This window comes from Barbatula barbatula (assembly GCF_947034865.1).
Source record: "Barbatula barbatula genome assembly, chromosome: 4".
NCBI lineage: Eukaryota > Metazoa > Chordata > Actinopteri > Cypriniformes > Nemacheilidae > Barbatula > Barbatula barbatula.
The window spans coordinates 11,333,120-11,440,864 of NC_136768.1; the positions used below are offsets into that span (position 1 = coordinate 11,333,120).

The 107,745-nt window shown below is 39.1% G+C and overlaps 3 protein-coding genes and 1 pseudogene across 6 annotated transcripts; 2 read left to right on the forward strand and 2 right to left on the reverse strand.

Annotated features, from left to right (window-relative positions):
* Window positions 1-5,581: 5,581 nt before the first annotated feature.
* LOC306892973 (putative nuclease HARBI1) lies at window positions 5,582-6,241 on the reverse strand (annotated as a pseudogene). The gene has a single exon. The product of its transcript is annotated as a putative nuclease HARBI1 (transcript).
* An 8,698-nt stretch (window positions 6,242-14,939) lies between these two features.
* Window positions 14,940-42,290, reverse strand: ptprr (protein tyrosine phosphatase receptor type R). The gene is made up of 13 exons (XM_079454104.1): window positions 42,111-42,290; window positions 41,197-41,480; window positions 34,768-34,911; window positions 29,914-30,012; window positions 26,725-27,065; window positions 22,552-22,741; window positions 20,889-20,973; window positions 20,442-20,521; window positions 19,929-20,066; window positions 19,733-19,843; window positions 19,288-19,445; window positions 18,832-18,945; window positions 14,940-17,702 (listed from the first exon to the last, which is right to left on the reverse strand). Exons 1-13 carry the CDS (start codon window positions 42,166-42,168, stop codon window positions 17,549-17,551), a joined length of 1,956 nt encoding a protein of 651 aa, XP_079310230.1. The 5' UTR covers window positions 42,169-42,290; the 3' UTR covers window positions 14,940-17,548.
* Window positions 42,291-44,260: 1,970 nt separating this feature from the next.
* rab21 (RAB21, member RAS oncogene family) lies at window positions 44,261-51,327 on the forward strand. The gene is made up of 7 exons (XM_079454424.1): window positions 44,261-44,708; window positions 47,063-47,122; window positions 48,455-48,562; window positions 48,717-48,780; window positions 49,118-49,172; window positions 49,727-49,815; window positions 50,376-51,327. Exons 1-7 carry the CDS (start codon window positions 44,574-44,576, stop codon window positions 50,516-50,518), a joined length of 654 nt encoding a protein of 217 aa, XP_079310550.1. The 5' UTR covers window positions 44,261-44,573; the 3' UTR covers window positions 50,519-51,327.
* A 14,036-nt stretch (window positions 51,328-65,363) lies between these two features.
* On the forward strand, window positions 65,364-105,286 carry trim24 (tripartite motif containing 24). 3 transcript variants are annotated; one of them, XM_079453937.1, is made up of 20 exons: window positions 65,364-65,443; window positions 65,584-65,671; window positions 80,922-81,199; window positions 81,780-81,898; window positions 84,251-84,398; window positions 84,500-84,632; window positions 84,791-84,907; window positions 85,204-85,318; window positions 85,406-85,552; window positions 87,024-87,138; window positions 87,208-87,593; window positions 87,763-87,897; window positions 91,897-92,011; window positions 92,367-92,421; window positions 92,513-92,648; window positions 93,671-93,894; window positions 94,542-94,674; window positions 94,969-95,043; window positions 95,298-95,444; window positions 103,596-105,286. In XM_079453937.1, exons 3-20 carry the CDS (start codon window positions 80,935-80,937, stop codon window positions 103,941-103,943), a joined length of 2,913 nt encoding a protein of 970 aa, XP_079310063.1. In that variant the 5' UTR covers window positions 65,364-65,443; window positions 65,584-65,671; window positions 80,922-80,934; the 3' UTR covers window positions 103,944-105,286. The 3 variants fall into 3 exon arrangements, with proteins under 3 accessions (XP_079310063.1, XP_079310062.1, XP_079310061.1); XM_079453936.1 differs by having other exon boundaries at window positions 65,398-65,671; XM_079453935.1 differs by lacking the exons at window positions 65,364-65,443; window positions 65,584-65,671 and having other exon boundaries at window positions 80,450-81,199.
* The last annotated feature ends 2,459 nt before the right edge of the window (window positions 105,287-107,745 follow it).

A 107,745-nucleotide genomic window follows, 5' to 3' on the forward strand; every position in this document is an offset into this window, starting at 1 on the left:
CGTGCTCTCAGCCCAGTGCCCGCTATATTCCCAAGAGCTCAGCCCTATACCTCCTCCAGTTCAAGGAGGCACGTAGTACATAAATTAATCACTGCTATGCTGGTATACAGAATCAGAAGTTGCTGACAACTTATTTTTGGTTAATTTAGCCACTGTGATAAATAAAAACCTAGGGTTGTGCTAGTTTTCTTCTATTATTGATGAAAGGTAGGAGGATCTAGACGTTTTTAGGGCTTTCCTGTATTTTCGAATAATATCCTTCCATGCTGTACAAAATACCTCTAATTTAGTTTTCTTAAAGTAGCGCTCCTGCCGCTTCCTTTAGAGCCTGAGTGTGTTCATTATACCATGGTGTCCGGCTGTCATTTTTAATCTTCTTTAAGCGCAGAGGAGCAACAGTGTCTAGCATTTCCGACAAGGTGGCATTAAAAATTTCAATCTTAAAACTTCTCATGCTTGAGATTTGAGACAATTCGGCAGATTATCAAGAAACGCATCTTTGGTAGTTGATACCAAATATTCTAAAAATATTTGTTACAAGGAGTTTGATTTGCAGCCATAGGGCAGTGAAGCAAGCATGATGCCAGATAATGTCTTCGCTCTGCTGAAGGATTTAAACGCCGTCGACATTTCTACCGTAAAACCGTATTAAATCTTAAGTATGATTACGAAAGAGAGTGGGTCCTGACACATGTTGTCTAACGCCCATGGAGTTAAGAGTGTCTTTAAAAGCCATTCCAAAAGCATCTGTATCGTTATCTACATGGATGTTAAAGTCACCAAAAACAAGCACTCTGTCTGCAGCCAGTACTAGTTCTGATAAGAACCCACCAAATTCTTTAATAAAATCTGAGAGGTGTCCTGGAGGCCTTTATACAAAAGCCAGAATTAATTTTAAAGATGTTTTATCCATAGTATTAGGTGTTGATACATGAAGTACCATGACTTCAAAATAATTTTATTTAGGATTAGACTTCTGGGAAATGCAAAAAGAGTTGTTGTAAAGTGCAGCAACACCTCCCCCTCTGCCTTTAAGACGAGGCTCATGTTTATAATAACAATCTTGGGGGCCAGACTCATTTAAAGTAAATCTGGCTTTATCCATGTTTCTGTCAGACAGAGCATGTCTATTTTATGATCTGTTATCACAGTGGTCTTCACTATTTTTGTCATGAGAGCCACAATAACAGGACAAAGTCAAAAGGGGAGCCACTTTTCATCCAGTGTTAAAAAAAATGTCTGCTTATCAATCTGGCATCCGTGAACATACAATATGCAATGTTACAAATATAGAAGAGGGAAAATTAAACAAGATGATTTACTTTAATTACAAAAAGCAGGATTACCTTAATGCTGCGATGAGCGGAAGCATGCATGCATTTCTTTAACTTTCCTTATATTGTATTTGTAGCTTGTTGTTGCGATGCGTGTGAGGCATGCAAGATGTTCATCAGTGAGGCGGTTTCTGTGTTTCCTCTTTATATTGTTCATGGTTGAGAATGTTGACTCACAAGTGTAGGTGCTCACAAAGAAGGACATGACTTTTTGCACAAGTGGCTTCAAAGTGGGAAAATCTCCTTCAGACACCAAATTCCAGAATTGTTCAACACCTGCTCCGAGTTCAGCTTTGAGAATGTCTTTTGTCTGCAGTTCTACAATTTCACTTTCTACAGCAGCACGATGACTAGGGCAGAGAAGAGTGATAGTTGGGGTGAGAGATGACACATCCACATGGAAGGGGTTTTCAATGAAGTTAAAAATATCCTTGTGTTCATTCACATCCTTGAATCTGGATTCAAACTCCCCCCTTAGCTCTTCCAAAACATTCACAAACTCTCTGTGGCTGAAGTGCTGCTGCAGAGATGGGTCATTTGTGGCGACAGCTCTGAGTTTAGGGAAGTGAATGAACTCTCTGTCAGGTATGTACAGTGCAGTTATTTTGTTCTGAAATGCTCTGACTGCATTCAGCATGTTGTTTGGAAGCTTATCTCTACCTTGAAGTTGCAGGTTGAGAGTGTTCAGGTGACAGGTGAGGTCAGTCAGAAAGGCCAGCTGTAGAATCCAGCACGGATCTTCCAGCTCTGGCTCTTGTTTTCCTTTGCTGTCCAGGAAAGTGCAAATCTCAGGGAGGAGGCTCAGAAACCGTTCAAGAACTTTTCCACGAGATAACCACCTCACTTCACTGTGCATCAGTAAATCACCATATTCTGTGTCACAGTCTTCAATTAACTGTCTGAACTGTCTGTGGTTCAGCGGTCTGGAGACAATGAAGTTTACAACACGAACAACTGTTTGCATTACATTTTGAAATGTATTATTTCTGAGTTTTGATACCAGTGACTCCTGATGTATGATACAATGGAAACTGATAAAATTTGGTATTTCTTCTCTTTTTTTCATGAGCCCAACAAGGCCCTTCTCCTTACCTCGCATGCTAGGGGCTCCATCTGTGCACACACTTGCTAGACCTGACCAACTGAGATTTTTTTCATCAAAAAAAGCCAGAAGTGCATTCAGACTGTCTTCACCTCTCGTTTGGCCAACAAGTGGAAGCAAGCAAAGCATTTCCTCTCGAAAAGAGTTTTCTTTAGGGAACCTCACCCAAACGCACAACTGAGACACGTCTGTCATATCGGTGCTCTCATCCACTGCGATACTAAAACATGGAGCTGCTGACACATCTGCACGGAGTTGGTCACTCACATCTTTGCCGATGTTTTCAATCCGCCTCATTATGGTGGAATCTGATAATTGCAATCCTTTAATTTGCTTTAAAATTGCATCTTTGTTGTCAAACTCAGCAAACAATATTTCTGCTGAAGCCAGAAAACAATCTTTGACAATTTCTGAATCTGAGAACGGTTTTTTCCCCCGAGCCAAAATCCACGCGATCTCAAAAGAAGCCTCGGTTAAACGTTCAGCTGTAGAAGTTGTCCTGTGTATGAGCCTTTGTTGTCCAGAAAGAGAGGAAGAAAGCTGATCTATTTTTCTTTTCCTTATTTCACTTCCAGGCGGGTAACTTTTATTGAAATTTGGATGCGTTGTTCGGAAATGGCGCTCCAAATTACTGCGCTTGAAACCAGAGCGGGTTTGCTTGCATAGTAAACACAAAGGGTTCGATCCATGGAGAACAAATAAAAATTCATCTGTCCACTTTTCTTGAAATTTTCTATGCTCATCCTCTATGACTCGTACCTTTCTCTTTTTAGCATGCGCGGACTCTCCACAAACTCCGTCTTCGTCATCTTTCTGTTGATTTGCGGTTGTTGCATGCTCCGAATCTTTAGTTCCCTGTTTTGTCACCGTCGCATCGCTTTGTTGCTGTCCACTTGGTGCACGACACTGTTTGATAAGAAATCGATCCATTTGTAGTCTGTGTGAAACTCAAGCTAACTAGCCTGAAATGTTGGAAATCGCAGTACCTAACGTCAAGTGTTACGTGCTGGAAAGAGCGCCAAAAACCGGCACCTGCGCAGTCAGTTAGTATTACGTTAATGGACGTAACGGGAGAGAGAGTATATTTTCAGTCTATATTCCCATATCGTCATGCCACTGTTTTTGGGTATTTTTATATAAATTATTTGGTATAGGCTACTGCAGACACAGAATTCTCTAATTGGTTATGTCTAGATTTTTTTTAAATGAAATATCTTTATTGACCTGCGTGACATGCGAGCCGTGAATTAAAGCTTGGCGAGCCGCAGGAGACTCGCGAGCCGCGCAATGAGTAAAGCTGTGTTATCATATCGTTAACAAAAAGTGCTTTATTAGAGAGAGATCTAATATTTAGCAATCGATTTTCTGTATTTTGTTCATGTTTAATTAGTTTAACTTTAATTAAATTACCTTCGTTTGCAAATCCGGGGGACAGACACAGTCTCTATTTTATGATGTTTAGGAGAAGGGATTATCACATGTGTTCTGCGACGTGAGACGGCAAGCAGACCGTTGGTTATGCCATTCTGTCTGCCCCCTGCTCTGGGCCCCAGTGAGTCAAGTTTTAGCTTTAAGACTATGTGCCATATTTCTAGCCAGGGGAAAAGCACCAGCCCAAGAGGGGTGGAGACCATCACTTTTCAACAGGTCAGGTCTGCCCTCAAAACTCTTCAAGTTATTTATAAAAACTATATCATTCTGCAGGCACCACTCAGACAACTAGCCATTTAGTGATTGTAGTCTGCTATGTATCTCATCACCACGGTTAGCAGGGAGGGGGCCAGTGAATATTACAGTGTCTGACATCATGCTTGCGAGCTCACACACCTCTTTAATATTATCTTTTGTGATCTCCGATTGATGGAGTCGAACATCATTTGTGCTGACGTGAATAACAATCTTACTGAATCTTCAACCGGAACCGAGCTGTGCGCGCTAACGTTGCTCGCATCCAAATTGCTTTCTGTGGTCCTTCAACTCTTAAAATCCTCAGATAAAGATTGGATGCGAGACTCAAATTCTGAGATCTTCTCTGTCAGCCTAGCTATTTCCATGCATTTGTCGCATGTAAAGCCCTCGCCGCTGACAGAGAAGGCTGCTTAACATTTGACATGAGGTGCAAGTAACAATAATAAGAGGAGAAGCCAGAAGTCACCGGATTTTAAGAGTATTTCCAATATACCAGGGTTGCTCGATAAATCGTAATACTGTATATACGGTTAAAAGATAAACAGTTAGCACACAAGACAACTAGAAGGCAAGATGATATTCAACAGTGTAAACCAAAAGCAAGCTAGCACGCTAATGCTATGCTAGCGTTGAATTAACTATCAACTTTGGTTTAAGATCTTCAAGTTAATAACCAGGACAGGGTTATTGAGATATCAGGATAAGTTAGCAACGACAGTAATAAGTAACGATATATATACACTGATATTAAAACAAAGTGAAAGTGCAGTGATAAAAACAATCCGCCGGCAGCCAGCCGTGAAGCGAATTTCACGCTCAAATGAAGCATGAAGGATTTTTATTATGGTTTAAATGTGCTTTTACATTTAATATGCTTTATGATTTCATTATTGATCATTAACTGTGCATAATATGTTCAAAATATAACAAGTGTGTGAGTTAACCAAAGGACTTATTTGGAGTGAACTTTCTGTACCAAAATAACATGTGTGTGTGTAAAGATCAGATTACGCAGAGCTCGTCGGAATTTGGTGAAGTGTGAGGTTTCGTGTGTTGCTCCACAGAAGGTCGGGAAAAGCAGTGTGAGCTGATTTGCTGAGGCAGAACAAAAAGAGAGCGGATTGGACTTGTGCCCAGGCTTCCCCAACCCCCAGCTAATAAAAGACACCAGAAGGATTATAAATACCATGTAAAATTGTTCTTCTGGGTCGGTCCTTTGTAAGATATCAGTTCTCTTGTAAGACTGAGTCTGAGGTAACCCACCCAGCTGTACTTTGAATCTTCTGATCAATAAACTTCAAGATTTTACTTTGACTGGCCTCTCTCCAATTCTGAACGCGCAGAACATTGAAGAAATGTTCATCAAGCACAATGTTCAAGCGTCCAACTACGTTCAAGTTTATCTGAACTTGGACGATTGCACAATGTTAATAATATAATATAAATTTTGTTTTTATCAAATAGTCATCAGCCATGGTAGGAGTGGATAGGCACTGTCTCCTAATATTATGCCATCCGGTCGGTTGGTTTACAGCTCTTTCAATCTCTATATAAAGCACTCTCTCTCTGGATACGTGCACCATGAACAGACCCAGGCCACTTCCCGACACAGTTTGTCATGATGAGGTCAGCATCGGCCACAAGTTGGATGTTGATACTGCGCCTCCCTTTTCGGTTGACGTATTCCCAATCCCTCTCAAGAGGTGCTTGGATATGCACATGAGTGCAGTCAATAAACCTAACAGTATTGGGCATGTTCCCCAAAAGAAAAAACTTGTGCTTGGTCTGGGCAATCTGGACCTCTCATTTGGAAGTGAAACAAACAGATTGACCAGGCTGGCCAATGCAATTGACACAGCTTTCACCCAGATGCATAGAAGCGCAGACCAATGAGGAACTGTTCTTCCACAGACATACTGTGACACCTTTGGGTTCTCCATTGAAGTTTGGGCCTGACAAGGTCTGCAACGTACCAAATATCAGCACTACCAAAGCGAAAACGAGCATACAGTTCTTCAGTGGTTTATTGTTCCAGTGGTTGTGCAAGCTCAACATACACCCTTTGACGGTATCCTCTTCCACCAAAACGGTGGTAGCGATGGACAATACCTGCCATGTCAGCGCCTCTCGCTTAGTTCTCTAAGAAAGGCTGAATATAAAATTACTGTCAAATACCCACACACCAATTGGCTGACGTACTGTGGCTTGTGTTCCATTAAATCAATCATGCCCAAAGACTATAAATCCTATGTTCTCCAGAACAGAGTTTGAACCATGGACACAAAATGACCTAATTTCACTGTTGCAGAAACCCATGCACTGCTGGAGGGTGTTAAGTGCCATTATGCCTCAATAGTCCGAAGCTCTGTTGTGGGTGGAATGGTGACTAACAAAACGAAGAAAGACATTTGGGTTGAACACCCAAACAGGCAACAAACCCTTTAAGAAAGGTGAATACACAGATGTGGTTGTGGACATTATTGGAGGTGAGAACTATAAAGCTCTGCACAGGATTCAAGGTGCTGTAGAGGATGGTGAGCCTAGGATTGTAGAGGAAAGTGAGCCAGTTCCTCCTAATGCAGAGGAAATATTAATTCTGGATATCAGCCCTATTATTGTAAAACAACCTGGATCCTTCCTGGTAGAGCCAGCAGTCACAGGAGCTCAGAAAAAGAGGCTTGAAGCTTCCTTTGCCGAATAATTATGATGATGCCTGTGAATCCCTTCTTAAGCGAGAAACTCAAAGAGCAGAAGCACAGATATTCCTGACAGAGGAACAAATCAAGCTCACCAAACTAAAGCGAAACTTCAGATCCGCCTCCTAAAATCAGAGCTTGCCTCCGCTGGTCTCCCCTCCTCAGAATAAGCGTATTAATTTCAAACATGGTGACAATAAACGAAAAGTTTCATGCTGCAATAAAGGCTGAGTTACATACAGTAAAATCTCAGCGTCATGTATAAATGATCACCAGTGTTGAGAATTGTAGGAAAAGTGTTGATGTTTATTCAACACTTCACAGCACGTTTATTTGGTTAATAACCAAATTGCTTACCACAGCTATGCAGATGACACACTGATATACTTAGCCCTATCGCATAACGATTACAGCCCCATTGACTCCCTGCTCAAATGCATTGATGAAATAAATAGTTGGATGTGCCAAAACTTTCTTCAGTTAAACAAAGACAAAACTGAAGTTATTGCGTTAGGAAATAAAGATGAAGTTATCAAGGTGAACGCGTACCTTCACTCTAAAGGTCAAACAACAAAAAATCAAGTCAGGAATCTCTGTGTCTCTCTAGAGTCAGACCTTAGCTTCAGTAGTCATGTCAAAGCAATGACTAAATCAGCATACTATCATCTGAAAAATATTGCAAGAATTAGATGCTTTGTTTCCAGTCAAGACTTAGAGAAACTTGTGCATGCTTTCATCACCAGCAGGGTGGATTATTGTAATGGACTCCTAACTGGCCTCCCCAAAAAGACCATAAGACAGATGCAGCTCATACAGAACGCTGCAGCAAGAATTCTGAGCAGAACCAGAAAATATGATCACATCACACCAGTCCTCAGGTCTTTACACTGGCTACCAGTTACATAGAGTATAGATTTTAAAGTTGTATTACTATATTGTATTAGTATATAAATCGTTCAATGGCCTAGGACCTCAATACATTGCAGACATGCTCATTGAATACAGACCCAAAAGAACACTCAGGTCATTAGGATCGCATCAGCTAGAAATACCAAGGGTTCTCTCCAAGCAAGGAGAGTCTGCATTTAGCTATTATGCGAGCCGCAGCTGGAACCAGCTTCCAGAAGAGATCAGATGTGCTCCTACAGTAGTCACAATCAAATCCAGACTCAAAACACATCTGTTTAACTTTGCATTTAATTAATGTGCACTGTGCCTCTGACCGTCCCACTGTTTGTGCTGTACTTTATTTTATTTATTATCTATTCTAAACTATATTTTATTTTATTTTTATTCTTAACTGGTTAATTTTTATTTTTCTTATTTCTTCTAAACTATGTTTTTTTATTTTTTATTCTTAACTGGTTAATTTTATTTTTCTAATTTCTTCACTGTTTTATCAAATGGATATTTTTCATTTCTTCTATGTAAAGCACTTTGAATTGCCACCCAGCCAGCAATGACATGTGGGGCCCCAATATGTGGGCCCCAATATGGGCTTGCACCCGGGATCCACATTGGGGCAAGCCGTGGAAGCCCAGACGTATTAAAAGTGGGACCTGTAAGGGTACTGCATGGGTCTTAATTGGGCAATTCATGTCAGACCCATTTGGGCCCCACCTGCCCAAAGGGGTTTGCACCCAGGATCCAGCCGTGGATGCCCACGTGGGCTTTAAAAGGGATCTATAAGGGTGTTATGTGGGATCTTAACTGGGCAATTCATGACAGACCCATTTGGGCCCCACCTGCTTATAGGGCGTTTAAAATGGTCTTGCACCCGGGATCCACACGGGGGCCAGCCGTGGATGCCCAGATGGGTTTTAAGTGGGACCTGTAATTTGGGCCCCACCTGCCTAAAGGGGTTTGAAGTGGGCTTGCACCAGGATTCAACCGTGAATGCCCCTATGGGCTTAAAGTGGTCTCTGTAAGGATCTTATGTGGGTCCTAACTGGGCAATTGATGCAAGGCCTATCTAAGCCCAACCATGCCAAATGGTTAAAGGAAACAATCTTAGAAAAACTAAAAACGAAGAATGAATATAAGAACTGCAAGAAATTTATTGTCAAATTGAACAACAAAAATGATCTTTAAAAAATAATTTAAATGTCACATGTAAACAAATCAAAACTATATTTAAAAAAAAACATCTCTCCAAAAAATACATTAATACAATAATACAAAATTGTTACATTAAACAACAAACATAATCTTTAAAAGTCACAACATACCGGTAAATAAATCAATAACATCCTTAAAAAAAAAACTCTCCAAAAAATACACTCATGGCGTCTGTGTGGTGGACGCTTCTTTTTCTCTATGGGCTCTTGCAGCCCTCTCCCCTCCACGGTCACGTGCGCCGGTAAACCACTTCCCCAGCACCATTTCCACTTCTTTGCGGTTCACATTTTGAGTGATTGCATTACTCTTCAGTGCACCTAAAAACAAAGGAGCATAAATCAATTTAGCGATGTTCTTTTTTGCTCCAACTTGCAACTCTTCAAATCATTCAGTCAAGTAAAACACATTTCCACATGTGGTAAGCTAAAATATCGGAAATGTGTTTAAAACTCATATCACCGTTATTGAATAAAAGTATATCGTGATATATTAATTATTGTCCAACCTCTCCCGCTGTTTTTCGGTTATTCTACATCAGATTAAACAGCACAGACCACTGTACAATATGCGGTGTTATTTTTCTGGCAACATAATATTTCAACTTACCTCAATTTGTGAATGTCTGATATGAATTTCTCCTCGAAGTCACAGCTAGCAGCAGTGCTTTCCGAATGAGCAGTTAACGTTTTGAGCGCGAAACAAGGTCTTTGCATTACAGGCCCCTTATAGATGTCCTAAGAACTGCCTGACCAAATAACAATTAAATACTGTAAAATTCGTAAATTAAAGGATATGTGAGAGAATTAACAAACGTTAACTGCTTCGCTGGCTTTATTATGAATGAGCCTAATCAGGTGTTGTGTGCATAACAGGCAGTGGTGGAAAGAGTACTGAAAACCCATATATTTTTTCCCAGCTCAAACCCATGGCCACTTGGCCCATAAATATGCCACGCAGTACCCATTTAGATGTTCACAGATCAAACCCATGCCCACTTTGCCCACAAATGTACCACGCAGGACCGATATATGTGTTCCCAATTCAAACCCATGCCCACTTTGCCCATAAATGTACCATGCAGGACCGATATATGTGTTCCCTGTTCAAACCCATGGGCACTTGGCCTATAATAATTCTATGCAGGACCATATGTGTTCCCAGTTCAAACCCATGCCCACTCGGCCCATAAATGTGCCATTCAAGACCCATATATGTGTTCCCAGATCAAACCCATGCCCACTCGGCACAAAAAGATGTCATGCAAGACCCATATATGTGTTCCCATATCAAACCCATGCCCACTTGACCCATAAATATACCATGCAGGACCCATATATGTGTTCCCAGTTCAAACCCATGGCCACTTGGCCCATGAAAATGATATGCAGGACCCATATATGTGTTCTCAGTTCAAACCCATGCCCAATTGGCCCATGCCTGTCCCTTATGGGGCCCATGTAATTAGCTCATATGGGCTTCCTATGTGGGACTCACCCGCTGATTTCACCCAGCCAAAGCCCATGCCCACACGGTAACCATGGAACCCGTACTTAACTCATCTGGGCCCCACATGTCATTGCTGGCTGGGTATTGTGTATGAAATGTGCTATACAAATAAACTTGCCTTACCTTGCCTATTCTTCAGAGGCATAAGTAATATTTTTTATGGTTTCCTTTAAGGTTTTTATAAGAATTTAGATTTTTTCTTGTCATACATGCACTATAGTTAATAATCCAAAGAATATGATTAATCTAAAGTGGGATTAAATCTTGCAAGCAGTAAGCACTGTCTTATTTTGTGAGTGTGTTCCTTTGGCCATGCAGAGAGCACAACAAAAGCAAACACTGATCACCATAATGGTGACATAATGTTTTAACCAATGAAACATCAATAGCAATTCTCAACAATGACTGTGAAGCTGTAATGCTGTTTGTGGAGTTGTTTATTCAGATCGTGCTAGATGTAACATCTTCTTTTATCTTCAGTTGACATCATCTAATGTTGTGATTGGATGTCAGTTGTAGTTCTTGTGTTTCTCATTCCTTCAGTGATAAGAAAATTGCATACAAATCATAAAAAATGAATGACATGGAAACAAATAATTTATGCATTTGGCAGATGCTTTTATCCAAAGCGACTTACATAGCAAGATACTATACATTTGTATTTGAATATGTGACTGTATATTAGACTGTAATCACAGGTTTTGCAGTTCTGCATTAATTTATATGTAAAACATCAACACACAGACCGTCTAAACTCATTAATCTCAATAACTTGTACCTGGAATCATATTCGGCAGTGCTTTATGGAAACCTCTTAGGATTCCACGGAGACACTTGAAATATGGAACATCAACCCCATTAATTGTGGCGGTATATTCTATACATGTGTGTGTCCGGAGGGTCCCGAGTGCACTCAAGGTGCCGTTGTTGGCCTTTCCAAGCCTCGTCTATGGCTTCTGATGAGCCTCCCTGAGTTGACACAAAAGTGCAGAATCCCATGTCAACCAGCGACCAATCTTGCCACCATCGCCACTCCTGGTTGAAACCATACAGAACATAAAAAAACATTAAAAAAAGTATAAAAAATATTTAGTATGTATGTATTAACCTATCAAAACAAGATTGAATTGTTGTATAGTAATAACTCATGATAATAACTTATTTAATTATATAATATATATAATTATATAGCTTATATTAAGAACTAATTAGATACAAAATATGTAGTAGCCTGACTTGTAGGATGCACAGCCTTTCCATACACACATTCTTCACAACGGGGACCCTTAAGTGAGTATTTCCATACCCCAACGGGTCGTCAAACAAAGATGCGACTATGGAAAAGGGGGTGTGGGGTTGGCACAGAACCACTTACGTAGCCTGGAGGTTCTGGAGGGTAAAACCACACTCTGTTGGACTTCATAACCCGCCGCCTCTTGAATATTAGATTAGATAAAACTTTATTGTCATTACACATATACAAGTACAGCGTAACGAAATGTAGCTTAGGTCTAACCAGAAGTGCAATTAGCAAGTGCAGGATATATAGTGAATAAATACAGAATACAATATTCGGAAAATATTATACAGTGGTCATGGACTGTGAAAATATTTTATAGTAGGTATGTTCTATGAGAATATGACAGTAGGTATGTACTAGGAACAATATATACAGATGGCTATATACTATGAGCATTAACACTATGAACATTAATGTACAGGTGGCTATGAACAGATAATAATTTAGACTAAACAATAGTGGAAGTGACTTAAGTGTGCATATATTATAGACATTAGCTATTAAAGTTGCAGTGCAATGGGTGAGTTAATGCTGTTGTTGAAGTTACAGTGCAGTGGATTAGTTATGCCGCTATTAAAGGTACGGTGCAGTATATGAGTAAATGCAGTTAATAAGGTTATAGTGCAGTAGATTAGTTAATGCAGTTATTGAAGTTACGGTGCAATAGATGAGTAGATGCAGTTAATAGAGTTACAGTGCAGTAGATAAGTTAGTGCAGCTATTGAAGTTACAGTGCAGTAGATGAGTTAATGCAGTTATGAAAATGGTCCATTAGTGCAAATGAGCATTTAGTATAATATTTCTGGTGTGCAAATGAGCAGTGTAGAGTGCAAATGATGCTGTGTGTGTGTGTAAACAGTCCGGTAGAGCAAATAACATGAAGTACTGGTGTGTACAGTTCAGTCATGCATGCAGCCCTGTAGTGCAATGTAAACAATGTTATAGCACTGTTATAGAATATGCCAGCACTGTTTTGGAAAACCTGGATGGGGCTGAAGAGTCCTCTTTCAGTGTCATCCTGCACCAATGACAGGTCAACCAGTGGGATGCCATTATGATTTTCCCACAGTCGCACCCAACCAGTCCCTGAAACATATCAAACTAAGTGAGTAAGTGAGTGGACTAAGTGGGTGTCATCCAGCCATAAGGGATCAGGTATGGTAGAGCTTGACATCTGTGTATCAAATTCAAAACACATGCATAAATACACTTTATGATGAAGCATTTTTATCATTAAATAACTAATGTGTAGAAATAGTCGCTACACTGTAAAAAGATGTTTTACGAAAAAATACCGGCAGCTGTGGTTGCCATTAAAATTCTGTAAAAAATACAAGAAAAGAATGTAAACAGCTTTGCAGTTTAAACTATTAAATGAAAACTTGGAACTAATGCATAAAATTGAAAACATTGCATTTACTTATTTTATTTCTTTGCAACACATTATTAAACTTCTTTAAGTAAAGCAACACACAACCAGGCCTGACCTTTCCTTAACACAGACTCAACTCTTCAGCATAGTGGTGACCCACAAAACATTTAATGTCAGAAAAGAAAAGAGAAAATTACCGGTTAAAATACGGCAGCTGTGGTTGCCAGTAAACTACTGTTAAAATACGGGACAATCCTGTTTTTATTCGTCTAATCAATTCACAGCGGAAAACATGAGCCACACCCACTATTCATTTTGGCAATATGTACAAATACTGAAGACAATCACCCCTTCTGCTTCACAGGGACTGCAGCATAACATCCATGACTTGATGTTTTATTGTTGTTTAAAGTCACCATTATTGTGATCGGTGTTTGCTTTAGTTGGGCTCTTTCACCTGCTAAATATAACAAACTTAAATATTGCATTCATATGAAAATGTATTCAGTAAATATGTCAAAAAAAATTATTTATTAACCATGGCTTTATTATAGTATATTAGCCTAGTGTTTGTATGATCATATTTTTACTACAAATACCACAATTACTTCATGGTTACTAGTATGGTTCTACTTTAAATCAAACTTTAAACTACGTTTAGTTGAACCACAATTAATCGTCGTAAGGGAATTGATTGCAAAAACAAGTTCAAAACATACATGTTGAGTGTTTTATCTTTCAAATAGTTTGTGATATTTGGTTGAATACCAATGTAAAAAGGTTATTAAAATGCAGACACGATAAACAATGCCTTTTCCATGGGCCATAGAGTTAAAGGGAATGTACTATGTTGTCAGCTCATATATCTGGTCATGTAATGTAACTGTCATCAATTAACTATCCAGGTGTGATGCTATCTGGAAAAGGATTGTATGTTGGCTTACCTTTTCAAACTAGAACAGTAGGAGCAAAACCATGTAGGGCTTTATAAGTAATAAGCAAGATTTTAAAGTTAATGCAATGTTTTATAGGTAATCAGTGCAATGTTGACATAACCGGGCTAATATGCTCACACTTTTTTGTATGTGATAGAACTCGAGCTGCCACGTTTTGGAGCAGTTTTGTATTAAGCCTTCAGGGCAACCACATAATAGTGCATTACAGAAATCTAGAACTGATGTCATGAATGCATGAATTAACTTCTCTGCCTCTGATAGTGACAGCATTTGACATAGTTTAGATATATTTTTAAGATCGAAAAACGCAATTTTACAGGTGTTGGCGACATGGTTCTCAAATGACAGATAACTATCGAATAAAACGCCAAGATTCTTTGCTGAGGACGAGGCTTTTATGGTCATCCATCAATAGTTAAGCAGTATTCTTGGTCGTTACGTATGGCGGTTTTCGGTCCAATAAGTAACACTTCAGTTTTTTCCGAGTTCAGTAATAAGAAATTGTAACTCATCCACAGTCCAGAAGAGATCCTCAGTAATGTGCACCCCATAGGAACTTGGTGCTGCTCACTCTCTCCACAGTCGCACCATTGACAGTCAGAGGAGCATGCTAAGTGTATTTTAGAAATTAATGGATTATTTAGTAAATATTCATCCATGAACCTTAATATTATTTGGCTTTCTTCATCATTGATTATCTTTTACGGAGAAAGATGAACCACAAAATCAAAATGTCAAAATGTTATCGCTTGTTCCCACTTCCACTCCGCACAGTAATAACTTGCTGTGAGGTCAGTCAAGGGATTCAAAACTTACAAATAAAGAGGATCACTATTCAAATAATCAATAATCCTTTACCTTTTATATTTGAACTCCATCCTTTATTGGCAGTAATGACCATAAATATCACAATCATTGTTTGTGTACCTTGTGAACTGAGCAAAGTTTCCCATATTATTTGATTTATTACAAAAACACACTACTTCACATGAAAGGTTTCGATATCAGAAGCATATTTGATGAACTTGCTCAGCCAAAAATGTAAACATGAGATTATGGCTTAGGGTACTTTAACATTGGTTATAGAACAAATAATGTCATAAGCACTGTCTATTAGATGTACTGTAAGTACTATAATTTACACAGAATAGCTGAGATTAGGAAAGTTAACTTTTTCCAACCTCTCTCATATATATATAAACACTTTATTTCCCCTTCAGAATTATTATAAGAGGTTATAAATAAATCTGACCATGTCCACATTGACCATCTTTACATAAAGTGTCTTTTTTAAACTGATTGTGGAATCTATACATCCATATCTATTATGATATTATTTATGTGGCCATGAGGAACAGTTTATTATTTACAATATTCACATGAAAAATCATTAAGCATAAATACGAAAACAAGTCACTGACTGCCTAACATTAAGCCACATAGTGGAAGATACATACTGTAGCACAACAGTGCACACTCACAATAGCCATCGTTTATAAAAGTATCAATTAATAAAAATAATCATCATAAGAATAAATATAATAGAAAAACAAATGTGCTAAAAATATTCACCCTCATACAACAACATAAACAGCTGAAGAATTAGCAGCTAGACCCCTGTGGTCCCAAGATATATGAATAATCTCACTACAACCATATTGGAGAAAATTTTATTATTTTAATATGTCTGAGATACTTAAATGATATTAGCTCACTGCAGTATTCCAGAAAGTAAAAAATATATATAATATTTTCTAAGAGTTATGAATATTTACTTTCTTAGCCTGGGCTATAGATTTAGTACACATGTTCAAGAACTAAAAAGAATAAAAACATAATTATAATACACTGTAAAAATTGAACAGTTGGATCAACTAAAAAAATGAGTCCAAATGGTAACAGCTAAAAGTGATCAGTTGTATCAACTTGAAGGGGCAGTTTTTGATATACAGCGGCCACTAGCGTTGTATTATAGATTTGCAACAAATCTCTCAGTCCAAACCCGACGGTGGCCACCACCGTACAAAAAGATGTCCTCGGCTGTGACATCTTCTCTGTTGACGCAGAGAGCTCATGTGGCATAAAAAAGACTGTAGAAAGATTTTTAACATAAAATAAATAGTGTGGATTTTAAGTATAAAAAGAAGGATAAAAGTCAGGCACCGGTGTTAATATTGTAAAGACTTTCCGGCAGAGACGCGTTAGGACCCCCTACTAAGTCTTACAGTTACAGTCACATGCATTCTGAACTGTAGAACACGATCCGTACGAATCACTGATCATCCGCGATCCGTTTCACCACTATACCGCAGGGGAGAGGAAACGCGCGTTGTTTGTCCATTTAGGGCTGCTGTACAAAACGTGGCGGCAAATTCAATGTATATAGGCCCGCTCTGTATGTAGATATAAATAGCTTATTCTAAGGTATTACAAATTCATTACGTTATTTTTTATACACATCTGAATAAATAGTTTTGATATATTATATTGCATTTCTGTTAATAGATCCTCCTAAAAACCCTGTATTGTTCCTTTCAAAAATTACTTCTATTGATAACACTTAAAAATGTTAAGTTAGTCCAACTTAAATTTCCTAGCTAACAAAAGTCACAATCATGGTGATCATTGTTTCCTTGAGTTGGACTCTTGACCCTTGACTTTCACAAGTACATTTAATTGCTGTGTTGCAATTGTGCTTTTTTATAGAGTACATTTTTTATTCATACACTGATGTCTATATGATTCTGAAGTCTATTGCAGTTTTTTTGTTTTCACTAATCATTTAGATGTATAAATGACACCAAAATTTACTGTTCTATTGATTTATACTGTATTTAAAACGTGATGGTAATCTTAATTACCAAGTATAAACATAATTTGATAAAATTCTCATTACATTGCCATAAAAAAATGTGTTTTAAAAGCACACAGTTACAACACATCTAATAATGTTAACGTTTAAAAGTCCAACTCAAGGAAACACTGATCACTATGATGGTGACTTTTGTTAGCTATAGGACCTTCATTTTTTTAAGTGTTACCAATTGAAGAACATTTTTAAGATGATCCAACTGTTCATTTTTTACAGTGTATAGAAATAAACTATTACAATGTCTGTCATGTTGCCTGGACAAAAACCTATTATAATTTCTTTATACCTGATTTTGTTTTTGAAATGCCCAGTTGAAGCTATGAATGTGTAAATGAATTAAAGCTCATTTATACACAAGTGGTCCCTAAGATTTATATGCTGCATTAAAAAACCTATACTTCGTGAAGCTGAAACCCATTTGAGGACAACAAAAAGTACGACTCACAAACACAAAGAATGCTAATAAAAGGTTACGGTAAGAATTACGTGTGATAACAGTTCAATTTGCTGACAACAGCGGACTTCAGACAACAACATTAGAGGCGAGATTTTCACAACCTTTGCAGTCATATGCTCACAGCCCAAATCCATAAAGATCCGTCTTCAGAAACAATCTTTTGCTGTCTTTTCTCGTGCCGACAAGAGATCTCTTGAGAGATACTCTTTCAAGGTCAAATTGGTAAGGAATGGTTCTTCGGCAAGACTCAAGGCATGATGCACAAATTCATATTGTTCCTCAGTCTGGATCATACCACCCCTGTGAGAAACACCACATTAAAGGCAAGATTGCAATACATTTATTTTACAGATATCAAATGTTACTTCTAAATAAAAAGTAAGAAAAAGGTTGTCTGACTGTGTGTTCACATAGAGCGCGAAAGAGGCGTCAAAAACGCGCTATTCGCGAGTAGTTGGACGCTTGAACATGTTGTGTTTACTCGCTTCATTCGCGCGTGAAATTCGCTTCATTCGCTTCATTCGCTTCATTCGCGTCATTCGCTTCATTCGCACTATTTGCGTCATTCGCGCTATTCGCGCCACCTCATTCGCGCTATTCGCGCCGCCTAATTCGCGCTATTCGCGCCGCAAGCGCGTCTATCGCGTCTTTGCATTGACTTAACATGTAAATCACTCGCGCTTGACGCCTCATTTGCGCTCTATGTGAACACACAGTGAAACCCTCTGTCACTCATACTTCCAACCACCAGAGGGTGCAAATGAATATTGATTCGCTCCAGATTCTCTTAACTTTCTGTTTGCTGTGTTTTTAAGGCATTTTAATAATTTGGTTGAATATTAGTTTATATTTGTTTTGACTATATGGAAAGGTTTATTATAAACCTTTATCATGATGAAACGCAGATTATGGGTAAACTCATATAGTATACTTGTTTTAAAAAGGTTTAATTGCTCAGATATTGCTCATTTTACAGTGTTTTGTGTTTCATTTAAGTTAGATCAATTTGATGAGTAATGTTTGGGTTTATTGAAAATTCTAATTTCTGGGATGGATGAGAGTTAAGCAAACATTTATCCACGCCAAAAATGTTTGGCTCCCAGTTTTTGTTCCCGGAACAATACTTTTTAAGGTTTGTTTTATGTATATTTTTTATATAGAAACTTTATAGAAACAAACACGTTTCATTTCTGTAGAGACCAACCATAAAAACCCCTTCGGAGAACCAAAAACTAAGGTTCTGGAAACGTTCCTAGAAGTGTATAGTTATTTTTCTTGGATCCTTTCGGGCTGACTGCATGTCAGTATTTGACCCATTTAATCTAATTAATGTCTATGAGAAACAATGGAAGGATAATAAAAATCTCATCTGTTTATGTTTCTTTATGTATTTTGTGATTCCAGAAAATTCAAAGCACTTCCATCATACCTGTCCATTCTGAGTTGGCACACAATCCCCAGCACATCCACAGTTCCCTCCAGCTGCAACTGGCAGCAGCCGATTGTTGTGGCAATGAAACATCCCGTTCGACCAATTCCAGCACTTAAAATAAAGAACATTTCAAGTTAGTTTAACAGTACAGTACTATTTTTGGTAATAATAATAATTCAGTTTAACTCTCTGAAAGTCTAAAATTATAATTGTAACTTTCCAACCAATTGTTAGCGAGAAATATGTATAGAAAGGAGAAATACAGCACATAATGTACATAAATACCACATTATAATGTATATAAGTGAGCTCAAAATAGCTATTATTATTAACAATAGTATTGAATTGTAAACAAATGTTTTACGAGGAAATATGTATTGCCTCAGTTTTTAAAATATTCCAGCATTTAGGGTTAAGCTTTTTCAATAAAAACATATTTCCATGATCTTATACCTGCAGTGTACAATAACAGGTCCAGAGGATGAAGAACCTCTTCTTTCTCCCTCCACATCATTCACTAACTGCAGCAAGGGTCCGGCGCTCTCTGGGGTTTTATGGTCCGGCCATGAAGTATACCAGTAGTGCTGCACCTTGCGGGTCTGACCCCCATTCTGAGGCAATAGAAGCAATAGATCAGATAGATTTTGCAAACCTTAAAGAGACAATGTTAGCTCTCTCATATTTTCATCTACACATTATTCCAAACCCGTTTGTACTTCTACCATGGATATTGGAGATAGATAATAGCCAAAAGATGTAATGAAAGTAAATGGTGATTTGTGACTGATACTATATCGAGTTAGCATTCACTATAGTATCCTTACTGTTAAAAAAAGCATTCACAAATATTGATAATACTGTATGTATTCCATTAGAATATAGAATGCAATGCACATACCTTGAGTATAAGGGTGCGAATTACATAATGCTCACACTCCTTCACGTTGTTTATAAAGACCTCCACCTTCCCATAGATTCCTCGCTTCTCGGGCCAGTACAGCACACATTTCTGAAACCACACAACCGTGTCACTGCTTTTCACATTCACAGCCAAATGAATTAAATATTCAGTGAATTATAAATATGAAAATTACTTCTTTTTTCTCTTTGAGTTTAGTGATCATAACAATGACGGGACAGTCCTCCTGCCAGGCCATTTGCCAGAAGTCGTTCACCGTGTTGATTATTGGACCCTGAGTGGCAATGAACGACCTTTCATCTCCAAGGTAGCCCTGAATTAAAATCACCACCAGGATTTACAATCACGTTAATGATAGTAAGTTTTAGTAAATAACCTCAAAAGTAGAAACAAAATTGTTCCATGCACTGTTAGCCATTTCTACAGTAATATGTTGGCAACACTGTTGCCAGCTAGGTACTGTTGGTCACACATTCACGAAAGCTCTTATTGAGATTGAAAGGTTGCATTTTTGAAGACTTCAGTGAGTTAAAAACACATCATTAAAAAGATAGAGTCATTGCAGTAGTTTACTGTAAAACATCTACAGTAACTAGTTGGCAACAGTGTTGCCAATATATTACTGTAGAAATGGCTGGTAGGGGCTAACAGTGCGAGTTGGAATTATTAAAGGTCAGTATTTCCTTACCCGTATGTAGTTGGCATTAATGTAACTGCTGAGTGGGTCGTTCGTGTTCTTGGTCTTTAGAAGAACTCTGGAATGTGGATCTGAAACAGAATTTATTTTTATTTAGCACTAATGCTCTTATGGGTGGGTAAAATATGGTAAAAGAGAGCAAGATTTTGTCTGTAGACACATTTTAATATCTGTATCTAAATTCAAAGCAGGGCTCTCTAATCTTGAATCTTTTATTGTGACAGCTTGAAGCACACTGAGGTGCTTTAAAGCTTAGTTTTAAAAGAATGATGCTTCAACATCAGCATAGCAGTTTTCAGATTGCAGTCATTACAACTGCACTTCTAATGATATTTAACCCTGTGACCCTAGAAGATGTCTGCTTTAGCATGTGTTGTCTCTCTATGGCACTGATAAAGTTGAAAAATGCTGTGACATATAACCAGGAATTGTACTAACTTGGCAAAATGGTCTTGTATCTGTTTTTTGATCCATGATTTGGGATATCCAGTTCTTTTTGATCCACAAAATTCATGGGAATTTCCTGTAGAGAGAAAGTCTGTTTTAAATAAGGCTTCAATGAGCTGACTATTCTAGTGGAGGTAGAGGTTGTCTCTGCATGCGAAAGAAATCAGTGTAGATGTTATGCATTCTGTTGTAAAAGCAGACTGTTTTATTAAGTTTAATACTTTTTTGTCTTTTTTTCCGCTTCGTGTGTTGCAGAACACACCGCTATTTTATAATTCTGAGCTCTGTTGTCTTTCGCATGGATCAGTATCGAGGCTGTTACAGGAACATTTATTTCTACAGAGCATCATGGCAACCCGTGGCCCTCGGGCCGCATGAGCTCTTCATAAATTAGATTGCACTTTATTTTTTTATAACTCCTTTCATGCTTACTCTGAATGGAGACAGAGAATGCACTGATTCTAAATCTACAGTCTTGAAAGAAAGACATAGGTACTTCCCAGCCATCACAGTCAATGTGGGGCCCAGATGGGTTTGATGTGGGCTGTGTACTGTATATGGGACTCAGACGGTTTTGTTCCATGTAGGGCCCACATGGGTTAGCCCAGAAAAAATTAACACTGCTTAGTGTGCATACTACAGGCTGCTAAATGTGACATTGAATGTTAAGAAGATAATGAAGTGATAACAAGCAGAATCAAATATGGACACAGAAACAACTACAACTGAGAACCACAGCTTTTGATGGAATCGACCGAAGAAAAAGAAAACATTAAATCTCTCGCCAGAGGAGGATTAAACTCTACAAACATTTTGGTCATCTTTAACTCTTTATAATATTGAGAATAATGTTTTTATTGTTAATGTTTTGTTGAAAATAATTGTTAGGTTTGATGTCATCATTATGGTGATCGCTGTTTGTTCTAGTTGGGCATTTTGACTTTATAAACCTAGTTTCTCATGATAAGAAAACCAGGAGAAAATATGATTAGATTCTGCAGAATGATAAATATGCAATAATCAGATAATCTTTGGCTTTATCTCTTGAGTAAATTATATTTAGCTGTATTACTATGAGTCTAGCAAGAACAACATCACTTAAGTAAAAAAGACCACATTTTAAAGTACACCAACCACATTGGAATCCTTCTACACTTCCCCCCCACACACACACACAGACTTAAAGAATCCGCAAATTAATCTCAACAATGGTGAAATGCTTCATGTTGCAATGCATTCTAGGAGTCATGAATGAGTTTTATATAATGCACCCACAATGCATTGCGGCATGAAGCATGTTACCATTGTTAAGATTCATGTGCTGACTCTTGATGTTTGTGTGTGAAGATCACCATGAGTATTCAAAGTTTTCTAAATCCACATCATTAAATTTGTGCTTTTCATACAATTAGTATTATAGCGTTTGTTGTGGTCAATGTCAGTTGTTGTTCAGTTTCCTTTCTTTCGGTTCTTGTTCTTTCTGTGTCCATCAGTGATTCTGCTTGTTATCACTGCATTATCTTATTCACTCCAACATTCAATGTCACATTTTTCACAAAAAGTTGCATGTGAGTAAACAGTAATTGGACCCCCTGTTGAAGACCCGTGGTATAATCAATGACAATACATAATGGCTCCTACAATAGTCACTTACAGCAAACTCGGCATGCAACATCTGGATGTTCTTTGTGACATCATGAAGCTGTTGCCGTGAGAGGGCACGACTCGCAGACTGCAGGTATTCCTGAGCCACACGCTCGCGTGGGGTCACGACCCCACAATTTAAAGGCTCCACCGAACCTAAGGAGCTCATGTCCAGCACCAGCGATACATTAGAACCCCGTCTGCATTAAACATAGAGAGAAACACAATAGAAGCTCAAAAAATTTGACCTTTACCGTATCAACAATTTTTAAGTGAAATTGTCAATCCTCTTGTTTGTTAAGAGCTTAAACCACCACTATTTTCCTGAGTAATTGCTTAAATATTATTCATCATAATCCCCCTTAATCCATTTCTCAACCATCCATTATATCTAAAAATTAAACATAAACGTTTTGGATGATATGAGGTTTGAAATTATCTTTTTCACTCACAGTTGATTCATTTATTTATTTGTTTATTGCTCAGACTCAGCTTAGCAACTTATTCAACAAACTTTCCTTTCTCACACAGAATCTCCTGCCGGACAACATCCAGTGTGGCTTCAAAAGCGGCCACTCAACTGAGACTGCCCTACTCACAGTCATTGAGGGTTTGGAAGGTGCCAGTCTCAGATCCTCAGTTCTCATCCTGCTGGATTTGACTGCTGCGTTTGACACCATTAACCACCACAACCTCCTGTCAACTCGCAGGACATTGGGTGTCTCTGGAACTGTGCTTCAGTGGTTCAAGTTGTCCTAGGGTCCTCCAGGATGCCTAGGAGGGGTGAGGCCCTGACTCTAAACATCTCGCTACTGGGGTACCTCAGGGCTCAATGTTGGGCCACTTCTCTATATTTATCCCGATCTGTCATTTAGGAACATGGCTTCTCCTATCACTGCCACGACACACAACTCTCTTTCAACCAGATGATCCGATGGTCGCTGCTCACATCTTGGCCATCCCTCTATGGATAAATGATCACCACTTGGGACTGAAACTTGCGAAGACAGAACTGCTTGTGATCTCGGGCAACCCAACACTTCAACCAACCTCTCTATTGAGTTAGGCTCAACAACCATATACATCATACAGAGTTTGTGTGAGATAGAAACAAGCTAGCATTACATCAGAAAATGGTAACATAATAAATACCGCAATCTCGTCGCGACTCAACAAAGACAATAAACCCCTAGGTTTTTATTTAACACAGTGGCTAAATTAACCTAAAATAAATGGTCAGAAACTTCTGATTCTGTATACCAGCATAGCAGTGATGAATTTCTGAACAATTTCACAAATAAAATGCAAGATATTAGAGAAAAAATTATAACTATGCAACCAGAAGTGAAACCCGCTAAACAAACAACTAACTACAGCGCCCCTAAGGAGAAATTGATCTAAATCAACTACATGCATGCTAGACCCTATACCTACAAATCTACTGAAAGAAATTATAGATCCTCTTTTTAGCATTATTAACTCATATCTGACACTAGGACATGTGCCTAAAGCATATAAAGTGGGTGTTATAAGGCCCATTGTCAAAAAAAAAACATCTCGACCCTGGAGAACTAGTAAGAACTACAGACCTATTTCGAATCTACCTTTCATATCTAAAGTTCTGGAAAAAGTAGTCTCAACTCAATTATGTTCCTTCCTCCAAAGGAATGACATCAATGAAGATTTCCAGTCTGGATTTAGAGCACATCACAGTACAGAGACTGCTTTGATCAGAGTTACAAATGATCTGCTTATGGCGTCTAACCAATGTTGTAAATCCTTATTGGTGCTGCTAGATCTTAGTGCTGCATTCTCCACCATTGACCACATCATGCTCCTACATAGACTCGAAAACCATGCAGGGCTTTATAGGCAATAAGCTAGATTTAAAAGTTAATTCGATGCTTTATAGGTAACCAGTGCAAGGTTGACAGAACATCTTTACGTTAACTGTTCCCCGCTGTTGGAATGATCTCCCTATGATCTCTACCAGAGGAGTTGAATCTTTAGCCATCTTCAAATATATTTCTGTAAATCTGTATATCCTTATATTCATATTTTTTTTCTATTCTCTATCAGCAGTGTTGCAGACGCACAGGGCCAGGGCAAGCTAGGGCTTTCGTCGAGCTGGGCCGATCCAGTGGCTTCATGCTTCTGGCTGAGAGGCCAAAATATTTAGCATCTACACTGTCAGGCCGGTAGCAAAGCAGCACTGCCCTAAAACCCCGCTCTGAACACCGGACCGCACGTCACACAAACCCGCCTACTCAAGCAGAAAGTTTAGTCAGATAGGACAAAAGCAGAATCAAAACCACGTCTTTAACAAACAAACATGATGGAGAAAACATAGGCGGCTTTTTGTTTATTTCTCTTGGTGAAAAACAAGACAGCAAAATAAGACGACTGCGGTCCAGCAGTGTTTTGGCAAAAGGTTTATATAAGAGCAGCATGCAGCAAGAACACTTGTAAGATATATCTTACCTACAAATAAATCATTTGAAATAAGGTTTCGGTGTACCTTTGCTTTGTGACTTTAATCCAATTGTTGTTATTTTATTTTTTCTAGGTAATATACACAGCAAAACGAGTTAGAGTTATACTTTATGTCATAATCAAGGCCATACTGAGAGTAAACTTTCAACATCTGCTGCAGCCCAGCACTATATGGACAGAGCAGAACCAGGTCGTCAGCATACATAAGATGACTAACAATAGTGTTGCCCACAAGACAGCCAGTTTTTAACCTATTTAGCTTGTTTGACAATTCGTCCATATAAACATTAAATAAAATAGGGGACATAATTCCTCCTTGTCGCACTCCATTACTAACATTGAAATGGAACAGATACAACATTGTCCCATTTAACCTGAAACGTTTGATTGGCATACCAAAACACAAAAATTCTCACTAAAAAATTTAGGGACACCTCTATCTAGCAGTTTTACAAACAATCGTTCATGATTAATTCTATCAAATGCCTTTGACGCGTCAATACAACATAAGAATATAGATGTATTCAGGCTTGTATACCTGAACACAATCTCTTTGAGAGCATAGATACACAGGTCAGATCCATGCTTTCTTTTGAACCCAAACTGATACATACATCTCTAGCTTTGTTAACAGTATTTAGACAAGATACTGGCTAATGCAATAGGTCGATAATTATCAATACTGTTAAGCTTACCAGCCTTGTCTTTAAGCACAGGCAGTAATATTACAGACATGATATCATGGACACCATGAACCAGACAACCATTAAAGCACATGGAAACTTCATTAATGACATTGATTATCTCATTAACTTCAACACTGTTTCAATGTTACTTTATGACACTCTGAGTAAGAATTATATAAACACTAAAAGTGTTGATATAACACTGGAGGTTTTGCTAAGTAGTTAAAAGTTATTATAGTTATAATGTGAACGGTCCTTATCAGACGATCATTACAGAATATGTGACCATTAAGAATTACGTTTTTAAATTAAATATTTAAATAACCCACCCTTTGAAATAATTGTATTAATTTATTAAGTTTATTCTTATTATTTTAGCAAAGAAGGGCATATATTTTCCTTGTCATTGCATTGATTTAATTGCGACAACCAAATATCTTATTGTAAGATATAGGCTATCCTTTGTAAATGGTTTTTTATTTTTGTTTCTCATTAATTTTTTGTTTGATTCGTGCAGTGATCATTCGTTTTGTAAGGTCTGTGTTTAATACAAGCAAATTTCATTGTAGTTTTTTGTAGTTTTGTGTTTTTTATTAAGATAAAAATGTAATATTCATTTATTTGTTTGTCTTTATAAAGTAAAATGCATGAGTTGCCGCTGCCACAGTTACTCTGACTCAGATAATCTCCACCTTTCACCTTAACCACTCATCCAGGCCCCACTGTGGCCCAAGGTTTTCGTCGGGCCAAAAAATCCTGGCAGTTGGCCCTGAATAAGCCCAGGTGGGGCACTCTTAAGCCCCTGAAGTGACTGTAGAAATGCGAATGGCCCTGGCAGGCACTAGCACGCCCGCTTATGGCTCGATAGTGAAAATGTTACCGCATTGGGTGATTCCTACTCATATTTGGCAGGTGGTAATTTCAAACTTTGTGTATGAATGAATGAAAATGTCTACATGAATTACTTCTTGATTACGACTCTTGTAACAATATGAAGCTCATACCGTTCCTGGAGGCCTGCAACAGGTTTCATCCTAAAGGGTGAATGTGTGGAAGACCAACAGGGCTTGAGTTCAGTGACAGTGTGAGCGAATGGGCACTGCGGCTCCGAGGTCACACTGGAATGAGTATGATGGATGTTGCTGGATGGGGCACTTGGGCTGTTGCTGTTTGTAGTATTAGTGGCACTTCTTGTGGATGTCTGGTTGGCCTGTACCATGCTGTTCTTGAGGGTAAGAGTCGGCTGAGCAGTATGAACAGGGACTGGTGTCAGTTCCCGGCTGACTGATGACGGATCTTTAATCTGGTGATCCAAGAATTGCTTCTCCTTTAGTCGGTAAAGCACCTGAGGAAAGAAGATTTTATACGATATCATTATACGGAAAAAATGTATATCCAATAATTTTAAGGCAAATCGGACAAAAAATGCTCGTCTGATTTCAAATATCATCTAAAAATATAAATAAAGAATTGTAAAACCAAACCATTATTTGCATTAATTAATTAACATTTTACTGCCACAAGTCACTACTGTACATATTTTAATTTAAACAAACTTAAAAAAGCATTTTAAACCTAAAGCTTACACTCCAGATTTTGTTTTGGTGTTGCTTGATTTTGAAAAACCCAACAGGTTGATAATCAGTTTTGTTTTCTTTCTACATTTTTCAATAAGCCACATATTCACTCTTAACGCAAAAGAAAAAGGGCTCTCCGTGCAAAAATGTGCATGCAGTTCCCAGGTCTCCATTTAATATATATGGGTTATTTTGTGATGCACATTATATTATGTTCTTACTTCAAACATAATGACTTTCAGCTTTTATATATGTTTCTAATATATGTATACATAATTATATGTTCACATTATTTAAATTATAGTTTCACAATCCTTTTGTTTTATAAAAGTGGATCCTTTTTTCGAACTACACAACTTTAATGCAAGGCAGTCTTGTTTTTTGACCTACACCAGACAACGAGAGTGTTTTAGGGAAATAGTAAAAAAAAATTCTATTCAATTTCCTGATGCATTGTCACAAAATAACTCACTTTATCTGTAAGGATTGCATTTGTGACCCTGGACAAGAAAACCAGTCGCAAGTAGCGCTGGTACATTTATTCCAAAAGCCATGGTATAGATCAAAATTATAGATTTTTCTTTTATGCCAAAAATCATTAGGTAGATCATGTTCCATGAACATATTTTGTAAATTTTGTATCAAATTTATCAAAACGTGAAAAAAAAGGTCCGGAAACACACCTACAAACTTCGCTCACTGCTGCCTGCTCTTTGGGAATAGGTTTTTTGCAATCACATGGTTTTTATGATGCGTGAGGCGCAGCTGGAGGATATCAAGTGATTTTCTCCAGAGGAATTCACTTTCACAATCTAAAAGTACCTGTGTTTAATGACCTGAACAACGACCAGGTAAGCCCAAGTTTCTGTCCAACCTAACTCTGTTAAAAGAACGAGCCCTTATTAAATGGATAAAGTGAAAAATCTTGCGTTAAGCGTTTCTGCCCCATAGAAGTCCATTATAAGGAAACAGATACCAAAACAACAAATATGGAAAACCAAAAGAAATACATTTGTTTATCACTGATATCAAACATAAATGATAATGATAACAGCAAAGTTTCAGGTTCTCAGTTTGTCGCTGCCTTGAGCCACATTACGTGGTTTCTTTATAATAAACTTGTATGAAGAACAAGCTTAACGTGAGACTATTCTTATGCTTGAAATAAGTGCATGTTCTTTTAACAATAGCTGTTTAATAGAAATGTAGTTTTAAGTGGTCGTCTAACGCAAGATTTATCACTTTATCGATCTAATCTGGACTCAATCTTTTAACAGCAGCTATAGTGTTCATGACAAGGTTTGACAGAAATTTGAGCAATGTGCAAACAACCTATTACTTACTCAGGTTTGGTATCTATGTAAAGCTTAGAATTTCAGCTTTCAGGTTAATCTATTCTCCACGACATCAATACAGCAGTAAGCCAATTGAGAGTGTTAAACCAAATCTGTTTCTTCTGAGCAGTGCCCTGCTATTGAGCCTCTGATTAACAACTTTAAAGGCGATTCAAACTATTTTTTTTGCACCCTCAGATTCCAGATTTTCAAATAGTTACTGTATATCTCGACCAAATATTGTCATATGTCATATACAAAGCATAAATCAATGGAAAACATAAGTGTCAATTTAAAACAATTTACCCTTGGATTGGTTTTGTGACATGACAACAGTGTGAATAACCTCAAGTGTAAATGTGTAATAGTGTTTATTATAGTGTTAATGTTTACTAATTACTTAATTATACACTATCTTGCTCCTTGATATATATTTTCAAGTAACACTATAAAAACTCACGTTGAATAATTTGTTTGTTGTATCTGTGCTATTGATATCAGTAGTCCTGATGAATACTTCCGTGTGATCAGCTGCAGCTTACCAGGGTAATTATTCCTTAAACTCTTCAGTCAGTTAGGGTGACAGAGAGCAAGGTGCTCTGAGGAAACGCTCTCATGTCATCGACAGGCTTAAGGCGGACTTAAAACGTTAAGAGCCAAGATCAACCAATCAGAGGGCAGAGTCAGGCATGACCAAGAAGATCCTTTAAAAGTGCTGACTACCAAAAGGAAGGCATGCAATTTCCTCTGCTACAGTACATCCGTTGTGCAATGACTCTCTTTCTCTTACTATATAAGACCTTGTTTCTCTGTAATAACATTTATTGATCGTAAATGTCTATCATACATGAAAGTCTTAAATGTATATCAGTTTGAATAGTGAAAGTATGAAAGTTCGTGTTTGAGATTAAGTGTTTCAGATGAAACTGGAAGTATATGAACTAATATTCAGTGTTTTTTAAGCAAACCCATTGGAAATGTGTTTTAATAATTCTCCTAAGACATCTCAACCAACTTTAAAAGAAGTCTTCGATGGGCCAGAATACGTTTTTGTTATAAGGCTTTTGCGGTATGCCAACAACAGACTAATTTGTGTATATTTACATTTTCCTTTACATTTTAGGAGAAGCATTTAACACCAAATTGATCATTAATTATAAAAAACGAGAAGTCAATTTTCCTCTGAAAGTCCAACATTTCATTTACAAACTCTCTCATATATCACAAGAGCATATACATTACGTTACATTTTTTATTAGAATGGAAGAGATCAGATACATACCATAAAACAGGTAAAGATGATGATGAATATTGTGAGGCAGATGACAAGCACATAAAAGCCCTCTTCATCCCACACATTATGGTCTTTAAAAACATTCTTCTGTTCGGAAACAGACAGAGCAGAATATCATTAAAAGCTTACAGTTGTGCCGTGTTAATCTCAAGAGAGTCCCTTCACACAGTTGCTCACACCAAAAAGCTTCCGTTGTGGTTGAGCTAAAGTCAGTCAAGATCAACAAGTGCGATCTTAAGGAAGATATTGACACTAAGCTTCACAGAGCAGACTCCGCCTCAAAACCTGCCTCCCCCCCACACACACACACTAAAATTAAACATCCTTACACACACACATAAACCTGTAAGCAAACATTATATTCTATATATACTTACATGATATCTTGACAACATGAAAACATATTTTAATATGAATGCTCATACGAATATGAGATTGTCACTACAAGGGGTACTGTAGAAACAACAGGACGAATGGTCCATATAAGCAGTGTTGGGTGAGTTACTCTGAAAAAGTAATTAATTACTAGTTACTAATTACATATTCAATAATGTAATTAGATAACTGTACAAATGACTCTTTCCAAAAAGTATTTCATTATTTATAACTAATTACTTTCTTTATCCTATCATACAGCTTCATTCAAGGATGCATGAAACAGCTTATTTAATTAATTCAATTAAAAAATAAATAACTACATAAAATATTCTTATTAACTGACCAAAGTATACAAATGTGAGAAGGATACATTAAAACATACATTTTAAAGTTATACTTATCATTGTTATGTAATTTCCACTAATTGAAAATATTACACAGTATTTAGTTCAATTACTGTAATTAAATTAAAAACCCTTACTTTACCTTTTCAAGGGAAAAGTAATTAAATTACAGGAACTAATTACTCAGTAACTAGTTACAGGCAAAACTGCATCTAGGGTGTTGTAACGGTCACCAGCTGGAGTGCCCTTGAAAACCACCAGAGGGCACTCCACATCAAACTTATCATTGACTCACAAACTACATTTCCCATACTCACTACCCGGACTCATCAGCACTGATTGCACACACACCTGCATATCATTTACATACACATATATATATCACTTCCACACACCATTCTTTGCGAAGTCTTGTTTAGTTTATACTGCATTTCTGAGCGTTTCCCTGGTGCCCTGTCTTTTGGATTGCTTGCCCTGCTTGCCCTGCTTGCCCTGCTTGCCCTGCTTGCCCTGCTTGCCCTGCTTGCCCTGCTTGCCCTGCTTGCCCTGCTTGCCCTGCTTGCCCTGCTTGCCCTGCTTGCGCTGCTTGCGCTGCTTGCGCTGCTTGCGCTGCTTGCGCTGCTTGCGCTGCTTGCGCTGCTTGCGCTGCTTGCGCTGCTTGCGCTGCTTGCGCTGCTTGCGCTGCTTGCGCTGCTTGCGCTGCTTGCGCTGCTTGCGCTGCTTGCGCTGCTTGCGCTTTTGCCTCTGGTCCCTGCCTGTTTCGTTTGTTTCTTTGTTTGGACTGCCTGTCTGTGTATGACCCTTGCCTGTTCTTTGGATTACCCTCTAATAAAGCTGCACGTGGATCTCACTTTCAAGTCTCGGAGCAGTTCATAACAGGTGTATGTCAGGGCTCCAGACAGAAAACAATTATCCTATTATTTCCTATAAAGGAAAAACACAGGCGCCGAAAAATATTTTTAGAGCCACAAAAAATAAAAATTTTCAATGACGTCCTTTTAGTTATGCTGTTGTGTGTACATCTTATCTCTCATAGGTTTTGCACACATAGATTTTTTCCATTTCTTTCTCCTTATAAGCAAGGCCATACAGAATCATGTTAATTCTGCACTACAATTTGGGGAAAATCGGTAGAATTCCTGCGGAATAGTATTAAATGTGTTTACATTTGTCTATAAATATAAATGTGTTCAAATAGTCTTAAAATGCTGCCTGTCTACACTGTAAAAAAAATGCTGTAAAACCACAGCAAAATGCCAGAAAATTTAGTTAACTCCAAAAGAACAGTAATAAACTGTTAAATTAGAGTTGGGAATTGCATTTTGGGTAAGTGTTTTTCGAGAAAGTGCCCTGCTGCAAAATACAATGAATTTACAGCACTCAGACACTGTTTCCATAACTACATATCACCAGAGAAATAAACTTCACCAACACCATCTTCACTTATTACAAACCATTTTGTTTTGACTTATGTCATACATCTACAAGATGTAGTGGCATATAACGTATACTATTTGAACCTCAGTATAGTTCTGTATATAGTTCAGTATATTTAACATTATGCAATAATAACACTGTAAGTCATTATATTTATAACAAAATATTAAAATTATGGCAACTTGTTGATATATTAAAGCCACACCCCCAACCTTACCCTAAACCTAAACTTTATGAATAAAAATGAATTTTAAGTCTTAAATAAATTTGATTGAAAACAAATGCTTATCACCTGTAATGTGATAGAAAAAGGTAAAGGAGTGTATTCAGCAAGAGTTGGATTAGAACCTGGGTCTCCTGTGCCACACTTTACAGACTATACAGTTTAAGCTACTGGAGTAGATGTGTGAAATGACATCGCTTTTACACTTTCTCTATTCCAATCACATATTGGTGGGCGGACCTAGTGTAAATAGTATCTGCCTTTGTTTATTAATTTTTTACACTGTTTCCGTTTTTCTTTCGCTCTTCGCTCTACATCAGCGAGTGCTGCAGCACCCGCAGCACCCCCACTTCCAGCAGATATGCCTGCAGTATACCAGATTATTACAATATTGCTGGGTCTCAAGGTGTTCTAGAAAGTCAAGGGTCAAGATCCCAACTGAAACAAAAACTGACCACCATAATGGTGGCTAAATGAAACATCAATATGATGAGCAGGGCGGGACGAGAGCCGAACGACGAGAGGGAAATATTGGCAGCATTTTGATTGCTGTAAACTAGTTTATTTCTGTTCAAATATATTTCGCTGTTTCAATCTCACACCTTTAACCTGTTTAATGCCATCGCATATGTCTACAAAAACTCTTAAAAAACAGAGGTTTAGATGTTGATTGTGACGAGCAGGGCAGGCAGAGAGCCGTGAGGGAACGGCGAGATGTCGGTGACGAGAGTGATATAGAGTGTCAGCTGCGCGTTGCACTAGTCTCGCATCTCTCACAGAGAAGCTACAGAAGCATAAAAGGGGGAGCGACAACTGTGAAGGATAGAGAGGACCGGGCCTGGATTTTTTATTATGTTCTATTATGTTTGTGTGGGCTCCCAGTCGACTGTGAGGGAGCTGTCGGCCATTTACTTTCGGTTTGTTGTTTGTTTATTTTATTAAAAGTTGGCAGCAGCAGCACGCCCTCGTCTTCCAACAGCCCAAGAGGGCTCATGTGACACCCCTTTTCATCTCTCTCCACTGGCTACCGGTTGAAGCCCGGATCAGATTCAAGTCATTGATGCTTGCCTACAGGACTATCACTGGATCTGCACATGGCATACTTTCACACCCCCCTACACTCCTACACCCCATCAAGAACCCTGCGTTCAGCAAACAAGCAGCATTTTGTCTTCTGAAAAGGGTATCGCTTTCCCTCTCATTCTCCTTCACAACTCCTTCCTGGTGGAACACAGGTTCTAGCTTTTGTTGAAACTAGTACTTTGTAATAGCACCTATAATTCTATTATTGCTCCTGTATGACATATCGCTTATTGCTCCCTGAACTCTCTGTAAGTCGCTTTGGATAAAAGCGTCTGCTAAATGACTAAATGTATAGAGTATGAAAGAGTAAACATTTTATTTTTAATACTGTAGAGTTGAATAAAAAAGGGGTTGTGTTAAAACGTTATGTTGTTGATTTTAGTTTGTATTAATGAAACCTGAATAATCCGAAATAGATCCTTCACAATCACGTCTTTAGTGAATTTGCCTTCAAAATAAAACGTTTTGAAGCAATGTTTTATTTTTAAATGATTTGAGAGCTTTTAATTTGAAAAGTTCTGAAAGATATTCCTTGTCTGTCGATCGCTAGACACACTTCTAAAATAGCCGTCATAAAATATGACACGTGAGGAGAGTAAAAAATAGGCTACATTAAATAATTATATAACTATTATGTAATTATATAATAACTATATTTAAAAAAGTTTTTCATCAATAAATTCCCACCGTCTAGCGGCGAATTTGAGAGTGAGATGCACAACTCTCTCTCGTTGAAAAAAATTGAAAAACTTGTACACTTGCATGGTCGCGGCGATCTCTGCAAAAATATCACTCATAAATGAATACTTTTGGTTGCAAATGTGACCGTTTTAGTTGCAGTCTGGTGCCCTGTATGTAGACAAACACACAAGATCTCAAATATATCTACAACAATTACACAACTGTATTGAACGTCTACCTTTAAAATGCCAGTGGAGGTTAAAATGTAAAATCAAATTAGAAACACATTACTGCTTCTCTGCTCTTAAAAGCACTTTTTTTACAGGCAGCAAATGCATTCACATAAACTATGAGGTTAGTATGCATGTGATTCTTGCATGTGTAATAATTCCCCTTAACTTCACCAAATATACTGTACAGCTGCCCTGCAAATAGAGGCAGAAATCGAAACCATGTAAGAAACGTCAAATGACTTTCCATTTATTATGTTTTGCACAATGAAGCATGAAATGAAAGAAATACAAACTATGTGCTGTCTGAATTATGACTGATGTTTCAAAGCTACATAGGAAATATCCTGCCTGTAAAATTTAAATACAGGGCTGTTCAATCAAGGTATGACAATCTAAGCTTTTTTTTTAATGACATCCACTTTCCACCATTGGTTTCACATTACAAACACACACATACGCAAACCTCCGTAGGTGCTTCTGTGGTGCCAGACAGTCCAGAGACGTGTTGTTGGGTTTTGATGTTAAGAAGTCGGATCATTTCACTATTGGACATGGCTTCAGAGACCCCCGCAGATGACACATACAGCTCAATGTCATTCTTTTCCTCCTAAAAATATTAACAAAAATTACATGTTACAATTACATTACATGCACTGTAAAAAAGTACACTGTGATATTACAGGAAATGACTGGCTACTAGTTGCATGACTTTCACGTGATTTTTTACAAAGTGACATTGCCAACAACTGGCCTAGGATGTCTAATGCAGCATAAAGCAAAGCTTTAAGTTTTTTTGCAGATCCATGTGAACAGGAATCATTTTGACACACACTTCGTCTTTCAATGCATAAAAAGCACTTTTCACAATTTTAGTACATTGTTATCATGTACTCGGTCTCATTGGATGAAAACCGGATGATAACCGGGTCCCCGATGCAACTAGCTTAGACAACGTGAAAAAGAAGAACCCAGTAAGTTGTTTTGGTGTTCCTTTCCCGGCAAGCATGTGAGAAATCGAGCCGTTCAGATTTGCACTTCGGTTGTGACGTCCAAACTGTGACGCCATGGCTAAGGTTCGTGGAAAAAATGCAACATGCAATGTAGTCGCTGCAATGGAGTCGCAACCTCGGAAGAGACAGGAGTGGATTTATTTTGTTTAGTGGAAATCCATAAGTAAAAACCTGCTTGTTTGCATGAATCACTTCAAGCCAGAGTGCTTTATCAACCTGGGACAGTACAAGCAGGATTAGCCTCAAAGTTGTTCTAATCGAGTCGTAAAAAGTAATATTTATCAACAGTCTGAATTGACGTAAATGTACCGTACATATAGGAGGATAACATTAGCATATGATAGCGAAGGGAGCTTAGTCAGTCACGGCCTTAATAGAACATTCAAAGCCAGTGTTAAACTTACTCCATACTTATATGTTATTTGGCAAATAGGCACTTGGAGTTTAGCTGTATGTATGTCAATACATTATATGCATTAATATGTTAAGCTGCAGCAAGCTGTTTGTTTTTCTAATGAACTGGGGCGAACACTACAATTAGTTATGTTTTAAACGTCTCAAATCATTCGCCCTCAAGTCAAGTCAGCTTTATTTATATAGCGCTTTTTACAATTTTCATTGTTACAAAGCCGCTGTACAAGAAAACATTGACTATAAGCAAAACATATAAGGTTATGCAAGTCAAAACACAGGTCAAATATCAGATGGACTATAAATTCCTATATGCAATGTTAATTAAATATAATTATAAAATTATAGCAGCCCCCAGGCCAGGCAAACAGTGCAAAACAGCAAACGGTGGAGAGGAACACAAAACTCCATTGGGGGACAAAAAAACCTCAGAGGGAAACCAGGCCTAACCAGGGGATTCAAGTTCCCCTCTGGCAAAAGCTGCAGCCTCTGCACAATCTCGACAGTGCTTGCACAACAAGGCAAAATAAAAAATAATTAGATTTAAGATTATCATTATTAATTTTGTAGAGTCGCCACATCCTTTGTCCAGCTCTTTCATCACAGTATTTGTCAGGTCTGGGCATGGGCTGCTTCCTGCCCGCTCCGGTAACCTTGGACTGCATCCTGCCCGCTCTAGTAACCTCGGAACAATGAGACAAGACTGGCTGAGAGTAGAGTACTGTTCTGCACTCTTTGATGCAACAAATGCATCAGTTGTTATTTTAAGTATTCCTGGTTCCATTTGATCTAACTAGTGCAGCCTAAACCTACGGAATATATATATTATGATAGTGTAGTATATGCAAGATTAAAAAGATGCGTCTTTAGTCTACATTTAAACTGACAGAGTGTGTCTGCCTCCCGGACAGTGCAGGGAAGACTGTTCCAACGTTTAGGCGCTAGATAGGAAAAGGATCTGCCACCTGCACTTGATTTTGAAATTCTAGGTATTGCCAACTGACCGGACACCTGAGAGTGTACGTGAAGGAATGTAATACGAGAGAAGTTCACTCAAGCAGTCAGGAGATAAACCATGCAGGGCTTTATAGGCAATAAGCAAGATTTTAAAGATAAAGCGATGCTTTATAGGTAACCAGTGCAAGGTTGACAGAACGGGGCTAAAATGCTCATACTTTTTTGTATCTCTGTCCTCTGTTTTGTGGTCCCTTTGTGTGATATACCTTATTAGTATTCTAAAGTATTTAGATTAAGTTTCAGAATTTGTGTAATCTAACGAAATGCATTACATATTACTTTTTAAGCGTCTATTTTGTAATCTGTATTAAAATACACTTTAAAAGTGACCTTCCCAGTCCTGGCTGTAACTCATCATTTAAAGAGACATGCACCAAAGCGAGTTGCTGTGAGTATAGCTGTTTTTGACGAGGCAAAAAGTACTTTGTTTACAAAGCCATTGAGTGTTTTCCAGACATATTATGAAGACCCTAATAAATCATACCAACTTGTTGAAAGTGCTCATCCGAGTCCTTTAAAGATAACTTTAATTGTAACAGTATTACAGTACCTTATTGTGGTTTACCATGCAACAGGTAACTAAACATAAACATTTTCAATAAACAGTTGCTAAACATTTTTAATGTTTGTTTAGGATCTGTTTTCTCAACACCAAACCATTCCCATATTACAGATATCTCTTGTTGTTGCCATTTTGATGGCAAGTTATTGTTGTAAAGCTTGCAGTTTCTGAATTTGTTCATTCATGTTAACATGTTAAGGCATGACTTTTTTTTTACTCTGAACCTTCATTGCAAGTCTACAAAAACAGGATGTTTAGTTTTTTTCATGAAATGTGCCTGTGACTGATGAATCACACAAGACCAGGAATGCGTACTGAAAAGCAAACAAGATTAATTTTGATGTTGACTTTAATTTACCACCTACACAAAAGTAGCTCTCAAAGCTGCATTAATTGTGACAGGCAAATTGCAATGACCTTTGTGTACTAAACACATCCCATATTAAGCTTGGTTGGCATTAACACAAATAAATATTTAAATGTACGCCTCTCACAGGCAGCGCTGTGCCAGAGCGGTGATATATAAGTGCTATGATTGATTTTTTTTGGACACCTTGTGAGAGTGGGGAAGTTTATGGAGGTCTTGCATCAGGTGCATTGGTGTAATTGGCTCTGAGGGGGAGAGAGTTCATCGGAGTCTACACTGTTCGCCTTTATCTGCTATTTCTACAGTTATATACTGGCAACACTGTTGCCAGCTAGTTACTGTATGTGTTTTACAGTAAACTACTGCAATGTTTTAAGATACATCATTAATATAATTTATTAATCACTTAAGTCACACAGTCTTGGATTAACATGAAGTGTAAATAACAGATGAACACATGAAATCTGTCAAGATCTCACCAGAGGAGAATGAAACACAAACATCTTTAACACTTTCACTTTATATCTGTCTCTGTGTAAGATCTTATTGAGAATTAACAGAGATTTGACTCTAGTTCACGTGCTGTCATTATGTTTAAAGTCACCATTATGATGATTAGTGTTTGCTTTAGTTGGACTCTTGACTTTACTGACATTTGTTATTTTTGAAAGTGTTTACATTATTGTTTTGCGATACAATGCAATGTAATGTAAAAACACTGAAAGAGATTCTTCAGGAAGTACAATTTATTGTATGATTAATAACTGAAAATACATCAGAAAGAAGTAGATGACCATGTAGTGAAAATGTTACATTCATGAAGAAGTAAGATGTGTGTGGAAAAAGGTAATACAGCTGTATTAACACAAAGATCTCGGTCAAAAGAAATATGCTTTTGCAATTGAGGCACACTTAGATACTTGACATACAAATCTCACCAATGGTGACAAACAATCATGAAAGAGTTTTGTGCTATGCAGGATGACAGTGTTCAGTTGATTGTCACCATTGATGCGATTCATACGTGGATTGTATGTGTTTTGCATTGTTGCATTGTTTCATTTTGTGTAAAGTTGCCAAAAGTCAATGTCAAATACAATAATCTAGAACCCTATTAATTGTGGCATTTGCTAAGGCAAGAATCACTATTAGGTTTTGTGGGGGCGAGCAATGTTCACCTTGTTTTTACAAAATAAAACAATCTACTTGTACGGTTGAAGACCAAGACAATACTTATTTACAATACATTTTTGTTAATGTTATGTTTAAGTGGTTTAGGGAGTGTCAAATTTAAAACTGCATAAAATACAACCTGTATTATTCCAAAATGTAACTTATTTTTATGCCCCTTAAGAAGTATAAAAAATAATTTTAAAGAGTTATTTAAAAAAAAAGTATTTTAAAGAGGTATTTTATGCCCATTAGAGGCCTTTAATGTCTGGTAAATTTTGGCACAATCCACTTGTCAAAGTAAATCGTAAAGTTACTTGACAATAAGTGTCAAGATGCATGACGTGATTGTTTTGTTCTGTGTAGTGTGTTACATCAAAACCAATACCACACCTTAATGCTTCATAACATCCCGATTCAATGACTAGCATATTAACCAATAGGAACACAGCAGCTCCCCTGTACACAGCTTTTAAACATGACCAAACTTGAGAGAATATTGCATTGCCAGTGCTGCCAAGTGGAATTATGCTATGGAGGAAATGTTTGGGGAGATATGGCAATAATACTTTCTGTAGTGTGTTTTTGGGCATTATTACAATAGGATTAATCTGCCAAATAACACCCCACCAATAGAACTATAAGTATAGTTTCCATTAAAACCCGTAAATTTCTATAGTGTTTTAGTCAGGATTCTGTAGTTTTTTCGGGATTTCTACATTTTGGCAAGTTGGCATATTAATTCTAGGAGAAAATGTCAATCTTTAATGAAAGTTTAATTTCTGAAAGTTTTTAATGCTGTTAAATTGCATGTTTTGGAAAAACGCATCTAAGTTAAACGTCCAAGTCAATTCTCTACCGTATAGCAATAAATATCTTTGATTTCATGACAGTTAGCACTTCCATCTCTGTAATACATCCCTAAAATATTAACTAAATGTTACCCATATTCATTATGATTACCCTCTTGATTCTTACTATTTTGTTCAGTAAAATAGAAGTTAACAATATTAATTATCAATTATTGAGTATTTTGTTATACAGTGGGGCAAAAAAGCATTTAGTCAGCCACCAATTGTGCAAGTTCTCCCACTTAAAAATATGAGAGAGGCCTGTAAAATTCATCATAGGTACACTTCAACTATGAGAGACAGAATGAGAAAAAATCTAGAAAATCTAATTTTAAAGAATTTATTTGCAAATTATGGTGGAAAATAAGTATTTGGTATATATAGAATATATCTTATTATAGTACCCGTTTAGACACTGTAAAACTGCATTGTTAATGTATACGTTGCAGTAATAGAACTTTATTTTTAAGTGCCCCTTTTTGGTCCTTCAGCTCCTGCCCTAGCAGAGGTCTGAGCACGCCACTGCAAGCGATAGAATGTGAGTGAATGGGAGGCCATTTATTAAAGCTCTAAAAAATGCATCTATCCATCAAAGAACTGCTCGAAACAGCTTGGTCTTGACAAAGGTCTTCTGAAGCGAATCGATGCATTTGTTTAAGAGAAATATCCGAATTGACAATGACAATGCGCTGTGAATACTTTCCGGATGCACTGTATACTGCTAAGGTAGACATTTTTTATTTACGCTCTTGTTTGTTGAACTAGCTCCGCCCTCTTGCTGACATCACAGATGTTATAAATGATGAAATACACTAACTTGTACAAAAAAGTTTAACAAAAAATAGTAGTCATAAACGCATCAGCATCTGACAAAGTGACCATCTTAACAGACATGAAAATCTTGTCCAAACCGGGCATAAAACATAACTATCGATGGTTTAAAGCAACAACATAAACAAGGTTACTGCAAATGTTTGCTTTTGTGGCCCAAACATCATTTCCGGTATACATTCGCAAAGAATAAAGTTTTAGCAGATTTTTTCTGATAACAAGCAAAAGAAATAACAAGTAAATTACATTAGCTTGCAAGTTAAAATGTCTAGTCAATATTATTTTGAGTTACCATTAGAAGAATCTTGTGACGAAGTAACATGACCCATTCAAGAAATTGTTATTTTAATTAAATAATACAATAAAATTCAACAAATTGGTTATTTAGTGCAATTATTATACAATAAAATATTCATACAAATAAAATATAAATAGTTATATTATTAGCCACTAGCCAGACCGATCAACAAACATAGACCTGAGGTTAACTTCGGGCCAGGCACGTGCGTCCGATAAAACCGTTTATAGGTGCATTGTTTTTTTGGGGGGGGGAGGAAAGCCCCATATTAAATGTTTCACTGTTATAAACACATCTATAAACATCTATTTTATATGTGTGTAATCTATGTGTAATATTTCACAGCTTCAATTATTGTAACATGTGGGCACTCACCATTGTGACCGTACGATGGGCAGACACGGGCTTGTTCACCACACGACTGTATCTGGGTAGAAAGTCGATTTTTGACTGCTTCTGCTGAACTTTTGGAAAGTGGGACTCCAGAAACAAGCCTGGCATCACTTTGGCTACCCGCGGGTGAGACTGGCCATGAAGTACTTCTGCATTAGAATCTGAAGACTTTTCCTGATCGAGGATGCCCGCATGCTGGTACAGGGGACCAGTTAGCCTATCAGAGATGTGCTGATGAGGTATTTGTTCAACTTCATCTTCTGCCCCTAAAAGAAGGACAAACAGGATTAATTTTTCGATTTATAACCTGCATACGATTTGCTTTGATTGGTTCATGGTTTTCATGAAGGAAATGTTTGTGGTGTGCAACCTACCCATATCTGCCTTTACAATAAACCAAATTTAGCAATCACTTATAAAATATTTTTGTAAATGTTTATAATCTAATGCACATATGGATATAGCAGGTGCTGTATAACCACCTGTTATACAGTAAACTGTAGAGCATAACCAGAGATAATAAACAAATGACAGCAATACTGTTTTAGCATACACATAAACATGAGACAACACCATACAATAGTTACCTTGACATGGATGAATGGGTCATTACAGCATAAGAATAAAAATATTCATCAACAAGCCTTTATTGAAATTAAAACTTCGTGTAATATTGTTATTAAAATATTACAATAAAAGTGTTATTCTGACAATTAACAATCCAATGTTAATTGTTAAATACAACATGCAAACGTCCACACATTACGATTGTAGAACTGCCACGCGCTATTAATGTGCATAATGTTATTTATGCGTGTCTGTGTATGAAAGGTCGCAAAGCTGCATGCATATCAGACATGAAAGCAAACGATATATATATTGTTTTTCACCCTCACCTGTGATGTGTAAGCCAAGCAATGAAGAAATTACGACAAATGCCGTTTTCCACAACATGATCAAACGATCCTTCTTGCGTTACAATGACATTGCTTTATGAAGATCAGTAAATACTCTAATGTGTCTACAGTTAAGACACTGCAATACTGTGTGCATTAATACAATAACGTTGAGGATCTGAGGATCACACACCCTTTTGTCTCTCTGGCGCTGACAAGATTCATTTCAGAGAACCGAATCGTCGATATGACTCGATTTATTTTTTCTCGAATGTCCAAACCGGAACATAATCAGTGCATATTACAAATGTTACAACATTCACAAATAAATAAGACTTTGTGTACTATATGTTCCCTTCCTTATAACATATATTGTGCTGATTTGTTTATGAATCAGACATGTGACCCACAGTGGTCTCCTTGCATCACAAACAGCACAGTGATTCACCAACGCTCTGCGAGCCTCTTCAAATGAATCATTAGTTCAGGTTCAAAAGAATGATTCGCTAGTTCTCAGAATCACTGGTTCTCAGTAGAGCGAATGAGTGGGAGGAGAAAACATAAGATGAAAATGTATAACCCAACATTCAAAATGTTTAGCCATTATTCTTACACTATTCGTATGTAGCTATTCACAAATCTCAATTACCCCCATACTGACTTTACAAAACCAACATATTGTTATTGTACAAACTTCTACAAACTTATATTTTGTGTACAATAGCTTTTGTAGCAAATCAGACATAAACCCTTTACAATCAAATATTGTGTTCTTTTAAACTCGGTTTTAAAATGTTCAACTCTAATTGGCAACACAGCTTATGGAAACCAACCAATACACCCTAAAGGCATTAGCTAGAAGCCCACAAACTCTTTAAGTTTAAAATCTATTATCAAACCTTCATACTGTTTTTCAGCATGATTATTCACACCAGACCTTCTCTTTTATGACCATGATGCTCAGTTTTGACCAGATTTGGTTTCGATCTGCACATTCTAAACTTCAGCTAAGCATTCGTGCATCATAACCAACCAATTATTTTTATCATATTACGTTTCATTCATTGTGGTCAGATTCTTAAAAGTGATATCGGAGGAGAGATGTACAAAATGTGTTAAGTCAGTCTGCTGCTTCATTTTGTGGCAAACATGCAGCTCTCTGCTGTTGCCATGGCATCCTGATGTCTGACTTTGCATTCGGCATGCAGAAACATGAATCCCTGCCAAAATGCTGTGCCCAAAATAGATCAGATATTTAGTGCTATCCGTCGCTTTTTTTTTGGTCAAAAATCTTTATGTATAAATATTTTATATATAGCTTATAATAGAGATAGAAAAAGAGAGACAGAGAGATGGAGAGAGTGGGGGGGGGGTCTATTGTACATGATCTTTTGGCCTAAGTTTTGATATTTATTTTATATAATATGTTTATTTTAGATGTTTTATATGTGATATTTATTTATTTATTCCTATTTTAGTAGATTACATTTATTTTTGGACAAAATCACAGCAATAGTTTTGAGTTTATCAAAGACAAATATATTTTGTGTAGGAAGCCCTCATAATAAGTGTTTTTTAACTTTACATACACCTCACTCTTAATGTATTGTGTTGCATGCATAAGTGAAGGTTCATATATTTTGTATTAGTTGTGTAAAGGTCGTTATTGGTTCTTGATTAGTCGTTAATTGTCCTTAGTGTGTAAAGATGGGTCTCAACTTCAGTCACAGTTGGAAAGAACTAATAAGGCGAAAATGCTGGATCCTTCTTGATGATTATAATATGTACGTTTTGACAAATTTTATTCCATCAGCTGAGTTAAAAAGTCATATGATTTTGTGACCTGAACAGAAATATAATCGAGTAGAATGGTCATTAGAATAAATTTAGCGGTTTGGAAGTATGGACATTAATCCCAAATTCAGGCAAATTGATTTACAGAAAAAAGTAATTATAAGTATTCTGTTTTGACAATCACTGACCATTTTATATTCGTTTATATTAAAATCCCTCACTCAAGTTACATTTTCAGCACTTTCAGAGTTGTTTGTGGATACTGAATGAGTTAAAATCAATAAACATTATAGCAATCTCCTTGGCATAAAATATTAAATTCCTCATAAAATGCCAATGTCACTTGATGCAGGATTAAGCTCGTTGAGAGTTGGGCCACAGAGCGCCACCTGTAGGAATAACTAGAGTTTGTCCGATACGAGACACTCATCAGCCAGCAACCTTCTCCCCGTAAATCACATGATCGCTGTCCGGTGACGTAACGGAGCGAAACGCCATTAGACTGATCGCAGAGATTGATCGGAAGCGAATTGGGTTTTAACAGAGGGATCCGCGCGTGAAGTTGTTAGGAAACGCGTTTCGGTGGTTCTCTCCGCGCTTCGGATTTCAGCGTGAGGCTCTATGGCCGCTGTGATAGGGTAGAGGATCGGACTCTGTTGTTGTGTCAGCATGGCGGCGGCGGCCGGAGGGAAGACGTACTCGTTCAAGGTGGTGCTGCTCGGAGAGGGATGCGTCGGTAAAACATCGCTGGTGCTGCGATATTGCGAGAATAAATTCAACGACAAACACATTACCACTCTACAGGTAACACATGCATGTATAAAACACGCTGGTTTAAAGATAGCTGTCAGTTATTATATGGATTGCTCAACCTTTACGCAGCTAATCTGAGTTCGTGTATTATGTGTAAATAAACGACGCGTTTAGAAGCGTTGCGTCTGTAGTGAATATAAACTACGTTACTCGTGTTCGTGTTTAGCTTGTTGAATTTTCTTGTTTATTTATCTAATACGTCACTCGTCTTCGCAATGTATTAAAGGTTTGTTTAGTTCAGTTCTAGTCCAGTGCGATGCATTTAAACTTAAACAATTAAGCAGACACGGTTAATATAAACGTTTTGTGTAAAATGTAATAAAAAAACTTCTAGTCTAAGTTCTCGACTTCCATACAAACACATTCACACACACACACACTACCTGGACACGCCTACTCATTCTTCATATTACTGTGTTCAAAATTAAGAGCAACAGGAAACACAGAAAAGAGATAAAAGATTAGAAGTGATCTGGTTAATTGTAGCTAAAGGGATAATTTAATGTTACAGAGCAGAAATTAATGTAATCATGTGTTGTTACCCCAGTTAACTTCCTTTTTGTGTTTAGTAAGTGGCTAATAATTTAACTTTTTATATTTCATTTAATTTATGTTAATATTAATTTAGTATTTAGTATTAGTATTTTTATTTTACTGGATAATAATTTGTATTAAATAAGCGATTTGTTGAATATTGTTGTATATATTTATTTTATTTGTAAAAAATAGTTGAGTTCGGTAGCATTTAAAGGGGTCATATGACACTGCTACAACGAATATTATCGATTGTTTTAGATGCAATGCAATGTATATACACGATTTAAGTTTAAAAAATGCTGTATTTTCCGTTTGTATCGCCTCTTTGCCCCGCCTCACTGAAATGCACAGATTTTTCACAAATCTCATTGCTCTGAAAAGCGAGGTGTGCTTTGATTGGCCAGTTACCCAGTGTGTAGTGATTGGTCGAATACTGCAGGTGTGTCATGGAAATGTAACGCCTCTTACCATCAGGTTCCAAACCAATTGTACTTACAGGTACACCTTACTTGCGGATAAATTTGGGCGGATTTAGACAAATCATAGCACGAAATTACGTAGATTTGTGGGGGTGTGGTTACACAAGGCATTTCAGGCAGGTATGGGTGAGCATTAGCCTTTAGATAGAATGCATCTTTTGTTCCAAAACTTTAATTTTAGCAATTTAACATGTCTAGTACAGGCATGGGCAACTTATAACCCTCAGAAAAACACGTCTTCACGACATTTGACCCCTTTAAAATGCATGACTAGGCTGAATTGAAAGTCAGTACGGGCCAATGTTGTCTGGTTACCAATGTTATAGAAATATATTCTTTTGTGTTCTGCAAAAGAAAGCCACTCAAGTTTGATTCAAAATATATATTTTTTCATTTGTAGGTAAACGATCCCTCTAACTGGACTTTGTCATGTGAATAAGAAGTCTGGCATTAAATGTCCCTCTAACGCAGTAGCAATTCTTAGTTTGAGTCAGAGTAATAAGTAACTGAAAGTAATATCTTGCAAGATCAACCATAACATGCAGCTGAGCACAGACTAACTGCAGGTGCTGTGTTGTAAACAGTTCAGTTCTTGAATTCAATCTGACTGAGACATTCAAGCAGTTCTAATATTAAAGGTAATGTCATTCCAGTCCCTATATTGCTCAGCACTTGCCTTTTGTAAGCAAAGCAATACTATGTCAAATATTGGCCATATCGTTTCTTTAATACAATTTAATTGATATTAACTAATTTTCATGATGTGTTGTTGTAGCTGTATCACATGTAAATATGTGCTGTGTTTGTAACTGTTGTTTAATATTGTTTAACAACACACTGTATTGGAAGTCCCAAAGTATAATATATTTTTATATTATAGAATTTATGCATGGGCCAGGAGGCTCAATTAATTACACAAAATGAGTACATTGGAATGGCAGGGCAACCTTTGATCATCATCTGATGAATATCTTAATTATTTTGACTTTAGCGATGTTTTCCCAATCTAAATGTTTTATGGTTCGTTGCAGTCATGAAATCTGTTTTTCCCTTCTGCTTTAGAACAAAAATGTGTCTCATGATCATACCTCAGCCATAAAGCAATTGATTTCTGATTTATTTTTTATTGAACATAAATATACCATACAAATTGATTAATTTTTCACAGTGCAGAGAATCTGTTGCTTCTCGTGTATAGCTGTCGTGACTGGTGTGTACAAAAACTCTAAAATAGTATTGGAAAGATGCCTCATTTTACATCTGGTGTAGACGGGTTACGCTTCATGTTTTGTTTCTTGTCTGTAATATATATGTTTTTTGCATTTGCAGGCCTCATTTCTCACAAAGAAGCTGAACATCACAGGAAAGAGAGTCAATCTGGCTATATGGGTGAGTCAAATTTTTCTGGCAATATTTTACAATGTTTGGTAAGGTTGGTTTTAAAATAACAAAGACTCAGACTGGTGTTTATAAAAGCCATAGTAAAAAATTGGCCGATAAAAGCATTTACTAGCCTGAATGAATAAATATAAGTTATTAAGATATTAAGTATCTTCCACAATTACAATATACACATTTTGTTTCAGTAAGGTGAAATTCGTGATAAATTGACATTATTGTTGTTTGACGGTTTTAAATGAGAAATTACATTAAAACACAAAACAGTCTAAATGTGAAGTTCTGGCTTGATATTGTATTTCATCATAATTTTGTACAGTACACAATAGGGATGGGTACCGAAACCCGGTACTTAATCGGTTCCGGGGCTAAATTATGAAAGACCGAAGTATCGATAAGCTCTGACGTTAACGGTTCTGCTGTCGGTACTGGAGAAATTAAGAAAAACATTTCCTATTTATTATTGCTAAATAAATGTTACCTAGCATACTTTCACTGACAAACCATTTCTAATTTGCGATAATATTATTGTTATTCGCAATCTCGCACGTGAAATGTCCGTTTGTCCCACACTACACAGAGCTCGCGCGCACACAACACGAGAGCGTGCAAGCACATAACACGCACGCTTGCGCTTAATAGAGTGACGATGGCGGAGAGAATCAAACGTTCTAAAGTCTGGTTACATTTCACTCGATTTTTGGCAAAACATCTTTCTAATGTGCATTATGTGCAGACAGAAAAATGCAAAGTTTTCGACTGCCAAGCTAATAGTTCATTATCCACGTCCTCAGGTACGTATGCTAGCCTAGCAGTCTTCCTAAATAACACCGACATAAACATTGCAAAAGGTTTCTTTAAATTAGTATGTAATAATTTAATAAACACACATCACTTTGAAAAATAGCCTACATATAAATCAGCAGTAGCCTAAATAAATCTTAAACATTAAAAAGGCTTTCACAGTACTGCATTTAAAATGGATGAATAATAATAAATGATGCTTAAGAAATTATAAAGCAGAGCTTACCTAAAAATTAATTTGTAGTGATGAAATAAGATATGCTAGGTCAGTAAAGAATGTTTTAAATAGTGAAAACAACTCCAGCTTTAGTTTTGTCTTTCATAAAAAAACACAACAAAAAGTACCGGATCGAAAAGTGGTATCGATAAAAGTAGTAATACCGTTAAAACCTTAACGATACCCATCCCTTATACACAAACTCTTGTATAGCGTATTGAGAACTATTTTTGCAAACAAAAATCAAGAACTTCCAAAAGCAATGCCCATTATGTGAACCTATTTTTATTTTTTGATCACAGGACACTGCTGGTCAGGAGCGTTTCCATGCACTTGGGCCCATCTACTACAGAGACTCCAATGGGGCCATTTTGGTCTATGATGTCACAGATGAGGATTCGTTTCAGAAGGTAAACTTTCTCAACTCAGGTTGACAAGAGTAAAAGTAACTGTCAAGTTTTATATTGTTAATATTTACAGAATGCAACATCAACCCCTGCATTCATGTTGGTGTATTGTGGTTCCTTTTCTGAGCCTCCATTAATCTACCTCATTATTTTACAGGTGAAAAACTGGGTTAAGGAATTAAGAAAAATGTTAGGGAATGAAATATGTTTATGTATCATAGGTGAGTACATTTATACTCAACATTCATAAAAAAAATATTTTCAATGTCAACAATATTTCAAATATCAACAATAAATGTTTAAGCCCAAATGAAATCTGAAGATCTCTTACACTTTTCTAGATTTGTGTGTGGATTTTGATGTAAAATGTGTAGAATCCTGACCAATGACTCTAAAAATACTTAAACCTGAATAACTTGCATTTTGTAGCCTTGGAAAGGTTAAATATGAAGTTAAATACGTAAACGATATAAAAAATATTGCTGTAAATGTTGTGTGTGGACCTCATTGTGACTGTAGCTTGATATTCATATCTTGTCCCTTGTTTTTTCTAAATAGGAAATAAAATTGACCTGGAAAAGGACAGGCATGTTTCAGTAGAGGAAGCTGAGGGGTGTGTTTATCTTTTATCTTTATTAGAATGTGATGTTTTTCAACAAAGGTTTGGTTGAGTCATACGTGTGAAATAAATACTTAACACAGTGAGCAGCTCAGTATCTGTGTGCGCGATCATGTGTGTATTTTTGACCAGTATGATGATCACATGTTGCATAGATGGACTGGTCACATGATACATAAATCACATGTGAACAACAATCGACACAAGATATACAGTATGTGTGCAGTATTATTTTTGTAGCCATAACAACTGTGTTTCAAAACCACTAAGTAGAAATTTATTTTTTAACAATAGTTTGTTTGAGACTAAATATATGCAGTAATTGGGAATTTTCCATTCTTACAATAGTGCAGAAATGTTCACAAATATTATTTTACAAATATCACATCTCAGCTTGCTTTTGTATTAACATCATAATTTATCATCTAATCTGGTATTTTATTTGACCACTTTTCTCAATCACCTTCAGTACAACTGATTTAAGCGATCCAAAATGTGAAACATGGTGCACGATTTTAAAACTTTTCATTCTTTTTTTACTTTTCTAGGTATGCAGAGTCTGTTGGTGCAAAACACTATCTCACATCAGCAAAATTAAACAAAGGAATAGAGGAGCTGTTTCTGGACCTGTGTAAACGTATGCTTATTTCATATACTGTCAATTTCCAATAATACCACAGTAGACAGTCAAGTCCTTCTCTAGGAGGTCTATTTCAAACGCTATGCACTGAATAGCACACTATATACTATTTTTCATATACTACTGCATACATACCAAATCATTTTTGATGTTCAGTTCTACTTTACACAAAATTTAAAATAAAACCATTAGTATTATTAAAAATGAATGGTCACTCACATGCTACATGATGGTCACGTGACACTGTGTTATGGTCCAATGATCAATGTCTAGATCTAGATTTGGTGAGAAAAGAAAATTATATTTGTCACAATAAAATTATGAACATCATTTTCCAAATCAACTCAATTGTCCAAATAAACTGTCAATAGTAAAGACGTTTAATAATTTCACTCCTTCAAATATGATATAATAATGTTATAAGCAAGGGGTATAATAACAGCACAACAGGGTTGAACAAAAAGTGTTTAAAACAAATAAACATGTAGAGCCTACAACCTACATTTGTCTTGAATTGTCCGATGTATGTCTAAAGTCTACCTCACTGGCATCCGTAGGCATGATGGAGAGCGCTCAAGCGGATGAGAGATCGCGTGTTAACGGCGCGAGCCACACAAGCACAGCGCGGAGAGGCGTACAGATTGTTGACGACGAACCCCTGACTGCCTCGTCTGCCGGAGGCTGCTGTTCATCCGGCTAATCACATCCACCATACCCAGGACTGAAAACGCCCTTTCGCGTGATAACTGCCGCTCCCCACAGCTACACCCATCTGCTTCTGCTCTACAGCGCTATCAAATCATTTCATCAATCCGGTTGATTAAAATGCCACTGGCTCCCAGGGCACTGCAGCGTTTGGATATGTAAATGCCAGGCTGATCCACACTGATGATATTCACTTTAATATACAAATTAATATAAATAGGTACCAAACGGCCAAATTATTTCCCTAGCTGTCTGATACATTAGCTCTATTTCTTTTGGCATGGTGTTGTGCATGTAGAAACTTTAAAGGCTTTGTTTTATTTTATGTCCACGGAAAAATATTATTTAATAACTTATTTACAAGTTATATCAGACATCTTCACTTCATAAGACCTCTGTTCTTTTAGTAATCCATAGGGTTGTGTAATTTCGTCCCCTTTTTCTGTCATTCAGGTTCTCTATCGATCTTTAAAGAAGTACTAAAAAAACGTCTTCTCTTACAGGCTTACCTGTCAAGATTTGAAATTAAAATCTGATCTTGTTTGCTTGCCACAGGTGTCAAAAAAGTGTTCAAAATTTATGTTGTATGAATGTATAATGAATATCTGCTCTGGTTAACACACATTTACTGAATTTGTGTTTTTTTAAGTGTCATTTTTACAATGATTGTTCATTGTTTTTCCCTAAGCCATGAAAATTTGGATGTTTTTTTTAACTACTAATAGTTTCCACAACACACCACCTGTAAACACTGAGGTGCAGCTGTGAGCCTACTGTGCCTTTAAATAAAATCGTCTAGAGTAATCCTTCCCCTTTGTCTCCTATTATCATTGGTTATTTTTGGTTTGTGTTATGGAAAAAAATAAACCTATGTAATGTGTAATATCCATTTAAAAAGTGATTTTATATTATTTCTACTATTCTACTATAAAATGGCAAACATTTACAATTAAATTGATATTAGACTTGGACACTATCCCAAATGGCGCACTCCATGTGGACTTATGGTCTGGTGGGCTTAAATTGCGCGTGCAATTAGGTGTCCAATTTGTCTTTTTATTGCTCAGAAGTCTGCTCGTGAATGCCTCCTTTGTGCTCTCATTGATGCAGACTCCATTGAAGTTGCCTACCTAGGAATCTTTGCGAACGCCCAATCACAGAACGGAGGAGAAGAGTGTCGTGGATGTCAGACATATGCGTAAACATGACGGATAATTTTTGTCTGTTCAGACGAACGTATTATAAATACGTATATTAAAAAAAACTGAAGACATACACACCGATTCAAACATACCCACATACAAAATATGGTCTCACAACTCCACACACACAATATACACACACATGCACGCACACACGCACAGTGGTTATTACATAAGCACACATTTCCTTCAGATGAGACATTAAACCAAGGTCACCAATCCAGGTGAATGCTGTACATTGGAGGTGGCTGAGGAGATCCCCCCTTCAATATGAAGCGCATTGAGTGCCCAGAAAAGTGCTAAATAAATTGAATGATTATTATTATTTAAGATAAAGCAGAGAGAAACACAGTAAAGCACTTTGAATTACCATTGTCAAGTCAGCTTTTATTTATATAGTGTTTTTTTTTTCAATTTTCATTGTTACCACGCAGCTGTACAAGAAAACATTGACTATAAGCAAAACATAAAAGGTTATGCAAGTCAAAAGACAGGTCAAATATCAGACAGACTATAAATTCCTATATGCAGTATGATTAAATAAGACTATAAAATTCTAGCAGCCCCCCAGCCAGGCAAACAGTGCAAAACATTATGCAAACGGTGGCGAGGAACCCAAAACTCCATTGGAGGAGAAAAAAGGCTTGGCCTGACCAGGGGATTCCAGTTCCTCTCTGGCAAAAGCTGCAGCCTCTGCACAAGCTCGACAGTGCTTGCACAACAAGACAAAATAAAAAATATATAAGAAAAATTAGATTTAAGACATTAATAATCTAAAAGCAGCTGAAGTTTTGTAGAGTCGCCACCTCCTTTGTCCAGCTCTATCATCAGAGCATTTGTCAGGTCTGGGTATGGATTGCGCCCTGCCCGCTCTGGTAACCTTGGACTGCGTCCTGCCCGCTCTAGTAACCTTGGAACAATGAGAGTAGAGTACTGTTCTGCACTCTTTGATGCAACAAATGCATAAGTTGTTATTGGAAGTGTTCCTGATTCCGGTTGATCTAACTATTGCAGCCTAAATCTTCGGAATATATATGATTGTGTAGTGTATGCAAGATTAAAAAGATGCGTCTTTAGTCTAGATTTAAACTGTGTATTAAATGTGATTTACATTTCTGCCTAATGAATAAATGTAAATGTAATGTGCTATATAAACCTTGCCTTACCTATATGTAATATTAAATAAGTAGAAGGGCCAGAACATGACAGGTGAGACTGACAGAAAGGCAAACACAAAACAAGGATTGGTGTGAAATAATAAAAATAAAAAAAATTGGAGGGGGGGTATGGGAGCACAAATTAGTTCTGGTGCGGTTGACTGAGAGGATCAGGGTTGGGTGAGGAAGAAGTCTTAATCGGGGGAATATAAGAGAGGGGGCGAGAGCAGGCAGTCCGGGGTGGTTTGCACTTGGGGTTCTTGGGAGGGTTATATCCAGGGGAGATGGTTCCTTGGGCCAGTGAGAAACAAGGGTAGCCACTTGATGCAGGGCAGAGTTCAATGGAAAACAAGGGGCAGAAGAGGCAGGGCCAGGCTGAAAGATGAACCATGAGACAAACGGGGGCAAGACGGGCTAGGGGAGGGACCAGGGCTCCCAGGGTTAGGGTTGGAGTCCCTGGAAGACATGGAGGCCGTAGACAGGGATCCAGGAGACGAATGAACAGGGGTGGCTGGAGCAGACTCAGTGGCCGGCTCTACTAACCAATAACTGTCTGTTTTAAGGTCTATTAACTAAAAATAATTTAATGTTGTTCATTCTCTCTCTTGCTTACTTCAGCTTTAATCATCATAGTAACATAGTAAACTAGTCTGTCCTGTGTAGCTTGTTCACGAAATGTTATATGTACTTTGGATAAAAGCAAAATGTAATGACAGGGCAAGTCCTGTAACTGTTAGTCATGCAGCTGCGATCCTCTGGCAGGTAAATTAGGTTTGTTTTAGTCTGTTAAATTTTAAATTGCTAAATACATATAAAAATGCTCACAGCTATGTTTTAACTACTGCTAATATTATTATAACTCTGTTTGCACTGTTTATTTAGTTGTGTTAAAATGTTTAGTTTATATGTAATCTATGATATATAATGATATTTTTATTTAATATAATATAAAAAAGCGTGTATCTTTGGGTTCCAAAATAAATATAGTTAGCCAGACAAAACAGCACATTCGTCTTATTCGCAATATGACTGGCATAAGCTATAGAGGCTCACCGGAAGTCTAAATACAAACAGCACAAGGATGGCAGATGGCAAAAATAAGGTGAATAGCACTATCCACTGTCACACGATTACAGGTGCCATTCCCCGTAATGCCAATGTTCAGACTTTATTTAGCGTGTAATGTTGCTGTTAGCATAAATAATATCTCCAAAATTATAAAGCTCAAAGTTCAATGCCAAGCAAGATGTTGTCTTAAACAGAATTGCTTTTCAAGGACTACAGAGAATGGCTGGAATCGGCTATAGCCCTTTACTTCCCTACATGATCTCGCTATTCCGAGTTTTTAGAAAACCTCCGCTCAAAGGAATATGCTAATAAAGGGAAAAGGCCTTCCTTAGAGAAGAGGAAGAGCCACTGGAGTAGTGTTTGGTTATCAGACATTGTAAACATTTGACTGAGCTATGCGCTTAATTTCTTTCACTTTCATCACAGTCTACACACATTGTAAGATAGCCAACGGTCGAATAACAGCTTCCATGACTTTAGAATACCTCTAAAACACTTCAAATGTCCACTGGTCAATCTGGTTGTTTTTTTATCCAACTTGGGTCCAATATAAAACGTTCTGTTATTAGTGTTAATATAACCGGTCTAACGCCAATCGGTCCGGTGTGCATTTCCCACGTCATAGTAGGAAAAAATCATGATCTCTAACAAAAATTGACGTTTGCATATGCACTAGCTCGACCTCCGTTTGACTTTATACCACCCAGGAAAAAAAAAAACAATCTTTGGAGGGAAGAGGAACAGCGGTGAACTTGATAAATGTGAAATATAAAGCATTTTTTTAACTAGAATCATGAACATCCATTATTTACGCTTCGAAAACAGCCAAAGAATGGTACCTTTAAGTGACATGTCACTATCCACTGACACAAGCCAATTAAAACGTCTCGGTTACGTATGAGCCTCTGAAATTGTTTCAGTGGGACCGCTGGTTGCTGCCTGAAGTTCCTCAGGCAGCTCAGCACCGACTGGGCACGCTCGGTAGAAAGGCGTGCAGTCATGGAGACAGAGTCGAGTTCCATACCGAGGAAGGGGATGCTCTGCACGGGGGAGAGCTTGCTCTTCTCTCGGTTGACCTTCAACCCCAAGCGGTCTAGGTGCCGGAGCACCAGGTCCCTGTGTGTACACAACAGATCTCGCGAGTGCGCCAAGATGAGCCAGTCGTCGAGATAGTTGAGTATGCACACCCCCTGCTCCCTGAGGGGAGTGAGGGCGGCCTCCACGACCTTCGTAAAGACTCGTGGAGACAGGGACAGACCGAATGGGAGGACGCGATACTGATATGCCTGTCCCTCGAACGCGAACCGCAGGAACGGCCGGTGACGAGGGAGGATGGACACATGGAAGTACACTTCCTTCAGGTCGATTGCCATGAACCAATCCTGACGCCTGACAGACGTCAGGATGCGCTTCTGCGTTAGCATCCTGAACGGCAGCTTGTGTAGGTGCTTGTTCAGGGTACGCAGGTCCAAGATGGGGCGCAGCTCGCCGCTTTTTTTGGGGACAATGAAATACGGGCTGTAAAACCCGGAGTACATCTCGGCCAGAGGGACGAGCTCGATCGTCCCCTTCACCAGAAGGGTAGCGACCTCTGCCCGAAGCACGGGAGCATCGACCCCTCCCACTGAAGTGAAGAGGATGCCCCAAACTTGGGTGGGCGCTTGGCGAACTGAATCGCATAGCCGAGACGGATCGTCCTCTCTAGCCACCGTGCTGGTCTGGGAAGAGCCAGCCAGGCTCCCAGGGACCGAGACAGGGGGACCAGAGGTTCGATCTGCTTCATTGCCCCCGCGGGGGGTGGTTCGATGGCTGGCAGTACGGCTCCCTCGCCGTGGGGGAGACCCCGGGGAGGAGAGCGGCTCTGCTGAGATGCCTGCCTGGCGATACCGTGGCACACCGCACCGTCTGACTGAGGGTGCTGGTGGCCACTGAGGGTTACACCCGCCCGTGTGTCTCGCCGGAACACAACGTGGGGTTGCCGAGCACCGTCCTGCGGAGGGTGAGAGCGGCTGTGAGGAAGACCCAGGGAGAGAGAAAGCTCTTTTTGTGAGAATGTGGGCACCAGGCCCTGAAAAGGGCCCCGCTGGTGTTGCTGGGACGGTAAAGTCCGACCCTTTAGCGATGTAGTTGCTTGGGTCGGGCCCGGTGAACTCGATCTCCCTGGGTTCATCCTGTCAGGAACGCTTCTGCTTCCGCGGAGGTTGGTGACGGGATGGTGCTCTCCTCTTCGACGTCCTTCTCCGGGAGGCCGCCTGTGCAGGGGGCGCTGGAGCCGGAGTCGTAGAGGGGCGGGGCTGCTGGGGACGGGCGAAATGGGGACGGGCGAAATGCGGCCGGGCCGCGGCGGGCAGGATGTACTTGATCGCCTCCGTCTGCTTCTTCACAGTCGAGAACTGCTGGGAGAAGTCCTCGACCGTGTCACCAACAGCCCACCCTGCGCGATGGGAGCGTCGAGAAAGCGAACCTTCTCAGCGTCCCGCATCTGCGCAAGGTTCAACCAAAGGTGTCTCTCCTGGACCACTAGTGTGGACATCATCCGACCCAGGGCCCGCGCCGCCACCTTCGTCGCCCGGAGAGCGAGGTCAGTGGCAGTGCGGAGTTCCTGCATAAGACCTGGGTCGGTCCTTTCCTCGTGCAACTCCTTCAATGCCTTGGCCTGGTGGACCTGCAGGATGGCCATAGCGTGAAGGGCCGAGGCAGCTTAACCCGCAGCGTTGTAAGCCTTCGACACCAGCGATGCCGAAAACGTACACGCCTGGGGAATATCGACATAGTGCTGGGGAAGAGGCGGTGCGGTGCACTGCAGCCCAATACTCGCGGCAGCCCGGGAAAGCATGGTTGACTTCTCGACGTCCGCTTCCTCCTTAGCTCGACCCCCCGGAGGAGGGAGCTCCAAGGAGTCGTCGGGGTCGGATGCCAAGAGGTCGCCCTCCGTACCGCCTTTTCCGGGACGGTCAGACGAGCGAGGCGGGGCGTGAACGGTCCGCGAGCCAGGGGCCGACGGACTGAGGCTCACGGTGATCCCCCTAACACCCTCGTTGCTCGCCGAGGCGGACAGCAGGGCTGATGCCACTGCTGCCGGGGGACGGGAAGCATTCGAGGTGGTGGCTGATTCCCGAAAGAACACAGCCACCCGTGACCGCAACATCTGTATCATCATTCGCCCGCAGTGCGGGCATGACGAATCCACAAACGCTGCCTCAGCGTGCCGGAGTCCCAGACACTTGAGGCAGACATCGTGTCCGGCCCCCCTCCTCGATGAGTGCGTTGCACCCACGAGCACAGCGGGACATGCCACGCTGAAGAAATTAGCTCTTTTAGAGAGAAGCTTTGGAAGTTGCCGAGACGCCCAGGGGAAGTCACAGGAGAAGGGACAGTCCGCTGCACCACATCGTAAGACCAGCAACAGTTGTAGTAGAACCACAAAGTCGTCAGCATCAGGATGCGAAGGCTCCGAAGAACAAAAGGTGAATGAATGCAGCACGTCGGCTCCCTTTTATACCCGGATATCCGGGGCGGGGATCGGCATGCAAATTTCATTTGCCAATTTTCATTGGCCTGTTCAAGTACGTCAGAGATGATAGGTTCTCAAGTCAAACCTCATTCTGTCGACACAACGTCGAGAGACCGACAGAAAGGGAACAGCTTTTTTCCCAGAGCTGTTTCATTATTGAACTCTGCCCCCCACTGATTCCACTACCTCTCTTACCTTCAAAGATGTACACATTCTTGAAAAACGCGTCTTCAATTGTTAAGAAAATTTGCCAAAGACATTGCTTTTCCTTGTCTACTTCTACCACTTGTATTTTGAAATGTTCTCTTTTTCCTTGACCTAAAATTACGTATTGCTGACGCATCCGGAACGTATCCGGAACTAGGACCATATGCAATGCCACGCATAAGGGCACGTCACGTTTAAATGCATTATTCATGAATGACACGTGGCTACGTAAACGATGACGTCACGGCTATATGTTTAATCAATATTATGCAAATCCTTCGGTTTTGGGGCTTACCATTGGCTTAACCAAAACGTCTGTACGCGAAATTACGTCTATGGAATATTGAAGGCCAATAGGGTCAAAAACACGCGAATTTTAACACGTCAACAACACGTTAAGTATGTGTACTTTACGTGTACTTTACGCGTCAAGTACACGTAGAATACACGTAAACAACGCGTGATTCAGACGCCGGTTTCCAGTTTAAACGGGTCAATATCATTGGCTCTGCCAGAGGTGGGAGTTAAAGATCTCTCTGACAGGAGACTCGGCCAGGCGTTCCCAGCAGACCCTTACAGTACGTTTGGGTCTGCCGAGTCTGTCCAGCTTCCTCTCCTGCCATCGGATCCAACTCACCACCAGGTGGTGATCAGTTGACAGCTCCGCCCCTCTCTTAACCCGAGTGTCCAAAACATATGGTCCAGGTCAGATGAAACGACCACAAAGTCGATCATCGACCTGCGGCCTAGGGTGTCCTGGTGCCACGTGCACTGATGGACACCCTTATGCTTGAACATGGTGTTCGTTATAGACAAACTGTGACTAGCACAGAAGTCCAATAACTGAACACCGCTCGGGTTCAGATCAGGGGGGCCGTTCCTCCCAATCACGCCCCTCCAGGTGTCACTGTCGTTGCCGACATGGGCGTTGAAGTCCCCCAGTAGGACGACGGAGTCCCCAGTCGGAGCACTTTCCAGCACCCCTCCCAGAGACTCCAAGAAGGTCGGGTACTCTGCACTGCCGTTCGGCCCGTAGGCACAAACAACAGTGAGAGACCTAACCCCGACCCGTAGGCGCAGGGAAACGACCCTCTCGTTCACCGGGGTAAACTCCAACACATGGCGGGAGAGCTGGGGGGCTATAAGCAGACCCACACCAGCCCGCCGCCTCTCACCATGGGCAACTCCAGAGTGATGAAGTGTCCATCCTCTCTCGAGGAGTGTGGTTCCAGAGCCCAAGCCATGCGTAGAGGTGATCCCGACTATCTCTAGTCGGAACCTCTCAACCTCCCGCACCATCTCAGGCTCCTTCCCCGCCAGCGAGGTGACATTCCACGTCCCTAGAGCTAGCTTCCGTGTCCAGGGATCGGGCTGTCGAGGCACTCTCCTCCGACTGCCGCCCGATCCACAATGCACCGACCCCCTATGGTCCCTCCCGCACGTGGTGAGCCCACGGGAAGGCGGCCCCACGTCGCTCCTTCGGGCTGAGCCCGGCCGGACCTTTAACTCCCACCTCCGGCAGAGCTTCAACCAGATCCCGAGGGAGGCTGGAGACATTGAGTCCGAGTGGACCATGTTCTCCGCCTCCATTGTCGAAGCGGCCACTCGGAGCTGTGGCCGTAAGGTCTCCGGTGCCTGTCGAGGCGGGAATCCCCGAACCCGGTGGTGGACACCGGAAGTAAGGGAAACCGTCAAGCTGAAGAAGGAGTCTTATCGGGCCTGGTTGGCTTGTGGGACTCCTGAGGCAGCTGACAGGTACCGGCAGGCCAAGCGGACTGCTGCCCGGGTGGTTGTGGAGGCAAAAACTCGGGCCTGGGAGGAGTTTGGTGAGGCCATGGAGAAGGACTATCGACTGGCCTCGAAGAGATTCTGGCAAACCGTCCGGCGCCTCAGGAGAGGGAAACAGTGCCCTACCAACGCTGTTTACAGTGGAGGTGGGAGGCTGTTGACCTCAACTGGGGATGTCGTCGGTCGGTGGAAGGAGTACTTCGAGGATCTCCTCAATCCCACCGTCACGTCCTCCATTGAGGAAGCAGAGGCTGAGGGCTCAGAGGTGGACTCGTCCATCACCCAAGCCGAAGTCACTGAGGTAGTCAAGAAACTCCTCAGTGGCAGGGCACCGGGGGTGGATGAGATTCGCCCTGAGTACCTCAAGTCTCTGGATGTTGTGGGGCTGTCTTGGCTGACACGCCTCTGCAGCATCGCGTGGCGGTCGGGGACAGTGCCTCTGGGATGGCAGACCGGGGTGGTGGTCCCTCTTTTTAAGAAGGGGGACCGGAGGGTGTGTTCCAACTACAGGGGGATCACACTTCTCAGCCTTCCCGGGAAAGTCTATGCCAGGGTACTGGAGAGGAGAATACGGCCGATAGTAGAACCTCGGATTCAGGAGGAACAGTGTGGTTTTCGTCCAGGCCGTGGAACGCTGGACCAGCTCTACACCCTCTACAGGGTGCTGGAGGGTGCATGGGAGTTTGCTCAACCAATCCACATGTGTTTTGTGGATTTGGAGAAAGCATTCGACTGTGTCCCTCGCGGCATCCTGTGGAGGGTGCTTCGGGAGTATGGGGTCTGTGGTCCTTTGCTAAGGGCTGTCAGGTCCCTGTACGACCGAAGCAGGAGCTTGGTTCGTATTGCCGGCAGTAAGTCGGACCTGTTCCCAGTGCATGTCGGACTCCGGCAGGGCTGCCCTTTGTCACCGGTTCTGTTCGTAATTTTTATGGACAGAATTTCTAGGCGCAGCCAGGGGCCGGAGGGTGTCAGGTTTGGGGACCACACGATCTCGTCTCTGCTATTTGCGGATGATGTCGTTGTGTTGGCCCCTTCAAACCAGGACCTTCAGCATGCACTGGGACGGTTTACAGCAGAGTGTGAAGCGGCTGGAATGAAAATCAGTACCTCCAAATCCGAGGCCATGGTCCTCAGTCGGAAAAGGGTGGCTTGCCCACTTCAGGTTGGTGGAGAGTTCCTTCCTCAAGTGGAGGAGTTTAAGTATCTCTGGGTCTTGTTCACGAGTGAGGGGAGGAGGGAACGGGAGATTGACAGACGGATCGGTGCAGCTTCTGCAGTAATGCGGTCGATGTACCGGTCCGTCGTGGTGAAGAAAGAGCTGAGCCGCAAGGCGAAGCTCTCAATTTACCGGTCAATCTACGTTCCTACTCTCACCTATGGTCATGAGCTTTGGGTCATGACCGAAAGGACAAGATCCCGGATACAGGCGGCTGAAATGAGCTTCCTCCGCAGGGTGGCTGGGCGATCCCTTAGAGATAGGGTGAGAAGCTCGGTCACCCGCGAGGAGCTCGGAGTAGAGCCGCTGCTCCTCCACATCGAGAGGGGTCAGCTGAGGTGGCTTGGGCATCTGTTACGGATGCCTACTGGACGCCTTCCTCGGAAGGTGTTCCGGGCCCGTCCGACCGGGAGGAGACCCCGGGGAAGACCTAGGACACGCTGGTGGGACTATGTCTCCCGGCTGGCCTGGGAACGCCTCGGTGTCCCCCCGGAAGAGCTGGAGGAAGTGTCTAGGGTGAGGGATGTCTGGGCATCTCTGCTTAGACTGCTGCCCCCGCGACCCGGTCCCGGATAAGCGGAAGAAAATGGATGGAATATCATTGGCTGCCTACGAATTGGGTCAAACCATTTCTGCACACCTGGGGGGTCCTATAGACTCTGTGCTACCAACATTAAACATGCTATGGATACTTCTATTTATTTGTCTTTTCTTGTCTATTATTTATTCTTGTTATGTAGATAAACTAATATGATTGCTGTACAAAATGAAAATGACCTGCTTGTACTCCACTCAAGCTTTTTTCCTAAATAAACACAGTAGTAGAAATACTAGCTTTACCATTTATCAAACTTTGGTAAGCATAAAAAAATTATATATTTGTGTGGGAAAACAGTTACAGCAGAGGTACTTAATTAAGATAGTTATAGGATAAAGCGTATTGTAGTACATATAGGTCTTTGTAAAACAAGGTGAGCTTTTTGTGCCAACAATTATAACCAGCAGGTGGTGCTTGTTAAAACATTTCTGTTTCAGAGATTTTGCACTTAAACACATGTGATATAATTTAAATTAATTAAAAGACTTTCAGGATTAGGATGAGCGCTTGTACCTAATTTTATCAAACAATTATTTGTGAAATGGGTGAATAATAACATGAAAGAGTGACATCTGCGCCCAACAACCAAATCGTATAGTAGTACTGGCAGCTGATGAAGACCAAATATAATTAAAAGGTTTTTTAACCTTTATAAGGGTGAAACAAATAAAGAAAATACACTTTCTGTGTGCATTGATAGAAACTTAGAATTTAGAAACTTAGCATGGAGGTAAATGCACAGAGCTATTCTTTATTGCATATATTTGAATGTGAACATAAATTACTGTCCCCTTCTTGAGGAAACTGAAGCCTCTACATTCAGTTTCTACAAGAGAAATATAAAAAAAAATCTTCAATTCCTGTATATAAATTAAAGTCAGTCCTATGCTACGAACGAATGCCACGTTCTCAGAATTAAATGACGTATCTAAACTAACAGATAACATTTGTTTGTAAAACTTTATCAGGGCCTTTTAAGAACCCTGTAACCCTCTCAGTGCCCTTTTAAGGTGCTGGATTGTTAATTAATGAAACAACATTAAGACGTAACAGGTGGGAAACAGATGTCAGTATGTAAACTCATATAATTAAGCAGCCATATGAACACTATACATATTTATTCATGTATACTTTACTTCCTGTATTTAGCCATTTAACAAACAATATAAAAATTCGAGTGTCAGTATGCATTTAAAGTGACAAAGTATATTGATGTCAATGATGGCTGGTCCCAGCTGAATGGTCAGCTGAATCATACAATTTTAATACTTTAGGTCATAACCATCCTGACACTGGTTTGAGTGAGGCCACACTAAAGTGGCTATCTGCCACCAACCGGCCATTAATCGCCCTGTCTTAGTACAAAAAGGGAGAATTGTATATAGGGTTTCTTTGCCACAATCCAAGTGTTCTGTTTTGTTCCCATACTTTACCTCTCAAGCACTGACAGAACAGAGATTCATTCACTGAGCCAGGCAAGTTGACATCCACGCTTAAGTTGGTCATCAATATAACTATTCTTTACAATTTTGGTGTCACTGAGAAGATAGCTCACATGCATAAAAGACTTGTTATTGTTATGGTTTTACAGGTTTGGTTCTACTATTTTTGTCTTATTTCGTTAGTTAATTAGTCCCTCAACTGATTCTGTTTTAACTGATTATGTTCCCCTATTAAGTCTGTTCATTTAGTTCATTGTCCAGTATTGTTTTTGTGTGTTACTGGATGGCTGTCTGTGTCTATCATTTTTCAATAATTACTTAAATATCTTTGGAATTCTACTTTGTCATACTGTCGTGATCGTGGAGGAGGAGGAAGAAGAACCCAAGTGCAGACAACGCTGATGAAGGGGTTAAACAGAATGCAAGTCCCAGAATGTTAATGGATTATGTCCAAAGGCAGAGAGCAGGCGGTGTCTTGTGGCTGTTTGAGTGCATTCAACCACATGAGTATCTTCACCACGAACACAATCCGGTCAAATGCAATTAGACTATCTCTTAAATTGGCCAAAAGTGGTTTCATATGTTACCATAGCAAATTGGGGTCTCCAACTTAAACCCTCTTGCGCTACAACAGTCCAAAATTTCTAAACTTTTTTGCTCATAAAATTTACCCTGGAATCATTGGCTCTTGACATCATTATCTCTCATTAATAAAGTGTCACACCATCAAGCTGCCATCCTCAGGATCTCGGGGACAATCACTAGGAGTTATGTGGAGATGTTATCCTTCTGTCTGTTGGACACTAGTCTGCACTTCAAACACAAATTATAGTGGTGATATACATTATTTGCCAAATTCTGTACTTATGGACATTTAGGCAGGGTTAGGATTTAACAGCAGTTTTCATGTTTGTTTCTGATATTCAACTGAAGCTGACACATATTGTCTTGTCTTTTTTCTTTATAGTTATTTTACATTTTATGTCATTTTTGTCCTGCTTAAACTCGAACTTAATTCTTACATGTCCTGTAAGGTCAGGGGAGAGCAGGTTATGCATTCAGCTAAAATTATTTGCATACACAACCTTCAGGTGGATGCTGTATACGTAGAAACTAAATTTTGAAGTCCACCTTATTGTATCTTACAGTCTTCCTGTAGCGCTGAATATCTTCCTTACAAGTTGGTATCATTATCCCATTGTCACAGTTTCTGCAGCTATATTTTTTATTGTAATTTGGAGATAAAACTAAATATTCTTATTGGTTTGTTGACTGTTTTTCTTACAGGTACAACTGTTAAGGTGGTATTGTTTTGTTACAGACTTAACATAACATAGCCTTTATTTATATTTAAGCCTTATCATAACATAGACTATATCTATTTTTAAACCAGTTAATGTATTTATATCATATATCTATTTGTTGTACATTTGGCCACGGTACCATTTCTCAAGAAATAAAAGCATATCTCAGAAATAAGATTACTTGTAAACATATTCTACTGTTAAAACTATACAGTTGAAAACGTGGAGTATAGCTGAGCATTGCAGTTTAATTTATTGCAGTGATATTAGTGTCTTATTAAAGTATGGTATGCCTTAATATATAAATCATGAGTATGACCTGGGATGGGCTATTACAGAAAAAAACATGTGTCAGTATCTTATTTCATTGATATCTATTGTGATTTGATTTCGATTCTGTAATATGGCACTTCTGTGGTATTTTGGGTGCACCCTACTGGTCATAGCAGCACATTTATCTCAGTCTTTAAAAGTTTGTTGTTTACAAAAAATTGAAATTCATTACAATGGATTGTATCAGAATTATAAAGAACCACATTTGTAACTTTTTGTTAGAAAACTGATTTTCTAGATAACTTTATCTTATCTTAATAAACTTAATTTTTACTAACAAATAATACCTACTTATAGACATTTATACGTGTGGGCTACACAAGAAAATTACAAATAAACAAAAGGATCTTTCATGGTGGTAGCATGTAGCCTATGAGCAGCAGGCAACCCCCCAAGTGTGCAGAAATGGTTTGACCCAATTCGTAGGCAGCCAATGATATTGACCCGTTTAAACTGGAAACCGGCATCTGAATCACGCGTTGTTTACGTGTATTCTACGTGTACTTGACGTGTATTTAACACAATACACGTAAAGTACACGTTAATTTTTCACGCGTAAAGTACGCGTAAAGTACGCGTAAAGTACACGTAATGTACACGTAATGTACACGTAAAGTACACGTAAAGTACTCGTAAAGTACACGTAAAGTACACGTAAAGTACACGTAAAGTACACGTAAAGTACACGTAAAGTACACGTACTTAACGTGTTGTTGACGTGTTAAAATTCGCGCGTTTTTGACCCTGTAGGCCTTCCATATTCCATAAGCGTCTGTACACGTTACGTCTAAAGACATTTCTGCCTAAATGGCCTTCCATAAAATAGTGACATGACTTGTGTCAATAGGCTTGTTCGACTTGATGTTCCACTGCAAGATCCAACAGGCAGATGACATCAAACGACAGCGAGAGCAATTCGAAAAACCATGAAAAATTTGCTTTTGAATCACTCTCGGGGTACTTTGATGTCATCCGCCTGTCGAATCTTGCAGCGCCGCATCAAGTCGAACAAGTCTAATGACTTTCGTTCGTCAGATGCCATGTCATGTAATGTTAAAACATTGCTGAAAACTTGCTTGCTTTTGGTGCAGGTGTGAGAATGTGTTTTGCACCATACATACTGCAGCAAATTTAGCACAAAATGTGATGAGTATCTTAGTTTGTGTTTTGTAGAATTGGATTTGTGCACTTGCACTGAAGGATTCAAGAAGATGTAACTGTTGTGTTGCAGGAGAGAAAAAAAGGAGTGCCATCGTTCTAGACAGACAGCGAGGATCCCTGCCATGACTCTGGGAATCTCTGCATCCATCTGCCTAGGGGTGAGCTGAATGACCAAAAATCTATTTCACGGAATTAGTCATTTTATTTCACGGTAACAATATATTTCACAGTAACAATCTCCCATTATAATTCTATATCTTATACTTAATTTTTCTTAGATTTACTTTATTTATTTATTACAGTTGATTTGAATGCTCACCATAGTTATAAGATATCAAATTAAGTTCTGATAATGAGATTTATAATTTATTTATCTTCTGGCTATATCATATACACTAGGAAGATAGACAAGTATGAACATATGCACAAACAATGACAGTACAGTATATGACTATAAACTGGTGTCCAAAACGGGGTTTACGGTACGTCATGCCAAAGCGCTCACACTGTGAGAATCATTGCGTTACATTTCAACGCAAGTTTCGCCTTAGCTCACCTAAAGTTGAACTTTGTTAACAATTAACTACTTTACAACACAATCTGACTTCTGAAATACGTGAAAATTGGCTTTTTTAATATGCACGCATAGATACATGCACCCCTGCACGAGCATTGCGAGCAAGCGCCGGAATCTGAAACTACAAACTGAAGAAAGGTCAAAAGAGTATTTGATTTGTTACTTGCTTACCTGCATTCATTCACATGTATTTTCATCATAACGCCCAACTTGCAGAGTGGTGAGTTAACCACTCCAGAAACATGGCTAAAGCCAGATGATTATATTACTTTAAATGAGTCTGTCCCCCAAGATTATTATTATAAACATGAGCCTCGCCTAAAATGAAGAGGGGGAGGTGTTGCTGTACTTTACCGTAACTCTTTTAGCATTTCCCAGAAGTCTAATCCTAAATACAATTCTTTTGAAGTTATGTTACTTCATGTATCAACACCTAATACTAAGGATAAAACATCCTTAAAATTTATTCTGGCTATTGTATATAGGCCTCCAGGTCACCACACAAATTTTATTAAAGAATTTGGTGGGTTCTTATCAGAAATAGTACTGGCTGCAGACAGAGTGCTTGTTGGTGACTTTAACATCCATGTAGATAACGATACAGATGCTTTAGAAATGGCTTTTAAAGACACTCTTGACTCCATGGGCGTTAGACAACATGTGTCAGGACCCACTCACCTTCGTAATCATACTTTAGATTTAATACTGTCTTACGGTATAAATGTGGACGACGTAAAAATCCTTCAGCAGAGCGAAGACATTTCAGATCATTATCTGGAATCATGCTTGCTTCACTGACCTATGGCTGCAAATCAAGCTCCTAGTTTAAAATATGCTAGAACAATAACTTAGACTACAAAAGGTGCGTTTCTTGATAATTTGCCTGAATTGTCTCAAATCTCTAGCATGAGTAATAACGTAGAAGATCTTGACTTTACCATTGAAAATTTTAACACCACCTTCTCGGAAACACTAGACATAGTTGCTCCTCTGCGCTTAAAGGAGATTAAAAATTGAAGCCCGACCCCGTGGTATAATGAACAAACTCAGGCTCTAAAGAAAGCGGCATGGAAAATGGAGCGCAACTTTAAGAAAACTAAATTATAGGTATTTCGTACAGCATGGAAGGATAGTATTCTAAAATACAGGAAAGCCCTAAAAACGTCTAGATCTGCCTACCTTTCATCACTTACAGAAGAAAACCAGCACAACCCTAGGTTTTTATTTAACACAGTGGCTAAATTAACCAAAAATATATCTTCAGCGACTTCTAAATCTTTCTACCAGCATAGCAGTGATGAATTTATGAACTATTTCACAAATAAAATCCAAGATATTAGAGAAAAAATTACAAATATGCAACCAGAAGTGAAACCCGCTGAATAAACGACTAACTCCAGATCATGGTTGACATCCGACCCCGACGATTCCTTGGAGCTCCCTCCTCCGGGGGGGTCGAGCTCAGGAGGAAGCGGACGTCGAGATGTCAACCAGGTTTCTCGGCGCCGGCCGCGACTAAGCCGCGGTCGGCCCCGGTGCCATTTTCCCCGGAAGTGCATGATGAGCTCAGTCGGACCTGGAACACCCCCTTCTCGGTCCGGCGAGACCGTGTGTGGATCTCCACTAAGCTCCTCCCTGCTGTAGGAAGTGGTCTCCGTAGCGCGTTCCCTCAGGGGGGAATGGCGCTTCCCAGTGGCCCTTACGGTGCCGGGCGGCTTCTCGCTGTTAAGAGAACTAGGCCTCCGTCCGTGACGGCCGGTGGAAGGGGCTCCCATCTTTTTAAGAAAGCTCTGGACCCCTTCCCTTCCACTGGAAGGTTACAATTCAAGCTAGCGCTCACCTCTGACACGCCCAGGCCAGTCAGCGTCGCTTCGCGGGAGATTGTGACGCGGCACAGCGGTGTGGCGTTTTCCGAGGAAACCCATTCTGTCGACACAACGTCAAGAGACCGACAGAAAGGGAACATCTTGGTTACGTATGTAACCTCCGTTCCCTGATGGAGGGAACGAGATGTTGTGTCCTTCATGCCACAACGCTGGCCACCCGCTGCAGCAGTCGGGGCACGATCCTCAGGCTCCTCAGCACAAAAGGTGAATAAATGCAGCACGCCGGCTCCCTTTTAAACCCGGATATCCGGGGGGGGGACCGGCATGCAAATTTAATTCGCCAATTTTCATTGGCCTGTTCTCAAACCCCATTCTGTCGACACAACGTCTCGTTCCCTCCATCAGGGAACGGAGGTTACATACGTAACCGAGACGATTTCCAGTCTGGATTAAGAGCACATCACAGTACAGAGACTGCTTTGATCGGAGTTACAAATGATCTGCTTATGGTGTCTGATTGAGGTTGTATCTCCTTATTGGTGCTGCTAGATCTTAGTGCTGCATTCGACACCATTGACCACAGCACGCTCCTACATAGACTCGAAAATTATATCGGTATTAAGGGAAAAGCTTTGAAGTGGCTTAGATCTTATTTATCCGACCGTTTTCAATATGTAGCAATAAACAATGAGGTGTCACGCAAATCAAAAGTCCAGTACGGTGTACCACAGGGCTCAGTCTTAGAGCCTAAGCTCTTCGCATTATACATGCTACCTCTAGGAGATATAATAAAGCAACACAGAGTTAGCTTCCACTGTTATGCTGATGATACGCAACTTTATATCTTCAAAGCCTTTATATCTTCAAAACACAGCAATTCCATCGAATAGTGGAATGCATAGTCGATATAAAAAGGTGGTTGAGTAACAATTTCTTATTACTGAACTTAGACAAAACTGAAGTGTTACTTATTGGACCGAAAACTGCCATACAATGCTAACCATGAATACTGCTTCACTATTGATGGATGTTCCATAAAATCCTCTGTGACACCTCTGGACAAAGGCATGGGCAGAGGGAACCGCGACTTAGGTTAGGAAAAATAGGTGGCTGGTACCCTAAACTACACATAAACTGAGATAGGCCCGTAGATGACACTGGTAACGAGTTGTGTGCGTACTCCACCATAGAAAGTTGCTGGATCCAGGAGGAAGGATTCCCTTCTAAGGCCGTCTTGACCTTCGATTCGACCTCCCATGTGAGTGTGGAGATGAATAGAGTCACAGGTAAAATACACTTGCGAGTAGACGGGTGTTCGGAGTGATCAAAAATAAGAGATAAAGAATCAGGTTCTTGGAACCCGGGCGGTACGAGAGTGAAAAATCTCAACAACCGGAAAAAAGTGTCCACCGAGCATGCCTGGAGTTCAGTCTTTTAGCAGATTAAATTTATTCTAGGTTCTTGTGGTCAGTCCAGATGATAAAGTGTACCCCCGACCCTTCTAACCAATCGCCATTCCTCCAATGCTAACTTGACCGCCAACAATTCTCTGTTACCAATGTCATAGTTACGTCCTGGAGAGACGAAGATCAATTCGGGTCATCCAGGTAAACATATATGAACTGGTCTACCATTTCTCTCAGCACGTCATTTACGAGTGCCTGGAAAACTGCTGGGGAATTGGAAAGACCGAAAGGCATGACCAAGAATTCAAAATGCCCCCTGGGGGTGTTAAAAGCGGTTTTCCATTCATCCCCCTTCCTAATGCGGACCAAATGATAAGCATTACGTAAATCCAATTTTGTGAAGACTGAGGCTCCCTGCAACCCCTCGAAGGCTGACGACATCAACGGCAAAGGATAGGTATTCTTCACCGTGATGTTGTTCAGCCCTCTGTAATCGATTGTCCTTCTTCCCCACAAAAAAGAACCCCGCGCCCGCTGCAAAAGAGGAGGGACGGATGAACTCGGATGCCAGAGAATCAGAAATGAATTTCTCCATGGCCTCCCTCTCGGGAATAGGAAGAGAGTATAACTTGCCCTTAGACGGAGACGTACCTGGCAGAAGATCTATAGCACAGTCGTATGGACGATGTGGAGGAAGAGAAGCAGCTCTGGACTTACTGAACACTTCGTTCAGGTCGAGATACTCAACGGGTTTGACAAATTCACCAGCAGACATTAAACAAGAAGCGTGACACTTAGTGCTCCAGGCAGAAATGGAATTATGTCCCCAGTACACCCTGGGGTTATGCTGCAGGAGCCAGGGATGACCGAGAACAATGGGGGTGGAAGGGGAGTCCAGTAACAGAAAAGAGAGTTTTTCAGTGTGGTTGCCGGATGTGGTGAGTGTCAACTGAGTGGTGGTAAAAGATATGGTGGGTAACTCCTGACCATTGAGTGCGTTGACGGAAATCTTGTTGGTGAGTGGTATGGTGGGTATCAGAAGTTTGCATGCCAGAGACCAGTCCATAAAATTACCCTCGTCTCCAGAGTCAATGAGTGCTTGACATTGGTGAGACCGAGTTGCCCAATGCAATCTCACCAGGAGGACGGTGGAAGAGGGTTTCTGGATGGAACAGAATCCTCTTCTCTAGTGTCAGGCCCACTCTTCGCTGGTGGTGGGGCTGGACCCCGTCTTCCAGGACCCGCATGGTGTCTGGGCTGTGCAAGCATTCTCTGAGTGGGGGTTCTTGGTGCTGTTGCTGGAGCCAGTCTATTGGCTGGTGGTGGTCCGTAGACTGGCCTGAGGCAAGAGTTGGCTGTCGACTGCCCCGGGCATTAAACATCCTCGGCATCGAGCCTCTCAGGAACTCCGCCTGCTATTTGTAATCCTCGAACTGCGCTTGGAACGTGCCTAGACAGAACTGGAGATGATAATTCATGCTTTTATTTCGTCTCGATTAGACTATTGTAATAGTCTCTTTATTTGCCTTAATAAGAAGGATCTTGGCCGTCTCCAGACTGTACAGAACTCCGCCGCTAGGCTTTTAACGCACACAAGTAAAAGGGCACATATCACTCCTGTCTTAGCTTCACTCCATTGGCTACCAGTGAAATTTAGAATACACTTTAAAATATTGGTTCTAACTTTTAGAGCCCTGCAAGGACAGGCGCCCGCATACATCTCTGACCTGATACAGCTGCATACATCCTCGTGTAGTTTGAGATCAACAGGTCAGAGACTTTTAGTTGCCCCCCGTACTCATTTTAAAACAAGAGGGGACCGTTCGTTTCAAGCTGTGGCACCCAGGTTGTGGAACGCCTTGCCTCCTTCCACACGCTGTTTGGACTGTGTGGAAAATTTTAAAAACCAGTTAAAAACCCTTCTTTTTAAAGAGGCTTTTAACTAGACTGTAGGGTGGCTAGGCCGGTCTAATGTGTACTTCTGTCCTTTTGATTAGGCTCTGTACTGTAATGTTTTTCATAAATGTTGCGTATTCTTCCTTTTGTTGTGAAGCACTTTGTGATTTTTATCTGTGAAATGTGCTATAGAAATAAAATTTACTTACTTACTATTTACTTACTAGACCTTCACCATAGATTATGATTGGTGCACACAGGAAGGCACTCCGATTCAACTTGGGCAGGTTTGCCAGGGTCAGCCAGAAATGACGTTGCACCACCACAGTACCGGCCATAGCATGGCCCAAACAAACACTGTGGAATGTACATCCCCCATGAGAGTGTCGCACGGCATTCCCGCCAACATGGCCTCGCTCTACTCTCACAGGCAGATGGCTTGATATGTGTGTAGCAAGGACATAGAGCTCAGAGCATGGAATGGCGGAGCCGCTGGCAATGTGCACATGCCCCAGGGCTGGACACAGCCAACCTCGCATGTACGATCCCCAGACACACCTATGGGCAGTGCTCGTGAGTATCCCTATCAGATAGTGAATACCCACATACCATAGGGCAGGGGCTTGCATCTTTTTTGGACATTTTCTTTCAAAAAAGGGTTACTTAGCCGTTGTTAGCAGTGCTAAACTTGAACTAAAATACTTGATGGTATCCTGGCAGGACGGTGAAGAGCTGAAGTTCAAGGGGAATGAAATGTATGCGACTGCATTTATGCTGTGGGCAGGCAATGTCGCTACCCGATCCGTCCCGGAAACACGATTTGTTCCGCGCATGCGTGAAACCGACATCACTTCCTGTTATCGCCAACGTTTTATGACAGTTTTCCCGACCTGGGACCAGCTCGGTTACGTTGTGCAGCCAAACCCGTTTCATTGTGTGACAGCGGTATGGATTCATTTGCTTTTCACAAAAGACTTCAAAAATGTATCTTAAAAGGAGAAATTCCTGACTGTCCTACCGGGCATCTTCAAATTAAGTAGTGTTAAGCGATTTTATATTTAACAAAAAGGAAAACTGACCATCTAGAAAACTATAAAAACCTTCACAGAGATTCAAATTTTTTCCATTAAAATACTACTACGAACTATTAGCTTTTACTATTAAAACCATTACAAATGTCATTCCTTGCAGTGTGATTTGGGCATGATTCCTGTAGGATTGAATTGTGTTATTGGTTATATGTCAGATAATATGAATTTGAACTGAAACTTTCAGGCTTTTTTTCTTATTTAAACAGGCGACAGACTCTTCTACGCCGGCCCAACTAAACAGTACATGCAGCTAGTTGTCCTGTCCGAGGAAAGAGTGCTGTTCTTGCAGAGTGCTATAATAACCCTGGAACTGGCAATCACTGTGGCAGTTGCAACAGTTGTTTTTTAAACTAACTGTGGATGCACTTTTCCTTTTCCAGTTTTTTCTCAACAGTCCAGTGGGGATTCTTGCGGTGTCTACATGCAAGTCTTTCAATGTAATTTGTGTTTCACAGTATGCTCTCAGCATCTGCACATCATGTCCCTTAACATTCACAAAGGTAAGCTGCATTTTCACATAAGTATGTCATTTAACTACTGGTATGTGTACATTTATTTTTGTGTTTGTGTGTTTTAGGAGGAGGTGCCATTAATTCGCCATTGGTGGTGCATTAACCTCATATGAGAAAGATTTTGCTTAGAGGGATATGATAGATTATACAGATATAATTTCAGTATCTTGGCTGTATTTAGTAAGCTAAAGCTATTACATAGAGTTCATATACATTTACATATATTTCAAAGGCATGGACAGAGGTTTGCATACTGGACTGAAGAAGCCTCCCAACTCCTTCAGGGGATCGTCGAGCCTGTGTTTAGGGTGTCAAAATCCACCACCACCAAACTGTCACCCAGCAGAAGAGAAGTGGATGACAAGGACATTAATAAGGTAAATGATTATACAGTAGTGGTTATACATGAAACATTTGCATGCATGCTGAATAAATAGTTTAAAATAGTAAACTGCCATTTTAGTATGCAAGGAATAATTTAGTCAACCAATTAGAATGTAACAAACTTCACTTCAATAGGTGCAGGAACCAACCATTGTACGAGACCTAAATACAGCATGGTACTGGGTACAGGATCACAGACACTTATTCCGTGGGGAGGTGATAGAGGAGGCCTTTTTTCAGATGAACAGGGGTGATCGACAAAATGCCATCAAGAACCTCCGGGGGCTCAAATCTCTGAGGCGAAGGATGACTTTTTGATTATATTTTACCAGTAAGAAGACATGGAAACATTTTTGTCATATTGTTTTGATGAACAAGGCCTAAAGGTCAATGATATGTTCTACAATGAGAAATGTAGTGTGTGATTGTGCGCGTGCGAGAGTGAGAGAGCGAGAGAGAGAGTGAGGAATGGAACAAATATATAAATAAATTGAATAAATACACATGTAACTTTATTCTGTATGTTTCTTAAATGCAGACATGTGTTAAACAATCTAGAACAGTTAAGTAGATCCCTCTTTAGAAAATGAATTGAAACACATCTGTATACACAGCTGTACTTTTCTGTCTAGAGAATTTAAACAATTCAGTTTAATCTGACCATTTATTTAATTCAACAAAGTTAATTTGTGCCACATATTAACCAATTTTAACCGAAATGGATTGAGCAGTACCTTAAAACAAACAACCAAACTCGCAACAATTTAACAAGCCAGGGAATATCTCAAAGCAGCGAAAGAATCACATTAAGAAAAACGAAACTTATACAAATATGATAAATACACTTATTGATCAATCTAATAAAATATTTATTTAAAAAACAGTGGGCGTATCGGGTAGCGATTTGTTTAAAACAAAGGCAGTCACGGTATAAATAATACCCGAAAGTGCCGTAAAATGTTTAGATTTAATTCAGACAGGAATTGACGTCAGTTTGGCGCATGCGCGGAAAAAAAATCGTGTTTCCGGGACGGATCGGGTAGCGACAGGCAATTAACAAATATTTTATTAGATTGATCAATAAGTGTCTTTATCATATTTGTATAAGTTTCGTTTTTCTTAATTTGATTCTTTCGCTGCTTTGAGATATTCCCTGGCTTGTTAAATTGTTGCGAGTTTGGTTGTTTGTTTTAAGGTACTACTCAATCCATTTCGGTTTAAAAATTGGTTAATATGTGGCACAAATTAACTTTGTTGAATTAAATAAATGGTCAGATTAAACTGAATTGTTTAAATTCTCGCTCTCGCTCGCTCTCGCTCTCGCTCTCGCTCTCGCTCGCTCTCGCTCTCGCTCTCGCTCGCTCTCGCTCTCTCTCGCTCTCGCTCTCGCTCTCTCTCGCTCTCGCTCTCTCTCGCTCTCTCTCGCTCTCGCTCTCGCTCTCTCTCGCTCTCTCTCGCTCTCTCGCCTTTAGGCCTTGTTCATCAAAACAATATAACAAAAATGTTTCCATGTCTTCTTAGTGGTAAAATATAAACAAAAAGTCATCCTTCGCCTCAGAGAATTGAGCCCCCGGAGGTTCTTATAATAATAATAATACATTTTATTTAATGGTGCCTTTCAGGACACTCAAGGACACCTTACAACAGAAACACAATCAAAAAACACCAATATATACAATTTAATAAAAGCACAGAGGATTATAATGAATAAGATGATTTAAAAAGGTAGGTTTTGAGTTGTGATTTAAAGATGTTGATAGAGTCCTGTTGACGGATATGTAAGGGTAATGAGTTCCAAAGTTTGGGGGCAGCGTAACTAAAGGCCCTGGCCCCCATAGTGGTCATTTTAACCGAAGGAACGAACAGAAGACCAGAAGAGGAGGAACGGAGGACACGGGAGGGAGTGTAAGGCTGTAGTAGATCAGACAGATATGTGGGAGCAATGTTTCGAAGGGCCTTAAAGGTTAGGAGAAAGAGTTTATATTGAATTCTTTGGGGTATTGGGAGCCAGTGAAGTTGGATGAGGATCGGTGTAATGTGTTCTATTGATTTTGTACGGGTAATAATTCTTGCAGCAGAGTTATGAACATTTTGAAGTCGTTGGAGAAGCTTTTGGGGCAAACCGTAAAGAAGGGCATTACAGTAGTCGAGGCGTGAGGTGACAAGGGCATGAACAAGTACTTCGGTTGAGTGCTGTGTGAGTGATGGGCGAAGTCTAGAAATGTTACGTAAGTGGAAAAAAGCTATGCGGACAATATTGTTAATATGTGAAGTAAAAGAAAGAGTAGAGTCCAGAATTACACCTAAACTTTTTACCTGAGAGGAAATGGGGACCAGACAGCCTTCAATGCTTATATTGATCGATGGGGATTTGGAGAGTGTAGATTTGGAACCAATGAGAAGAACTTCACTTTTATTACCGTTAAGCTTAAGTTTGTTATTTGTCATCCAGGATGTAATGGCCTGTAGACAGTTAGTAAGTGCAGTGGGGCATGATGCAATATTGGGTTTTGTGGAAATGTACAGTTGAGTGTCGTCAGCATAGCAGTGAAAGTAAATACCAAAGTGCCGAAAAATATTACCAAGGGGGAGGATGTAAATGATAAATAATAGGGGACCTAACACTGAGCCTTGGGGAACTCCATGGTGTAATGGGGCTGAAGATGACTTTATGTTTTTCATTTGTACAAATTGTTTCCTGTCGGTGAGATATGAGTTGAACCATTTTAAAGCAGTACCAGTGACCCCAGTGCCAGCCAAACGCTCAAGTAAAATTGGATGGGAGATTGTATCAAAGGCGGCACTAAGGTCAAGGAGGATAAGGATAGAGAGAAGGCCAGAATCAGCTGCACAGAGGAGATCATTGGTGATTTTAACTAGGGCTGTTTCAGTGCTATGTTTGGAACGAAACCCGGATTGAAATGGCTCAAACAGATTGTTATGTTGAAGATGATCCTGAAGCTGTGTTGATACAGTACGTTCAAGAATTTTGGCCGTAAAAGGTAGATTAGAGATGGGACGGTAATTATTTAAGTCTTTGGGATCTAAACCAGGTTTCTTAATTATAGGTGTAACTGAAGCAGTTTTCAGAGATAATGGAACAATGCCGATAGACAACGATAAGTGAACTATGGCAGTGAGGATAGGAGAAAGTGTAGAGAGACAAGACTTAACCAAAAATGTGGGGAGTGGATCAAGGGAACAAGTAGATGGGCGAGCTGAGATGATAATGTTACTGATTTGTTGGGTTGATGGTAAAATGAAGTCAGAGAATATAGTGGGGGATGTTGTATGTAAGTTATTAGTCCAACTATAATCAAGGTGAGTTGAAAGAGATGTAGTCAAATGCTTATGGATGGTGTCAATTTTGTTATGCATAAAGTCAAGAAAATCTTGACATTGAGATTCTGTAGTGAAGTGGAAGGTGGTTTCTGATGGCTTAGTGAGTCCTTGGACAGTGGAAAAAAGTACTCTGGTATTGAACTCATGATTATTAATAACATGTGTATAAAATTCTGATTTTGCAGAGTTCAAGGCGTCTTTATAGTTGGTAACATGGTCAGAGTACATTTGTTGATGGATAATAAGTCCAGTTTTATTAGAGAGACGTTCCAAACGACGGCATTCTTGTTTCAATAAAAGGAGTCCAGGTGTGAACCAGGGGGAAGATTTTGTAAAGGTAACAATGGGGGTTCGAAGAGGTGCCATGGTGTCCAATACAGAAAGTAGAATAGTGTTGTATTGATTAATCAGGTCAACAGGGAAGGGGGGTTGTAGATTGAGAGTAGACAGTGCCACAGAAAGTTCATAGTTTAAATCAGTTGTGTTGAGCCTTTTAACATTACGAAAGGATATGGTACGCTGTTGAACTGAGCTGGACAAAGGAATGGAAATATAAAAAATTAGGAACTTATGGTCAGATATGGGAAGATCAAATGCATTGAGATTAAAAGGTATGAGTCCAGAGCAACATATTAAATCCAGCGTATGTCCTTTGTTGTGGGTCGGGAAGTCAACAAACTGTGCAATATTGAAGCTGTCCAAGGTGGAAATAAAATCTTTACAAAGTGAGTCTGTAGGATTGTCAATATGAAAATTAAAATCTACAGTTAAAATTACATTTGGAGTCATGGTACAAAGATCAGTTAAAATAGATGAAAATTCAGTTATAAAACAGAAGAAGGCTTGGGAGGGCGATAAACAGTCACAATGAGGGTAGGTGTGGGTCCATTCAACTGGACCGCCAATATTTCACACGAAGTAGTCTCCCTCACTGTCACTGGTACGACCTTTAGAGACTCGCGATACATCATCGCGAGGCCACCACCTTTCCCGGAAGCGCGAGGTTTCGCGATGTAAACAAACCCCCGAGGCATCGCTTGATTTAAGTGAAAAAAGTCGTTAGGCCGCTGCCAAGTTTCAGTAAGGCAGACAATATCAAGGTTTAGGTCGGCACAGTACTCGGAGAGGAAAATGGCTTTGTTGGTGAGTGAACGGACATTGAAAACGGAGAACTTTAAACAGTCATGGATGATCTCAGACTGCCGAGGCACCGCTGCTAATAAGCTGCAGTCAACAGGTCTCTCCGCACGTACGGATTTTCGTGGACCCACTGACCAAACGGAAGGAATGGAGCCGTTGTAATCATTGCAGAAGTTCCTCCGGGATCCACGATGAATATACCTCGGCCGGCGGCGGAGAATCTCCCGATGGAAATGTAACGCAGCAGGCAGCTAAAAGTGGGAGCGGTACCGAAGAATTTCCTCAGCGGTGTATAACAGTCTTGGATATGCAGATGATGTGGGAAGAGCAGAATAGTCCACAGCAACAGCTTGAAAATCCACATCTTCGAAGGAAGCAGATACAACAGCAGCAGCAGGTAGGCTAGCCAGTGTGGTTCAATGGATAGGTATAACGCAGTGTCGGCTTTACAACCGAAATATTCCATAACTTGTGCTCAGACTCAGATCAGAAATTAGATTAATAGCCTAAACTAGATTAAATACCGGTGAGCAGCGGCAGCCAAAACGCGCCAGCGTTCACTCAACCGGTTCACTCAACCTTCTTGAAGGCGTTTCTTGAAGGTATTTTGTCGATCACCCCTGTTCATCTGAAAAAGGCCTCCTCTATCACCTCCCCACGGAATAAATGTCTGTGATCCTGTACCCAGTACCATGCTGTATTTAGGTCTCGTACAATGGTTGGTTCCTGCACCTATTGAAGTTTGTTACATTCTAATTGGTTGACTAAATTATTCCTTGCATACTAAAATGGCAGTTTACTATTTTAAACTATTTATTCAGCATGCATGCAAATGTTTCATGTATAACCACTACTGTATAATAATTTACCTTATTAATGTCCTTGTCATCCACTTCTCTTCTGCTGGGTGACAGTTTGGTGGTGGTGGATTTTGACACCCTAAACACAGGCTCACCGATCCCCTGAAGGAGTTGGGAGGCTTCTTCAGTCCAGTATGCAAACCTCTGTCCATGCCTTTGAAATATATGTAAATGTATATGAACTCTATGTAATAGCTTTAGCTTACTAAATACAGCCAAGATACTGAAATTATATCTGTATAATCTATCATATCCCTCTAAGCAAAATCTTTCTCATATGAGGTTAATGCACCACCAATGGCGAATTAATGGCACCTCCTCCTAAAACACACAAACACAAAAATAAATGTACACATACCAGTAGTTAAATGACATACTTATGTGAAAATGCAGCTTACCTTTGTGAATGTTAAGGGACATGATGTGCAGATGCTGAGAGCATACTGTGAAACACAAATTACATTGAAAGACTTGCATGTAGACACCGCAAGAATCCCCACTGGACTGTTGAGGAAAAACTGGAAAAGGACAAGTGCATCCACAGTTAGTTTAAAAAACAACTGTTGCAACTGCCACAGTGATTGCCAGTTCCAGGGTTATTATAGCAATCTGCAAGAACAGCACTCTTCTTTCCTCGGACAGGACAACTAGCCACATGTACTGTTTAGTTGGGCCGGCGTAGAAGAGTCTGTCGCCTGTTTAAATAAGAAAAAAAAGCATGAAAGTTGCAGTTAAAATTCATATTATCTGACTATCTGATATCGATAAAGGTCAATAAAAACATGACATCAATTTAACCAATTTTTTATATAAATTGATTTTATAACCAATAACACAATTCAATCCTACAGGAATCATGCCCAAATCACACTGCAAGGAATTACATTTGTAATGGTTTTAATAGTAAAAGATAATAGTTCATAGTAGTATTTTAATGGAAAAAATTTGCATCTCTGTGAAGGTTTTTATAGTTTTCTAGATGGTCAGTTCTCCTTTTTGTTAAATATAAAATCGCTTAACGCTACTTAATTCGAAGATGCCCGGTAGGACAGACAGGAATTTCTCCTTTGAAGATACATTTTTGAAGTCTTTCGTGAAAAGCAAATGAATCCATACCGCTGTCACACTGCACGACGGTAACCGAGCTGGTCCCAGAAAACTGTCGTAAACCGTCGGCGATAACAGGAAGTGACGTCAGTTTCACGCATGCGCGGAACAAATCGTGTTTCCGGGACGGATCGGGTAGCGACAAGCGACACTGCCCATGGACTCAAGCGTCATTTGCCTTTTCAGCCGTGAATATAGGTGTTTTCAGTAGGTGGCGCAAGAGTGCGATATCCCATAGTCATGTGTTGTACGTCAACCGACTGAATGGGAACCGATGCTGGGAGAGGTAGTGACAGGTGTAATAACAATCTGAGACAAACAGAAAGAAGTAGTTCAGAATGAAAAAACTTTTTGAAACAAAGGTTTCACATCCTCATTTTTATGAGATATTAATGTTTTCTCTGTCCATGTATGTTTTAATATTTTATACAGCACTAAAAACAGGTAAACTCAAAAAAGGACCCACTCCATAGATTGTTTATGTAATAAAATGAACATTCAACAAAATTAAACAAATCGTTCATTTAATACAAACGTTTTACAGATACATATTAATACAAATTAATATAAACATAAATTAAATAAATATAAATGGATTTTCAACGTAAGCATGAATCTGGCAGCTTCCATTTTTTCCTATAACAAAGCACCAGAACACAACTAGCTCGGAAACATGACATCAGAAGTGGGATTTATCAAATTTATGAGAGCACGTGAAGGTAGCATAAATGTGCAAGTAGCTATCACGTGATAACCGCAGCAGCATTCTGAACAATTATGGACGTTTATCCGGTTACGTTCGTCCGGGGAACTTAATTATATATGACCTGAAGTTTCACCGTGACTTGGACAATTAATTGAAGTTGATATTGTTTAAAATAACACGAACGCACAACGGGATTTGTTTGTCCTCTCACAGCTCCCGTAGTACCGCGTCATAACGGAGAGTCTGTGATGTCATAACTGGGCCTCTGACCACCGTCAACAAATGTTTCGGCAACAACCGGCCGATGGATCTCACAATTAAACACCAGCTGCGTTCGTGCACAAACTCGTTTTTATCAATACAAACACGACAATAACCCGGTGTGTATATAGCTACAGCGTGGTACACACATATGCTGCCTATTTAGATCATTTTGGTGGAAAACATCTTAATGTGCCAGTTATGAAATAACTGTGCGCGATGCATCGGATCGGGCTAAAATGATTGATATAAGATGCTACACTGGATAGTCTCTGGATTTCTTTCCGTTTCCTAAAGTAGACGCCAGGGAAGTATGGATGAAAGCGCAGAAAAGGTAGAGTCGGACGATCTGGTGATCGTTGTGGAGAATGAAGCTGAGAGCAAGCCGGTGCAGGAGTCTGATGTCGGGGATCGTAGCGCTGTGAAGATGATGATGGGTCTGATGGACATGTGTCCCGTGTGTAAGCTCAGTTTTACCAGCAGAGAACCCAAGTTGCTGCCCTGTCTACACTCCTTCTGCAAGAGATGCTTACCTGCACACAACAGGCCTGTCAGCACAGCAAGCCCTGCTAAACCATGTAAGACACTAGCAATACAAACGATATAGTTAACCAACTTAGGTGATCTGCTCCTAAACAATAGAAAACATTACAGAAATTCCATTGGATTAATGACAATAGTATTTGTTTTAATGGGAACTTAAACAATGTTATTGGTGGATGTTATCTGGCGGATGGGAACCAACAGAAGACAGAAAACACACGGTTTAAAAGCCTTTAGAAATGTTGGTTTTTCCCCAGCAGGGTATAGGCTTTAGAAAATATGTCAATGTGTGTGTCTGTGTGGACAAAACTGTTTTGCACCATGCGAATGCGTCGTGCAGTGTTGGCCCTGGAAACTAACACGCGAGTCAGGAAATTGTTGACTATACTGGGTATTGCAAACAAAACGTATCCACTCACATAGGCAGAGAGATAACTATTTATTTTTATTTTACATTGCTTTATATTCCAATTGAGAAACGTATTATTTTTTTTGTTATCATTATTATTATTAAGTGTTGCATGTGTAGTTATCGTTTAAGGCACAATGTTGTTTTATTTTTGTGTATAATGTTGCTGACATGTTTGTCTGCTCTTCCTTCTTGTGTACCATTAGTGAACATGATCCGCTGTCCAGTTTGTCAGCAGGAGTGTATGGATGTCGAGGTCTTGGATAACTTTTTCGTCAAAGATTCCATGGAAGTACCGAGCAGTACGATGGAGAAAAGCAGTCAGGTTAATTTTTTTTACTGCATCAGTGTCTAATAGGGTTGACTTGGATAAAGAGATTTTAGTTGTGTTTTCTTACTAGTTGCCCACAACAACATACATTAAACACAGGCTGTGTAGTAGACTCACAAAAGTAGACTTTTTTATTGCAAATACCCAACTTGCCCGAGACACAAAGACTTAGAAATAAATACATTTTGGTTATAACATATTATTTTGTACTAAAAGCGTTATGAAATTTTATGAAAATTTGGTCATTATTTATTCACACTCATCTTGTTCAAAACCTGTACATTCCTGTTTCTTCTGTGGAACACAAAATATATTTTGAGAAATGACGCAGTGGTTTTTGCGTCTGTAAATTGGAAGTCAGTGGGGAAAGTAGAAAGTTATACTGGTTTGGAAGGACATCAGAGTGAGTATGACAGAATTTTCATTTCTATTCATCTTGTTAAAGGAATTGTTCACTTTCAACATACATTTTCATGATAATTTACTCACCCCTGTTGTCATCCAAGATTTACATCCACTACTAAAGATAGTTTCGTAAAGAGCTTGCCAGATCTGACTCCGTTAATAACCATACCAATAAATAAAGATTATCAACTCGTCAATTAATCTAGGCCATGTCCCAGGACCCTTTAAGATGGCTGTCATTAAGCCTCTAATCAAGAAACCAAACTTAGATCCAAATGAACTAGGAAACTATAGAGCGATTTGAAATCTCCCATACCTGTCTAAAATACTAGAAAAAGTAGTGTTCACTCAGTTATGCTCTTTCTTACAAAATAATGACATACACGAACAATTTCAGTCAGGCTTTAGACCACATCATAGTACTGAAACTGAGCTAGTTAAAATGACAAACGACCTGCTTATAGCATCAGATAAAGGTAACATCTCACTCCTAGTCCTGCTTGACCTTAGTGCTATGTCTGATACCGGCGTAGACCATAACATACTTCTAGATCACTTACACAATTATACCTGTATTGAGGGACAGGCACTACAATGGTTCAGATCTTACATGTCAGACAGACATAAATTTGTCCATTTAAATGGGGAATCATCAAATCTAACGCAAGTAAACTATGGATTACCTCAGGGATCGGTTCTGGGACTTCTTAGTGGTTGTCCTGCATCATCAATAAACAAACTACAGTTCGTTCAGAATGCAGCTGCCAGAGTTCTAACCAGGTCCAGAAAATACGATCATATAACCCCAATTTTATCAACCCTTCACTGGCCACCCATTAAGTATCGTATTGACCTCAAATTTATTTTAATCACTTATAAAGCCTTAAAGGGTTTAGTCCCTACCTACCTAACAGAGCTTCTATCACACTACAACCCATCACGCTCTCTAAGATCTCAAAACTCAGGACTTTTGATAATACCTAGAATACCTAAATCCACAAAAGGGGGTCGAGCTTTCTCATACGTAGCACCTAATATTATAATAGCCTACCTGATACTATAAGATGATCAGACACACTCGCCCAATTTAAATCTAGATTAAAGACACAACTTTCGGGAGACTGCTGACATTAGAAATTATTTACTAGGTGTTTATATAAGAAGTTAAACTATTCATGTACTGTGTTCTACCTTTTTTGTGTTTTTCTAATTTGCCACTGTAAAGCTGCTTTGGAACAATGCAAATTGTGAAAAGCGCTATATAAATAAAATTGAAATTAAGGTTTTTTGATGAAAACATTCCAAGATTATTCTCCATATATTGGACTTCAATGGACTACAAACGATTGAAGGTCATAATTACAGTTCCAGTGCAGCTTCAAAGGGCTTTAAACAATACCAGGCGATAAGGTTCACATTTGTAAACAATGACTCGGTACTGCCTACGTCAAGCACGACCTTTTCACCGTAATTACGTATTACGTGAAGTCGTGACCGTGCTTCGCAGAACAGAGCAAGGCAAGCATTTGTGTTAATAAAGCATATACTTTTTTTTTTAAATGACCGATCGTTTCGCTAGATAAGACTCTTATACAACGTCTGGTATAATTTAAAGCCCTTTGAAGCTGCACTGAAACTGTAATTTTGACCTTCAACCGTTTGGAGTCCATTGAAGTCCACTATATGGAGAATAATCCTGGAATGTTTTCTTTAAAATCTTAATTTCTTTTCGACTCAAGAAAAAATAAATATACATCTTGGATGACAACAGGGGTGAGTAAATTAGCATGAAAATGTATGTTGAAAGTGAACAATTCCTTTAAGAGAAAAACCTTAGTAATACTTCTGGAAATATACAGTATGTCTATGTTTTTAACTAGCTATACCTTCATGATGTCTGTGATAAAATCTGTGGGTTGATGTTGCATCTTCTGCTTTCAGCTGTGCGTGAGTTGCGATGATAACACAGAGGCGAGTGGTTTCTGCGTGGAGTGTGTGGAGTTTTTGTGTGTCACTTGCATCGATGCTCATCAGCGTGTGAAGTTCACCAGAGACCACACAGTCCGACAAATGACAGACATGAGTTCAGGTAAACATTTATAAATCATTATATTCATTGATATAAAGTAGATGTAAATGTAATTTCATTATATATTTGCATTTTAGTTACTAATTCATTTTTATTCACAGAGGCAATGGGCGCTTCCACACAGAAACCAGTATTTTGCGATGTACATAAGCAGGAGCCTTTAAAGCTCTTCTGTGAAACTTGCGATCGCCTCACCTGCAGAGACTGCCAGCTCCTCAAACACAAAGACCATAAGTATGGCCCACATTTATCCAGTTTAGTTATGTTAATAGATGAAAAAGGCAATGTGTATTGTATTATTTTTATGTTTACAAAATGTTGATGTTTGCTGATGTTCTACATAGAATTATAAATATCTAAGATTGTATCTAAGAGATGATTTTACAATGCAGTTACCAGTTTCTAGAGGATGCCTATAAAAACCATAAGGAACACTTGGAAAGTATGACTTGCCAGCTTCAAGAAAAGAAGAAGACAATCGAGGACGTGACTAGTACTATTAACAATGGGTAAATATGTTAAAAAGGGGTTTGAGGCTGTTTAAAAAGGGATTTTTCAATGGTGGTATGGAAATTAAATTTAATTAAAGCTTAAAATAAAAAATTTCTTAAACCCATAATATATAATAGAAATAATATAATGTTACTATAAATACAATATTATAAAAATATTTTGAATACTGTTTATACTGCAATAATGTTAAGATTCAGGAACATTTTAATATTATTATGCAATTATATGTACACATCGTTCTTTTGTTATTTAAAGCTAATGCCCATATTATATTTCTGTCTGTTATTTTCAGTCTTGTGCAGGTGGATGAAAACCGCAATGCTGTGGCTACGGAAATAAAAAAATCCATAACCAATCTCATAATGGAGATCAACAGGAAAGGGAAGATATTAATGAATCAACTTGAGGTACCCTTTAATGTTTTCATCATCATCATCATCTCCGTCATCATATATTTTGTTATGCACAGTGTAATGTTACAAACTATTTTGTAGGCTATCACAAAAGATCACGAGACGCTCCTTAAAAAGCAACATCAGGATGTGATGTCACTCTCCACACATCTGGATCATGTTATCAACTTCACAAAATGGGCCACAGCCAGTAACAGTGGCACAGCTCTCCTCTACTGCAAGCGACTGGTAAGTACTCCTCAGGTGTCAGGTGGTGAAGACAGGTGAAGCAGTTTTCGAATTCAATTGATTATTTAGCCACACGACAGTGCCGGTGGAATTTGTTTTCGGTACAGTATGTTTCAGCTCTACATCATCATACTTTACAAACGACAATACACTTCACAACATGTAACAATACAAGATACATTAAGTAAATTACCATAAGAGGACAACTAAACTAAAGAGAGTAGTTCAGAGTCCTGTTAGCTATGGGGAAAAAGCTGTTTGTAAAGCGTTTGGTCTTGGTAGTGAGTGACCTGTAGCGCCTCCCTGAGCGAAGGAGCTGAAAGAGGTGGTTCGCAGGATGTGAGGGGTCGGAGATGCTTTTCTTTGCTCGCTTTTCAGTCCGTTGTATATTGTACTGAGGGTGAGAGGATGGGTAGGTTATGTTATTAACTTTCACTAGTTACTTTGACACAGTAATAATGATTGAGAATGAGCTGCACAATGGCTAAGCAAAACAGGACTGATCCCATCCGGCCCTGCTGCTTTCCTGATCTTAAGCCTCTTAAATATATTTGCACCATGCGCGTCATTCGCGCAAAACGCACTGCAAGTAGGTCTATCGCATCTTTGCATTGACTTAACATGTAAATCACTCGCGCTTAACGCTTCATTCGCGTTCGGTGTGAACACTCCATTATAGTTGTCGTCAAGGTCCAGAAAAGCACTAAAGACATTTAACACAGTTAAATTGGTCCTCCTAGTGGCTCAATTGAATTTTCTTTAAGCGACCACATTACTTTATCGGGGAAAAACAAAACAAAATAACGCCTTTAATTTATATATTTTCCTTTGTCTTGTTAATCTATGGTGCATGTTCATGAGAGCTCTTCGACATATAAGCATTCGGTGGGGACAGACGGCGTCGTTCTGAATGACATCCCGGAAACGCAACTTTACATGTGTTTGTATATAAGTGTGTATATAAGCTGATCTTCGCAAAATGTCTGATGATTTTGATTTATTGAGAAAGACTTGCACTTTTTTTGGCCCAACCTACTGTGCGTGTGTTAAAGTGACTGACGTTCACAATAGACTGACAATACAAAGAAGAATATATAGATTAATGTTGTTAATTTGGTTTGTTTTTCGCACAAAGTATTTACGTCACTCTAAATTTTATTCATTTGAGCCACTATTAGAGGATGGACCACTTTAAAGATGTCTTTAGTACTTTTCTGGACCTTGACAACAAATAAAACCATGATGTCTATGAGGTGGCCTTGAAATCTCTCGGACATCACCAAAAATATCTTCATTTGTGTTCCGAAGACGCTGGGGGGTCTTAAAACACGTTGAAAAATGACACAATTTTTCTTTTAAGACCTACCTCTGCCCCCTAGTGGCAGACACCCTGTCCCACATTGAGCAACTAGAAATAATAAAAACTGAAATGGTGTGCTGATGGGTCTCTCACTTTCCTCTTTTCAATCAGATCACATGTCAAATCCAGTACCTCATGCGGGCAAAGTGCAACATCACGTATGTTCCTCAGAGCTCGGTTCGTTTCCAGTGCCGATCTTCTTTTTGGGCCTCGAATGTAGATCTTGGTAAGATATTTCAGAATGGGCTCTTTTATAATTTCTGGTATGTTTTGACATAAAAAATTCCTGTCTCAGGTTCCCTAGTTGTGGAGAAATCTCCGGCCCGTCATTCAAGCGGTCCACATCCGAGCAGTCCACATCAGATGTCTTTCCAGCCGATGAATCCAGGCCCCAGACCCGAGGGTCTTCAGGCGGGGTTCCCACAGCCTCAGCAGCAGAGGCAGAGCACGCTGGCCCAGCTTCAAATGCAGGTGGAGAAACTCACGCAGCACACCACGCGCCACCAAGCACCAAATCAGTGGCCGTGGTATCACGGCATGCGCTTACCCGGGCCGACCCCGCAAAGACCGATGCAGGGCGGGTCACCATCTCAGACATTTCCTGTCATGCCTCAACACGGGCGGAGGTATAACGCGAGGAGCCCACCGCCTGTTCTCCAGAGCTCCATCATGCCTCAGCAGGTAAAGGTGCTTCAGTATTACAGAAAGTGTGTCCAAATATGGTATGATGAATTGATTTAACCAAGGTTGTGCAGCGTGTCCCAAATCAGAGTTTCATATAAAAAGTCCTTTATGTGAAAGTGGGTGTTTTCTAAAAAGAAACAAATGTGTAATTATTTTCTTCTTTTAGACCATTAGGGGCATTATGAACAACCCGATTTACCCCCCTAAACCACTTGAGGGTGTGCCAAGAACAGGTCGCTATCCGCATAACACAGCCTACTCCGGCGGAGGTATGCTTTCCTCACCGCGTGCGCTCCATCAGGTAAGTGTAGGGAACAGATATTCCCACTTCTCTTAGAATACTGTACAATTGGTTCAAGCATCCATATATAACGCTAATTATCATCTTCAATTTTATTTCTGCTTGAATACATGCTAATAAAAAGTGAAAGAACACAATGTGTTTTTCTTATATCTTATGCATAAAATAAAACAAACATCATTTCCTTTATTGACCCTTATGTCTTGTATGTCACTTTCTTCATAAAATAGAAGTCAATGGTGTCCAGTTTTGTTTGGTTACCCACATTCTTCAAAATATATTTTTTGTTTTCAGCAGAAGACAAAGGGTCATACAGGTTTAGAATGACATTAGGGAGAATAAGTGATGAATTTGAAGAATTTTAATTATTTTCGATAACTTTTCATTTACTAAAATATTTGGGGGTTTTGAGATTCAGAGACATTAGCACCATTAGCTGTACCTTATTGGCCAATGAACAAAAACAGAGTTTCCTACTTATATCCATTCCAAAATCCATAATTTTAACATAATTTTTTTTAAAATGTGAAATGTGTCACATGTGCTTGGCTCATTTGGTCTCATTAAATCACAATTTGCAATATGTAACACTGGTCCAGAAGCTAATTTCAAATTTTTGTCTTACATATATAATTACAAATATTTGTTTGACATTTTGTTTCGGTTTTTAAATGTTTTGTTGGTTGTATTTTATTTGAGGGTGTATGGAGTGTGAAAAAACCATTTACGTTAACAGGAAGTTCTTCTGCACAGGAATTAGACCAGTGTTGTACACTTCTTCCAAATTGGTCTATAGGAAAAATATAAAATAATGTGAGTGATATTGTTTTAATTGACTAGCTCTATAATAAAAGCATCAAGCTTCACTTGTTGCAAATGCAACACACAGACAACACATCATCCCGGCTTTCAGTGCGGTTATGCTGTACCATGGGCGAAGCTAGCCACTTTTTAGGGGTGCTTCAGCACCCCTAAAAAGGAGCTCAGCACCCCTAAAACTTGGAGTAAGAAATGTTGTTATTCTAAAAAGAATCGTCTTTTAGAAGGTTAAATAATTTCCAAAACATACTCCGTAGTTTTTGGATTAAAATATATGTGATGAAAATGAAACATCCCCGCTTAGCAAATGGTGTCATCCTCTTCTCTTCCTCCTCTGTACCTGTGTTGTGTTGTGAATCAACTAAGTTGCTCCAAAGCTGTCTCACACTTCTTTCCTTTTACATAGAGTTGTTCCGATTGCGAAACCATATCGGTGAGTACTGGAGTCAGTATCCTGAATCACCATGGTACACCTATAACAAGTGTTTATTTTCGGACTATTTTAGTCCAGCGGGTCGCTGCCGCTGTGGAGTAGCACAGGACCTGGGTGACTCGTCCATGGTCATAAACGGAGAAAAGTAGCGCCGGTTAATATGTTCTTCCGCAAGACGCATTCAGTTCTGTTTATTAACTGCTAGCGCGTGAAACAAAAACAACTAAACTGCAGACCTGTGTCTCTGTTGTTAAAGTTTATCGTTCATTTGATACTCATTTTAACAGTCTGGAGTCACGTAAACATGACGTCACGTGCGTCTTTTCTGGTCAGTCGTCATGGAAACGTGATCGCCCTGGCGTTTGGACCAGAGTGTCAGAGGAAGTGATTCTTTCTGAAGCGCAAGAGTGAGGCTGGTACGGTTCAGATTTGTGTTCCCTTCACTGAAAGTCTTTTAGTGCCTTGCGTCGGCTCCATACATGGCTCAGGAGGACCACAGGCCAAAGCAGACTCCAGCACCTAGCTGTGATGTCTATTGAGAAGGAGTTGCTTGAAATAATTGAACCCCAAAGGGTCATTGACAGGTTTGCCAGCCTCAAAGTGCGGCGACATAGATTAACTCTCCCAAAGTAGAGCAAAAATGGGGATTATGGGGAAGTACTTTAAAGATTTCCCTCTATTTCTTTTTTTATATCTTTACTTTCTTAGTATTTTCAAGACCTTTGTAAATTATCTGGATATTTTGGACTTTACCTTCTATTCTTAATTTTTTTATTTATTGATGACTTATATTGGTTTATGAAAGTTCAGACTGGCGTGCGACCAGATATAGATGGCCATTTGTAAATAATTTACAGAAGGTGAATTACATTTTGTTGTCCAAGTACCTGTTACATTGTTCAATGACAATAAAAATATAATCTAACCAATCTGATGACTGTTGATACAGAAGGAGGAATATGGAGTTAAGGGTCAGGAAAAGCTGTGTGAAGAAGGTTTTGTGTTTGTTACAGGGGGCTGTCTGTGTGAACTCTCACAATTAAGCTGGTGTCCTGAAAAGGTCTCAAACCTTGTTTGTATGTGTTAGCGACCACTCATTCAGTATTTTAGGTTTAGTTAGTTAAAACGGCTCCGTTCTATCGTTCTTACTTTAAAGGGATTGCCATGCAAGGAGTTCTGTTCTGCAAAAAAGGTGTTAAAAAAATCTGGATTTTGGAGTTAGTTGAATCAATGTTAAAATGATTAAGTTATTTTTCAATAGACAAATTTTTTGTTTTTGTGTGAAAAGAGGGGGGGGGGGGCTTTGCAGTGGGGCTCATTGGGCTCACCCCAAAAGCTCTGACCCTAAAATCGCCCCTGTACTGTACTAAATATATACATTCTTCACTAATTAAATATTCCGCAGTTTTTACGAAGAAATACCGACAGCTGTGGTTGGCAGTTTTATGGTTTCCATAAAAATACAGGAAACACATTTACTTGTTGCCATGCAACAAACAGACTATCATCCTATTTTTGTTATCACACTTGGATCTCCGTGTGTTTATACTAAATATCAACACTCTTCACTTCAAATGTTTGGTAGTTTGTACGAAAAAATTCCAGCAGCTTTCACTGCCAGTAAAATTCCATAAAAATAAAGGAAAAGCATGTAAACTGCTTTTCAGTTTAAAACTTAAGGGCAAAAACTTCAAGCCGTGTGTGAACTTATTTCATTTGAGCTGCAAGCAATCATGAAGCGCAAATCCGTGCTTTTAAACTTCAGCTGAAATCCTGTGTGGTTTCCTGTGGCTCAGCGTATAGAGCATGGCACTTGCAACGCCAAGGTCATGGGTTCGATCCCAGGGATTGCACATACTGATCAACATACAGTATGTACAAACGATTGCCACTTCTGCTTCACAGGGACTTTAAATAAATCAACATCCAATAACTTTGTTTTATTGTTGTTTAATGTCACCATTATTCTGATCAGTGTTTACTTTGGTTGTGCTCTTCATCCTTAATTTATTATGCAGCTGCAGTTGCTGCTATAATTATGTTTTTATAAAACATAGTTGTTGTAGCTAAGAAAACCAAAGAAACGTTTTCAGTAGTAATATGGTGTAGGCCTTGGGCTGTGGTTGACATCCAGCTGCAACCAAATCCTTCTAATGCTGCCTTGCTGGTTTTTTTGTCTCAGAAATATGACATACACAAATTGGGGACCGTGACATGAAGATCGATATCGTTATGTTTCGGCAAATCATCTAATCAGACCTTCCACGCCTGGGTATCACAGATATGCGCATATATGCGTGCGCACTAACTGTAGTCGAGATATCAAGGCATTTTTAAAAACCAATGCGGTCTGCCAGGCAATCGATTTCTAAAGCGTCTAAATCTTTTTCAAACTTTTCTCAGAGCTTATTTCACCTGAATGGACAAATACATTATAAGTTATGTCATGGTCGTTTTGGTCTGAAGTGAGCATAAAAAGTTGAGAAAGAAATCTGATGTCAGTACATTAGTGACAGCATTCAATTAAATTCCTTTCACAGAGCAAAATTTGGCAGTAGGAGTTTAAAAATCTAAAATAAATGCATCCATACATTTTTACGAAAAAATAAACAAGCTTAAAGGCAACATTAAAATTTTTGCTAAGTTTACTTTTTAGGCAAATACTTTAATAAACAAAAAGTTTTAATTTGACTTAATTAAAATAACCTTGGTATGCAAACTACTAACTATGTTATTTACTTTTTAAGCAAAACAATCCAGTAACATCGTACCTGAACAGAAGGAGTGAACCTAATGTACTTCTGCCTGCTCAAAGGCACAGTTATCCAGCCAGTCAACTCTCCACACCACCAGGCCAAGCGGGTATACAATGTTTTTCTAATGAATTATTATTAACTGATAATAATTCATATGTCACACTTTATGAATATAAACTTACACTTCATTCTTTGTTGTTATCTGAGGTTTTGACGTGTTATATTTCACTATACAAATTATTTTATTTTATGATTAGTTTAAAAATTTTAATTCTTATAGAACAGAATCAGATGTATTATAAGTTGATGCCAAAGTGATTTAGGAATGAAAGTAGCACAGTTAATCTTTTTTTCATTTGTTGTTTGCATCAATGCAATTACATTTTTGTTTATTATAGAAATATTTAAGTTATGTTAAAACTGGCATTTCTTAACGTTTACAATGCTTTATTGACTTTCAGCACAAGGAAGACTGTTTTCTCATATGCCTGTTACGTCATCAGAACCAAAGAACAGGTAAATATTCAGAAAATCTAATCTGAAATTATTTTCTGGCCAGGTACTGTTGATGATGCTGTATTAGTTATGAGAGAATTTTTCCCTTAAGGTCCTGCCCCTTGAAGCGTGTGGAGAACCCTCAGAGTGGCCTGTCGAAATCAACCACTAAGAGAAGGCGGAGGACATCTCCAGGTCCAGTTATCGTCATCAAGGATGAACCGGAGGATGATGATGAAGTTCGTTTTGTAAGTTAATTTAACCTTAACAACCCCTTCAAAGCTGTTTCTTTATCTTCATTTGCTACAAGAAACTCTTATGCTTATAAGCAGGGGCACTGAAGGGATTTTTTAACTGGGGAAGAGACCAAGCTGTCACCAAATTATTTTTGCTCATTTCTTCCTACACTTAAAACTGTCTCCCCGCATCCCTCTGTTGCTCTCTGTACCTGGCCTGGACCACTACACTGGCTTTCATCGGATCGTGTTTCCCCCTTCCTTCGTTCACATAATGGTATGATCCTGGTCTGTCCCATGTGATTGGCCACATGGTGTGCCCATCGAAATAAAGTCCCGCCCCTTTATGTGGCTAAATTTCGGCTCACCCCCACGGGAGTTGCAGCACCATCATGTGTGTTTATTGACAACAGAACGGCGTGTATTGAGAACGTGGGTGTAATGGTGACCGGTAGATTATTATTGTGCTTCAACCCCGACCCGATTCCGCCACTACTTAGGCTAATGTACATAGGATTAATCTGGTTTCCGCTAAGATTTACCGATTTTTGTCGCCTTTCGTAGGTAGAGTGAGGGGGATGGATCGGAATCTGAGGGCGGTCATGTCGCACCCGTCCCCAATGCCATCTGCGCACCTGCTTAAAAGCTACAGGAGATGGTTCGGCAACAGGCGTTCTTTTCTGTTTTGATGGCCCGTGATTTTTGTGAAATAGTTTTAAGATTTACACTTGCATACAACTTTGAGTGTTCTTCTTTTTCCCAAAAGAGAAAAATGCAGAAAATACTTTTCAAAAGTACAGTGTGGTACAGTGAATTTATAGAGAATTTTTCGACTTCTCTACAAGTAATAAAGCCAGATAGAAATCTTGAATGGGTATTAAAGCCAGATAGAAATCTTGAATGGGTATCGTAAAACTATAACAAAGTCATGCTATGAAGAAATAAACTATACCTTGAGGTTTTAATTTTTACTATAATAGTATTAAACTATTTAGCATCATTCATGCATGCATATGTCCATTGGTGTATTTCAGGTGAAGACTAGTGCTAAAGCCAGTCTTCCAGACAGCACGGGCGTTCAGTCCCAGACCCTACAGCAGGGTGAGCAGCAGTCAGAGAGGACCCCAGAAATGGATGAAGACCCCAATGAGGACTGGTGTGCTGTATGCCAGAATGGAGGGGAGCTGCTCTGTTGTGATAAATGTCCTAAAGTCTTCCATCTTAGCTGTCACATTCCTACCCTCACCGCATCGCCAAGGTAAACAAACCAATCAAGAAGTTTTCAACCTCATCAGATATTATAAGATAAGATTTGCAAATGGAGGTAGCTTAAATTTATTAAATGAACGGGGGCTAATAATAGGGGCCAGAGTGTATTATAAAAATTTATATTTCATAATGAAGATTGCCCCTTATGTTCAATTGTTTTACTTCAACGAAACATTGGATATTTTTATTTTTATTTAAATGAGAGCTCAAAAGTTGAAACAATGCAGTTTTCTTTTCACAGCAGTCTTTGCTCATATTTTCCAAGGGGCTCATATTTTTGTCTCCAACTATATATATATCCATTTTTCATATCAGTAGTACTTCTAATAAAAATAACTCTATAACAGATATGTTGATATGGGGCAAAGGTTACACGTTACAGCTTTATGTTATGAATCAGCTGTTATCAATAATCATCTTCTGCTTTAAAAATAATATTTTTTAATTAAAATATTTCATTGTTAAAGGTTTTAATTTACTGGATTATTTTAAAATGGCCATTACTGCATGGTTGAAAAAATATAAGACAGCTTATAGTTGAAGTTCACTATAGTGCAGTAAGTTTATCCTAAACATGATATTTTTTTGGTCATACCGCCCACAATATCAGTGTTGTTGTGTTTGTGCTACCTGCAGTGGTGAATGGTTTTGCGCATTCTGCCGTGACCTAAACGTGCCTGAAATGGAGTACAGCATTGCTGCTCGTGGAGAATCTGACAATGTAAAGCAGGATCCAGATTCAGAGGCATTTACACCTGTGGATAGACGAGTATGGTTGCTTTACATCTAATGTTTTGAAAAGCTTTGTTTATGGGAAACTCAGCAGAAATGAAATGAATATTCTGCCATGAATTACCCTCAAGTCGTTCGACAAGCCTAGGATATCCGTTCATCTTCGCAACCCAAATTAAGATAATTTTGATGAGGTTCAAGAGCTTTCTGACCCCCGCCCATAGACAGCAACACAACTGACGCCACCAAATTCATGGCAGAATTTCCATTTTTAGCAGAGTTCCCCTTTAATAGTGTTAATGTTTTTTCATACATTTCTGTGTTGATGTAGAAATGTGAGCGATTGCTGCTGCGTCTTTACTGCAATGAGCTCAGCATGGACTTCCAGGAACCAGTTACTCCCTCAGTAAGACGATCCATCACACACAGCAGATCAATAGAATATATTGCTTCCCATTGAGAAACACAAGAAAAAAGAGCTTGCATTTGCAGCGTTTGTGTTGACCAACCTTCTAAATCCTAAGAATGTTTGAAATGTTGCATTAGTTATACGTTATATAATACGTCTTTTTGAGAAGTTATTTTAAGAAAAACATCCCATAAAGACAAAAGATGGGTGCAATAACTTGCACTAACCCTGTCTCACTCTTTAAATTGTAGTCAATGCCAGAGTACAGCGAGATCATAAAGACGCCAATGGACCTGTCTGTCATCAGAAGCCAACTGGAGAAGATGCATTATAAGAGCACAGATAACTTTGTTGCAGATGTCAGACTGATTTTCAAAAACTGTGCAACTTTCCACAAGGTATGATGACTAAAAAATGTATATTTCCCGTCTGTATATCATTGATAATACACACCTTTTAGTGGCATGTTAAATTGCATTATAGGTAAAAACGTTACATGAAGTCCTAACTTTATTATGTAATGAGATTATGTAATGATTTAATGTTTTATAATATAATACAATATAACATTAATGTTTTGAGAAAATAGTCAAATTGATCAGAATATATAGTTACAATAATAAATTTCAACAAAAAAATACTGTCTTGAAAGAAAGGTGTGATTTAACAACAAAGATTTAACAACAATTCATCCTATACATTTGGGGTCTTTTGCAGTATCGGCACAGAATTAGTATCCATATATTGCAGCAGGAGGGCAATGAATATTCATGTTTAAACATGTTTAAATGCAGTGTAATTGTTCAAATAAAGTCGCCACAGGTCACTTTTGTGATTCGTGTAGATCCGATGAGTTTTTGAAAATGGGGAGTAAGGGGACTCTGCGAGTTTCTGAACGGGGTCATAGTGAATTAAATTATAAGAATCCATGTCCAGATGTAAAGATGTCAAATCAGGGCTTTACATAAAGCATTATCTTAATTGCCTGAAGAAAAAGTATAATAAATTAAAGTTACATACAGGTGGTTAAATTAGGGCCATTTAATTAATAGTTACATTTGTTTTATTTTTTTCTAAGCTCTGTATTTTTTTACCATGCAATAGTGGTATATTTAAACTAAAAAGTAACAAAACCCCTAATTGTTCCCCTGAATACAGTGATGTGATAAAGTATTGCCCCTTCTGGATTTTATCTTTTTTTGCATAGTCATCAAACTTAAATGATTCGGAAAATCATTCAAATTTTTATATTAGACAAAGATAACATGAGTAAATACAAAAAAGCAGTTTTGTAAAGGATGATTTCATTTATTATATTAAAAAAGCTATCCAAACCTACCTGGCCTTTTATGTGAAAAAAGTAATTGCCCCAAATGCTATGTTGCAGATCATTGTCCTGCTACATAACTGAGCATCAAATTGTTTTTTGGCAAATGTGAGCATAACCATTGTGTTCTTAATTTGCCTTAAATCGCGACGTGACAATAGAACACATTGGAACCCATTATCATTTTACATTTTGTCCACACTGAATGTGGTGCGACGCGACAATCCCATTACAACAAGCCATGTGTCATATCAGTAACGCAATCCCTTAGATTACAGATTTCGATAATAACGTGTTACTTTCCGAGCCCTAATTAATATTTTTCACATGTATAACCTTTGAGAACAATAAAAAAAAGATGATATATTGTGAAGGCTTGGCATGGACAATAAGCAGCACAGATCTATTTGGATTTATGGTAAATGCAGTTTCGTAATGAATGTTGTGATTTACACTAATCAGGCAAGTCGTAGAATTATTGTTGAACACTGATCTTGAACAATATATAGCGAACATAAATGCTTGTAAACAAAAACATGTCAGACTCGCTATCGTGGGTTTTAAACAAAATGCTTGTTAACAAAAACATGTTAGACTCGCTATTGTGGGTTGGTTGTCTTTTGCCACCTTTAAGAATCGTCTGAAGATGCATCTCTTCCGTCAGCATCTGATTGATTATGACTTCTATCTCTTTTCTACTCTTTCTATCCTTAAAAAAAACTTTGCTTTGTGGTAGGCTATATGAGACCAGTTTTACTGTCTCTTATGATGTCCTTATGTTGTTCCAGTTGCTTTCATTGTTTACCTCATTTGTAAATAGCTTTGGATAAAAAAATCTGATAAATGAGTAAATGTTAATGATTTAACAGTAAAAGTGGTAGGTTTACCAAAAAGGTCAAATGTACTGTAATCTATTTTACGTAATCCGTAACAATACAACAGTAACTGTACTCTGATTATGAGTATTTAAACATTTTATGTAATTTAATTACAAGTACTTTTTTTGGAATCTGATTACGTAATCCAGATTACAGGTAGTCAGTTACTACTCAGCTCAGGTACCTAGGTATAAGAAATGGCTTTTTAACCATGACCCATGGCAATTAATGTGTTTTTCATCGGTTCTTAGATTTCTTTATATCATGGCATGATGTGTTGCTTTTTGACATCTTTCATCTTCACTTTGTAATACAGGTTCTATTTAAGTGATTTATTGATTTAAAGGGTCTTGTAGAAATCAGAACTTGGTGTGGCTAATAAAGGTGAACTGAATTACTAAATTATTCAAAGTTAATTCATGATTTAAAATTGGAGGCAATTACTTTTTCACATAGGGCCAGTTAGGTTTGAATAGTTTCTGTTCCTTTAATAAATGAAATAATAAAAAAATGCAGGTTATCTTTGTCACATATTATAATTAGTTTGATGATCTGAATCATTTAAATGTGACAAATAGGGTATAAAAGAAAAAATCAGGATGGGGCAAATACTTTTTACACAGCACTGTATCCTGCCAATAGTTTCACAAATAAATCCAAGCAATTAGACCCAAAAACTGTCTGGACACAGGCCCAAGTCAAGTAAGCCGGATCTTTAATTGAAGCATAGCACATATTACACATGTCTCTGCTCTGCATAGTGTCTACCTAGGGGCTTTGGCCACTTCTGAAGAACCTCTCTTCCGTTTTTCTCAACAGGCCTTCCTCTCCTCAGGTGTAAGGTGTACTTTCTACCAAATCGATATGTTTAGAATATGTATGATAATACCCAAAATAAACCATGAACAAAATAAGAAATTTCAGCTCAACTAAAATTGCCAGGAAATATCACAGTGAACATAAAATTGAGGCACAAATTAAAACAAGTTAAGCCCACATATTCCAAAATTGTATATTTTCTTCTAAACATAACCTTTTATGTAGAGCCCTTTTTGAATGCCGTAATATAGCAATGTTACAACCACAATCACTGCATTTACAGAGAAGCCCCTACTGTTTAAAAGAAACCTCACCGGACAACTAGTTGTCTGTTCACTCATTGGCACAGTTACAGGGAGTCAAGTCAAGTCAGCTTTATTTATATAGCGCTTTTTACAATTTTCATTGTTACAAAGCAGCTGTACAAGAAAACATTGACTATAAGTAAAACATAAAAGGTTATGGAAGTCAAAACACAGGTCAAATATCAGACACACAATAAATTCCTATATGCAGTGTTAATTAAATAAGACTATCAAATTCTAGCAGCCCCCCCGGCCAGGCAAACAGTGCAAAACAGTATGCAAACGGTGGCGAGGAACCCAAAACTCCATAGGAGGAGAAAAAAAACCTCAGAGGGAGACCAGGCCTAACCAGGGGATTCCAGTTCCCCTCTGGCAAAAACTGCAGCCTCTGCACAAGCTCGACAGTGCTTGCACAACAAGGCAAAATAAAAAACAAAGTTAGATTTAAAATTATCATTAATAATCTAATAGCGACTGAAGTTTTGTAGAGTCGCCACATCCTTCATCCAGCATTTGTCAGGTCTGGGAATGGATTGCGCCCTGCCCGCTCCGGTAACCTTGGACTGTGTCCTGCCCGCTCTGGTAACCTTGGAACAATGAGACAAGACTGGCTGAGAGTAGAGTACTGTTCTGCACTCTTTGATGCAACAAATGCATCAGTTGTTATTGGAAGTGTCCCTGGTTCCGGTTGATCTAACTAGTGCAGCCTAGATCTTTGAAATATATATATTATGATAGTCTGGTGTATGCAAGTGTAAAAAGATAAGTAGTCTTTAGTCTAGATTTTAACTGACAGTGTGTCTGCCTCCCGGACAGTGCAGGGAAGACTGTTCCAAAGTTTAGGCGCTAGATAGGAAAATGATCTGCCGCCTGCACTTGATTTAGGAATTCTAGGTATTACTAACTGACCTGACACCTGAGAGCGTAGTGCACGTGATGGACTATAATACGTTAGAAGTTCTCTCAAGTAGTGAGGAGCTAAACCATGCAAGGCTTTATAGGTAATAAGCAAGATTTTAAAGTTAATGCGATGCTTTACAGGTAACCAGTGCAAGGTTGACAGAACCGGGCTAATATGCTCATACTTTTTTGTACGCGTAAGAACTCAAGCTGCCGCATTTTGGACCAGTTGGAGTTTTTGTAATAGGCCTGCAGGGCACCAACCTAATAGTGCATTACAGTAATCTAGTCTTGATGTCATAAAGGCATTTATAAGCTTCTCTGCATCTGATGGTGACAGCATATGACGTAGTTTAGATATATTTTTAAGATGGAAAAACGCAATTTTACAGGTGTTGGCGACCTGGTTCTCAAATGACAGAGTACTATTGAATATAAAACCAAGATTCTTAGCTAAAGATGAGGGTTTTATGGAACATCCATCAATAGTTAAGCAGTATTCTTGGTTGTTACGTAGGGCGGTTTTCGGTCCGGTAAGTAACACTTCAGTTTTGTCCGAGTTCAGTAATAAAAAATTGCTACTCGTCCACTTTTTTATATCGACTATGCATTCCACTATTCGATGGAATTGCTGTGTTTCATGAGGCTTCGAGGAAATATAAAGTTGCGTATCATCAGCATAACAGTGAAAGCTTACTCCGTGTCGCTTTATTATATCTCCTAGAGGTAGCATGTATAATGCGAAGAGCATAGGCCCTAAGACTGAGCCCTGTGGTACACCGTACTGGACTTTCGATTTGCGTGATACTTCATTGTTTATTGCTACATATTGAAAACGGTCGCATAAATAAGATCTAAGCCATTTCAAAGCTATTTCCTTAATACCGACATCATTTTCGAGTCTATGTAGGAGCATGCTGTGGTCAATGGTGTCGAATGCAGCACTAAGATCTAGCAGCACCAATAAGGAGATACAACCTCGGTCGGACACCATAAGCAGATAATTTGTAACTCTAATCAGAGCAGTCTCTGTACTGTGATGTGCTCTAAATCCAGACTGGAAATCTTCATTAATCTCATTCCTTTGGAGGAAGGAGCAAATTTGAATTGAGACTACTTTTTCCAGAACTTTAGATAAGAAAGGTAGATTCGAAATAGGTCTGTAGTTAACTAGTTCCCCAGGGTCCAGATGGGGTTTTTTGACAAGGGGCCTTATAACAGCCACCTTATCTCTGACATTAGGACATATGCCTAAAGCATATGAGTTAATAATGCCAAGTAGAGGATCTATAATTTCTGGGAGCATCTCTTTCAGTAGATTTGTAGGTATAGGGTCTAACATGCATGAAGTTGATTTAGATGATCTAATGATTTTAGAGAGTTCATCGTGATCTATAGTAGAAAATAAACGTAATTTCTCCTTAGAGGCGCTGTAGTTAGTCGTTTGTTCAGCGGGATTCACTTCTGGTTGCATAGTTATAATTTTTTCTCTAATATCTTGGATTTTATTTGTGAAATAGTTCATAAAATCATCACTGCTATGCTGGTATAAAGAATCAAAAGTCGCTGACGATTTATTTTTGGTTAATTTAGCCACTGTATCAAATAAAAACCTAGGGTTATGCTGGTTTTCTTCTATTAGTGATGAAAGGTAGGCAGATCTCGACGTTTTTAGGGCTTTCCTGTATTTTTTAATACTATCCTTCCAGGCAATACGAAATACCTCTAATTTAGTTTTCTTAAAGTTGCGCTCCATTTTTCGTGCCGCTGTCTGAGTGAGTTCATTTTTCCACGGTGTCGGTCTGTCATTTTTAATCTTCTTTAAGCCCAGAGGAGCAACTATGTCTAGCGTTTCCGAGAAGGTGGCATTAATATTTTCAATGGTAAAGTCAAGATCTTCAGCGTTATTACTCATGCTAGAGATTTGAGACAATTCAGGCAAATTATCAAGAAACGCATCTTTTGTAGTCGAAGTTAATGTTCTACAATATTTGTAACTTGGAGTTTGATTTGCCACCATTGGGTAGTGAAGCAAGCATGATACCAGATAATGATCCGAAATGTCTTCGCTCTGCTGAAGGATTTTTACATCGCCCACGTTTATACCGTAAGACAATATTAAATCTAAAGTATGATTACGAAGGTGAGTAGGTCCCGACACATGTTGACTAACGCCCATGGAGTTAAGAGTGTCTTTAAAAGCCATTCCTAAAGCATCTGTATCATTATCTACATGAATGTTAAAGTCACCAACAACAAGGACTCTGTCTGCAGCCAGTACTAGTTCTGATAAGAACCCACCAAATTCTTTAATAAAATCTGTGTGGTGCCCTGGAGGCCTATATACAATAGCCAGGATAAATTTTAAAGATGTTTTGTCCTTAGTATTAGGTATTGATGCATCAAGTACCATGACTTCAAAAGAATTGTATTTAGGATTAGACTTCTGAGAAATGCTAAAAGAGTTACGGTAAAGTGCAGCAACACCTCCCCCTCTGCCTTTTAGGCGAGGCTCGTGTTTGTAATAATAATCTTGTGGGACAGACTCATTTAAAGCAATATAATCATCTGGCTTTAGCCATGTTTCTGTTAGACAGAGCATGTCTATTTTATGATCTGTTATCATATCGTTAACAAAAAGTGCTTTATTAGAGAGAGATCTAATATTTAGCAATCCGAGTCGAAACAGTTGATTATCTGTATTATGTTCATGTTTAGTTAGTTTAACGTTAATTAAATTACCTTTGAGAGGTTTACGCATTATTTTATGTTTGCTAATCCGGGGGACAGACACAGTCTCTATTTTATGATGTTTGGGAGAAAGTATTATCGCATGTTGTGTATTTAGTGTGTTCTGCAACGTGAGACGGCAAGCAGACCGTTGGTTAAGCCATTCTGTCTGCTCCCTGACCTGGGCCCCAGTGAGTCAAGTTTTAGCATTAAGACTATGTGCCATATTTCTAGACAGTAGAAAAGCTCCAGCCCAGGAGGGGTGGAGACCATCACTTTTCAACAGGTCAGGTCTGCCCTCAAAACTCTTCCAGTTATTTATAAAAACTATATCATTCTGCAGGCACCACTTAGACAACCAGCCATTCAGATATGATAATCTGCTATGTATCTCATCACCACGATAAGCGGGGAGAGGGCCAGAGAATATTACAGTGTCTGACATCGTGCTTGCGAGCTCACACACCTCTTTAATATTATCTTTTGTGATCTCCGATTGACGGAGTCGAACATCATTTGTGGCGACGTGAATAACAATCTTACTAAATTTACGATTAGCCTTAGCCAGCACATTTAAATATGACTTGATGTCAGGCGCTCTGGCTCCCGGTAAACATTTGACTATGGTGGCTGGTGCCTCTATGTTAACGTTCCGAACAATAGAATCACCGATAACTAGGGCACTTTCAGCAGGTTTCTCAGTCGGTGCGTCACTGAGCGGGGCAAACCTGTTCGAGACTGTAGTCGGAACGGTTGAGTGATGTTTTGACCTGCGACTACACCGTCTCACAGTCACAAAGATCCCAGCTGCGGGGGTTGTTCAACCGGAACCTAACTGTGCGCGCTAATATTGCTCGCATCCAAAGTGTTTTCTAAGCTCCTTACATTCTTACTATCCTCAGAAGATCTCAGAATTAGAGTCTCGCATCCAATCTTTATCTATGTCAGCCTAGCTATTTCCCTGCATTTATCGCATGTAAAGCCCTCGCCGCTGACAGAGAAGGCTAAGCTAAACATATAACATGAGGTGCAAGTGACAATAATAAGAGAAGAAGCCATAACTCAACGGGTTTGAAGAGTAATTCCAACTTACCAAGGCTGCTCGGAGATTCTTAGTATATATGCTTAAGAGAGAAACCGTTAGCACACAAGAAAACTAGAAGGCGAGATGATATTTAGCAGTGTAAACAGAAAGCCCGCTAGCACGCTTGTGCTATGCTAACGGCGCTGAGTGTTTTGGTTTAAGATGTTCAAGTAAATAACCAGGAGATGGTCATTGAGATATCAGGATAAGTTTAGCAACAGCAGTGCTAAGTAACAATGTATGCTATGAATAAAGTACACTAATATGAAAGAAAGTACAAGTGCAGTTATACAACAAACCGATTCCGCTGCAGTGAGGTGAATCCTCCTGAGTGATGAGTGACATGACAGAGTTGACGGTAAACTCCCATCTATCTACACAATAGCTGCGCTACTGTATAATGTGACAGTCTACAAGCTATCATAGATGTTTGGCTAATTCATAGCGTTTGGTTTCAAGTAGTCAAAGTGCCATACTGATGATGTGTATTCATGGCTTTTTTTCAGGAAGATACTGAGATGGCCAGCGTGGGTACTAATCTAGAGAGTTTCTTTGAGGAACAGTTAAAACTACTCTATCCAAACCGGACGTTTCCTGGTGTAAAGGAGGAAGGTGTCGCTTTGGCCACTTCTGAAGAAACATCAAGTCCTTCATCAAAGACTCCTCAGGACACTTCCCAAACAGAGAAAGCTATGGAACCCTCCAATGAAAATGTCCCTCAGGAAGAACTGGCTACTAACGATACTGAGGGAAAGCCAGAGAACTTGCCTGCAGACCCCAGCCATGCAAATACAGACACAGACAGTAAGGTGACTGAGATTCCAGAGGGCCCATCAATTTCTTCCATCCAATAAAGACTCGACAAGGAAAATCTTTGGCCTATGGCAATAATTATTGTGTATCATTATTGTTTGAGGTATTTGGAAATTAACAAAATGTTTTCGTTTCATGTTAAATGAAAATCAAATGTAATTTCCCCAATTTACATTTTTTGAATCTATCACATATTGGCCTGAATTTATTGAAACTTTGGTAACTATATTTTCCTGTTGTTGTTTCTTTACTGTGACCAAATTGTAACATAATATGTGTGCATATGTCGCCTTGGCGATTTTAATACACTTAAAAATGTTTTTTAGTATTGGGTCAGAAAGGGACATTTTTGACCCAATGATTGGTTAAAATTACCCAAGATTTTTTGGCGTGACTACTATGCATAGACTAATGGCTACCCCCATATCGTCCATGGCACTTGACAGACCACGTGAAAGACCACCTTGGGAAGCAGCCACGGTGGCTCTCTTCTTTAGAAAGAAGTAACCTGTGATTGCAGAATTCGCATAGGCATATTCCCACAATGAGAAGATAACCCATTGGTGAGCCAGACATTGTCGACACTATTTTTCAAGTGTATTCCAAGTGCTGCCCATCCACACTGAAAGGTCATCCATGTACTGCACACATAATTTTAACCTGTATCATTTCTGTCAGGCATTTTTTTTATTTACATTACTTTATAATAAAGCATAAAGGAAAGACGCAATGAGGTAGGGATGTTGCTGGCAACACCAGACTATAAAGTAGCAAAAGTAATTAAAAATGGCCTTCAGTTGTGCATTCAGTTTTTTTGTAAAATGCCATTTTTTATTATAATTCGACTTTAACCCTGTGATGATAAAATTAAGGGGGGCCTTTATCATTGTCAAAATTAGCTTTTGCGCCTGTGATTTTTGGATTTGAATTGGGGTAAGGGGTAGCTTTGCCACCTCGTAAAATATGTACAACTTTTCCTGATGTATATACACACACACTGTCTGTAACTTTGTATAGTGTAAGTCGTGCTTTTCCTGACATGAAAAAGGGGAAATTTATGTCCATGAACACCCAAAATGGGTAACTTGTGTCCATGAACACGAATCAATAGATTAAGAATGTTGTGCATATGTCATGAACTTCTGTGCAACTGGGTTTTAGAAACAATGTTAATATTAGAATATCAGTAGTTGTAGAAATAGAAATAGAAATAGTAGTACTATTAACGAAAAGCCCTGTGCTCCATATTACACTTGACAAGATGATGATAAATGTGTTGTCAGGCACAGGGACATTCGCTGTACACTTAACGTTAGCCAATGAAATCGGATGTGAAAGCGTTTTTAATAATGATTCATGATTTTTTATAAAGATGGGTGTACGCAAATGATGCACTATGATGGAAAGGCTTTTTTTAAATGATTTTCGGTGTAAGGAATCGCTGAAATGAATAATGCGATATGGAACAGTTCACCAAAAAATCGTTTACCCTCAGGTTGTTGAAATTCTGCATGAATTCCTTTGTTCTGATGAACACAGAGAAAGATATTTGGAAGAATGCCAGTTGGCCACCAATGACTACCAAAGCAACTAAACTTACTATGTTGAACGCAAAAGAAGATATTTTGAAGAAAGTCGAAATAAAACAAACAGTTCTGGGGCTCTTTTGACTACCACTGATATTTTTTCTACTATAGTCAATGGTGGCCAAGAACTGTTTGGTTATAAACATTATTCCAAATATATTTTTCTGTGTTCATCAGAACAAAGGAATTTATACAGAATTTCAACAACCTGAAGGTAAACTGTTCTTTTAAGTTATCCAAGAGATGATAATTTCTGATCTACTTGCTATACAGTACATATTATGTTTTATTAATGAGGTATGTACTTAATACATTTTCCCAAAGTTATGTTAAATGTTTCGTTAAAGGTTTACTATTGGAGAACACCTAATGTGTAACTTTGTTACATTTATATTTTGGACTCACCTTAAAACATAGTTTGTAAATGCAAACAGGTATGTACTGAATTTCATCTCATACCTTCTGCACCTGTTGGATGTTATTCAATTATAGATTTTATTTCTATACCTTTTGATTTACTGCCTCTATACATTTGTGTCTGCAATTATAATGATATACTGTAAATATGGCATGTGAACATATGCATCCTCATCCGTTTAGGAATCCTCTGCGAGAATGAAGGTAATGTGTTCATACACATTTTCTCATCATCTCAATTCAGATGCACGTAACGTCACTGTACATTTGCTTTTGTGCCACTGTGTGCAAGAAAGAAGATACAATAGGAAACAAGCTCTCCACTTTTCATCTTGCTGTTTATTTTTTTGTCATACCTTTGCAGGAATGTAAAGGTTTTGTGCAAAAGCCTGATAAAACAAAGGTTAGAATTAGGATTATGACATATAATTTCTGTTAATTTATTATTTTAACATTTACAAATAAAAAATATAAGGAGAAGCTATAAGAAGTGCCTTATACTGCATTTCTGTGAAGAATCGGTAGGTATATTGGAAGTGGTAAGATTTTTGTTAATTTATGGAATCCAAACCACATGCAAGGGAATGAATGTGGATAATGTTACAACCTTTAGCTCAAACACAATGTCCACATTTCCGTATCTTTGATGTTAGCTACAGTTTTCTGAGTGATTCTCTGGGGTGGGGCACTACACAGTCTCCACTAGGTGTTTGCCAGTCTGTTTTTTTCACAATTTAAACTTGGAAAATAAAAAAGTTATGATACAGTTAATATCAGGTTTAATTTTTGACAAAGTCGCTGCTGTGAAATGTACACCTGCTGGTGTATATATGTACGCCCCCCACGGGTGTATAAGAGCACAAGCAGAAGTGCATACTGTAAATATGTAAATGTACTCACAAAAGTGAAATACAGAAGTGAAAGATACATCTTAGGTTCTGTTTAACACATGAAAAACTAGATCTATACTACTGTTGTCATTATTCAATGTAAGTTAAGACTACGTCATGAATATAATATTTGTTCATAAAATGTCAAAAAATATTCAAATATATCAGTGTGAAAACTACATAAATCTAATAATTGAATTGGGTTTGATCTTTCATTTTAGTTTATATCGTAGACCTTTAGTATGGTAATAGATTATATCAATATTGAAATATTATGTTTGCTCACCAAAACCGATTGTAGTTCCTTGAAATAATAAGTGACCCAACCGAAAATGGCTTAATCTTAACAGTTTGTTTGTTTGGTAAATTCTGTTGCAACATAATGCAGCTTTGGAAAAAACCCTGTTGTTGGAGATAGGGAGATGGAAACTAAAACAATATTAGTTATTTTGTTAAAACTATAATACAATAATATTTAGTATTGGGTGACTCATTGTTTAATGAGTCTGGGGAAAAAACTAAAGAATTTTTGTAGAAAAGTTATTGTTCTATGAAAGATTTTATGTGAGAACAGGAACCAAATAGTAATGTTATGGGGAGGTTCTGTGTTGCAGCACCCTTTGTCATGAAATTATTGACTGTTGAATACGTTGTAGAAATCAGACGATCAGATTTAAAACCAGATGTTAAAACCTGTTCGTCTCAACGATGGTAACAACCAAAACCCTCTTATGATAAACGCAATGCATTCTGGGTACCATCAAAGTACACACTCATCCATGACTCTCAGCATTGCATTCTGGCAGTAAGCGGTTGATTTGTTGGTCACCAAGTGTTTAGATTCATACATTGATTCTTCATGTCTGAGTCAAAATTTCATTGTAGACACTTCTACTGCTCATAAACTATATAAGGATTGTTGCAGGAAACATAGGTGTTCAAATGCAAGC

What these genes read in the sequence shown, in the direction of transcription:
- ptprr (XM_079454104.1), bottom strand. Translation starts at nt 42,168, where the DNA reads ATGTTGTGGAAAACGGCATTTGTCGTAATTTCTTCATTGCTTGGCTTA. An exon ending in ATACAAGACCATTTTGCCAA is followed by an intron (nt 20,522 to 20,888) that starts GTTAGTACAATT and finishes ATTCTGTTTCAG; the next exon opens with ATCCACATTCCAGAGTTCTT. An exon ending in TTCGCACCCTTATACTCAAG is followed by an intron (nt 19,446 to 19,732) that starts GTATGTGCATTG and finishes CTATTGCCTCAG; the next exon opens with AATGGGGGTCAGACCCGCAA.
- rab21 (XM_079454424.1), top strand. Translation starts at nt 44,574, where the DNA reads ATGGCGGCGGCGGCCGGAGGGAAGACGTACTCGTTCAAGGTGGTGCTG. An exon ending in GAGTCAATCTGGCTATATGG is followed by an intron (nt 47,123 to 48,454) that starts GTGAGTCAAATT and finishes TTTTGATCACAG; the next exon opens with GACACTGCTGGTCAGGAGCG. An exon ending in TCAGTAGAGGAAGCTGAGGG is followed by an intron (nt 49,173 to 49,726) that starts GTGTGTTTATCT and finishes TTACTTTTCTAG; the next exon opens with GTATGCAGAGTCTGTTGGTG.
- trim24 (XM_079453937.1), top strand. Translation starts at nt 80,935, where the DNA reads ATGGATGAAAGCGCAGAAAAGGTAGAGTCGGACGATCTGGTGATCGTT. An exon ending in CTCAAACACAAAGACCATAA is followed by an intron (nt 84,633 to 84,790) that starts GTATGGCCCACA and finishes TTTACAATGCAG; the next exon opens with TTACCAGTTTCTAGAGGATG. An exon ending in ATGATGATGAAGTTCGTTTT is followed by an intron (nt 92,649 to 93,670) that starts GTAAGTTAATTT and finishes GGTGTATTTCAG; the next exon opens with GTGAAGACTAGTGCTAAAGC.